The following is a 144,179-nucleotide window of genomic DNA, read 5'->3' on the forward strand; positions in this document are numbered from 1 at the left end:
TCAATTTTAAATACCTACTTAATGTGGATCCTGAAATCATTTTGAATTTTGAAATACATTTACTGTGTTAATTGAAGAGTAATAATGAAATATAAATCACGATAGTGGTTTAATGAAAGATGTGAAGTATTTACAATCACAATCTGTATCTATGGAATTGATTTTTTATATTCCATGGATGAAATATTACATAAAACATTTCCTCTTTAAAAAGTAATTGGTGTTAGGTTTATGTACTATAAAGTTTGATACATTTGAAAATTCATTGTATTCTAGTTTGATGGATATAGGGTATCTTTCATACTACAGTATTTGATTAATTTGATTTATTCCCAGTACTATTAGCTTGACCAATTTCATCCGAGCATTGAGGTAATTTTTCATTTGGTTAGAATAATTTGGTTTGAACATGTCCAAGGTCAGGCACATCTCGTCAATCTTTCTTTCATTTTACTTCCCCCTTCTCCCAGCCCTATCCCATTCCTGTGTCTTCCTACCACCTCTACCCCCCCCCCCCCCACCATGTAATATCTACCCCCATGCCATTCCCTTCATCTCTCCACCATCACTTTTCCATACATTGGCTCTTCTCTCTCCTGGTAATTCCATAAAGTAAATGCTGACCCTTGACCTGTATATGGGACCTTCCCGAAGTGATTGTTTGCCGTTCATGTGAAAAGTTGTAATTACCATGGCTTGAGTAGTTCATAAGGAGGCATAAAAAAAGGGGGTTGGTCATTCAGTAAATGTTGCATATTTTCTTAAATTGCACTTCTACCCTTCCCCTTTCGACCCCCCTCACCCCCTCTTTCGCCCTTTTCCTGTTCTCTCTCTCTCTTCTCTTTCTCATCTCTCTGTTCTTTTCTCTCTCTCTCTCTTTTCTTTTCTTCTCTTTCTCGTCTTCATTCTCCCTATTCTTTCAATTCCAATCACTCAACTCCTTATTTCTACACATTTTTTATGATCGCACAATTTCAACTACAGCAATTGTATTTTTGACCCCTAAAATAACAGTTGGAACTTTTTGTCAGTAAATTTACCCACACTATTCTTTCATGCCGAGATGAAAGAGGATACACAGACCCTGTTATATAAAAGTTGATAATGTAGTAGCCTTGTCATCCGATGGTAATTACCATGGTAACGATGCTCAACAGCCAATCAGAATCAAGGATTCTATGATAGTTACCAATGGATGGCAAAGTTACCACAATAGGACCTGTTATATGCAACCGGGCCCCGAGAACAGTAAGACTACAAATATTTTATTTAAGTAGAATTTCTTGCAAGTTATGTGGTGAATATAAAGATACATCTATGAACACAAACTATTAGCATATTTGTCATTTATTACAAAGATCTAATTCAGAGCTATTTTGCATGAAAATTATCAATAATTAGCCATTTTAGAAAACATGATTAGCAACCATTCATATTTTTTTTAAATATGCTACGGATACAGGAATACCTTTTTTTTTTGGACGGATGGATGGAATTGACATAGTTGATATATTGCATAATATGTTGGAATTTTCCATTTTCGAATCAACAAGGAAGATCATATATGATATGATGATATTCAACTTGGAATAAAGTTCTTTTTAAAAATATCATTGTATTTATCTGTATTTTGTGGGCTTATTTCAGTTTACTATTCAGCTATTAAATTTATCTAGCTTCTGAAAAGTTTATTCTTATTATTTTTTCCATACTTCTATTTCAATATATTTTTGCTTATATATTGCCTCATAATCCACTCGGTCTAACAACACATAGTCTATATAATTAGATGAACTATTCATGAATCAATTTCATTTGACATAGTTGAAAATAAATATATCGAGTGAAAATGATATCTTCTGGGTATTAAACTAGGTGAGTACTGGACCAAGTGTATTGTAGACTAAACAACAATTAGACCAAATGATAGTAGACCAAATGCTTGTAGACCAAGTGAATCAACATAAATTATTGACAATTATCTGTCATGATAGACTGCCAAAGTCCAAAAATTGACTTTATTGGGCCTATTCAATTTGAGAGATCAAAAATGGGAACTTTTACTGACTGGGGACTTGTTTCACTTGAACAATATAGCCAGAATATGCCGACATATGCATGGTAAGCTGTTTTAACACTTAATCCTTATTCCTTGGTTAAATTTAATTATTGATACACAGTAATGTTCTTGATATCAAAAAATCATTTCTTCATATCAAGAAAATAATTTTGTGATAAGAAATCACAATTTTTGAACCAAGAATTAAAAATAATGATAGGATCATATAGACAGCTTGCTACATGTACATAAGCATACCCTTGTTTAGACGCTCTTATGTGAGAGACCCTTTAATTTATTTCCCATGATCCGGGGCCGGTTTCACGAAGACCTAGAACACTATTGTATCTTTGTCATTATTGTAACTACCATGGAAACCTTGACAGTGATTGGTTGCTCCGGGTTACCATTGCCATAATGACAAAGTTTAAATAGTTGTAACTCTTTATGAAACAGGCCCCAGCATTAAAGGAGATTGAAACCAGCTGAATCCATATCAAAGAGAAAAATCAAAGAAACATATTGTTGAAAGTTTGAGGAAGATTGAATGAATAATAAGAAAGTTATGAGCATTTGAATATTGAGATCACTAATGCCATGTAGATCCTCCAATTGGCAATGCGACCAAGATCTGTGATGTCACACACGTACAACTCCCTCAGTACTTAAGTACTTATTTCACTTATATTCTCACTTTTATAGAGTCTATCACAAGGTGATGTGTTCTCTTTATGAGAGGACAAGTACAGAGGTTTCACAACATTATATCATTGATGAATCGTTTGTCATATGATTAGAATGAGCAAAAAGAGATGTTTTGGGGTATATTTTCAGCGTCCAAAAGGGGAGAGTTGTTCATCTGTGACATAGATCTTGGTCGCATTGCCAATGGGAGGATCTCCATAGCATTAGTGATCTCGACATTCAAATGCTCATAACTCTTCTATTGCTAGTCCTATTTTACTCAAACTTTTGTTGATCTTATTCTTTGATTTTTCTGCTTTCACAAAAGCTAACTTGCTCCAAGAGTTTCATTCTCCTTTAATGTCCCCATTAATGTAATTTGCATTAAAAACAATATTCAAGAATAATGTCAATGAACATCTACATAATTATCTCACCTTACACTATTCATGCAATTAACCATGAGCCATTAAAATTTGCCCCCCCCCCCCCCTTCCACAAATTACCTCTGAGACATGTAGCAAGTCGGGTTTCAATCTATCAACAAAATCAAAGAATTATAGACTTCTTCTATTTCTGTCAAAATTCGAGCAGTGCTGCTGAATAAATATTTGCTATCTTGGAATACATTGATTAAATAAAAGAATTGTTTCTATTCAATTGATTTATCATAATGTACATATTTACAACTATAATATTTAACATACATATATTACATTCTGCATTTCTGGGATATTTCACCAATCCCAAAGAAGATATAAAGGCTAAGATTTCACACATGATACGCTTAACACTGATGGACTTGTAGCAAGACACAACAAAAGGCAAATTCTCTGACCATCATTGCTGCATGCATAGATTAATTCATCTTCATGATTTTGTGTGTATTATTTTTTCCTCAATGACGGCTAGTAGTTTATCCAAAGTAAGCAATCTTCATCACAGGAGAAATGATCCAACTATAACAAGGAAAGACAAGTCCACTTGATATCTTCTTATTCTGCTACGAGGTGCATCAAAGGACAGAATGTTCACACAACTACAAAGCTACGTTCTTCAAGGGCTCAAGTGTTCTTCATTCGTCACAAAGTCTGAATACACCAATGTTCATATTTCACATTCAGTTCTTGATTTGCATTCAAATTACAAGATGATCATGCTAATGTTGTTCCTATCGATCTGAAGTTGGTGCTGTTTATGGTTCTGCAATTGGAATGAAATGGAGAGAATTACATGTATTATAAAACTCTGCATCATGAAGACAGCATCAAGAGAGATTCATAAGTATAAAAGATTAATGACAACCCACAAACCTTTGTCTATTCAGAATGTTCCAATGTCATTGATAGACCATACATATGACAACAATTCCTTTCATAATTTATAAATAATACTTGCAAAATCTTTCTTGGTCTTCAAAGACTTGTATAATTCTTCAACATACCAATCTTTGGGCTTGATTTCTGCCCTGGGATGAATTTTATTATAATAATAATGATAATACATTTGCCAATAGGCATTAATAAAGGGCCATCTATCTAGATGTAATCTATTCCAAGATGCACTGTTATTACTACCCTGGCAATCGTTCAATCTGCTGTTTCTTGTGCTCAGTGCATTCAAGGAATTACTCCACCCTGGTAACCATTCACCTCACCTAGGCTGAGTAAGTACGATGTGTAATTTTGGTACAATTTCACATCAATTTCTCACTGAAGGAAACTATGCAATGTGTAGGATTTGAACACATGACCCTCTGATTGAAAGACAAGATTCAGAACCACTACACCAAGACACACCCAATAGTCGAATGCAACATTTGACAAGTGAATAGACTATACCTGATAACATTTTGATTGATGACAGAAGTAGTTGGTGCAGACTTGGGTCCAGGAGATGGAGTGAAGATCTTGCCGGTGCTGTTGGTAGGGGGCGGCCCCTTCTTCAGCTTAGGGCGGTAGGGGTCATTGGAATGCGAGGGGTAAGGGTCAAAGGTGCCGGCCTTCGCCCCACCGATGATCTTGGCCGGGTGACTTGGTTTGAACGGAGTGGTGATCTTTTTCGTTGCGAGTTTTGGTTTCACAGGAGGCAGCGGTCTGTCATGAGCATAGGGGTTACCATCAAACAGTGCCTTGGGATGCATGTTGAGACGGAACGCTCCACCCTTCATGGCTGCTTTGTGCTGGTCAAGGGTTTTCTGATGGAGAAACAAAAATCAATCATAACATGAACTTAATAGAATGAATCATTCCTGGTTTCTGTAACATAACACTTTGCAATCAATCGCTAACACACACTGGCCAATCAAAATCACTGTTGCATGCACTTTTCATTCAAAACACAGACCAAGGGGCATTTCACGAAGTGTAAAGTGTAACTTAAAGGTAAATGTCGTGCTTAAACGTCAACGTGCAAATGGTATCTAACCCATAACGTTAGCGTTAGTGTGCATCTTTTGAGCATGACCTCACCAATGCGGCGATGCATTATATACATCATGCAATTGGTAATCAAGTGAAATTTTCAGTTAGCCACACTTAAACTGTGGTGAAACAACTCACAGGAATCGAGCAGAATTATTCTTTCATATTCGTGATCCCGTTAAACCCATGTCACAAAGCCATTTCACAAAGCTCCTCTCAAAGTCTGTCTTAAAGGACTTTAAGACAGACTTGAGTGTGAAGAAGGAAAGTATGAAATCATCTTATATCGTATAGTAGGTTTCATGGTACACCATGTATCTTTCTTGGGCTTTTCAGGACCAACACGTGACTTCCTGAAGACAATAAGAACACACTTGTCCAAACGTTGAGTTTGGGTGGTCCTTTTCAGGACCAACGCTTGCCAAAGAAAGATACATGGTGTACCGTGAAACCTACTACGCTATTCTTCTTTGCCATGGAAACCTTCAGAAGTTACTGTAGATACTGTACATCACATCTTAACAACTCCTTCAGCTGAGATTGAGACACACATTCAGTTTGTCATTTTTCATATTCAAAGATTTGACATTAAAATCCACAGATTCCTTTAAAAAAAATTAGTGTTCATGCATCTGGCAGAATATGTGAGCTTTTAGGGAAGTTCTGAAAGTCCTCCCATTAAAAATCAAAGTTCCTTTTGATTCTGTTTTGATTGAACGTAAATTCCTACGGATGAGAAGATTATGCTACAGGCATTTTGCCTGATCTGTACTTAATTAAATATAGAAGGAATTCAGTGAGAGCCTCAAAGAATAAGGAAAAAACAAGGTTTGAAGTTTGGGATTCACTCAGGCAAGAGACATGCATACTGAACAATCTCAGTAAAAACCAAATAGTCAGGGGGAAAAATGGAGTCTAAGAAATCTTGTCTTTTATTTAACTTTACAACCTCAAATTTTGACAGTTTGAAGAAGAAGAATTACTCTTTTAGAATGACTAATTTTCTCATTTTTAATTTGCAAAAACCAAATTACTATTTTGGCTATTTACAGAGAACCTTCCCTGGTATTAAACTTATTGTTGGTTTTGAAGTAGCAGGTCACAATCGGTATTTCTACCATCGTACTCCTCTGTCATGACATATATACATCCAGCTACATTTTATTTCTAAGAGAGATGATTTATAACTACCTGTATGTTTGAACTTACCCTCCTTAATTCTTTTCCTTTGTCATATGTATTTGATGAATATGTTATGCCCTTTCCGAGTGTTAACCCAGAGTACCTGAAAGCAAAGATGGCAAAATTAAGAAATTACCTGAGGGACAGGATTGAACAGTGAGTCATCCCTGAAAATGATATTATGAGCATCTACTCTTGAAGATCTTGGGCAAAGTTGGCTAACAGCAATTAAAGAGACCATTGATCTAAACAACGGGTTCACTTACTATAGTACATCTTGGCAAATACTGAATGGTGTAAGACTCAATAGATATTTTAGGGATGTACTGGAATGTGTCCAATTATGGGGGAATTTTTTTTAATGAGCCCCCCCCCCCACCAAAAAATGGCTATCACTTCAAATACAAGATAATTTGGTGTCTGTAAACATTTACAAAAATTGCTTTTTTTTCTCTCAAAATGCATATCAATAAACAAACAAAAAGTCATCATCACCCTCAAAAGGGACCTCTTTTCATCTTCACATCCAAAGAATACCATTTGTGTAAAAATCTGGACCAATTAACAAAGGGGAGCATCCCCCCCCCCCCCCCGAGACTGTGCACCCTAATTAGCAGAAGGTCCTGTAACACAAAGCTTGGCAACTGATCATGTGGTTGACTTCTATGATTGATTGCATTGACTATTGTAGGTGATCAATCATAAAAATCAGCCATATGATCGATTGCTAAGCTCGTGTCACTGGGGGCCCAGTAGAAGTGCACATATTACATTACTTACCCATATCCTGTCCCCTTCTTGCCGGGGTTTGTGATTACATTCCTTCCAGCGCTTTTGTGACCTTTACCTCCTTTCTTGACGGGACTAAAAGCTGGGACAGGTCCTGAAAGTGTTCCGTAGTGATTGCCAAGACCACTCCTAAAACATACAATAAAAACAACAATATATGGCAGATGGATTAATATTTTATCCAGAACACAAAGAACTACTATTAATCAGGCTTTAGTATATCACCTAAAGATAAATGTACAAAACTTTCCTAATTCTCTTGGTTAATCAGCATACATGTATACTGCTATGATTGTCAACAATCATTATTTTCTTTTGTTTTGCAGTTTGAAAACATTACTATCCATTCAACAGGAGACAAAATGGATTATATTTGCAAAATTTATATGATAAGCTGCCAATATGAATTTGTAATAGTGATTCGCAAATATGGGCAGCCAGAAATTTCAAACATTTCTTGACATCATATATTCTTATAGTTACCAGCGTGCAATTACAATTCCCATATAATTTTCATAGGCCAAATGTACTGATAACTGAATACATCCCATCAGAGTATTGTGCCACATTTGGCTTATCATACTGCAAACCACATATGGAGACCAAAGTTTATATTGAAACAAATTTCACAGGAAACATCTATGAATATATAAAACCTCAATAAATTCTGGTAGGCGTTTCATAAAGCTGTTCGTAAGTTAATAGCATTATGAAACGGCCTCCTGGTCAGGTGACAGGTCATGTGACTTACATTTGTTTATCTCCACTGCTGGGAAGGAAGGCTTTGCCGATGTTCTTTTTACCCTCCTTCAGTCTATCTTGCCTTCTCCTCTTGACGGCGTCACTGTAGGCTTCTGATTCAAACACCCTGGAGAACTTCTCATCAAAATAGCCTGCCTGGAGAGCAGACCTAACCTTGCTGCCGCCAGGCAACATCTGCTTGCTCTTACCCGCAGCTTCATTGAAGGGTTCTGATGAAAAAAGGAGAAAAAAATATATAATTTATGAAAATATATCACAGAGACTGCATAATATATGCATGTACATCATTTATACAGAATAAAACCAGTTAGTTATCCATTTTCCCAATTCCTACAATACTGTAACCAACTATGCACATTTCATTTAAAGGTTGCATGTGGAAAATAAAGAAAAAAGTATTCTTATGAAAAAACAGCATGGTATTTATAATAAATAAAACAGTTACTATTATAATGGCCATTTCTCCCTTTTCCTACATTCTTTAACCAGCTATCCACATTTCATTAAAGGGTTATTATATTGGGAAGGTGGGGGTAGAGAAGTATTTTCAAGAAAAAAATCACTGAGTCTGTATGTAAGAGGAATGGTGACATCTCATGGGAAAGTTAGTACATGGTCAAATCAGACACAGTCGATATCAGATTTCTCTTGGAATGTCATCTAGAGAAAACACTTTTGTGTAGCCATAAGAACCCAAATGCCATATCAATCAAGCCATGGTAGAATAAACTGCACTTTCCAAAACATATATTAGTATTACCAAAAATAATTTTATAAAAGCAGTGATTCTTCGGTCATTTCCTACACTCGTAAACAAATGGTACAAAGAAGATGACAATGGCAAAGCAAAATCCAAAATAATATAATTCAATCTGAAAAAGACTGAGAGAGGGAAGATAGAGAGAGAATAATAACAGAGTCTAATAATAGTAATGATACATGTACCAACAATGATAACAATATTTACAATCATAATAATGATGACAATAGTAATAATAATAATGATGATGATAATAGTGATGATAATAATAATAATGATGATAATAATAACAATGATAATAATAATGATGATGATAAAAATAATGATAATAATAACAATCATCATCATCATCATAATTACTTAGAACAGTTTGAGTAAGACAAGAAAAATTGTTAGTTTTTTTTTTACTTACTAGAACCTGGTGGAACAAATCTATCTCCAATGGAGACATAGCCCATCTCCTGAAAGAGGCCAATCCTCTCCATGTCCGTCTTGCCTGATCCTGACATGGTGGCTTTCTATATCCTAGCTTGTCTCGATAAAAATGACTTTAAGGTGGCTGACAGTGTCTTGATTTCAGTTGGTAAAATAATCTGAAGGAATTAAAGAGATTAAATTTAAAAAATATATATATATTGCATACATGTCATTCAAGTACAATATCAGTCAATTTCATCTTTGAATAAAACAAGTCTCTTCTGTTCATTATGATGTTCAAGTTTTTACTGGCAAGCTTCAAACTGCATAGGGATCAATCAGCCTTCAACTCTTCTTCAAAACATCTCATGTCATTTGCAAAACGTTGGGTATACCATTTATCCCACTTAAACTAAAAATCGAGTCCATCCCATCCAACAGAAAGTTATCTTTAATATAGGGCATAACGGTGAAAATCTAATCAAACTCCAGAAAAAAAATGTTCTAAAATTTGGCTTAATTTCACAAAATCCATGCACCTATTGGTTGGTATGTATGAAGGGGGGGGGGCATATCTGCACACCTTAAAATTTAACTTACATGTAAGATAAACATGAATTTCTTTTTATTACCGGTACACAAAAAAAAATTAGTTGATAAAGTTCCCTACATTCTAGTAATCACATAATATTTGAGAGAAATATATTATTTTCCATTTTGAGTAGGATTTTTTAATGAATATCTTTCTATGTATTGCAGGCGAACGCGAATTGCAAATGACCTGTGCCCAATTCGCGTTCGCCATTTTGGTTTCGGCAGTGAATTAATACGTGTGGGGAACTGAGAACCGGCTTCAAATCACATATTTTGAGACATTCACAAGGAAGGGCAAGGAGTGAATCTGTGTCTGATGCCGTTTAGTCACTGTAGAGTACGCCGTCTTTTTTTTACATGACATGTTGCCCTTTTTACCAAAAAGTGACGCAGTTTGTCACTGGTTTTTGAGAGCGAGTATTTATCACCCGATGGTTCGGGTAGGTGCATGTAGCAGAGGGTAGCGGTAGTGAAGTGTAGTGGAGCCTAAACGACCCATCGCCTGAGGTACGAACCTCCCAATCCCATGTCATGTGAGAATTGGTTTCTAATTATGGCGGTGTGACCTTAATTCGCGCGTTATCTAATTACATGTTATATCTTGAAAAACTGATATATCACCAACAGAAAAAGCTACCTAAAATTACTCAGTATGGTAATTTTCTTGAAGGCAAGGTCTCAATTTGTGAAAATATTGGCAAAACATTGGCAAAGTTTGTTACCTTTTGTGTCCGCTCTGAGAAAATCCGATCTTTGCAAGCAGAGCCAGAGGTCTCCAAATAAGTAAGTAAAATGTGATAACAACCAAATTTATAGCATTTTAACCTCCATCTGATAGAATTATCTTACCTTTGTATGCTTGATTTCGTTTCTAAAGCTTTGCAAAACCATCGTGCGCAAATTAAGGTCAAACTTTTTAAGCCGAGCGCGCACTAGTCGATCGCCATGGAATTTTGAAAACGTGATATGAGCGAAACCCATGACCTACTTTATAATTCCATCAAGTGAATTTGACTTTGGGATCTTGCCTTCCATCTGCCTAGAATTTGATGTGAACTGTGAGAAATTTTGTATTGAAAATCAACTTCATGATAATATTTAAAATGGCAAAAAGAAGCTGCTGAAAACTGCTTATCTAATAAAAGAGAGCCAATGGAGTAAATTAGAAAGTCAAAAGGGGCCTAAGCTTTCGATCCTAGCAGAATCTTTGTCGGAGGCAAAATATTTAAAATGTGCGCAAATTATGGTCGAAACCCTTGACTTACTTTATAATTCCATCAAGTGAATTTGACTTTGGGATCTTGCCTTCCGTCTGGTATTTATGAAGTTGATTAATTTTGTGTGAACTGTGAGAAATTCTGGATTGAAAATCAACTTCATGATAATTTTTAAAATGTGCGCAAATTATGGTCACCCCTTATCAACAAGACAACACAACACTCAACAGCCAACAAACTAAGTTAATCATACTCCTAACAATTTTAGCTGATCTACAACAGTGAGTCGATCGAGTTAGATTAATATTGAAATTACATAGATCTACTGCATTACTGCCTCCCATCTCTCTCCCAAAATGAACAAACGTCAACAAATTGAATGTTGTTGTCACATCAATAAGAATAACTAGGTCGAGAATTTGAAGTTACTTTATTTAGGCCTAGGCCTAGGCCTAGGCCTAATAACAACCAGAAAATAATTATAATTCAAAGATATTTGAATAAAAGAAAGTCTCTCACTTTGTCTTACCAGTTCAAAATAAATTATTTAATGTCAAATTCCTGGAAATTCTCAGCGAAAAGTTAAGTTGTCAGCTTAGTTTACGCGTCCTCCGCACATCACAGCCGATCTCCGGACCACATGCACTGACGTTAGCCGAGATTTCCCGCACATCAACTCTGATCGAAGGCCTATTGTACTTTTTTGTCTCGCGGAGAGATTAATTGTGCATGATACACAACATAAACACACGTACACAGCAGCTGATGATCCCTATGTTGCTTGGTTACGTTACCATACATTGTACACACAGCAGCGCTGAGGGCGTCCCAAGCCAACCGGTAGTTTCGATTTTAGTAAAATATCACTGGGGCACGGGCGCTGCAAGGCCTTTTCAAGAAGGGGGGTGTGCAGGCCCTGATTACCGACAAATATCGAAATGTATTATCTTTGGTACCGATTACCGACGTCCGACGTCCGACGACCATGAGTCATGGTAAAGTTCCCCTTTATTCCCAATCACATTTTTCTTTTGTCATACCCAGGCCCAAGTGGCAGATCCGGCTTTCATGAATAAGGGATCAGATGGAGGGAGGAAAATATTATCATTCACATTTTCCCCGTCGCGGCCTCCAAAATCTATCTTTTCAAGTTCAGGGGTTGTTCCTAACTAAATCTCAATTCTTAGAAACAAGGGCGGGGTAATTCATGTCGGGCCTGATATAAATTACCTTGCGAGCGCAAAGCGCGAGCTCAATTTTATTGATATTATAAAATAGACCCGGAAAGTTAACATTTTGATTAGCTTTTGTAATCATAGATGTGTATCTAACTAATGATCCATGCGAGCGTGAAGTGCGAGCTGAAATTTTTAATATACTGGCCTGCGAAAAGACTTGTTAAGAGTGATCCATAAAATAGAAGATATATACCAGTTCAAAAATGCAAGCGCAAAGAGCGAGCTGCGGAAAATTTATATTATTCTACCTGAACAATCGATTGTTACTATGAAGAGGATGGATTGTTTGATTGAGAAATCCATCATAGATGTCAAACAATTGATGCGAGCGCGAAGCGCGACCTGAGTTTCTGACCAGAAAACTCAACATTCTAACAACTTTTTGTATGAAACTCTTATTCAAATCGACGGAAACTAAATTAACTTATCTGTAAAGGGACTGTTTGCAGTCACTCGTGAATAGGTTATGTCTCACCAATCAATAGAGCAAGCGCGAAGTGAAAGTGGATAAAATCTTGAGATATTCGACCTGAAAACTCGACTGTTTAAGTAATTTTTTTTTTTACAAAGAAAACAGTAAATAAGCGTAAAGCGTGAGTTGAATTTTTGCAGATTTAGAACTAGGACATATAAAGACAGGTCATTCGAAGCAATGTAACCATGAAGAGGGTGGGCATAAAACTAAGCAATAGTTGCGAGTGCAAAGCGAGAGTTGATTTCTTTTTTCTATCTGAAGACATTCAAAACACTTGTAATTCTAAATACGTTTTTTTTTTATTTAAAAAAGCACAGTAAACAAGCGAGCTGAGAGTAACCATGGAGAGGGTGGGCATGGAACTAAATAACTCTTGCTACCTGAAAATTGAACATTGTAAACACTTTTTGCAATCATGAACATAATGGGTATTTAATCAATCAAGCAGGCCTAATGCGAGTGCGAAGCGCGTGATGGGGTTATTATTGTTTTTAATTTAGACTTAAAATCGGTATTCCATGCAGTTTTTTTTATTAAAAATGGGAAGGGTAACCATGAATGATGCGAGCGCGAAGCGCGAGCTGAAATTTTTTGATATTTTGACTTTATTACACGCTTTTATTATTTAGAACAAACTCGGATTCTGCAGTTGTAATTGGACAGGCAGTGTATCCCAATAAACACAATGCGAGCGCGAAAGGGACCATTTCAAGCACTATCGAGCATGTATAAAAATTGTAGAGAGGATGTGGATTTCACTTTATATTTATTTTATTTCATTTCATTTCCAGGTACACGTTTTACTCATAACATTAGTCAAGTTCAGTACATTGAAAATATTCATCATACAATGTCCAACATACAATATCAAAGTGAAAAAAAAAAACACACACCGAAAGAAAGAACACCAGCTAAGTCCTGGGGATTATCAAAAGAAATCAAGTTTGTGTTAGAAGACTCTCCTCAATAGTTGGTGCTAAAAAGAACACTAACATTAAATTACAGGTTAAACAAATAACAAATAAAAATGACATTCGAAGACATAATTCGAAAGAAAGAAAGAAAGAAAGGAAGGAAGGAAGGAATTAGGAAGGAAGGAAGGAAGAAATTAAAGAAAGAAAGAAAGAAGAAGGGAAAGGGGAGAAAGGAAGAAAAAAGAGAAAAAAGAGAAAAAAGAAGGAAAGACAGAAAACAAAAGCTGGATAAAAGTGAAAACGGAGAAATGGTGAAAGCAAAGTAGAAGAGAGGGTGGGAGTTTGAATGCAAAAAGAGAGAAATAGAATTCTTGTAGAGGGGAGGGGGGTGGCAGAATCACTGATATGCATTCTTTTTAACGATTGATGGCTAGAGTGAAGCAAATTGCCATGTTTGAATTACAATGTTTAAAATGCCTTTTCGATTGGTGGCATGTTAAAGCATTAAGACATTAATATGTTGATATTTGATTCGAAGCACAGGTCTCTTGGAATAGTTTCCCAGAACCGGGCAAGGCTATGAAAGCAAGTGTATTTTAAAGCATTGTATCGAGCAAATTCATGAGAAAATAAAGTTGACAAGCATATTTAGCGAGACAGGTACGTACTATCATCATCACTACAAAAATTTGCTTATTATGTCCCTTTTTCATGTTTTTGGTCTGATTATAAAAAATTTTCAGCTCGCCCTTTGCACACGCATTATTTAACCAGTGAGATACATATCCGAATAATGGCACTGCATGTCCGTGAAATGTGACTCGAAATTTGTGCTGGTGCCCCCCAATGCCGTGACCCACGGTACGCCACTGTACCTATAATTATTCTTGGTCGGTTTTTTTAGTTCCATTATCTTTGTCAAATGTCAAATGAATGTCAAATTGCATCGTCATTAAACTGTTTTCGCATTGCGAGCGTGGAGGGCTCTCTGTACCGACAGTGATTATAATGTCCCGTAAGTTCTAAATAAAAAAAAAAAAAAATATATATATTAAACAAAGTGAAACAATGAAGAGTAACAAGCAAAACTAGATCCATGAACCTATACTGGTAAGGCAGTTTGAAATGTACATAAAAAGTAAAATTACAAAGACATAAGATCAGGCTGCATAAGATATTGATTGCAAACAAAAAGCAATCATACAATAAAACTGAATAGGTGAATTTGCAATAACATAAAAAAGAAAAGAATTGGCTTTAAATAGAGACTTGCTTACATGACCTAAGGCACACGGGCATCGTCAATGGAGCATTCCATATATACATCCGTTATGGTATAGCAATAATTATTATACATAATAACGTAGTATTTTACATTAATGAAGGCAGAAGAGAACCAACCCCCTCCAATATTGACTTGAAATCTATAATTTTACACGTTTTTATATAAAGAACAAACTCGGATTCCGAATCAGTTAACTGGACAAGTATAAACGTATCTCGATAAACAGAATGCGAGCTGATATTTATTTACTGACCCGAAAGGGATCATTTTAAGCATTAATGGATTTCACTAAGTAATGATGCGAGCGCGAAGCGCGAGCTGAAAAAAAATGGAGATGTAGACCTAAAACAAGAACGTAATGCACTGTTGGTACAGAAGCGCGAGCTGAAAACTTTTGATATTGTTTACTTAAAAAAATAACATTTTCAAAATTTTTCAATATAATGAACAAACTCAGATAACTGAACAAGCTGTGTACACTATGCGAGTTTGCAGCGCGAGCTGAAATTGTTGATATACTGACCAAGCACTATCCAACATGAAAGAAAATTTGTGGAGAGGACACGGATCCCATAAATATATGATGCGAGCGCGAAGCGCGCGAGCTGGCCATTTTTTTTAGATTTAGAACTTAAAGGACATTCTAATCACTGTCGGTACAGAGATGCTCCCCACACTCGCATTGCGAAAACAATTTAATGACGATGCAATTTGACATTAATTTGACATTTGACAAAGATAATGGAACTAAAAAAACCGACCAAGAACAATTAGTACATGGAGCAGTTGGGACAGCCCTGCGTGACCCGACACGCAGCGCAGGGCTGTTGGACTGATGTCTGTCGTGAAAATGACACTCGGAGGGCGGGGGCCACTTCCATTGACGAGTGGATACCATGCGCGACCATGGGGTCCCGAAAAGCACCCTAAACAAGTATTTTCCAGATTCTGAAAATGCACCGGCCCCTTAACAAGTATTGGCGTATGAAACCCTATACCCATAACAAGTATTGGAAACAAATCGATACCCTTGGCAAGTATTCCCTGAATTGAACCCCTAAACAAGTACAGCGATATTTTAATTGCTATATGTCACTGACGTCGGTGTTGCCTTTGCATGGGTTTAATTAGTACAGCCCCACCCAGTGGCGTAACAGGCGGGGGGGGCAGGGGGGCAAGCTGCCCGGCCCCCCCTGGCGGAGCTCACCGGAAAAAAAAAAAAAGGAAAAAGAAAAAAAGGGGGAGGGAAGGGAAAGGGAAAGGAAAGAAAAAAGGGGAAAGGAAAAGGGAAAAGAAAACTAAGAAAAAACATAAAAAAGGAAAAACGGAAAGATAACGGTAAAAGGAAGGAAAAAAGAACAAGTGAGAAAGAACGATTCGCCCCGATATACAAATACATTTAATAGCATGATTAGTGAGACAGGGAAATAAATTAAAGATGACAAAAAGGCAAACAAAAGCGGGAAATAAAGGCAGAATGGAATTAGCCAAAATCTAAATTGGAAAATAAAAAATAGGGACAAGATAACGTACACTACCGGGCTGCCGAGGATTGAGATAACGAGCGGGAAGAAAAATGGATGGTATATAGCATAATGTCGTCTGAAAGTCTATCATAAACTTGCTAAATCTCCAAAGGCTCTGTCCAAGAGTCAAGACCCCGTGCAGTGGGGCCTCTTCATCTGTAACCTTTAATGGGTTCTATAACGGGCCCCTATATGGACCCTTCCTGCATTAAGCTTAACGTTGAAGCACTGGCGTACCGGGGGTTGATTTAACAGCCAAGGGGAAATAAAAGAAAACAAAGGAGGCAGCGAAATAAGATGAATGAAAAAAAATATATGACATGATATTTGCTATAATGATGTAAAAATCTATCACCTAATTAGAATTTCATTTTAACAGGCCATTTTTTTTTCTGGCTCGCTTCGCTCGCTAGCGACTTTTTACAAATTTTCCCACATTTGCTATGGTGTGCCCCTCACAATATTTGGATCATTACGATACACACTTGAATTTATGTGTTGTGTTAAAGCTATATAAATATACACGCAATTTGATTAAAATAAGACGGACGTTCCACAGTTAAAGTGAAATCCATGTCAATTACACCAAACTTTGCACATAGATACTTTACAACCTTAATATTCGAAATATGCAAAAATTAACATGGGTCCATGTGCTTGATTTTTTGCTATAGAGCTTCAAAGTTCACCCAAATTGATGTTCTTAAGAATTGCGCATTTAAAAGAATTTGGCATTTTTAGACCTCGCAAGAATACTACAATGAGTTTAAACCTATATTACTCAGTCAAGATACATGTAAAAGTCATCAAATTTTGCAAGAGAGTTAATCATTGTATTGTTAGAATGGAGAATATATTTATAGTGCTATTTGTTTGCAACTTTAAGTCTAACAGCACAGTCAATTCTTAAAAATGGCGTAAAAGATAACAAAATCCCAATCTAAAAAATATAAAATTTCAGTAACAAACTACAAACGTACAATAAGTGCTGCACTTTATTTAAAATCCATGTCATTTTCACCAAAATTTGCAGAGTTGTAGAGGAAGGTATACCTATGAGGTACACACATTAAAAAATAGGAGTTCATGTGCTTGTTTTTAAACTATCAACAATTTTATTAGAGCAAATGTGCTTTTTAAAACACCAAAAATGCGCCGAATGCTTAGTATCTATGTGAAGAAAAAGTCAAAATCACTCTACCATTTATTCAAACTCGGGGTAATATTCGTGATTCTTGGCAGCACTGCAGAGTAAAGTATTTTGAAATTGTAGAGAATATTTTTTTGAATGGTCCATGGAATAATTCAATTTTTTAGCTTCATGAAATAACGAAGATGAGAAAAATCAGCTCATACCCGCAGCTAATTAATCGCCTGTTCATCCATTGTGACGTCAGCGCGCAGAGTGTAAACTATGCGCAGATCATAATGCGCACAAACATAACTGTGGAACGTCCTTAAGCTACTTCTTGCCAGAAGCACCATACTCGGCCCCCTCGAGCATATAGAGCTTCGCCCTGATGCTCACAATCATAACAAAAATCCTGTTCAACGTGGCGTACAAAAAAAGCGAGAAAAAAGGAATGAGAGGAGGGTGAAATATGATATCATCTTTTTAACATTATGTCAAAATCTATCACAAAATTTGATTTTTGCAATAAAAATGTCAAAATTTTTTGCTCGCTCGCTTCGCTCGCTCGCTTATATATATATATTGATTGATTCAAATTCAAATTCAAATTCAAATTCATTTATTTCACTTCCATCAAACAAAAACAAATTGTATACCATATATAAAACATAAATATTTGTATCCGTTGCAAACAAAATTAATTATACATATGTAGTGAAAAAAAAAAAAAACAACACTTAGACGATTTGGGCAACACATTGTAGGTTTTAAATATATATACTATTTTTCAATAGAAATTAAATTAAGATGGAAATGGAGGGACCCACTAAAAAGCAATGCTTGTACAATGTGGGCCCCTCAAGAAATAGATAACACAACAAATAACAAAATAACAAAGTATAAATACAGATAATCAAATGAGAAAAGAATGAATAAATGAGAGGGAAATAAAACAACCCGTCCTAAAAATATCTACCCTTCCCACCCCCCCCCCCAGAAAAACTTGAGAAGAAAAAAAAAGGGAAAAAGGGGGAGAATGCCCTGAGAAGATGGATGGGTGCTGCTGTACGTAGATAGAACACATGCCGTCGTGGACTCAAGCAAACTGGATTCAATGATGTGTATAAGAGGAGAAAAAATATATAAAATAACCTGGAAAGAATATAATGCACGAAAAATGTGATTGATGTCGTTAAACAAATAACCGGTAGGAAGGCGGATAAGCGGACTGGAGAGGAGAAAATAGAGGAGAGGATAGACACAATAATGAGCACATCTGAGAAGGACTTGTGTCAGATTTTTTTAATAAAAAAAGGATAATAATTTTATGTTTTAATTTTAGTTTAAAGTAATAATGATGATGACTTGACATAATAATGATGATGACTTGACAGAAATGATGAATTAAAATTAATTTGGGAGTATATTATAAGGTTTTAATAGAGATAATTTGAATTTAGTCTTAAAAGAGTTCAAAGATTTTGCATTTGTTACATCATTATGAAGTGAGTTCCATAACTTCGGTCCATCGTATATAAATGTGTTCTGAGCCCGCAAAGTTCTTAAAAGTGGTAAATGAAATTCACCCAATCGCCTTGTTGGATAGTTGTGAATGGATTGATTTTTTGGAAACATTGAATTGAATACATTTGGGAGGTTGTTGTTGTTATAGTTATACATAAACTGACCGAGATTAAACAAATATAAGTCCTTAATTTTCAATATTCTATGTTAAAAAAATAATGGGTCAGTATGAGACAAATATGCCGTGTGACATATAATACGTAGAGACTTCTTTTGTAATAGGAGTAATTTGTCTAAGAGTGTTTGTTGTGTGTTACCCCACGCTAAAATTCCATAATTTAAATAAGGCAATATAAGGGATGAATATAATGTAAGCAGGGACGATAATGGTAAACAAAATTTAAGCTTGTTAATTATACCAATGTTGCGTGAAATAGTTTTACATATGTTATCTATGTGAAATTTCCATGAGAGCTTATTATCGACTGTTATTCCAAGAAACTTAATATGGGATACATTTTCCAAGGGAGTTCCATCCAAAATAATATCAACAGGAAGTGTATTTATGGAGTTGCTAAACAACATGTATTTTGTTTTTTGAAGATTTAGTGACAATTTATTTGCTCTTATCCATTCGGTAACATTTTCTAGTTCAGAGTTGATTATATTAGCAAGGTGAAGAGGATTTTTATGTGAAAAAAATAAGTTAGAGTCGTCCGCAAAGAGAATGAAAGAAAGAACGTCTGATGATCTACAAAAATCATTAATATAAACTATAAACAAAATCGGGCCTAAAATACTACCCTGGGGAACTCCACAATTATTTTTTTTCATTTGAGAATTGCAACCGTTTAAAAAGACATATTGCTTCCTATTCAAGAGGTAGCTCCTGAACCACTCCAAGGCCTTCCCACGCACTCCATAATAAAGTAAAATATCATGATTAATGGTGTCGAAGGCCTTGGAGAAGTCCAGGAACAAACCAATTAAATGAGAAGATTTATCGATTGAATGTGCCGCTTTTTCAATGAAACTCAATAAAGCATGTGTGGTGCTATATGCTTTTCCCTAAATCCAAATTGGGAATTTGAAAGAATATTATTTGATTTGAAAAAATTTACAGTTCTTTTATAAATAATCTTTTCAAGTATTTTCGACAATGTAGATAACAAAGAAATAGGGCGATAATTATTAACATCTAATTTATCACCCTTTTTAAACAAGGGAATGACTTTTGCAATTTTCATGCTCTCGGGGACAATGCCGTTAAGAAGTGACAGATTGAAAATATGAGTTAGGGGATCCGCAATTGACGATATTACCCCCTTAAGAAGAAAATTATTGATGTCATCATGTCCTGTACTTTTTTTAGAACTAAAATCAGAGACAATATTAATTATCTCCTGATTATAAGTTGGAGCGAGAAACATTGAACTAGAATTTGGTGGGCCTAAAAATTCAGAAAAGTGTTTTGTTGCGGGAGGAATATTACTTGCAAGATTTTCCCCAATTGAAGAAAAGTGATTATTCAGGATACTACAAATTTGGTGGGAATCTTCAAAAATAACATCGCCAGATCTAATTTTTGTAATATTAGATTTGTTATTTGATATATTCATTGCTTGTTTTAAAACTTTCCAAGTATTTTGCATATCACGCTTGTAAAGTTGTAACTGGTTAGTAAAATATATTTTCTTTTCTAAACGTATAATTTTTGTCAATGTATTTTTGTAAGAAGTATATTTAAGTTTGGATTGCTCAGAGCGTTTCATTTTATGTTTATAATACAAATTATTCTTCCTATTTATCGAACGCAAGAGCGATTTGGAAATCCATGGGAGCTTCGGTGATTTTTTATAGTTAGATGTCTTATCTCTAAGTTTTGGAATATGAGTGTCAAAGTGTAAATTAAAAATGTTCATAAAATTTTCAAAGGACAAGTTTACGTCATTATTATCAAAGACACAAGACCAATCAACATCGTCTAAACTAGCACCCAGACGAGCTATATTTTCGTGTGTTATTCTTCGTTTTAATGGACGGCTATATATGTTATTGAATCTGTCTTTTAAAGAGAAATTAGTCAGACAGGGAAGTGATCAGTGATATCAGAGAGTAATATGAAGGAATCGGGTGGGGGAAGAACGTTACAGAAAATATTATCAATAAGAGAAGCGGATTCATTGACTATGCGTGTGGGTTTAGATATTAAAGGTAAGTAAGAAGCGGATAAAAATGTTTCCAAAAAATCTTGTGTGACATTATTTTGTTTTAATAAATCAATATTAAAATCGCCCATTATAAAGCAATTTTTATTATCAAAAATTGGATTTTTAACTAAGTCTGAGAGATGATCTAAAAATGATTTAATATTCGAACTCGGAGGCCTGTATATAACACCTATGATAATGTTTTTGCTGTTAGGGATAGTAATTTCAATAAAAAGAGATTCAATTGTATCAGTCATGCTGTTAAGTTCGTCTCGAACTACATAATCATAGGATTGTGAAACATATAACGCAACGCCCCCACCCATCCTATTTTGTCTGTTGTTAACTAAAAGATCATATCCATCGAGAGCGAATGGAAGGCTTGAATCATGAGAAAGCCATGTTTCGGTTAAACCTACTACTGAAAATGTTTGCATGGTGGGATTATTCAAAAGTAACCGTAATTCATCAAAGTGTTTATTAATGCTCCTAATATTAAGGTGTATAAGAGAAAAAGAGGAGTTATCAAATTCCTTAACAACATTATTAAACTGGTTGTGGGTGACGTATTCAGAACATGGACTTTGAAATTGGTTATCAGTGTCAAAATCATAATTCAACTCTTGTGACGATGAATTAAATTTGTCTGTAACATGATTTTCAAAGGAAGTAACATAGGGATTTATGTTTGATTCACCTTCTACTAATGGTGGTCTAAACAGGTCAAGAAAGTCATCATCGTTAATTGAATTGAGGTGTATCTACCGAATTTGCCATATTAAAGAAAAATCAGAAAACGCATTTTTTTTGTTTAGATGACATTAAAATGATTGATTGATTGATTGATTGATTTTATATTGACTTATGTTTGAGTGGATGTACGGTGTACTGTCTGAGCGTATGATTGACATATTTGTAGAGGAGTGTACATGGGGGGGGGGGGGTTGTGTGTAGAATGTGAGGAAATGTGCGTGGTTCTTTTGAACACTGGGTAGTTGTTGTATGGTGATTGCGGTCGCGACAGAAGGGTACTCTGGTGTGGGGGTTGCTGGGTGGAGGTACAGTGCCAGTCGTACGTCCTCGGCACCTGTTTGCCTGTTTCGGTCAGAGAGCATTAGATAATCTATCGTTCTCTGGTAGGACGGGTACACGGGTGTTGAGATGTGTGACTGGTACTGTGCAAGTAGGTTGCACAATTGCATTGTCCTATTTCTCTCTAACTTCTCTTCTTTTATTATCTTCTATTTTTTCTCATCTATCCTCTATGATCTCATTCTCCCCCTTACCTTCTCTCTCTTTTCTTCTCGTACAATTGTGCAATACATATTTTAAAAGTTATGATTGTTTGTTTAATGTATTATTTATGTCATTGTTTATCGTATTCATGTTTGTAACTATGCCCGAAAGTGAATTTTGTGTATTTTTATACATGACAATAAATTATCTTGAATGAATGAATCTTGAAAAGTCACCATAACATATTAAAACAACAGGCTTGCACAGGATGACCCACGAAAGCTCGAAAGCTTTCCAGTGGGGTCCTCAATATACAGAATTAAGATAATAAAATGTTAAAATTATACTATTTACATATTAAAAATGAAGAAAAAAAAATCAGAATTTACTATTACCAATAAATAAGATATGTAGACAATAAATAAGATATATACAAGAATATAACGAAGAAGAAGAAGAAAAGAAGGAGAAGGAAGAGGAGGAACAGATGAAGAGAGGAGTAGAAGGAGACGGAAGAAACTGATAACGAAGGGAAATAAATAAGGAGAAGAACAACAGCATAAACGTGACGACAATAACAACAAGAAGAGGAGAATAGGAAGAAATAAAAGAAATAGAAAGAATAGAAGAAAGGACATATCGAAGCTTCAATCAAACTATGTAAAATACATAATAATACCTAGTAGAGAAGAGAAAAGAACTAGGTCAGTATTCAGGCTAAATATATATATATTTGCCCGATACGCCATATCGCCCCCTCAAAATTTTTGCCTTATGACGCCATTGCCTGTTCCATGATATGACCGGGAAATTTTTGGCTCTTGCCCCCCCGGCCACCGACCCCTGTTACGCCGCTGGCCCTACCTCCCACACGGCCACACCTCGCGCAAATCGGACTCTATAAACATGTAGTGCTGACTACGTGCAAAAAGTACATCCTTCATCATTTTAGTCTTTTTACTCCCCTTTACCCTCGCAAATTTGACACTAAACAAGTAGTTTTCCTAGCGAAATAGATTCACTTTTTTCATTATTTTAGTGTTTCTGACACCCTTATTATGTTACGTACGTAACGTGCCCTATCTTGAAAAAGACATCCTTTTTACGTGTTTTTTTTTTTGGTCGCGCATGGTATATATCCACTCGATCCACTCGTCAATGTAATTAAGTGGCCCTCCGGGAAATATGACACTGGGTTCCCGGTTCCCGACAGTTTGTCATTTTCCCGACAGACAACAGTCCAACAGCCCTGCGCTTGCGTATAACAGATATCATTTTTCAACCAGCTCAGAATCCGCATCTATATAGTTACACCGACACACAGGTTTACCTATAAACCTCGTCTACCCCGCGCTATACCCAGTCCCCTTCTCTCTCTGACATGACGAGGAGAAAATTAGAATATTCATAATTATATGAAATAAAAAAAAGTGAGTGGACGATCGATGTAATCAGTCTCGATCCTCATTTGCATACTGACCCGATGTGAATTACGTGATAAGCAAAACTGCATAACTTTCTTTCTTACATCCGATTTTGATGAAATTTAGTTGTGCTTGTTTGAAGATTTTTCTCTTTTTATTCAAGCCAATTGTTTTTGTTTGGGTGGACTTGTCCTTATTATAACTATTATTTATTTGGATAACATTTTGGCTTTAATTTTCTATTTCCTTTCCTTTTTTTATATTTCTCTGAAGAATAATTCGAATAACATATTGCAAAGTGTTATAGAATACAGACATGATCGAAGTTTCACCAGAAAAATCGAAGGGGTCGGACCTTTGGGTCGGACCGATGGATCTCCCCCCCCCCCCCCCCTCGCTCCGTTGTACTGTGGCGCATGACTGTAATTAGATCGTATGTGTGTGTGTGTGTGCTTGGTACATGGTCGGTCCATCACATGACAAGCAGCTGATAACGTAAACAATCATTTTGTTTCGCACAGCATGCATTACCGGTACCGTCACGCAGTACGCATATACCACGGTAAGTGCAGTGCGCAAGACCCGCGGCCGCGAGGTCGAGGTTTCCAAATTGTGTAATCGCGATGATTCGCCACAGCTACATCTTTATCCTTTGAGGTAGATCTAGGCCTTAAAGATTAAATATCAATTTAAATGCTGTGTTAGACTGTGATCTCTGTGGCTGTGACAGTAAGTTCGATTGGATTCTAAAGGTAAGCTTTGAATGTCGAAAATAGAGGGTTTTTTTTTAACTAGGCGAAACTAATGTGGCGCCAGCGGCCAGGCAGGGAAGAGCTCCGCCTTAAGCTTGGGGCATCCGTAGGCAGGCGTAGCGGAGCCCAGGCCCGGCCTCAAGATTGTCATGATTGTGGAACCGGCCCGGCTACAGTTACAAATTAGACTCGTGCACTGCAACTGGAGATTCACATTCCTCAATTTGTACCTAGATCATTTGAAAAAAGGAAAATTTGCAGTTTATCTAGAGCCTACATTGATTCTTTAATCCATCATCAGTCACTCAGTCATGTCAGTTAATCAAATTCATGAAGCATGACTGAGCCTAGACAGGAAATGAGGAATAACCGTCGTTTCTGGGGATTTATTCAACAATTTCTGACATTTTACTGTAATCCCCATTTACCGACGGTAGGGTGTACGTGTGGGCTCGCATGTGTTCTCATTCCCTCCCTTTTGTCAATTCACAGTCCAAAGTTTGATGTAATTTTACACATCGAATTTACAATCTAAGGATGTATAAACAACAAACTTTAGTTTTAAAATTTAATATTTTAATATTTAAATACTTTAAACGATATAGATGAAAAAGGCATGAAAAATATACTTTACCGATGTTTAATTGGGTTGAACACGATAAAAATGGTCAAAATGGCAGCCAAACTATAAAATATTTACAAACGAACGTCAACAATCACAAATGTGATATCGATATTGCTTTCGATATTATACGATCTGCTCCATATGCGATCGAAACCGAAGATAAACGATACTAGTTATACTAGTACTAGTACTAGTTATAATCGCGATATATCGATTCGATACATTAAGTTAATAACGATAATGACGTCATTCAAGATGTCTTAGATGACAGATTTCTCAATCATCCAGAGGATTTTTTTCAATAACTCCGGCCCAAGGTATGCAATTACTTAATTTATTTATATTTCCCTGATAATGGAAACCATGAAACTTTCAATTTTGCTTAAAAAACAGTTTTAAATCGCGATCTATAAAACGCTAGTTCACTATACGTTGGCTGTAGGTAGGGGGCCCCATCCCCTTCAGTCTATGTATGGTGAGTGGAGCCAACGTAGTTCAGCGGAACAACCAAAATACAGAGACGGAAGCTTTTGGTCTAGACTGAGCCTAGACCAAAAGCTTCGGTCTCTGTTATGTTGGTTGTTCAGCTGAACTCCGTTGGCTTCACTCACCAAATACAGAGACCGAAGTTCTAGCGCGATCTGTACAGGGGACTCAATGGCAATATGTTTATGTACTTAAGATCGGATAAAACGGGGAAGTGAATTTGCGCGACAGCCGAGGTAAGTCACTGTTTTTGTTCCTTTTAACTTGATTTTTCTCCGTTTTTTGGCAATTAATGACAAGAGGGAATATCAATTTGCATTTTGGTCGCTTTAATTTTCAAAATTTTTATTCATTAAAGACAAAAATTGAAGAGCCCCGACGGGGGGATTTTGCATTGCAAGTCCCCTAATGGTGGCTGCACGCTAGCGAGCCGTCTGTGTACGAGGAGAAATTAAAAAAAAAAAAAGTTAAAAAACTCCTCGGAAACAGACGGCTGCCAGCTGTCTAGACTGAGCCATGATTCCTCGGGGGGACCAGTCAAATATATTATACAAATAATGCATGCAGCCGAGTGCGTTAGTGGAAATGCAGAGCACGCGAGGTTTCTTTAGATAGGTGCCGCACTGTGCACGAGCCGCTTGCGGCGAGTGCCCAGTGTGCACCATCTGAAGAAACCTAACCCAGGGAGCTCCCGCAGCGGGCGGGAGCCCAGGGGCTTACCGTGTATTTGACCATACTCACGGGACTAGGGTGATTTATGGTCTAAATATTTCTCCAAATGAATTGTGAAAACAGAAAGTATACAATTACCACGATTATATGGATGAAGGTCTAACGAGTGGCAGTTTCCTGACATCTGGGCACAGACTGGAACCTCAAAAAAAACGAAAAGTTCTCTCCTTTCCCCCCGTCTCGATCGGCCATTTTTGTTAAAAATCGTAACAAAATGGCCGATCGAGACTGGGGTAGAAGGAGAGAACTTTTCGTTTTTTTGAGGTTCCAGTCTGTGCCCAGATGTCAGGAAACTGCCACTCGTTAGACCTTCATCCATATAATCGTGGTAATTGTATACTTTCTGTTTTCACAATTCATTTGGAGAAATATTTAGACCATAAATCACCCTAGTCCCGTGAGTATGGTCAAATACACGGTAAGCCCCTGGCTCCCTGGGTTAGAAGAAACCGAGCTTTCTCTGCATTTACTTTTACACACGACAGAGCAAGTGCATTATTTGTTTTATAAAATAGCAACGCAGAAACAAATTCTTAAAAAGTTACAGTACAGTTTTGTTGGACTTCTCCCGGGACTTCTTCCGCACTGTTCTGCTTGAGCGTGCAATGTCAATTTTCGTTGTGCACCTTTTGCACTGCCGTGCATGCACAAAAGTTGGATGTCATTTGACGCGTATTGGCGAATCGGGATGCTTGAAATAATAGACCTATTTTATAAAGTATATTAACCTCACACCAAGAGTGCCTTTGGCAGTGGAATTCTAATAGTGGGTAGCACATGCTGTGAAACCACTTCTGCCTTAGCCAGGAGGCTCCTAGAGAGTAAGAATCATTTACTAACGTATGCTTACTCTCAACGGAGCCTGGAATTGCTTCCCATACATCTACACACACCGCCAAAAAACTTGAAACTTTCGCCCCCAAGATTTCTACTTTCCTTCTAAAAGATCTAGCCCTAAATCATGTACATGGGATACAACTTCATATCCGAAATTTCTACAATATTGATTTCATTTTTATACAAGAATTCATTTAAAAAACGAGAAAAATGTACCGTAATGAAAAGACGGGAAAACTTGCCACCGTGTTTACGTCGCCATCTTGATTTCATTGTCTTTCGCTTGGCGACAGCATGCAAATCGCGCGATTCATATTTGTATATATTTGCTAATTTAATGTCATTAATATTGTATTTGTTATGCACCAGTGAAACTACATGTAAAGGCAAACTTCCTTTTAAGGGATAATGAAGTTTTCAATTTAATCCAGTTCAATTCAATATCACTGATGAATTTGATATTAGAGAGCAAAAATCTCTTTACTCCAAGATACCTGGCACTGCATGTATTCAAAGTGTGGATAACCATTTCCTGACTTGTAACATGACAATCATTATTTTGTATCTTTTTACAAAATGTTATCAAACTAAAAAATGCTAGAGTGCTCATGTTTTTTTCTAAATTATGACAAAAATTTGCTGATATTTATGTTACCATATCTTGGCTTTTGGCATGGAAAGCAGTTGTGCAATATCAGTGGGCTGATATTCAACCAGACATTTTGCTTGGAAAAAGATCCGACATTGGGCTGGAATAGATTATAATTTCTTTATGAGAACCTATTGAAATAAGACATACATGTACATTTGCTTTTTCTCAAGTTCTCTTTCATTCAATAATAATATTTAATCAAGACAATGTTTTCTCTTTTTTTTAAATAAAAATGTTATTTTGTATTATTTGATGCATTCTTAATTGTTCACATTGTATATCTATTTTTTACCTATTTGAATTTGAAATTTGAATGAATAAACAAATTGAATTGAATGTCATGCTTATTTTGCTTACTCCTTTGCAATACACATTTTCTGCCAGAAACGATGGGTACATTTTTTGTTAGACATACATTTGGGTGGTCATGTTGTTGGACTTTCAGATTCATATTTTCAGATCATTACATTACATGGAGCTGGCATTTATCTTTAAAGGTCAAGTCCACCCCAGAAAAATGTTGATTTGAATGAATAGAGAATAATCTAACGAGCATAACGCTGAAAACTTCATCAAAATCGGATGTAAAGTAAGAAAGTTATGACATTTTAAAGTTTCGCATATTTTTCTCAAAACAGTTATATGCACAACTCAGTGATATGCAAATGCGAGAGTCTATGATGTCCATCACTCACTATTTGTTTTGTTTTTTATTGTTTGAATTGTACAATATATCAATTTATACAGAATTGACAATAATGTAAAACTTGACTTAACTACATAATGTTGAACAATGTTAATTCCACAAGTTCAGGGAGGAATAAAGCTCGATTTCAAATGACATGGGGGAGAAAATCAGAATATATCATATTTCAGATAATAAAATACAAAAGAAATAGTGAGTGCGTGATGTCATCAGTCCCCTCATTTGCATACTGGCCAGGATGTGCATATATAACTGTTGTGTGAAATTAAGCGAAACTTTAAAATGTCACAACTTTCTTATTTTACATCCGATTTTGATGAAATTTTCAGTGTTATGATTGTTGGATTTTTCTCTTTTTATTCAAATCAACTTTTTGTCGGGGTGGACTTGTCCTTTAATAAGTAATGAGACCTAATGTAGGAAAATAAGTTTCGAGTCAGATGTTACTGCTTTATACTCAGTAATTGAATGTCTAGACATCTTCAATTAATATACTGTCGGGAAAGTATTTTCAGAAATAGCCAGATATACTGGTCTGACATGACCAGTAAAAATTTATATCAAACTAATATAGAACTGTTTAAGTCCCTCCTTAAAACCCACCTCTTTTAATAAGTTTCACTTGCCTATTTTCGCTTCTTTTGTTCTGTATGAAATTATCCCCCTTAGTTAATTGGCATTATCATATTGTGTTCAGATTTTTTAAGTCGGATTGTAAGCTTAGTTATTAGGATTATTTAGATTTACATACATGATTATCGACCCGTTATATTTAAGATGTGTATTCACCGATTATCTCTTTATTTGTACGTGTGATTAATTTTTCGTAATTTTGTTTTCACTTTCAGTTCCTTTGTTGTTCTTTTTCTTGTATTTTCCCCCTTCTTTCTTAGCGCTTTGAAACTTTTGTATAAAGCGCTCTATAAATTTTGTATGTTATGTTATGTTAGGATATTTTCTCCTCTTTAGTAAATAATTAAAATTGCTTTGGCACCTTAAAATGGTTTTCTAAAATTGAAAAATGGTTCTCATGAATAATGTTGCGTGTGTGTATGTGTTTACCGTTTATTACTATTGGGGGGGGGGCAATAAAAGACAGCAAAAAAAAACCAAGTCTTTATGATTTCCTTTATTTTGGGGGACCAGTAAGTTTTAGGTTCGGACCAGTAAAAAATTGAAAAACTGGGTATCTACTGACTGGTCTGAATGAATAGGTTGGACCAGTAGAAAAAAAGGGTTAGTGTGGAGCCCTGGCCTATAGGTACATTGTTGATAAAAATCAACAAGAATCGACTTGTAATCCCTCTTATTTCTGACCCTTACACCCTGGCAATATATTCATTGTGATAGAGCTGCTCTCAGCCAAGCAAATCATTGAAATTGAAGTGTGTGTATTAAAAGGGAGTGTATACTTATCTTTATGATAACATGATTTAGACAATATTATCAGCATAATGAATTCAATATCGCTGCAAGTTTTTTTTTGCAAGATTGCAAATTGATAGGCATGCATGATAGGCATGCATGAAATGCAAATTGGAATGTGTATTTTGAAGATTGTTCATCATTTCTGTCAAAGTTCTTTTGTTTGTTGAATATCTAGTCCTCTACTCTTCTGGAGCCTATTGTGTACTTATAGTATTGCAAGGTTATCTGACCGTATTTTGTGAACCCTTATCTATAAATTGTTTGGTTTTGTCTCGCCTGCGTAGCGGAGCGAGACATACATGTAGGTATCACTATTTCCGGCGTCGTCGTCGTCGTCAACAATTGTGTTGTACACCCAATAACTTTCTATAGCTTCGAGGTGGGATCACCAAATTCATACCAGAGGTCCATCTCCTGAAGGCACAGGTCAAGTTCGAATATTAGTCGAATGTGAATAAGGTCAAAGGTCAATGAACTTTCCATGACTGGCACTGTGCTGTGTTGTACACATAATAACTTTTTATATTTTCGAGGTAGGATTGCCAAATTCATACAAGAGGTCCATCTCTTGAAGGTGCAGGTCAAGTTCAAATGTGAGTTGAATTTGATTAAGGTCAAAGGTCAATGAACTTTCCATGACTGGCACTGTGCTATTTTGTACACACAATAACTTTCTATAGCTTCGAGGTGGGATCCCCAAACTCGTAACAGAGGTCCATCTCTTGAAGGTGCAGGTCAGGTTCGAATGTGAGTTGAATTTAATTAAGGTCAAAGGTCAATGAACTTTTACACTACTTTGTTCCTCTAGTGACATGAACTTTATAATTTTATACTTTTTAACACTAACATTTTACTTCAGAATTCAGTACTCTCTATACCTGAACCAGATTTTGTATTTTACTTGTTTATTCTTTAAAAACTGTTGTTATTTATTTAATGAGCTATAGTTCTTGGCACCATTTATAATATTCACACAAATTTGCCAATGGTTCAATAGAAAAGCTGTCAAAGTTTCTTAAATGTTACCCTTCAGATTTGACATGCAGTCTCTTCATGACTGCAATATGCAGGCGAGACAACGCTTGGCGTTTGCCTTGTTCAAACTAGCACTTGGACAGTGAGAATTTTTGAGATATAGTGTACACAGTTAAACCAGATACTTTGGAATACATGGAACTTCAGTACTTTGTACCATTTGCCCTCTAGATCAAGAGAAGAAAAAACAGAATTGGTAACTTGTCAAATCATATCTAGACGATAGTGCTCATCTAGACGATAGTGCTTCTAAGCGATGTCTGGATTACCCTTTCTGAGATTCTGAGATCTGGATACAGCATGTATATGGTGGTTTTGTATTAAAGAGATAACAGCAAGAAACCCTTTATATATAAAATTAGTGTCCTAAGCCATGAAATTTACAGCAGAGACTTTATGTGGTAATTGTAGATTTGTGGTTTTTTAATAACTTTTTACTTAAAATATGGTTTTTATGTGACAGGTTGCTGACAGACCTAATGTATTCCTGAGGAATTCTGCAATCTTGTATCAAGATTTGGAATGACAGAGAGATTATTATAATTTAAAGGAGTGAAAGGACTTAAACACAACAATGGATAGGAAAGACGCCATCAAACTCCGTAAAAAATATATTGGGTAAGTTGAGAACAAAACCTATTCCTTCTCTTCATACTTCCTATTCTTTCCTAAAGGAAATAGGCAGCAAACAGAAATAGGGTTCTAAGAGGTTGGCGGTTATTACAAGGTATTATCTATATTGATAACATTATTAAAAAATTAAAAGAAAAATTAGGCGAGCTACATATGTACAATTACAACTTGAAAGGTTAAAAAATGAAGAATACATGTAGGAATAACGCAGAAGATCTCCTAGTCTCACTTGTAAGGAACAGAGAAAGAGTGAAGAGAGAGGTGGAAAGGAAGAATGCCATGAAAAGAAAGGAAATAATACATCGAGAGAGGGGAGATAGAAAGAAGATATACACTACTCAAAAAAAGTTAAGGACCACTTTTTAAAACGTACATAAAGATTTTATACAAGGTGTTTTATTTCTGGAAATACCTCAGTACAACTGTCCTAAATGTCCTTAAACACGCTGTAATCAATTTCACGCATGGGTGGTTTCAGTTGTTGCACAATGTCTCTCGCATCACTGCACATCCTGAAAAGTGGGCCCCGAGGGGTATCAGCTACCGACATGAAGTGGTAAAAACGAATGTCTGAGTGTCTTTCAGGCAGTTCAGTAACGAGTGTGACCACCTCCTGCAGCAATAACGGCTTCACAGCGCTGTCTCATGGAGCTGATGAGGCGATTGATGTCTCTGACGTCCAGTGCATCCCATGCAGCCTCCAGAGCCACACCCAGCTGCTGCAGTCCAAGTGGATGGGCTTCGAGCTGCTCGAGACTCCTCCCCATCATGTCCCAGACGTGCTCTATCGGGTTTAAGTCCGGGGACCTCGCTGGCCACTCCATACGCTCAATCCCCTGGCCCTCAAGGAACTCGGTCACCACCCTAGCTTTGTCCCACATTTTCTGCAAATGGCACCACTATAGGTTCAAGGACCTCATCCCTGTACCTCACTCCTGTCATTGCTCCCCCTGGGACCACGTAGAGACGAGTACGGTTGGCGTAGGTGATGCCTCCCCACACCATGACGCTGCCTCCCCCATAACGGTCATCTTCTGCAATACAGGGGTCTGCAAATCTCTCTCCTGGTCGCCTCCAGACTCTCGAACGTCCATCATTGTGGTCAAGGGAAAATCTGCTCTCATCTGTGAACAGAACTCTACGCCATTGCTGTCTGGTCCATCTGACATGCTCCCGGGCCCAGTTGAGACGAATTCTTCTGTGAGCAGGGGTGAGTGGGACACACTGAGCTGGCCGTCTGGCATGCATATTGGCTCTGTGAAGTCGGTTACGGATTGTTTGAGTGGAAACAATCACTCCAGTTGCTGCAGCGAAGTCATTGTTGAGGCGGCGTGCACTGTGAAAGCGGTTGCGGAGGCTGAGATTCGTCAAGTAGCGATCATCTCTAGGGGTTGTCGAAACTGGTCGGCCACTGCGGGGTCTCTCGGAGTATAGCCCTGTCTCTCGGTGTCTTTGATTTGCTCTGCTAATGACACTGTGTGACACGCCCATCATTCTGGCTACTCTTCGCTGACTGAGGCCAGCTTCCAGCATCCCTAGGGCTCTGGCTACATCTGTTTCACTTAGGTGGTGTCTTGGCATTGCTGTTGTAGGCAAGTTGTTGATTGTACAGACTAAAGACGGAAAATGCTTTGGAAGACACTTGTCTTATGGCCCACTGCAATGATGCCAGAGACATCATGAAAGAACTGCATGTGTGAATTGATGTCATTGTCAGATGTTGTTTGAAGGTTTGCATGGTGGTATGTACAATCGCTGATGTGGTTTACGGTACACCATGTGAAGTGTTGTAGAAACAGTGGATAGGAGAAGAGAAGAAATGGATAGGCGAGAAAGTGGAGATTAGAGAGTAGAGTATTCTTTCTTGAAAGTAGTCTCTCCTGAAGACGGACAGTCAACCTGCCCGAAACGTCGAGTCTCTCTACTACTCATCATCTCTACTCGCCGACTCAAGCCAGCATCTCCGCACTAGCTCTACCACTCAAGCTGTTCTCAACTCATCAATCTTTCCTGGTTTACAGTCCTTTTCAGGACTACTTTCAAGAAAGAATACTCTACTCTCTAATCTCCACTTTCTCGCCTATCCATTTCTTCTCTTCTCCTATCCACTGTTTCTACAACACTTCACATGGTGTACCGTAAACCACATCAGCGATTGATGTCATTGTGTTTGATGGCATTCTGGACAGCTGTATCTTGGCATTGCTATTGTCAGCAAGTTGTTGATTGTAGAGACTAAAGACAGAAAATGCTTTGGAAGCCACTTTTGTACGGGCACATTGCAATGATGCAAGAGACATGAAAGAACTGCATGTGTGAAATTGATTTCATTGTGTTTGATGGCATCCTGGACAGCTGTATCTTGGCATTGCTGTTGTCAGCAATTTGTTGATTGTAGCATGGACCTATAAGAAATGGACGATTAACGCGATCATTCTTTTGATGCAATCATAGTCGCCGTCTCCTGATTATGTGCATATTAATGATAACATACAGGTGCTTTGACAATAGCGACTACCAAGGCGAATCTGATCTTCACAAAGGAATGATTTGCTCTTTTTGCCGTTTGTTGGCTGATGTCTTGTAGCAGATTATACCTTTCAATTAAGATGTTTCAGATTTGGAACAGCAAATTGAGAAGCAGACGATTTTTGTGATATCAAATTTATTATTATCGATTTGCACGCTTCTGCACACTCATAATGACTTTTCTAACAACGAGAGGGGGACGACCCCTACAAGAAACCCACCATGTTTCTCTGGAATATTATGAGGAAATCTTTAAAATTTGATTATAAATTACAATCAATCAATTTCATTTTAGCCTCTATCTTGAAATATTCATACATTTTTCCAAATAAAAACCATGGAACTAAGATAACCATTTGTAAACCAGAACTGCACATTAATTTCCGAGAATTCAGGTAATTTATTACCTTCTGCGCATACAATTTGTCTAATGTTAAATGTCTAATCACCGAAAGCTTCTGTAACTCATGGTTTAATTGACGGCGACCATGATGGTATCACAGGAGATAAATATGAAGAGAATGTTATTCACATGACAATGACAGTCAGATGTTAGTGAATTCATTAACTAACCGATGAATGTCCAGCTTTCATAGGTTCATGATTGTAGAGACTAAAGACAGAAAATGCATTTGAATCCACATTTGTACCACTTCACAATGGGCCCACTTTTCAGGATATGCAATAATGCGAGAGACATCATGCAACAACTGAAACCACCCATGTGTGAAATTGTTACAGGGTGTTTGAGGAGATTCAAGACAGCCATATTCGGGTATTTCTAGAAATACAACACCCGGTTTGAAAATTGTATACACACATTAAAAAGTGGTCCTTAACTTTTTTTGAGTAGTGTATATATATATAGAGAGAGAGACGGAGGGAGATGGCCCAAGAGAGAGAGAGAGAGAAAGGGGGAGAACCAAACTTTTATTATTGTGGAGGGGGTAGTAGTGAGGCATTGACTCTTTGGATGGTGTGATACCCAAAGTGACTGTCCAAATTTTTGATCTAGGTGAATGCCAGTTGTGGAAACTATCTCAAAATGAGTTCAGACAGAATCCAGTAAAATTACTACAAAGTGTTCGTATGTATTAATAAAAAAATATGTGCCAATTGACTCTGGTAGAAAATATGTAAGTTTTTTAAATGACATCATAACTTAGAAAGTATATGAAACTTAAACATAAGGGTAATCAAGTATTGCTGAACATCTTGCCTGAGTTTCAGGTCACATGATGAAGGTCAAAGGTCGTTTAGAACTTTGGGTCAATTAACTACCATTTTGGGAGAATCAACATCGAAATCTTAACCTAGGGTTAAGTTTTTGAAATGTCATCTTATCATAACATACAAAGTATATCGACCTAGTTCATGAAACTTGGACATCAGAGTAATCAAGCATCACTGAACATCCCTTGTGAGTTTCAGATCACACGACCAAGGTCAAAGGTCATTTAAGCCGGTCAATGAAATTTGGCCATGTTGGGGGTATTTGTTGAATTACCATCGTAACTATGAAAGTTTATGGATCTACATGTAGTTCATAAAACTTGGACATAGGGGTAATAAAGTATCACTGATCATCTTGCACAAGTCTTAGGTCACATGATCAAGGTCAGATGTCATTGAGGGTCAATGAACTTAGTACGTACTGTAGTATTATATTGTTATATGTATGATGTTTTTTGTTTATAATTTTTTTTTTAGTTGGTTTCAAAGTCAGCACTGCTGCTACATGTATTTTGCATCGCGTAATGCAGGCGAGACTGCCAGAGGCGCTCAACTCGTTTTTGTAAAATCTTTCCTAGATGAAGTCTCTGTAGTTAGCAAAATAAAAAGAGTTTAACCATTTGCCAATCTTGTCATTCCACCTATATGTTGCAAGGGAGACAGGGAAAGTTACACAGTACTGTCAACTCATTCATCTAATGTTGTAATTTGTGGAAAAATTTGATATTAAGAGGTTTGTTAATTTGTTTGTGTCATGATAATGTGACCATCCCTGTTTTACGCAAGGGATAGGGTAAGACTTGGTTAAAAGGACATTCTTCTTGTTCTTTTTACAAGTCATGTACCCCCTCTCCTCCCCCTCTCTTCTATAACTTTCGGCTTGCTGAATAACTTGAGTTGAATTGAATTTAAATGGATGTTTTCTTGATCATCTCTTTGAATTATATTAGGTCACCGTGTAAGCTGTGGTTTAAGGAAGATCCTTTGAAGATAGTCAGAGCATCGGGACAGTACATGTACGATGACAAAGGCAACAAATACCTTGATTGCATCAACAATGTTTGTCACGGTAAGATTGAATTTTCTCTTTTGGATGAAATGGTTTAATTTTTGATGAAAATAGAAACCTGGGGATTTTCATAAATTTCATGAACATTTTTGTCAACGATTTTCATTAACAAATGTTATAAGCTACTACTGGGAATCCTCACTTCTGATTGGCTGAAGAGTAAATCAGTGAACATCACTTAGAAAACTCTTCATGAAACTCTCCCCAAATCTCTCTTGAGATTTGCATGAAAGGGGCGTGGCTTTATTATCTTTTACCATTTTTGTTTTGTTTTTTGTTTCTTTATTTGTTTGTTGTGTTTTTGTGCTAACTTATATCATACTGGCAGCTGTTTCCATGATGAATATTGTTAAGATAAAAAAAAATTGAAATGTGCTTTAAAAATGCATGTATCTGAGTCTACAGACTACTTGAAGGTTTCGGTCTCTGTCGCAAAAAACTTGCGAGTCAAATTTGTTGCCTATTTTCTACCTATTAACGCTCATGATACTTTGCACACACACATACATTTTGATATAGTGAAGATGTACAAGGCACATTGTTTTATGTATCAGATACATATATGGGGTTGCACTGGTAACAGCATATTTTCTTTCTTTCTATTAAAAGCGCACACTAAGCGATGTGATTGCACCAAGATCCGATAGCAACTAAATCACGGTGTTTGCCAACCTACGACACACTGCAACTGCACCCTGCTCTGTTGGGTTTATTTGCAATTCGTTTAATGCCAATTCGTCCAATTGCCAACTCGTCTTCTATCATTTGGTCTACCACAAGTTCGTTGACTCACCACATGGTCTACTTTCATTTAGTCTAATGCCATTCCATCTTATAACCAGTTTGTCCAATAGCCATTTAGTCCATATACCATTTGGTCTAATTGGATTAAGTGTTAAAGTTGAATTAAGAAGACGATTCCAAATATTGAGATATTTACATTAATAGCAACCTTACAACCTCCCAAACACAAAGAGGTGATTCGACCCCCCATTTCTTTTTTCAAAATAGTGAATTTGAACGATTTATCCCTACCCATTTTCCCTGAGTTCGCTCCTCCAATGCCTACCGAGACGGGTGTTCTTTGACTGTGACGTCACCGGGGGGTATTCGGTCCCGGTGTAGTAAACAAGGCAGTGCCGTTTTGTGTACTATGCACGTACGCCTTCATATTTACTTTTGTGTCAAAACTTTATTTTATCGCTATTGATTTTATGTGAACGATACTGAAAGGAAGTAATAATTATTCAAAGACATATAGTCAATAATATATCCCTACATTGTTAAAACTGTTCTTCTTTGTAGCGATTTTAGACGATTTTAATGCCTTGTTTTCGTTCGGGACTGTGTCCGTGGCGAAACAAGTCATAATGGAATAAACTGCAGTTGAAGTTGTAGCTGCAAGCCGGAGAACTTGCAAAGAGGAAATGATTAAAAGTATATTTATGGCCGTACTATTATTCCAAATATGTAAATTCCTTCAGAATGATACCATAGACCCTTAAGGAATAATTTCAAGGCGAATAATATGAAATTTGATCGAGATCTTCTCACCAGTCGATAACGTAGCAGACGTGTTATTATGACATATTTATCCGCGTGTGACGCGGCTCTTGCAAAAAACACAGTTGGTTGCGGAATTGCTTTGTGCCGACCGGCCGCCCGCTCCGGCTCAGCTTGCTGTCGAGCTACCGTACCGCATACCTTTCTTGCTGTCTTCAACTCACTTGCGAATTGCGTTTGTATGTGTGACAATGACCTCTAGCATAATTAAATATAGAAAACAACTCGGAAGGCCGAGAAGAATTACTACGTTCAACTTTGATTCAAGATTGTTCTGTGGAATGAGCTGAGTGGAAATGATCCATAGGATATAAAAATGGAGTCAAAGACAAAAGGAAAGAAGAAAAAGACGCCAGGGGATCGCTGCATGGTCATGAACTGCGGAACGACCCCGGGGGGGCAACTTATACATTGATGAGTGGATACCATGCGCGACCAAAAAAACACGTAAAAAGGATGTCTTTTTCAAGATAGGGCACGTTACGTACGTAACGTGATAAGGGTGTCAAAAACACAAAAATAATGAAAAAAGGGTATCTATTTCGCTAGGAAAGCTATGTGTTTATGGTCGAATTTGCGGGGATAATAAAACAAAATTAAAATGTTGTATAAAGGATGTCCTTTTTGCCCCAACACTACGTGTTTAGAGTCCCGATTTGCGCGAGGTGAGGAAGGTGGGGCCGTACTAGACCAAATGGTGTGTAAATTAGGTAAAACTAACGACCGACTGACCCGTGACACAACAATAAAATATCGCTGTATACTTGTTTAGGGGTTCATTTCAGGGAATACTTGCCAAGAGTATAGTTTTGTTTCCAATACTTGTTAAGGGTAGGGTTTCAGACGCCAATACTTGTTAAGGGGTGCATTTTCAGAACATGGAAAATACGTGTTTAGGGTGCTTTTCGAGACCCCGTGGTCGCGCATGGTATCCACTCGTCAATGGAAGTGGCCCCCCCGGGGGGTCGACATACCGGTACTAGACCACTACTACAGTACACTCAATGCCTGGGTGTTGTGTGTATTGTATAGGCGTGCAGCGCGCGCAGAGCTGAGCTAGCCGCCGGAATTACTTTCCAGCTACTCACTTGATGGAACATCGTGATAAAATAAATGAGAAATAGTTAAAATATCATTCAATAACTTACTGTTTGCAATCTTACATCATCATTTAAGAGTTCATGATAGTTATTCATACTGTTTTTTATACAGGGAAAGTAAAAATTTATACATATGATACCTATTTGTTTGATTTGAGTTGCTTTGAAAAAAAATTGTAAAATCATCTTTCTCTCTCTGCATAGCATTTCTGTATTACATCCGGACACCTCTTATACTAAATTCCCCCCGGTGATGTCACACTCAGAGTGATTTTTCTGTACACTCGTCTCTCGGGCTCTGACAGGTGGCTAATTTCATAGACTTTCAAAGCAAAATATCGAGAAGGCAGAGGATTTTTGTGACATGCTATCTCTTTGAACAACTGATATATACTATAATATATTGTGTGTGGAACCCATATTTATGGAAACTCACCCCCTTCTTAATTCAACTTTAAATTGCACAACATGAATGAAAATGGAATGGATATTAGACCAACTGGTTATAAGACGAAATAGCCACAGACAAAATGTTGATGGACGGAATGGCATTAGACTAAATGAAAATAGACTATGTGGTGAGTGGACGAGTTGGCAGTTTACCCTCTGTTGCAGTAGGATCACAGACCAAATCTCAGTGCGCTGGGCTTGTGGCGCCATGTTGATACGGCAGGGATATAAAATTCCTTCAGTGATAATCAGCAAAGCAAAAGGCCTCAGTTACAGCTATGTTCAGACAAATCTTGACAAAATTTAGCTACATTTTATGTTGAGAGTGGGACATTTAGCATAAGAAATGTTGTATGGAGGGATCCTGTCATGATTACCCTTGAATATAATTACCATGAAGGAACTATAAAGTTACAGTTTGGTCTTTATCACAAATACAGTTTATTTTTGGTCTTATTTTATTTGCAGAATGATGTATAATCTTGTTATCTTGACTGCATGCTTAGTGTCATATTTACTTTGAAGGCTTGAAAATGGAGCTAAATAATAACACAGTGGCATATCATGGCATTGTGATGCTTTATCACAATATTGATTTGGAATTCAAATTCCAAACCTTATCGATTAAATCAATCTATCTCTATCTATGTTTCTCGTAAATGGAGGTTGCTAATTAAAGGGAAAGATCACCCCGACAAAAAAAGGTTTGTTATGAAAAAAAACAGAAAAATAATAAGAAATATTGGTGAATGTTTGAGGAAAATCCATTAAAGATTTTAAAAAAGTTGTCATAAATATAATTTTAATTTTTTTTTATTCGTGACTTCATATGAGAGCAGCTTCCTCATATATCGTTAAGTAAAAAATCATTGAAATTACATTGTTTGAAAAAAATGATGAAAATGGTTTTTATCTTACCTTCAGTATATCAACAGACTAATTATTTCACACCTGCTCTTAGTCAGATGTCATGAACCATTAAAAATTGCAATTTATGTGTTTTGTATTACGTAACACATGGGGCAGCTGCTTGTTTATGACATTGCAATCAAAGAACTAAAATTCTAATGACTTACTTAATCTTCAATGGAATTTCTTCAAACCTTCAATATTTTTAAAACTTTTTTTGGTGCTATTTTTACAATTTAAACTTTTTGCCAGGGTGAACTTCCCCTTCAATGCTTTTTTTGCTATATATAACTTTGTGTAGTTGATCATGGATCATGGATAAATGCAAAGCACCCTCTGCTGAAACAAATACATCTAGTGCATTTTAATGAAGGCCCCCACCCCAGGAAAAATTGAAATGATGGATGATTTTTAGTGACTTTTTGAATCCTGGAAAGCAGAAGGATCAAGCAAAAAATTATTCAGATTCTGTTGGGGAGCTACCGTACATGTACTTTTCACAACCTACTGCCTAAATCTACAACATTGGATAAGCTTTAAAGACTGAAAATATTTATGTCTAAATAAATAGAGCAAAATTCACAGAGCAAAATGCTGACAATTTCATCAAAATCTGATGACAAATAGCAAAGTTATTGAATTTTACAGTTAAAGGGATGGTCCAGGCTGGAGATATTTATATATATCAATAAATAGAGTAAAATTCACAGAGCAAAATGCTGAAAATTTGATCAAAGTCGGATAACAAATAACGAAGTTATGAATTTTAAAGATTTGCATTATTACGGTGAAACAGTTCTAGGAATGTCTTCATGAATATTCATTAGGTGGGCTGATGATTTCATATCCCCACTTGTTCCTTTACTAAAACAATTGGATTGACATCTGATTAAAGGGGAATCCAGCCTTGGCCATTAAATGTTGTGTTGGGAAGGAGAAAAATAAATTAAACAGAATGGTGAAAGTTTGAAAGAAATCGGACAAGCAATAAGAAAGTTATCTCTGCTTTAAAATTGAGATCACTAATACTATGTAGATTTCAAATTGGCAACTGGGTAAGTAAATTATGACAAGGGGCAAGGACAACTTTCCCATAGGCCATGTACTTTATTATCAGGGATTTGTGGTTTTCTCTAAAGTACCCATTCCCCTGGGGCAGTAATCTAAATATAACCCAGGTAGTATATTGTTTTATGTCCTCATGAAAGAAAAATATAATTTGAAATAAAACTTTGGGGCAAAATGACATTTTAGCCATAATATGTATTGGAGTACATGGAAGAGTAGTCCTTGCCTTACATCACTATGATATCCCATATGTGGCCAATTTGAAGTCTTCATGGGTATAGTGATTACCAATATTTACAACTTTTGAAAATTCATAACTTTCTTGTTGTTTGTCCAATATTGTTCAAACTTTCACCGATCAACTGGTCTGATTTTTCTTTTCCTTATAAAATTAAGTTTTTATTTGGGTTGGATTCCCCTTTAAGTGCATTAGTTACATGTATTTATCCCCGCAACTTATTTCATGATAATGGAGACACATCATTTACACATGTATGAAAAAATGAAACAATTATGATTTCATGTAATATGATAAAGGAAAGTTGGGATATGACATCATCAGCCCACTTAATGAATATTCATGACAATGTGCATATAACTGTTATAACAAAATATTGATAAACTTTAAAATTCAATGAAATTTTTAGCATTTTGCTCTGTGAATTTTACTCTACTCTATTTATTTAGATATAATTATTTTCAGCCCGGACCATCCCTTTAAGCAATACATGTATATTGTGAAAACAGTTAGGCACCTTGTCATGAATATTCATTAGATGGGCTGATGATGTCACATCCCCAATTCTTACATGAAATCATAATTTCAGTTTGTCATACAATGTGTGAATGAAATGTTTCCCTTATAATGAAATAAGTTTCAGCAATGAATATCTAATGCACTTAATCAGTTGTTATTCCAATATTTTGGTTCTTGAAGGAAAAAATTTGAATAAACCTAAGTTCATAAAATAAAATACAAAAGAACAAGTGGGGATATGACATCAGTTTGCTCACTGAATATTAATGAAGACATGCCTAGAACTGTTTCACCGGAATAATGCAAATCTTTAAAATGCCATAACTTTGTTATTCCATTTTGATAAAATTTTCAGTGTTTTGTTTGTCTGATTGTTCTTTATCTGTTCAAATCATTTTATTTTCAGCCTGGATTAACTTTGCGGTGAATAGGGATTTATAGGGGCTCTTTTTAGCTCATCCGGCCCGATTTTGATTTTGTTTCCATCTGGTAGAGCTTCATGAGGTTCACCAAACCTTTTACACAGAATTTTTAAATTTCGAGTAGAAAATTATTTATGCTAATTTATGCGAAATTCATAAATCACAGAAAATGCCTCTTCTTTATTTGTTGACTGAATTTAAAAAATAATGCTTCTTCTTCGTCATTTCAAGTCTGATTTCAGTTCTGTTTGCTTTATATGATAGCATTAGGTGGGGGATTCAAAACTTCTACACAGAATTTCAAAACTCATTAAATATGCTAATTTATGCATGTTTTAAAAAATTCACATAAAATGCTTCTTCTTTAATTGTTGACTGATTTTTATTTTTTCTTCCATCTGGTAGGACTTCATGAGGTTCACCAAAGTTCTACACAGAATTTTGAAATTTCAGTAGAAAATTATTTGCTAATTAATGCAAAATTTATTCATAAATCACAGAAAATGCCTCTTCTTTAATTGTTGACCGATTTGATTTTTTTTCTTCCATCTGGTAGAACTTCATGAGGTTCACCAAACTTCTACAGAGAATTTTAAAATTTTCAGTAGAAAATTATTTATGCTAATTTATGCGAAATTTATTCATAAATCACAGAAAATGCCTCTTTATTTGTTGACCGATTTTGATTTTTTTTTCTTCCATCTGGTAGAGCTGCATGAGGTTCATCAAACTTGTACACAAAATTTCGAAATTTTGTCTAGAAAATTATTTATGCTAATTTATGCAAAATTTATTCATAAATCACAAAAAATGTTTTTTCTTCTTCATTTGTTGATCAATTTCAAATTTGTTTGCTTTAATGTATATGATAGCTCGAGGTGGTGATACAAAATTTCAGCACATAATTTTGAAACTCATTAAATATGCTAATTTATTCATATATTTTCAAAACTCACAAAAAAATATTGATTTATTTGTTGATTGATTTTGATTATTTTTGTTTCATCTGAGAGCTACATGAGGTTCACCAAGGTTCTACACAGAGTTTAGAAATTTTGTTCATAAGATAATGCTTCTTTGTCATTTCTTCATCAATTTAAATTCGATATCCTCAATTTATGTCACCAATATAATTCACTACAGTGTCAACTGGGCTGAAATTCAAATTGTGTTAAATTCCGTTGCGACTTGCGAGATGCCGGATGAGCTCCACATCATTGATGTGCTAGTTTATTTTCCTGGGCTCTTTTGAGAATTTCAGGGGCAAAATTTTCCCAAATCCCTGTACAATTTTATTTTCCTTGAGTAGGGGCATGGACCTATTCAGATTCAAAATGAGATCTGCCGCCTGGTGATTATGTGCTTTTGAATGAGAACATACAGCTGTTTCGATAGTTGAGAACACCAAGGTATATCTGATTATTTACAAAGGGACAACTTTCCTGGTTTTGGTTTTGTTGGCTGATGCCCTGTGTTAGAAAATGCTTTTAAACCAACATGCTTTAGATTTGAAGCAGCAAGATTGAGAAGCAGATGATTTTGTGACATAAACTGCATTATTATTTGATTGACACACTTCCGTACGCACATAATGACCTCAATAACATTTCGAGATAAACGATCTCTACACGATATGACTCGGGTACATGTACAGTCTCTGGAATATTAGGGGAAAACTTGGAAAAATGGGATTATTATTGTATATTTTTAATGTTTTTATCTGTATAGACAGGGACCCTTGGCAGAACAATAATCTATATTGAAAGGGCTACCCTGTATAAAGAAGACCAAATAAATAAAAGCGATTGCAAGCGGTTTAACAATAGCGACTAACTATTAATAAATTTGTATAGTTATCATTCGGTTTGCACTTACTAGGAAGAAAACATGTTCATGTAGGCTACTGTACAATACATGTACACCTTGGGGTAACCCAGGGAGCCCAGGAGCTTACCGTGTATTTGACCATAGTCACCGGACTAGGGTGATTTATGGTCTAAATATTTCTCCAAATAAATTGTGAAAATAGAAAGTATACAATTACCACGATTATATGGATGAAGGTCTAACGAGTGGCAGTTTCCTGACATCTGGGCACAGACTGGAACCTCAAAAAAACGAAAAGTTCTCTCCTTCTACCCAGTCTCGATCGGCCATTTTGTTATGATTTTTAACAAAAATGGCCGATCGAGACGGGGGTAGAAGGAGAGAACTTTTCGTTATTTTGAGGTTCCAGTCTGTGCCCAGATGTCAGGAAACTGCCACTCGTTTGACCTTCATCCATATAATCGTGGTAATTGTATACTTTCTGTTTTTACAATTCATTTGGAGAAATATTTAGACCATAAATCACCCTAGTCCGGTGACTATGGTCAAATACACGGTAAGCTCCTGGGCTCCCGCCCGCTGTGCGGGCGGGAGCTCCCTGGGTTAACCTTGGGGTAGCCTACACTCTCTCAATCTACAGTATGCATACACATGATTATAAAACATGAACGCCTTGATCAAGCAAACTCATGCTGTTCTGACGGAGCTTGAGAAACTGAAGCAATTGCTTAAACACACAAGCAGAATGTTCGCTTTATGCATACGCTTTTTAGTAATAGCAAATGCTACCAGACAGTTAGCAATTGCTTGAGCTTACTAGCAGATGCATTTTCTTGCTTACCCAGTATATTTATGCATATGGAATCAAGCAAAAGCCAAGCAAAATCCTAGGAAAAGCAATTGCTACTTTTAATGCATCTGATACATAGTCTAATCACATACATGTACTGGTTCTTTCAACTTATTGCCGATTTGACTGCGGAACACACTTAGGATCAAAGTAGACAAATATGAAGAGAATGTTATTCAGAGCAAGGACAGTCACATGTTAGTGAATTATTATCTTTAATGAGTGTCCATCTCTAATAGGTCCATGATAGGGATACCGGTAATACAAGCAAGTTTTGGAAGTAATCTATAAATGAGTTCAACAGAATCAAATCAAATGATAATCCAAATGTTTTTGTTATAATGATAAAAAAATATACATGTGCCAAATGAATTGTTTTAATGTATAATTGTTGACAAAACGAAAAAAATTGTATTCCAGCCTAGCATTGGGTCTGTTTCCAAAGAAATAAATATTCACTGTCCCAAATGTGCTGATCTGTGTTGGTGTTCTTTAATGTGATCATTTTCAGATATAATGAGTTCACAGAGTAAGGTATTAATGAACCAAATCTAGATCTGCATGCAGGGAATGATTTTACTTCTCAAATTTTATTAGCATTTCTAGTTGGAAAGAAAATCTTTGAACTATGTCCTGTATATCAGTCTTATGTGAAATTTTTTTACACAAATGAAATATTGTGTAGCAGTCATAAAAAAAATGTGGAGCAAAGTGCGATCGCCGATGTGATACCAGAAAAATTATTCCCATATGGTGACGGTTAATATTGATTTCAAAGACATTCTCATGAAATTATCATTTACAATAATAATGTACATGTACATTATTGATAGCTTCAAACTGTTTTCATTGCAGATTTTATTTGCATATAATAAGAGGAAAAGCGATATTGCTCAAGACAGGAAGTAGTGAAGATTTGAGGAGTTGATAAGAGTTGAGAATCGAGTAATGATACTCTGTCAAGGAAGAGGGTTAAACTTAGTTTTGACACCCACTGACCTATATGTCAAGATTTCTAATATGCTTTTCACACTGCATTTCCTTAACCCCATACTATCTTTTTTTCGATTCACACCGTCTTTCTTAACCCCGTACTATTTGCTTAGCCGGCCTTAACCCCGGGCATTCACACAGCCCATAAATATTGATGATTTTACCATACAGAGCGTGATTAACGTGCAATTTCGACTTCTGTGATTGGCTAATTCTTAGCCCCACTTTTGCTTAGCCCTGTTTCGTTTCACACTGCATCTCTTAGCAGCGCAATTGTGGTGCTAGCACCACAATAAGCCGGCTGACCCTGCTTTTTGGCAGGGCCAGATAGTACCGTACTATTTACCGTGCTAGCCCACTTTGCTAAAACGTAGTGTGAAAACGAAGTGGGCTAAGCTTAACCCCGGGAAATTGGTGGGGCTAATGCCTGGTTGACACTTGCACGCATTGTGGTATCCGCATTGCCCCGCATTGATGCGTGCCAGTGCGGGACACTTCATGGCACGACTTGGCTATATCAGTTCACGCAATGTTCCGACACGTTCACGACATGTTTGCGCATTGTTTGCGCATAGTTCGCGCATAGTTCACGCAGTGTTCACGCACTGTCCCGACGTGCTTTCAGCAAATATATTCGACACCCTATTCTGTGACGTATCTAGCGCAAATTTAAATATTCAACGTTCTTGTGTTGACACCCTCTACGTTCGTTTATTAGGACGACTCTTACTGATCACGTGGTCTGCACTCACAATTTGCGCATATCATTCGTGAACTATGCGTGAAGTATGCTTGACCTATGCGCAAAGTATGCGCGACCCTGTCGTGAACTAGTCGTGAACTGCGTGCCACTACCCCGGGGGTGTGCCTACTATTCTTTGCGCCACTAAATTTATATTTCGATGCCACGCAGTGGTACGCAGTGGCACGACTTGTTTGCGCATAGTTTGCGCACTGCTGCAATGCGGGAAGTGCGTGGCAAAATTTTCAACATGTTGAAAAATTTTTTTCGCTCTTCACGCATTGCTGCGCATTGCCGCTCATCGTCCCGCCCCTTCCCGCAAGTGTCGACGCATTGGCACGCATGACGCAATATCAGTGCGTGAACTATGCGGGAACCGAAAATCGTGAAAGTGTCAACTAGGCATAAGACCCCCCTTAGCCCCACCAATTTCCTGGGGTTAAGGGAAAAAAGTGCAGTGTGAAAAGCATATAACTGGGACAAATAAGTTTTCCAATAAAGAAAAAGATGGATGTCCTGCAGTACATGTATACTCTTTTATGTGCTAAGTTTTTCATTCAAAGTGCATATCAGGGGAAAACTTAAAGGTCAAGTCCACCCAAGAAAATTTTTGTTTTGAATCGATAGAGAAAAATCAAACAATCGTAACGCTGCAAATTTCATCGAAATCGGATGTAAAATAAGAAAGTTGTGACATTTTAAAGTTTCGCTTATTTTTCACAAAACAGTTCAATGCGCAACTCAGCGATATGCAAATGAGAGAGTCGATGTCCATCACTCACTATTTCTTTTGTTTTTTATTGTTTGAATAATACAATATTTCAATTTTTACAGATTTGACAATAAGGACCAACTTAACTTAACCATAAACTGTTAAAATAATGGTAATTGTACATGTTCAGGGAGAAATAAAACTTTGTTTCACTTGTCAAGGAGGAGAAAATTTGAATATTTCGTATAATAAAATACAAAAGAAATAGTGAGTGGGTGATGTCATCAGTCTGCCAATTTGCACACCGAACAGGATGTGCATATAACTGTTTTGTGAAATTAAGTGAAACTTTAAAATGTCATAACTTTCTTATTTTACATCCGATTTTGATGAAATTTTCAGTGTTTTGCTTGTTGGATTTTTGTCCTTTTTTTCAAATCAACTTTTTGTTAGGGTGGACTTGTCCATTAAACAGGGACTCAAGGCAAGTTCACCCCCAAAATACTCCAAAAAGCCCTGGGGGCCCATTTCATACAGTTACAATTGTTGTAACTGTGCCATTATGGCACCTACCATTGATGGCAACAGGGCTCAGCAGCCAATCAAATCAAGGTTACCATGGTAGTTGCCATAATGGAAAAGTTACAACAGTTGTATATCTGTATGAAACGGGGGCCTCAGGAAACTAAAAAAGAACCCCTGGAAAATCCTTATTCATTGTAATATTAAAGCTTATCCAATGTTGTAGATTTAGGCAGTAAGTTGTGAAAATTAGCCCATGAAAATAAAGAAAAATAATTTTTCTTGTGCGTACCTTATAGCAGTATTCTAGATTGTAATTTGATCAAAATGATTGTAAAGGCCCTGTCACAGCGTTCCGTGCAAGCTTTGCGGGTGAGTTGCGGATGATTGCCCGCAACAAATTTTTGAGCATGTTCAAAACTTTTCTGCGTGCAAATCAGACTTGCATTCGCTTCCGCGGGCAACTGCGTGTGAGATGCGTGCAAGATACTGTCACTACGGGCGACCTGCGGGTGACATGTGAGTAGCAAAAATAGTTATTCGCAAGTCACACCCAAGGTTTGCATATATGACAGAGCCTTAAAGTAAACCCACTTTTTCTTTTGATCTCCCGCCTTATCAATTTGGTAGTGCTTGATCAGTAATTGTGCTGTGCTGAACAGAATTTTATCTTTATAAACAAAATTTAAACTTGTCTTTTCATTCTTGTTTATATTCTGAAATGAATTTTATTGTAATTTCCAGTGCAGAACAAAATTTGTTGTGGTCATGTTCGTGAAACAAGACCTGAATCATAACCTTTTTCAAAAATAATTTTTTCTGGGAGACTGGCAGATCGATGACACTTCATCAGGAATATAGCGTGTTATCTTTTTGTTGAAGAGGAAAATAGGGTGATCTTATTAAAAAGAACATGATATTGATAATACATTTGATTACGTCATTCATAGCTGAGTGCTAGCGAGCAGTCAGTGCCAGTCTTTTGTATGGTTATTTCAACTCCTTCCCTTTTGTCTATTTGCTTGGTGCACCACTCTAAAATGAATTTGCACCACTGACTATCAGCGTCAATCTGGCACCTTGGGGACAGCATGCTCTGACTCCGTCCCAGCAGAGACCGAAATAATTATCTTTCATCTTGTAATTTATTTTGCTTTACCAGTTGGGCATTGCAACCCGCGGGTCGTGAAGGCAGGAGCTGATCAGATGTCAGTATTAAACACAAACTCACGCTTCCTCTACGATCAGATGGTCCTATATGCCAAACGTCTCACTCAAACCTTGCCAGACAAACTCAATACGTGCTTCTTCACCAATTCAGGGTAAAATATAGAACATCATCCAGGAAGCTGGTACAAAAATTATAAAAACGGCTGTTTTTGACTCGCCTTACGGGCATTGTAGGCAAAATGTGACTGCGCCTTTAAGAGGGCAATTCAAAAGACACTCATGTTCATTCACCTTACATGTTTCTTAAAGCAATCAAACCTTAAGTACCTCTACTCAGAGTTATGCAAATGATGCAGATGTTACTTTCTTTATATGCTTGATGGCCCTTAACAAAGATGTATTCTGTTCCTCACTTGATGCTGTGGGCAGATTTTATAATTAGAATATTTTTTATCCTGTGAAGTGTAATGACATTTTCAAAATGTAATTCAAGCCCCATTTCATATCATGAATATTGGAATAGGTTATTAGAAAAATAATTGAAATATTTAGTAAATTTATGAAAGATGAACTCAAGTTTTTAGGGTCTCACATTAAAAAAAAAGATAATGAATGTGAAATCTGAATATGTAATCGTAGCAAGCACAACAAGTCAAGTATTAGATTCTACCTTCATTGTACTTTAAGATTTTTTTGTCCTCTACATCATATTTTTGCCACTCGTTAATTTTTTCTCACTGATCCCTGAAATGAGAGTGGATTCATGCAGATTAACATTTGAGTTTCTGCGCAAATCATTGCTGATAGGCCTCAATATTTATTGTTTGTAATCTTCCATGCTTGAATGATTTGCTTAATTGTTGGTCTCATATTAAGGATGAGATCCACTCTCACCATAAGTATCAAATTTATAGTAAAGACATGTTTTAATAATTGTGAAATCTATCACTGAAAACGGGTTTCCTTTTTTGTGGGACGCACTAGCTGGCTGTTCTCCTTTCACTCTGCCTGTCTCTCTGTCTCTCTCTTTCGCTCTCTCTCACATACACATACTCACTCTTTCTTTCCCTATGTTTCTGTAATTGTCCATCACTCTAAATATAGTTTGTCTTTTTTTATATTTACAATCTAGCTCGGAAGCCAACGATTTAGCTCTCCGATTGGTCCATCGGCATACAGGCTCATCAGACATGGTCATTTTAGATCAGTAAGTTGATATATTTCTTTCACTGAAATCATTGTTTTTATAATGAGTTATGAAAAAAAAATGTGACCTGAATAAGTGACATGGATATCCTGTCATTCCATCAGTAAATTTCAAAAAATCTTTGATGACATATCTGTTTTTGCTGATATCACATTTTTTCAAAAGATTAGTCACAAAAAATGTATATTTGCAACGTGATATTTTGACATGACCTTTCATAGTGCAGTTAAACTCAATAAGTTGAACTTCCTTTCCCCATTTTTTTTCCAGCGACAAGATCTCTAACTTTTCTTCTCATTATTGGGGAATCCAACCTTGGTCATAATGTTTTGTTGGAAAATAGAAAAATAAGAAAAACAGAATGATGAAAGTTTGAAAGAAATCAGACAAGCAATAAGAAAGTTATGGCTGCTTTAAAATTGAGATCCCTGAGACTATTGTAAATTTCGAATTGGCAACTGGGTAAGTAAATTATGACAAGAGGCAAGGACAACTTTCCCATTTAATTATCAGATTTTGTGGTTTTCTCCGAAGTAACTATTTCCCTGGGCAGTAATCAAAATATAACCCAGGTACATTTAGCATAATTGTTTTATGTCCTCATGAAAGAAAAATATAATTTGAAGTAAAACTTTTGAAAAAAGAAACATTTTAGCCATTTTATATATTGAAGTAATTGGAAGAGTTAGTCCTTGCCTTACATCACTATGACACAATGCAACAAATTTTAGGTCTAGGGTATAGCGATGACCGATATTTACAATTTTAAGGAATTCATATTTCTTTAATATTGTTTGTCCGATATCGCTCAAACTTTCACGCATCAACTTGTTTAAATATATCCTTTTTCCTCTAAAAACAACTTTTCATTTGGGTTGGATTCCCCTTTAAGGTTTGATATGTGTAGAATATTCAGATCATTGAGATTCGATGATGAACGTGAGGATAGATACAAGTCCTGTACTTTTTTTTTTGAAAAATTGAAAAAAAAACTGCCTCCAAAATAAAAGTGGGCTTTGATGGTCTTTAACCATAAGAAGACAAGATAAAATTTGTCTGAAAATATTTGTTACTAGAAGCTTTCACCTCAACCTTTCATAACAGATTTGGTGACCAACTTTGCCTCATTCAGGTGTGTGCTTCTGAAGTAATACCGGTACATGATTTTGTACCTGTAGGACAGACCCAAAATTTATGAAAAACATACTGTACTTTCTTCTAGATTTGGATTGTTGAAATTTTTATTAGAATTTGATGACTGTATGATTATTTTTACTATTACCCTCACTATTTTAGGGTTAAAGAAATGTGTGAAAAAGATTCAGTTCCTATACGAAGTGTTATTGTGATTTCTTTACAGTGCGTATCATGGACATACAGTCAGTGTAATAGACATCAGTCCGTATAAGTTTGATAAACCAAGTATGGATGGGAAGAAAGAATGGATACATGTTGTAAGTATTCCTCCGTGTGGTGCACTTTAGGGCCCTGTCTTACAAAGAGTTGCAATTAATCCAATCAACCACAACTATGGAAAGCCAGCAATGTCAACATTTAAAATACATGTTTGTTATTAAATTTTTTTTCTTCTAAATATGTATGATTTATTCTTTCATAGTTTTCTTGAAAATTCAGTGTGCTTCTCTTTGTTTGCAAAGGATGTTGTGCAAATTTTCTGTATAAAAAAATGAAGACATTGATGGATTTCCATACAGTTTAGGTTGATGGGATCAATCGTAACTTTTTGTAAGACGGGCCCAGGTGTAATGAGTGTAAACCCATTGGCCCGTATTCTGAAGTCGGGTTTAACTTAAACTCAGGTTTAAAGTTGTGGTTTAAGTATGGGAAGCCAAAAGTATCGAATTTTTTAAAGTTTTATGTTTCTTATGTTTACTGTGCTCTTTCCTGATTCATCGATGGTGAAGCCAATAATCTTTTTATACTTCCTAGACAATTATGAATGATTTGAGAGCCAAATGAGCTGAAGTATGATATCTCTACTGTTAGTGATTTATGTAACAATTGGCTCGCCATACTTAAACCACAACTTTAAACCTGAGTTTAAGTTAAACTCGACTTCAGAATACGGGCCATTGGCTTCTTTGATGTATGCTTACAGATGATTGATGTATCTAACACTAATTGCTCATCCTGCTATACTGCTTGGAAGATACATGTAGATAATTTAGCGTGCATCACAAATCATATATATTTTGTTGTGCATATATATATATATGTTTTGTTGTGCATATATGTTTTGTTGTGCACCTTGGAGGTTGCCCATAACACACAGCTCTCTGCGAATTGCTGGGTTTTACCTGGATTTTTATATATTGTGCTTTTTATATTGCAAACATTGTTTTATTGGAACTTCTAGCATCTTTGAGGAGTTGTTTTGCTGGGTTTGTGCGGGAAATTTGAGAATGAATATGCTGGCTATGGATGCTGAAGAACCTGATACAGGTCTACATGCACACCATATTGCCAAATCTACATGCAGTCAGTGTCAAGACTTTTCCATGGTTATGGATTACAGATGGTATCTATGGAAAGTTTTCTTTTCAGTAACTTGATACAAAGGACATTAACAGCTGTACAACATCATGGTATTGAAATGGATCATTGGTGTTCTTCTTTTACTAACCCTGCTTGGATGTGAATGGAATACATTTCATTGTGTTGTTACTAACTGTACATCTGCTAAGAATTCACACTTTACTCAACCCTCATTGATGAAAAGAAAACTTAAGTTGAAATATTTGGGCAACCACATTCAATATTATTCAAACTCAACTGCAACATTCCAGATTTCCCTTACTATTTGTGGAGATATAGAACTCAACCCAGGACCATATACATGTAACAACAATGGACATCTGGAACGGCAAGAGCCTCGCAGACTAAACGTCAATAGTATTGGAGAGTTAAATACAACTGCCTACACATTGAGAAGAAGTTATTACCATTCTGATGTTATTTACCATTCAAGTCAACCAGTAAATCTGAACTATGATGTTTGGAAGCGAATCCACGAACTTGGTATTTCGCGAAAGCGCAAAACACATCGCGGATCCAAAGGAAGACGGAAAACAATTAATTCAGACATAAATATCATACCTGTCTTGATAAGAGAACGGAAAGAACAGAGAAAGAAATGTCATATACATGCAAATAATCTAAGCACTGTTACATTGTTAAAAGAAAATATTTTTGATTTACCCTGTATGCTTTTGAGTAATGTTCGCTCCCTAAATAACAAAGCCGATGAAGTGAAGTTTGTTGCTAGGAATAAGAAAGTAGATTTGATCGCATTAACAGAAACATGGACAGATGCGAATATACCTCCCGATCATTTATCCATTGACGGTTATCAGTTATTTATACAATCTAGAATCGGAAGAAGGGGAGGAGGAGTAGCTTTGTACGCTAATGATCATTTTCACCCACGTACGTTTTCTTGTAATATACCTGATGAAGTTGAAGCGATTTGGGTCACTTTGAGACCAAGATCACTGCCACGTGAAATTTCATGTATCGTTATTTGTGTTATGTACTTTCCACCTCGATGTCAATATCAAAATGAATATATCAGACATATTACTTCAACTATTGATATTGTACTTCTACAACATCCAAATGCTGGTATATTTATAGTAGGTGATATGAATGACCTAGATGTTCAGAGTATTATCAATCTTGAAAATTTTAATCAAATTGTAAATGTGCCAACTAGAGAGGGTAATATACTAGATAAAATTATTACAAATTGTGAAAAGTTTTTCTTACCAGTGACTACACTATCACCCCTTGGTAGAAGTGATCATAATTGTATTTTATTATCCCCTTTGCCATCTATAACACGTTCAACAAAGAAAGTTAAAAGGAGAATAGTACGTCCAATTCCTGACAGTAGATTACGATTATTTGGTCAGTGGGTAACACAAAATTCTTGGAGTGATGTGTTACAACCATCGGACCCTTCTGATAAGTGTTCTTTGTTTTCCAATTCTGTATTATCTAAATTGAATGAATTTCTGCCTACCAAACAAGTAGAACTAAATGACAATGATAAGGAATGGATGACTCCACAAATAAAAGACATGTTTATTCAAAGGGAAAGGGCATTTCAAACAAAAAATAAAACGCTTTTTCGACGTTTACGAAATAAGATAAATAGAATGATAAGTTATAGAAAAAAATATTATTATAATACTCGTATATCACATCTCAAAACTACAAACCCAGGTGCTTGGTATAAACAAATTAAGGTAATAACTAAAGGCCAAGTAAACACCCCTGTTATAAGTGTAGAAGGTATTTCAGATAATGACCCTAAATGTTATATAAAAATAGCTGATGCTATCAATGAACAATTTATATCAGTAACTAAGGATCTAGAACCTCTTGACAAGAACAGATTGCCTGCATACTTGCCTTCAAATTCAAAATGCCCAGGAGTTCAACAATATGAAGTATACAATGCCCTTCGAAAGATAAAGAGCAGTAAAGCAGGTTTGAAGGAAGACCTTCCACCTCGCATTTTACGTGAATTTGCTTATGAATTTAGTAAACCTGTAACTGATATCTTAAATGCATCTTTTAATTTAGGTATTGTACCATGGCAGTGGAAAAAAAGTCAAATTGTTCCTCTCCCAAAGGCACAACCCCCTACTATTACTCAACTACGCCCAATTGCTCTAACAAGCCGTCTCTCTAAAATAGCAGAATCCTTTATTGTTAAATGGCTTTTGGAAGATGTTTCTCAATGTATTGATTTAAACCAATATGGCAACATTCCTGGATTATCAACATCGCATTATCTCATCAAATTATTACACAGTATTTTAGAAAATTGTGAGAAACCCAAATCTATATCAACTATTATTTGTACTGATTTTTCCAAAGCGTTTGACAAGTTGGACCATAATATTTTAGTTAGAAAATTAATTGATTTTAGAGTTAGACCGTTTATTATTGATTGGATCATTAGTTTTTTAGAACAAAGATCTCAGTGTGTAAAATATCAGAATAACTTTTCAGAATATGTAACCACCCACGCCGGAGTGCCCCAAGGCACGAAATTAGGACCCATTTTATTTTTGATTATGTTTAATGATGCTTGTCAAGAACAATTGTTGCCTTATTTCAAATACGTTGATGATCTCACGTTACTTGAAAACAGAAACTTACAAAAACTATCAATATTACAAAATGTATTAGATGATTTATTAAAATGGACAGACAGTAATCATATGACACTAAATCCTAGTAAGTGCATGGCAATGAACATAACATTTATGAAAAATGCACCCTTATGTGAGTCTTTGCATATCGGCGAATCAGAACTGCCTTATGTTGATACCTTAAAGATTTTAGGAGTTTATATCCAATATAATTTAAAATGGGACTTCCATATAAATGAAATGTTAAAAAAGTGCAATAAAAAGCTCTATATGTTTAGATTAGTGAAAAAATATAAATTACCAATTTCTGACTTAATACAAATATATATCGGATACATTCGCCCTGTTTTAGAATATTGTGTGCCTGTGTTTAACGGAAGTTTAACTTTAGATCATGTACAGAAACTAGAAAGAATCCAGAAAAGAGTTTGTAAAATTATCTTAGGTCAAAGTTATTCTACTTATGAAGATGCTTTAAAACGATGCAAACTGGATACACTAAAAGATAGACGTGAACAATTATGCTCTGATTTTGCAGTATCTGTGAGCAAAAATCCACACTGTGAAAACTGGTTACCGGAAAGGAAAGTTGTTGGCATGACCTTACGCAATAAACAAAAATATATGCAATACAAATGCAGGACCTCCCGTTTTAAACATAGTGCAATACCGTATTTTATTGATCTTCTTAATAACTCGTAAAGTGTATATTTTCATTGTAATTTTATTGTATACTGGATTTTTCTTAATGTATCATTAGTTTTATCATTATTACATAATTTTTTAATGCTACATGTGCAATTGTTATATATATTTGTAAATACATACATTTCAGCTTTCTAGCTGCAGTATGTGTATGATTGTTTTAATGGAAATAAATAAACCATGAAATGAATGAAATGAAATGAATGAAATGAAATGAAATCATTGTCAAATCTATTTCCTGTTTAGGATTGTATGCAATAATTTTTTTATTTGATTGAGTTAATTTCTGCTTTCATATAAGAGAAGAATTTGCAACAATCAATTCATAATTGTATACTTTGTTTATTTCCCCATTTTATTCCATACTACATTTTCCCTTCTTCATTATTTCATTTATGGGCTTTTCTATGAAGTATGTATATTCCTGAAAATATCTAGTTCATAAAGTGAAGAAAAAATGAAGAAAAGGTAGGGTCGAAGATGCATAAAGTTTGATTATGTTATGGAATTGCCTGTATTTATCTTTTGTTCGCCCTAAAGTATACTTTTTCTTTTTAAGGCTCCTGTTCCTGATACATACAGAGGCAAGTATCGAGATGTCACGGATGCTGGCGAGAAATATGCAAATGAGGTCAAGAAGGTCATTTCAAGGGCACAGGCTAATGGCCGAAAGGTGAGCTTTCCTGATCAAGGTTAGATCTGTGATGCAACATTTGAAACCTGCTAATACGTGAAGGCTGGAGCCACTGGCATTAATCCGTGTGGTGATCCTAGTGTTCAGGGGGGATGATCTATTGTTGCATCCCCCCACTTGAATAGTATGACGTCACAGATTTATGCCAGTGGTGGAAGCAGTAATGTACCCTTTTTACCGCTACCTGCCAATTATTTGTTTGCAGAGAGCGATGGACTGTTGAAATAAAGAAATGCATAAAGATATTTAGTGTTACAAAATGTTATAAATTAATCAGTTTAATTTTTTTTTTTTAGCTTTATGAAAAGTTTCACAGGATATTTAATTTTAAACCTTTAAGCAACCATGTGGGACTGGGTTACAAAAATAATAGCTCACATTCATGGCATGGTAACCAATAAAATTAAATGTCACTTTGTTTTTTATTGAACCAATATCCATAGCTGACTCCATAGCAAGCAAATGAGAAGCTTAACGTGCAACATTCCGTACCGTCCCAAATCCAAAGCTGAGTATTAAAAGGGGGGGGGGCAAAGACAATGTAGATTCAGGCAAAAAATTACTATATTTTATTATTTTTGTTGGCTACCTTTCACAACTACTGCCTAAATCTGCAACTCTGGAGAAGCTTTGACATTGCGATGTATGGGGATTTTCCAGGGTTAAGCATTTCGAGGGCTAAATCACTCCCCAGTAATTTTTTCCCTGTGTAGATTGTTTACAGTTACTACAAACCTGTGCTGCAATTGTAAAGAAGTTTCCTGAATTACCCTAAAGTACTTCCTGTGCACACAATGTACATGTGATTAACCTGTTATAGGTCAACATTGAACACTGATTTAAGAGGTCAGTGGGCTGGAAACTGTTTTTATGCATAATATCAATAATTCTTGCCTGAAAACAAAGTAGATTTTAATGATAGCCATAAAGATTATAATGACAGGTAGGTAGGAAAACATGAGGGTCTACAAGAAAGTGATTCTTTGTTTTATTAGTGTTAATAGCTTACAAAATAATAATAGTGATAGCAATAGTTGACTTTTATGTTGCGCAAATTAGATAATGATAATAGTAGGATCTTCTCAGTGTTTATATAACACAAATTATGCTTGATAAAAGTACTAATCGGCTTTAATATAGCACAAATTAGAATTACAACTTAAAGAAAAAATGATATCCTTGCAGTTTTTATCTAGCACAAACTAGAATCAAATCTCTTAATGCCCTGAAATAAAATAAATGGATTTAATGAGAAAGAAATAATCCTATATTATTGGGACTTATTAATATCATGATAAAACAAAACAAGACGAGGAATTACCTACAAAGTGGCTTTTGTGGAGAAGACAAGCATATTCAATTTTGAGCAATTCAAATAAAACATGTAAGTTGATATTAGAGGAACAGGAAAATTCCATTCTTTTGAAACTTCATTGGAATCCGCAAAGGAAAAATTCTGACGTGACTAATCCCTAATTGTCTTAATGATTTTTTTGAATTGAGTGAACAGTTTCAAATCTTAAAAAATGTTTATTTCGTTTTATTACATATTCACCCGCTCCAACTCAAAATGGGCCAATGGCGATTTTTTTTTTTGGTGTTTCATAAAGCTTTCTGTTTAAAAGTGAGGTCTTTGTTTCACCATGTTTGAATTCTTTAATTGGTTCAAATGCATTCAAGCAGAATTGAAGTTTTAGGGACAGTGATTTTCCGTTTCAAAAAATTGCCTTTTCCGTTTCAGAAAATCTCAAATTCTGTTTCAGCATGTCAGAAAACGGAAATTCCGTTTCTCCATAGACTTTGTACACACGGAAAAGTGACAATTCCGTTTACACATTGAATAGCAAAATCACAACACGTACACTAGCACTGGTCAAAATTTGTATCTGCTACTGTACCAACAACATAATAGAATCCGTTCTAATCAGATCTATGCGGGTGCATAAAATATTTTTACAAACCTATTTAGCATGCATACATCCTCACCTTTCACATTATTAGCATTATTTCACGGTGAAATGATATTTCATCGATAATTTTGGGGTGTTTTGGACATCGTTATCATCAGTAAACGGCTTTTGCCAATCCGCCATCTTGGATTTTAAGACCACGATATCGTGCTGTTACATCTTCTAACGTAGAGGGCAGCAACACACGACCGTGTAGTTGAACGATATGTGTGCATGTGAAGCCCAACCCGGCCGGCCGGGTACGGGTGGTGCACGTGCGGGATACAATCGAGTGTGGTGATGTCGAGTGCAGTCACGATGTGTGAATTGTCATGATAGTAGCGAAGTGAGATCGTGTTTTCTGGGGTTTTGTGGCCATTTAATATTCTCATTTTGTTGTGATTTTGGAGTAATTTCTGTTGCTATTCTGTGTATTTTGAGGGAAAATACGTTTTCCGTGATTTTCCGTTTGAAATGCCACTTTCCGTTTCAAAAGGCCCTTTCCGTGAATTCCGTCCGTTTTCCGCGATCGCGGAAAATCACTGTCCCTAAAGTTTGTTCAAATTTAGATGCATCTCATCTAAAATTGACTGTATTATTAATGATAAACCTTTCTTTTCTGAGTACTGGGATGTTAAAGAAGGATTAAAAAAAAAATTGGGGGGGAAATCATCAATGAGTGGTTGTTTCTCCCGGGCACTGTTCCAGAAAGATCTCTGATTAAACACAACTAAAGAAAAATAGAACACAACTCAATATTCCATCAATCAGAAACAGGTATTTGGGACGCATGTTACATGTAGCTCTTTCATGTCACAAATATTTTTTCCAATAGGCAGCAGTTCATTGCCAGGAGTCATGTCATAAAGCCGTTTGTAAGTTAGGCATGACTTGAATTATGACTGGTGACCGTTTCCTGTGGTAAATGATATGAAAACCCAAAATTTTCACTGTTGTTGATTTAGCTTTCAAAGGATCACCAGTCATTTGTAAATTCAAATAACATTATAGACTCGACAAACAAAGTAAAAAAGACTATTGACGGTTATAGTTTGTGAGGTAACATGTCTGAATGGTTTTCTGTTCATGTTATATATGTATAAAAGAAAACTCATATTTTATTTTCATCTCAGATTGGTGGTTTTATTCTAGAGTCTATGCAGAGCTGTGGAGGACAGATTATATATCCTCCAGGATATATGAGAGAAGCTTTCAGGTAATATTCATTATACCAACTGTGATATAGTATACATATATTGACTGCTTTCATGGGCATAGTTAAAACTATTTGCACAGGGGTGATTTCTCGTCAATACTTTATCACCGACAGAAGGGCTAGTTTGACTGTGAAACAAAAAGAAACATTGAAAGTACCTTTATTAAGAAATATAACATCTCAGAGAGGAAGCTTAATTTGATATTACTGTCAAACTCAAATTTTCATTAAGAGTCAATAAAAATTAATAAAATAATTGCCACACTTTTGTAAAAATTAATATTACAATTATGATCTGATGTTATATTGAATTACAAATTGTTATTATATTACAAAAACTGACATGCTTTTTTTTTCTTGAATAATTGATTAATTTCTAGAATAATTTCTGGAATAATTTTCTTGATTAATTTCTAGAATTATTTCTGGAATAATTTTCTTGATTAATTTCTAGAATAATTTCTGGAATAATTTTCTTGAATGATTTTTCAAGGCACCATTACTTAGAACAACAGAGATCACAAATGCTTTGCAAAGGATGAGAATGTTTAAAAAGTGGCAAAGTCAAAATTCAGATCATTTTTTTCTCGCGACAATCAAGTCATAGCACAATTCTTGTGGTTTGCTGGAAGTTAGTGTGAATATTGGGTATATCATGAATAAACAACAGCCAAACAACACACATGAAGAATATGCAAACAAAATGTGAATCTAGTGAATGATCCAAGAATCACTAGCTAAATAGACAAAGTCTTAGTGAAGAGTTTGCGAACAACACTCATTTTGCGAACGTTTTGCACATACATGTATAACAAAGCTTTTGATTAATTTTGCAATGTTTGAAAACAAATCGCAAACCATAAGCATTTTTTCATGTAGAAAATTTCCGCTGGTAGAAAATTTTGAAATTTGCGCCGACAAAATTAGACTTCAAATGCGAATGATCGACAAAGGTGCTGAACCTTATATGTTAACACACTTTTGTCACATAAAATGCAGCTGTGAGACTTAGCTGTTTTACAAAAAATTAATTTGTGTTCTTTGCAAAATGTTTGTGGGCCCATCAAATTGGCACTTTGGCACAATCATAAAGCAACAGTCAGAAACAAAAATCTCTGCTATCGGCTTAAATCTGGATCTGTTCACCCGTTGGGAGCGTCTGCATATTGCAATGGTGGTGTGTGGATCGCATGCTTTAGGTGATGCTATTTTGGGCATTAATTGTCTGACATAGCAGCAGCTTTTGTGTGGGATCTGCATACTGCCTGGTATGCATTGGTTCCCGGCAGTTGGATGGAGACTTTTGTATCCGGGCGCTTTTAGTGCGTCCCAATCGAGTTTGATCCATTGTGAAACCGGTATGATTATCATGCATTTTGGTGCCTCTAATTTATCATGCCACATTTGTTTTTACGGATGCACCCTTTTCCATTTTTGTTCTAATTTAATTCTTAATTAAGTATTTGTATGTTATGTATATTTTTGTTTCATATTTCATATTTGTATCGTTTTAATCAGTTTGGTATTTCCGTCTTTTTATCTGTACATATGTGTATTTTCTAATGGAAATAGACAAGTAATATATTTTTCATGATGTTAATTGCGACCTTCTTTCAGACATGTCAAAGAGGCTGGAGGGTTAACGATATGTGATGAGGTTCAGGTCGGCTTTGGCCGAGTAGGAACGCATTTCTGGGCTTTCCAGACACAAGGCGACGGTAAGAACTGGTCTTCATTAAATCATTTGTGACAATGAGTTTTCACAATAGGTACGGATTCTACAAAAAAAATCTAGTACGGAAGATGTTGATCATAGTGGTAGTAGAATCGCTGTTGGAGTTGATCTGTTGTCTCACGATAAAGCAAACAGGTTATTGCGATGTATCGACTGCACCTGCTAGTCTTCGTCAGGCAATGTGCACAGGTGTAGTTGAAAGGTTGCAATAACCAGTTTGCTTTACAGTGAGACAAAAGATAAACTCCTATAGCGATAAAAAATCTATTGTCAAAATCCCTTCTTGACAGTCTTGTTGAAAATCGGTGAATCAAAATGGCAGTTTCATCCTGGGCTCAGGATGAATTACATATTTGCAGTTTTCGGTCAGCTGGTCAGAATTTTAGGACGATCAGCTGTCCCGGTTCATCAATGTTCGACAAAGACCTCTCAGCTGTTCATTGTGACTTGACAAGAATTGTCAATAGAATTTCTAAGTTGTAGAATCCGTCCCCATCGCGATTGCGAAATCTTGCATGTAATTGAGTGGAGCGCTGTGGCCCAGTTGATTAGTCTCCTAACTTTGAAACAGAGGGTCGTGGGTTCCAATCCTAGCCATTGTGTAGTTTAACCTCCTACAAGTAATTCCCCCAACATTTTGCTTTGGACAGTGTACTATTATTACTAGGAAAAGAACCTGACATTTGGCTGGAATGACATGCTTATTTTGTCCATTTACCAGCAATTACACATTTCTATCAGAATCAGTTGTAATGCGTTGTATTCACACACTTTTCACTTAATTGGACTCTGTACGAACTCCAAATGTTAGTTTGTTACCACAACTGCTATATGTTTTACATTTTTATTTACCCTAAGAACATGGTTGAGTTCTCTCACAGTTTATTGATACCTTGGCACCCTCTTATTCTTGATTATCTTTGGGCCGTTGTGGTCTAGTGGTTATGAGTCATGTCTCTCAATCAGAGGGATGTGGGTTCAAATCCCAGCCATGGCATGTTTTCCTTCAGCGAAGAATCTACCCACATTGTTCTGCACTCAACCCAAGTGAGGTGAATGGGTACCCGGCAGGATTAATTCATTGAACGCACCAAGTGCCTTTAGCAGCTTGAGCTAAAGCTGGGGTAATAATAGAAAATAAAATGCACCTTGAAATAGATTATTTCTAGATAGATGCGCTATATAAATGCCTATTATTATTATTTGATTATAGTCCATATTAATGTTACTTTGCAGACATTGTTCCAGATATCGTGACGATGGGTAAGCCTATGGGTAATGGTCATCCGATTGCTGCCGTCATCACGACAAAGGAAATCGCTGACAGTCTCGGGAAGGGCAATCATCAGTACTTCAACACTGTAGGTCTATTTCATTGATATTCACTTGGTATACAAGCATACGGTCCACTTCTCTGATAGTCTAATACCACATGGGTTAAACCTGTTTGGTCTATTAACAATGATAATAATTGTAATGATATTAACTGATACTTAGATAGTGCATATTTAAGTTAAAACTGCTCTGCGCTTAACATACAGCCCTTCAATATTACTACACTACAGTGATTGCACTTTTAATACCTCATTCATCCAAACCGTCATATTCTATGGTGGGTTTTCTCGCCGACCCTTGATTCATATATTTCTCTCATTTGTCTGCTTTATTAAACCATCTTGATATAAGAGTGACTTCCCCCTTGAAATCTTTCATACAAAGAAAATGAAAAACATATCTCGAGCTAGTACAGTATTAAAGGGATTCTCTCATGTCATCAGGAATCCCTGTAAAACTTCTGATATTTCATTACTTTTCCAGTTGACATCCATTATAGATTTACAGTGCGTCCCAGAAAAAAAATAGAGCAGGTATTTGATGCTTTTGCATAAGTTAATCACAAATACGATAGAAAAATGACCCATCATTGTCAAGCTTAGAGTCTCCTCTTTTATATGATGTAATGTAGATGATGTTTCAGTTACACAAGTGAGCAAAAACATTGCAAAGAAAGGATTTTTTTTAAAGTCATTTGGCGGGGTATATCAACAAGGAAATTACATGACTAAAAAGTTTGATATCTGCTCTTTAATATGACACTTCACTCAAAGAGAATAAACCAGGAATAACAAAGTTCTGTTTCTTTAAAATTATGCTTGAATTTAAATAATCTTTAAATGAAGACAATTTAAAGGCTAGCTGTCGAACTTGCCCAAAACTTTTCAACTTGTCAACGATTAGCCATTGCGTAAAGTCTTTTGTTGACAATGCAATAGCTGCGATAGGCAAACCATGAAAACACATTTGCTTGAAATTATGGAAATGCAAGCAATATTTGAAAGAAGCAGAACTTAGCTATTCCTGGGTTATTCTCTTTGATTGAGATATTGAACTTTTCAGACATGGGATTTTCTACTTGAAATTCAGATACCACCTACTAAGTGACATTTTGGTATCCTTCCTTCAAACTGTTTTTGCCCACCATGTGTGCATGAAAAATCATCAAACATATATCAAATGAAAGATGAGAATAAGTTTTAGAATGGATGGTCATTTGTCTATTGTATTTGTTATTTAACTTTTAAAGTTATGCTAAATCATCAATTGATTTTATTTTGTGGGACACACTGTACATGTTGTACAACTTAATTTGTTTTCTCCAGGTTTGGAAGCTTTACAAATTATTTTTTTAATTCAGGTCAGAATCATTTGTAGGGTTTCAGAAGCCATAGAAAAATTTTAGTTGATTTTGATTAAAGTTATTCATTTGATTCAATTCCTCTTTAAACCTACCTTATTAGAACATAAATTACAGCCATGGTCTCAATGTCAAAATTAGTTCAAACAAGTCAATATAATCAGGAAACCTCAGAAGTTATGGTAAGATTTTATTATTTGAGTTGTTGGTTTCAAACACCCCCCCCCCCTTCTCAAAGAACCCCTAACTGTGTTCCAGCTGTGGTAAATACTGAGAAATGAACATAATAAGCATGGTATTTCTGCTAGGTGATTTTTTTATGTCCACGCGATGAAAGTACACTGTTCCACATTTGCAAATCTGTGTTAGCAATCTGATAACTTTTCACTGAAGATTTTCATTACTTCGCAAATTTACATTAACATCACCGTGCAAGCCTCCAAGCACGATTGACATGAACTTACTAGATTGAGATGTACAATGGTTTATTATCAATTAACTTTGACATTCTCATGGTGCCCATGCTTACCAGTATACATTGTAGGGGGGGGGGGGTTAAGCAAAAAAAAAGAGTTTTACAGCTGGATGCCATTCCTGTTACTAAAAAAACATACAGGAGATGGTGGTGTTCTACTTAGGTACAGATAGTACTGGTTTACCAGGCCGCTGAGGAGACTCCATCTTGCATGAAAAAAAATCATCGTTGTTGCTAATTTGAGGAGCAAAAAGAAGATCAATGTTGATGTCATGAAAGCTGTGTCCCTCTATTTATTGACAGTATGGGGGAACCCTGTGTTGTTACTGTTGGTTTGACCATTCTTAATGGGATTTTGATTGATTATATCTAGACTGTGCTATCAAACAATAAAATCACTGTTTTGAAATTGAAATTGGCAACTTCTCATTCTTTTATCATAAATTTTGGCTCATGTTATATCCACATTCATTTTTATACGCCCGTCCTAGATGGGACATATTATGGTATCACGATCGGTGTCCCTCCGTCTGTCCGTCCGTCCGTTAACTTTTCCTTGTAAACGCGATAACTTCAGTTTAACTTAATCTAGGCTCATATGATTTGGTGTGTGTGATACTAGCATGGATCCCAGGAAGCCTATTGATTTTGAGGTCAAAAGGTCAAAGGTCAAGGTCACAATGACATGTTTTCATAGTACCCTTCTGAAGTCCTTGTAAACGCGATAACTTCAGTTTAACTTAACCTAGGCTTATATATTTTGGTGTGTATGATACTAGCATAGATCCCAGGAAGCCTATTGATTTGAGGTCAAAAGATCAAAGGTCAAGGTCACAGTGACATGTTTTCATCTTACCCTTCTGCAGTCCTTGTAAACATGATAACTTCAGTTTAACTTAAGCTAGGCTTATATAATTTGGTGTGTATGATACTAGCATGGATCCCAGGAAGTTTCTTAATTTTGAGGTCAAAAGTCAAGTCGCCACCTACTTTTTTTGCTTGATCAATAACTCCATTTTCCGAGTTACAGGCGGGCGTATTATGTGCTCGCCCTTGCGACACTCTTATTTTGAATATGAATATAGAAGTAATGATTGTTGCCAATTTGATGAATAAAAGATCAATGTTCCTCTATATATTGACAGTATGGTGGGAACCCTGTGTCATGTTCTATTGGTTTGGCCGTTCTTGATGTGATCCGTGATGACAAACTTCAGGACCATGCTACCAGGACAGGCAATCTCCTGATGAAGAAAGTCAGAGAGCTGGCCAAGCGATATCCTATAGTTGGCGACGTCAGGTAAGTTAAAGGTATTGTTTAACTTTGTGAGCAGCCGATTTAAAAAATTCTCAAACCAAGATGAAACATGTGTACAAGTGCATGTATTAGAACTAATAAACCCTTAAAACAACCATTATTGAGAATGAAAAGCTAAAACTACAAGGCAAACCCCGATTTTGTAAGTAGGCGTCTTATAGACGCCTAAATAGTACACATAAGTGTATGGGATGAAATTAAGATGATGTTTTCGGTCACTTTATATTTCAATTTTTGAAGCACTAAATAATTATTTTCGAACGCAATTTTTTCTGGGCTTCATTTTTGTAACATATCACAGACACAGGGGACAAGTGTGACCTTCTAGCTCAGATTTTTTTAAAGTCAAACCAATGTTAACCAATCACTTTAAGGTGATGATGATGAGGAGGATGAGGATAATGATGATGGTGATAAGGAGGAGAATGATGATGATGATATTGATATTGATGATGAAAATGACTATGGTGATGACAAGGATGAGGAGAAGAATGATGTTGATGATGAGGAGAATAGTGACATTGAAAAAAATAGATAGGTTTGGTATTAGGATTTATTTTCACCTTGTCTGCTAGCAGTTGGTCTAATTTATACTTCAGATTATCTAATAATCGGCTAATCCCACTTGGTCTGGGGCTATTAAAGTAATGTCAGATTTTTTTTCTTTCCAGAAACTGGTATTCCGGTAGATGGATGTCAGAAATTTGAACACATTAAAACCCCCAATCATTGATTTTATGTTCCCAATTATTTAATTTGTATATAACAAAATTGATTATCAAACCATGATCAAAGAAATTGGAAGCATGATTACCTTACATTCCTATCCAAAATCGCTCTTCTTTACTACCTATCTTGCAAAAGAGGTCCTCATGTCATGCACTATTTCTTGCTTGCATAAAGTGCCTGTGAAATGTCGAATTTATGTCACAAATGTACTCACTCAATATGTAGAGAAATCTTTCCAGACATACAGATTTTAAGTAAGAAACTGTTAGATTTCAAATTATAACAGTTATGCCCTTGGGCAAGGCATCTTAATCAAATTGCCTAGTCTTTCAGAGGAGACTTAAAGCCATCAGTCCCATGTATGGGAGAGTCACACTTTTTACCCATTAAAGAATCTACTTCTCTGTGAGAAAAGATTAGGGAAATTCTTTGCTGATTTACTCCATTTACTTTGTAATTCAATTCATAGATCATATACCAATCCTGCCATTTAACATAACTGTACAGATTGATATTCAGACTCTTCTATGACATATTGTGTTGGAAGTGTCGTTAAACCTCAATTAAATCATTCAATCCAGACATACAGAACAGTTGATGGACAGCTCAGAAATTTCTTGAATCTGCTGTGGCAAAAAAAAAAAATGGTGTGCATCAAATATTAGTGACGACCATCACTGAACACAGAACTAATTAATCTGGACAAGAAAATTATGAAATACAACATGTCAATCATGCTTCTTTATTTTAATTTCATTAAAAAAAATTTCATGATGAAGAACTTTGAACAATTTACACTTATATTGAATCTATTCACATGAATTATGTTTCTTTCACTTATTTCATCATAAGACTCAAACAGGAAATCGTTACGGAATCCGATCGACTCTGGCATAATTTTGGGCTGTACTAACTATTAATTTTGTCTAACTGTTACTTGGTCTACAATATTTTGTTAATAGATTATTTTCAAAAGATAAGAACTGAAAAATGAATGATAATGGAATTCATCTCTTAATGCAGAATGAAGCATTCAAAGTGGAACTATTTTCATTGGAGTGTGTATTGTTTTAATCCCTTTTTTTTCTCTATCTCTCATTTATAGGGGATGGGGAATGTTCTGTGGTATCGAACTTGTCCAAGACAGAAAAACCAAGATGCCAGCTACTGCCGAAGCAGCATATACCATTGAGAGGTATGACTATGATTTGACTTCTTCTAACATCAGTGGCGTAACTACGGGGGGGGGGGATGTGCCCCAAATCAGCTGACAAAAAAAAACACAGGGGAAAGGGAGAAAAAGAGGGAGAAAGGAAGAGAAACGTATTGGGAAAGAAGAAATTCTTGTTCATTATAATGTTATATTATATTACAATTATGTTATATCACAACTTTACGAAACATAATTTGCTCAGGGCCTATGTCTTTATTGTTCCTGGTGCTCGCGTTGTCTGTTTAACAAGATATATAATCCTGTTGTACTAAAACCTCCCGTGTTCAGGTCAATATACACCAAATATATTTCCTCGCACTTTGAGTTATTATTGTATTATGTAGTGACATTTGCTTCTTTTTCATGACTAATTGCCCCATATTAAGGTCTTAATATAAAACATTTCCTATCTGTGCTTACGTTCGCATTAGTGGATTGGTGAGATATATGTCTGCTCTCCATGAATTCCTAAAATCAGTCCTTAAAATGTCCCTTTTTCTGATCTGAATATAAAAAATGTTCAGCTCGCGCTCGCATAATTTGGTTAGTGAAATACGTATGGTCTTAGTGAATTCCTACAAACAAGCCTTAGAATGCCCCTCTTCAGGTCTGAATTTCCTAAATTTTCAGCTCGCGCTTCACGCTCGATATATTTGATTAGTGAGATGCGTATGTTAATCATGATCAAAATCAGCAAGCGCTTGGCACTCGCATTAGATGGCTTTGTCGAGATATGCATACTCCTAATGGATTCCTAAAATATAGTCCTTAAAATTTCCCTGTTTGGGGTTAATATGTACAACAATTTTAGCTCGCTCTTTGCGCTCGCATTGTTTAGCGAGACAGGTCCGTATCATGATTACAAAAATTTGATTATAATGTCCCTTTTTAGGTCTGAATATCAAAAATTTTCATCTCGCACTTCACGCTCGCATTATTTGATCAGTGAGATACATATCCGTTTAATGGCACTGTCCTTAGAATGTCTCTGTTAGGTCAGTATACCTGGCAACTGAGCCAGGAGACCAAATCCTGTGACCCACGGTACGCCACCAAACATTATTATAAGCTTAACTACTAGTAGTAGTACTACTATAATAACTACATGTATTATAGAATGGGTATCAAAATCCCTGCAATATGATTGGTAAATTGTTATGCCTTTAATTTTATTGATGGTCAATGTCACACATTTCTTGACGATAGCAATTGGTCATTGTGATGTCATCGCGAATGAAAACTAATGTGCAGTATTCGCTATGTAAATTGTAGAATCTCAAATTTGTTGGGATCCATACTTTGCCGACCCCTTTAACAATTTTTTTTGCTGATTCCCGCTGTTGCATTTGTGATTTGACTCAGACTTTTACTCAGATAAAGCAATACATGTAAGTACCAGTAATATTTAAGGCAAACAAACTACATTTAACACTATCACAGGCTTTGCATGCAGTCGGAGGCCCAGCTAACTACATGTAGCTGATGGTATTGCACAGGCTTAAGGACCCCGGAGGTTACTGGCCCAGCTAGGTGATAGCACCCCTAGCCCTAACGTTACGCCTAGCCGGGGCGAGAGGGCATCTGGCAATCTGAATGTAGTAGGCATAGGCTCAAAAGTTATGAAATAAGGTATTCTTTATAGTAGGGCATAAATATGATAAATCCATAGTCACAATTTCTCACAAAATGTCTCTACATAACTTTCAGCCAGCCATGCATGCGGTTGATTTGCCATGCTTCGGTAATTATTTATGCACTAATTGTACTTCTACAACAACTACCACTACTATTAGTACTACTACTGCTACTGCTGCTACTACTACTTCTTCTGCTACTACTATTACTACTACTACTACTACTACTACTACTGCTGCTGCTGCTGCTGCTGCTACTACTGCTGCTGCTGCTGCTGCTGCTGCTGCTACTACTACTACTACTACTACTACTACTACTACTACTACTACTACTACTACTACTACAGTCAGGGCTCCACACTAACCCTTTTTTTTCTACTGGTCCAACCTGTTCATGTCGGACCAGTAGACCCAATTTTTCAATTTTTTACTGGTCCGAACCTAAATTTACTGGTCCCCAAAATAATGAAAAATATAATAGGAGACTTGAGTTTATTTTTCTGACTTTCATTGCTTTTAATGCCCCCCCACAACATAATTCATGAGAGCCATTTCTCAATTTTGGGGAGCCATTTTTGAAGATGCAAGAGCCATTTTTTGAATTTACAAAAGGAGAAAATATCGTTTTTATCAGCTTGATATATATTCTACTGGTCATGTCAGACCAGTAGGTCTGGCTATTTCTGAAAAACTACTGGCCGGACAGCAATATTTACTGGTCTGGGACCGTCGGACCAGTGCCAGTGTCGCGTGCTGTACTACTATTACATCTTCTGCTGCTACTATTACTACTACTTCTGCTACCACTACATTGTATTTTTTTCTTGTCGTGCTTGATAGGCTACGAGAAATGCACATCCTTTTCAGCTCCGAGGGACCATTTGAGAATATCTTGAAGTTCAAGCCTCCGATGGTATTCGATGAAGGCAACGTGGACGACCTCGTCAAAGCCCTGACCACCGTCTTCTCAGAGCTGGAAAAGAAAGGCCCCCTCAAGATTTCAGCCAGCCACCATCTCAACAAACCAGAGTGGCAAAGCAAGATGTTGGGACTTGACGACATCAAAGAAGATGAAGAGAATGGATCGGTCAATGGAGGAGGCGGGGTTAAGCGGAAGGCTCCCATGTTGTCTCCCGAGACGTCGTCTTCAGGCGTGGAGTCACCCTTGGTCATCAGCGATGAGGAGACGGAGAACGCTCCAGCGATGACCACAAAGAAGATGAAATTTACTACTGAGGAAGAGGACGAAGAGGATGAAGAGGATGGGGTTTATAATCTTGATGAGATGGATTGATCTGTTATATAAGCAACTCACTTCCAATTCTAGTCTTTGTAAAAAAGCACTATCCACAACTTTATGTTTTCCTGTTCTGTATCCACTATTGGCATTTATTCTTTAAACAAGCAGAAATTTTATTGAAAGGGTTGACAAAGATCATTATACATTTCTGAGAATCAATCCATGATATTTTTATTTCAGTATTGTGTGGAATCTTTTAATTTTACATGTTGTTCTATACAAACGAAACAATAATTATACTACGAATGAGAATGTGAAGTATAGAAACAGTGTTTTATTTTTCAAAAGCAATAGGCATGTTTGGTCATTTATATCTGATATGTAGACGTTTCCATTAATTTTAAATTTTAGCATGACAACGTGTTGTTGCTCAGTTGCTAAGCCTCCAGACTTTAAAGCACAAGGTCCATGATCCAAAACCCATTGCAGCACTTTCATTCTTTGGCCAGGATTTTATCTACATTTGCCTCTCTCTACCCAGGTAAAGTAGATGGGTACATGGTAGGAGGAATTCCTAGAATGCTTAAGCATCTGATTAGGGTAGACATGCTGTTCTTAAGTCTGGGTAATAGTATGCAGCATTTAGAAACATTGTATTAAGCTCCATTGCATATTATCATTGTTATTATCTATGGCATTAGTGAAGATAAGTTCTATTATTGTCGGGTCCTACATTGTTCTAGTTCTTGCCTGAATATGTAACCAGCCACCCCCAAAACCAAACAATAAGTCGCCAGGGATGGTTTTCTGTAAATAGCTAATATAGTAATTTGGTCTTCAAAAAGCAAAAAATAAAATAATAGCTTATCTGAAAGGGTATAATTTTTTGTCTTCATTCTGTCAAAATTTCAAGTTGTAAATGTGAATACAAGACAAGATACAAGAGTTTCTTTGATACAAGTTCTTGAGGACTGTTTGGTCATTTCATTGAGATTGCACTGTGTGCCTGTCTCATGCTTGAGTGAACCCCAAACTTTGTTTTCTCCTTTTTTAAACTATTGCTGAATTTCTTCTGCATTCAATCAAGTACTTGTGTGAGTAATTGTTGATTAACTTTGACAAGTTACATATCATTTCAAAGTTTAGGATGTGCATTTCCAAATTCAATAAAAATATCAAAATTTATTTTGGACGACTTATTGTTGGTTTGGGGTGGTTTATCTTATCATCCATTAATTGTCCAAAGAAACTGATGCAATCATATAGTGTGTAATAATTAATTTGCAATATTAATCATTTAATATGTTCAGGCATTAATACATTTTAGTTTGCTTTTTATTACATCTTACATATTAGATAGTTGTAGAGTATTAAACTATTTGTGTAAAAGCATGACATTCATTGAAATTCTGTCAAAAACAATTTCCTGCCGAATCACACCTTATTCTTTGTATATGCAGAGCAATTAAATGGGGTATGTATTAATGGCTAAAATCAGTGTTAAATATAACACAAATGTCAATTTTCTGAACATAACAGTTGTTATCAGCTTGTTTTTTTATATTGATATCAGTTTGTAAGCATATTCCTCTAAACTATAGTTCTGAGGTAGGGGTATAATAGCACCAGAGATACCAGTTAGTAGGATTTTATCCTATTTAGTATGATTTTTCAAGGGTTAAAGTGGCACTAGTTATGATCTATAGAAGTAGGATATTTAAATATTGTGAGAATGATGATTTTTGGTATGTTTTTCAAAATTTCAAAGATAAATAGAATTGTAGGCTTGAACATAGAATTAAAAAAAAATTTCACAATTAAGGTTGATGGCTCTGTGGAACATCCACCTTTGTGCGCATAAGAGGTTCCGGTACATGGCTTTAAAAAGTCAAGATTATTTTTCTTTTGCTCCTGAAATGTTTAGCAAAAATCTTCCTAATTAACAGAATTACAGACAGATTTTTTTAATTATGACATTAGATGGGAGTGGCTCTACCATTTTTCATGTCATATGAATTCCATAAACTTATATTTTCTCAGAAAATAGGAAATGGTTTACCCGTACCTCCTATATGTAATGAGAGGCATTGCTTTGTTTACACTTGTGGGGATGTATTCATTCAGTCAATATGAGGAATTGAATAATGGCAATTAATGGAATTTAGGTTGACTGATTTATGGAGGAGCTAGTCACATGCGATATCACAAAATTGAAATTGAAATTGAAAATTAATGCTTTATTGCCACCCATCAATTATTAATTTGTTTCTCTCATTCAGCTTTATTAATATCAGGATGAACTTTCCCTTTGAAGCTATTAAATTCATTATATTTGTGACACGTCACATGGGCTTATAGCATTTTCCTACCTGCAACTCTAAGTAGCAGTCAAATTAATACACATGACCAAGAATTAATAGAGATCTGTGTAGACAAAGGTAGCTCAAGAGATCAATAACAACCAAACAAGAGTGGGATACCCCATAGGATTACTCTTGATAAAACATCATAATCCGATTAATTGCTTAAAAACTCAAATTATATGATAAAGTGTGCTATGCTCTTGGGGCATTGCAAGAAATTCCAAATCAATAATGAGTCCTACAATCAAGGATGTGTCCTTTGATTTAACACACATCTTTAGTAGAATTGCGTTTAATTGTAACTGGTTTGTGACGCTCCATTTAGATTTATGTTGGGACTTGATTTTTGAAATGGCTATTATAGGACCTATTGATTTTTTGTAGTGCGTGTGTGTTGTGGTGTGTGCATGTGTGTGACTATAATGTTTGTTGTATCAGTGGGATTGGAATTTAATCAAATTTCTTAGCTTTGATGAACAACAAGAAGATATATGAATGTCTTTGATCAAATGGATTTGATATTGTGTGTGATACAATCAGAGAATTATGATACTGGTAGAAGTTGTTATTTTTATGCAGAAAATATTGAAAAGTATAAGATAAATATAAATGAAATGATTCACTCCTTTCTGCCTTCTCTCTGTCTGTCTCTGATTGTGTGTGTTTTTATATGTCTCTCTCTCATTCATCAGTGTACAAAGAAACAATATAATCATCAAGAAGGGAGATTATCATTAATTGTGTGAACACAGAATCATCCTGCCATTGACAACACATGGCATTGAGTGACCCTGTTCACACAACCAAGAAATGTATATTACTTGAAAGAACTATTCCAGAGCTGCCGGTATTTGCTATGAATTTATGACAGGAATATGAAATATGAAACGTGTGGAGCAGGATATTGCTGCATGTTCAGCACATGAGAATGTTCAATGAATAATGGAAAAGTGAAAAAAGGGTGATTTTAAAAAAATATGAATTTCCATGGTAAAATAATATATTGGATGTGCAGAATCTTTTTTTTTTTAAGTTATCAGTTCTGCTGTTAACTACATGTAAATGGTGCTCGGGCATGAGAAGAAGTGAAAATGTGTTTTGTTTGATAAAAATCAGGTGGTTTTGATAATTTTGATAAAGCCTGCCAGGGACCTGCATGCCCCGGGGGGGCCACTTCCATTGACGAGTGGATACCATGCGCGACCATGTGGTCTCGAAAAGCACCCTAAAAACGTATTTTCCATATTCTGAAAATGCACCCCTTAACAAGTATTGGCGTCTGAAACCCTACCCTTAACAAGTATTGGAAACAAAATTATACTCTTGGCAAGTATTCCCTGAAATGAACCCCTAAACAAGTACAGCGATATTTTATTGTTATGTCACGGGTCCGTCGGTCGTCGGTTTTACCTTTACACACCATTTGGTTTAGTACGGCCCCACCTTCCACACCTCTTGCAAATCGGACTCTAAACACGTAGTGTTGGGGCAAAAAGGACATCCTTTATAAAACATTTTAATTTTGTTTTATCATTCCCGCAAATATGACCCTAAACACGTAGCTTTCCTAGCGAAATAGATACCCTTTTTTCATTATTTTTGTGTTTTTGACACCCTTATCACGTTACGTACGTAACGTGCCCTATCTTGAAAAAGACATCCTTTTTACGTGTTTTTTTGGTCGCGCATGGTATCCACTCGTCAATGTAAGTGGCCCCCCCGGGCTGCATGCAGGCCCGTTTCTGAACTCTGTTCTAATTTGTACCGTGCTCTAAATCTGTGAATTCCACAATTTTGTCGTTGTTGTTGTTTTTTAAGTGTGAAAATATGATTAGAAACCAAAGATAGTATAGACGTCCAGACTGGGATCACACATTGTGCTAATTAGAGTATTTAACAAAAGAGACTTAGATCATGGAGCTAATAGCTCTATGCTTAGATGTAAAGACTTTGATTCAAAAGTTGTACTGCTTTTCAATTTGATATGGAAAGCAAATAATCATCTAGTATCTAGATGGCAAGATTTTTAAAGGTGGTAAGATGCATGTAACTTATATAATCTGGGCGCTGTCTTACAAAGAGTTGCGATTGATCAAACCATTCACAACTAGGGTAAGCTAGCAATGCTAAAATTAAGAATGCATGGAGTATTTTGAAGTGTAATGTTTACTCTTGCAAGCATCATTGTATTGACATCGTGATGTCTCCTCTTTGTTTCCAATGAAAAAAAATATATATATATTTGCTATATAAAGGTATGACATTGATGGATTTTAATAGTTTAGATTAACCTATCAATCATAACTCTTCGAAAGACAGGGCCCTAATCTTAATTATTTGTTATTTTATCTTGAGTCGTGCAATGACCGTGAAAGAAAGAAACAATAAAATGTTTTGTTCTCAAATTACACTCGCTATATGGATCACATCACATGTGGAAATGTTGTTTGCTTAATAGCAATCAGAGGGTCAGCTCTCTGTAATACTCCCCAGGGAGTGGAGATTGTGCATATATTGTATGCGGATAAGCTAGAATCCAGTGACTTGGGTGATAATATTATATCTGTACGAAGTTTAGAGATATCATTATGATGTGATAAGTGATAAAATTTGAATATAAAGTGTTGTTTCATGAACATCAGTTTTCCTGAAAAGTTTCTAATTCTTTGTTATTCTTCAGATGAGAAGAAACCATATTCAGGTGAATCTTTTGGTGTAATCCTGCCTTTGGTTTGTAAAATTGATAAGACATTTTGTTTTATAAAAATAATAAAACTATTAAATGTAAATATAAGACAGCAAGAATAGCTTAAGAAGTTTTGACTGGGAAAATAACATCAACTTTTGGGGTAAGTTTTGAAGTTAAGTAAAGGCATTTATTTCATTTCTTAGTTGTTAGGCCTAAGCTATACATACTAGTCAATATTACAAGCCTCTTTATAGAGAGATGTAAAGCCATATATCCCCTTGTTCGTGTCTTATAAGCACAGGGTTTACTCTAACATTGGTATTGGTAATACAAACAAAATTAATGTTATATGGGACTGTATACCTGTTTATACATGATTGTATATGTTATATGCATATGCATCATTTTATATGCATATGCATATGTTACATTCATATATTCATTCATGTTGAATATGTTAGTACATGTATCAAACTATGTCCAGAGCCTAGAGGGATTAAAAAAACCCATTATCTTACCCCTTATTGTCTACCAATTATTATAAAATGTAGAGTGTGATATTTTAATGTTTATGTATTTAGAATTGTTTTACTGAAGGCAGCTGTGAACTGGTGTATATTAAGGAGGTAGACTGTGGCCATTACTATGTTAACTGGTTCAGTCTGTGTAAGATGTGATGATGTCACTAGAGAGAGGCACTGCGCATGTGCGAGAATGAGTCCCGTCGCTTCCCCTCAAATGGTGTCACGGGGGACTTATAACATCAGGTTCCCGAGAACATTAAATACTACAGTAGAATACAAGGAAACAAAACTGATCAACTACGTTCAATTTTCCTTCCACGCATGCAGCAACTACTATACTCCTTTCGTCTTGTTCATTTTCATGGCTTTTATACTGACAAACCAGCATAGAGAACGCAGCTACGCGATCCTCATCTACTTTGCATGCAGGAAAATTTGCATCTTGTGCATAAAAGTTATGTGCATGTTTGATTGAATTGTATTGTGTTAAGAAGGTTTGCGGGGCACTAACGAAAAGTGGCTATTCACTAAATGGAAAAGACTATTGTCTTGTTCTCGCGCATACGCAGTGCCTTACTCCACTTCTAAGTGACCTCCTGACATCGTTGTCGATGTGGAATCTTGAAGTCAGTATGAGACAGAGAGAGTATATTAAATCATGATATTCATGAGTTTAAATGATGTGTGTGCACACAAATGAATAAATTAACACTTTATGAATAGAACCCAAGATTTAAGTGTGTCTTATTTATTGTACATGTTGTAAAATTCTCTATTTTGCAGATTGGAATAGTATAATGGTAGAAATCATCCGATTTGCTGGACAAACCCAAGACACAGTGGAATGTTATTCATGTTTAGTCTACAATAAAGCTAACTTAAAGGGGAGTTCACTCTGAAGAATAGTTTGTTGTAAAAAAGAAAAAAAATAATTAAGAATGTTGGCGAAGGTTTGAGGAAAATCCATTAAAAATTAAGAAAGTTATTAGAATTTAAAGTTTTGGATTTGTGACGTCATAAACGAGCAGCTGCCCCATATGTTATGTAATATAAAATGCATTTTACTTTTTTAATGGTTCCCGATGACTTATTTTTAGTGTTCTTTTTATGATCGGGTGTGAAATAATTTGTCTCAATTTCAATTTTCTGAGAAAATGACATTTTATTGATTTTTTACCATTCGCTTTGTAGGAATGCTGCTTTTGATGTTACAAAACAAATGATTAAAATTGTAATAACCTTTTAATACTTTGATGGATTTTTCTCAAACCTTCAGCAATATTTTTCTGCTGTTTTCAAAATGAACTTTTTGTCAGGTTGAAATTCCCCTTAAGCCTAGCACACGCTGCAATGCTATTGCACTAATATTTGATTGCCAATCGCATCCGAAGCCAGCGCACACATTGCAACAGCTCTGCAACGCGCTGCATCTCCATATGGCACCTATTCTTATACATGTATATTGTCTGCGCGCAGCGTATTGGTTGTGACATCACAGACTAGGACAAATCTGATTGGATCAAGTAATCAAAAACAGGAAGATGTCAAATGTCTGAGATTTGGTCTTTGATTCTTCTGCAACGAGTCGGATCACAGTTGCAGCTCGTTGCACACACTGTGATTTTATTGCAGTCGGATCGTGTGTGCTGGGCTTTAGGGTCAACTTAGGTTACTTTTTTATGGAGCGCCAGTTTTCAACTTATACATCAAGTAAAAATTATTGTAATCCTACAGAAAAAATGAATTTTACTATGAAATTGAAGCAAACATATATCAGGCTACAATGAAGTTCAGTTAATCCTTGATGCAATATCCTTTTCATGAATATTCAATAGGGAGTGTGAAATTTAGCATTTGGAGTGCACAAACATTTGGTCTAAACTACACACTTTGTCTAATACCCACTTATTCTAGATGTAATTCTCATCTATTCTATGGTGAAGATGGTCTATTTTCTGTTTCTTTTAATTATTTTCTACTTAAATGAAAATTTGGTTATTAAACAGTCCATCTAATCACATACACTCGGTGATGTTAGACCAAGTAGATATTAGACAAAATGAATACATCCAAACTGGAAATTAGACAATACGGTAATGGGCTTAAAGTGATTGGTTAACATTGGTTTGACTTTAAAAAATCACAGACACACTTGTCACGTGTGTCTGTGATATGTTATAAAAATGAAGCCCAAAAAAATTGCATTCGAAAATAATTATTTAGTGCTTCAAAAATTGAAATATAAAGTGACCGAAAACACCATTTTAATTTCATCCCATACACTTATGTGTACTATTTAGGCGTCTATAAGACGCCTATTTACAAAATCTGGGTTTGCCTTGTAGTTTTAGCTTTTCATTCTCAATAATGGTTGTTTTCAGGGTTTATTAGTTCTAGTACATGCAGTTGTACAGATGTTTCATCTTGGTTTGAGAATTTTTTAAATCAGCTGCTCACAAAGTTAAACAATACCTTTAATGACGGACTAAATGGTTGGTAGGTTATGACATGGCACACCTACTGTCCACCATACTTATGCTAAAGTCATACAACAAAACTGACTTTAAACCAACTGAAAATTATGCCAATGGAAATAACTTAAAGATGTTGCACAGTTAAAGTGAAAACTATGTCATTTTTCACCAAACTTTGCTTATAGATACTTTAGCACTTTAAAATTCCAAATATGCAAAAACTAACATGGGTCCATGTGCTTGATATTTTGCTACAGAGCTTCAAAGCTCACAGAAATTGATGTTCTTAAGAATTGCGCATTCAGGCATTTTTAGACCTCACGAGATCACTACAATGAGTTTAAACCTCAATTAGTCAAAATCCATGAAAATATCAAATTTTACAATATAGTTAATAATCCTTAAGATGGAGAATCTATTTATATTGCTATTTGTTTGCTCTTTTAAGTATAACAGCACTGTCAGTTCTTTAAAATGGCGTGAAAGATATTAAAAAAACCAATTAAAAAATGTGAAATTTTAATAACAAACTTGAGAAGTACAATAAATGCTGCACTTTATTCAAAACCCATGTCATTTTCATCAAACTTTAGAAAGTTGTAGAGGAATGTATACCAAAGAGGTGCAAACATTAAAAAATAGGGGTTCATGTGCTTGTTTTCAAACTTTCAGCACTTATATAAGAGCAAATATGCTTTTTGAAACATAAAAAACACACCAAATGCTTTGAATCTATGTGAGGAAAAATTCAAAACCACTACCATTTACCCGGTATTCAAACTAGGGGTCATATTTGTCATTCTTAGCAGCACTGCAGAGTTTTTTTAAGTATTTTGAAATTGTACAGGAATTTGGAAAAATGGTCCATGGAATAGAATTCCAGTTTATTAGCTTCATAAAATAAGACATAAGATCTGCAGTTAGTGCAGATACGGAGAAAAATCAGCTCATACCTACAGCTGATTAATCACCTGTTTATCCATTGTGACGTCAGCGCGCAGAGTGAAAATATGCGATCATGATGCGCACAAACATAAGTGTGGAACGTCCTTAAGGGGAAGTTCACCCTGAAGAAGAGTTTGTTATGAAAATACCATTAAAGATTGTAAATAATACTTTTGAGGAAAACCTATCAAAGATTAAGAAAGTTATCAGAATTTCAAATGTTTGATTTGTGACGTCATGAGCAACTGCCCCATATGTTATGTATTAATGCATGTAAATTCCAATTCGTCATGGTTCATGATTAAAATATTTGTTTCTTTCAGGAGCAGATGTGAAATAATTTGTATGTTGATATACTGAAGGTACAATCAAAACTTTTATTTATTTTTTTTAGAAAATCATTTTTTTTTTTACTATACCATATCTGAGGAAGCTGCTCACATATCATTGATGTCTTTTCCTCAAACCTTCACCAATATTTTATATTTTTTTCTATTTGTCAGGGTGATCTTCCCCTTTAACTGATTTGATTGGTCTTGAGTCAGTTTTGTTGATGTGCTTAAAGCATCAAACTTGTCATGTTTCAGGTAAAGAACTCTCTTGCACCAATTTTATTTCAATCTGAACAGTTCCATGACACTTGCTCTGCTCTAAATTTCACACACTAATCTAATGACCAACTTCAACCCTAGGTTCTACACTATACCCTACCCTTAACCTAACATCAAATCCTATTGCAACCCTAACCCTACATCTTAGACAAAATTAAGCCAAAAGCAATTGTCGCAGGAGCAAATGTCGTGCCACCATCTGAACAGCAACCACAATAAGAACAAAGACGCAAATTTATTTTTGTTGTTGTTTTGCATCATTTATTTGCATAAAACAGAAATGTACGGTAAGTGAAATTTCACTAACCAAAACAAAATAAAATGCCATCAACATGTATTGTGGTTCTGAGTAAGCTCTTGGGACCATCTTTTTGGGACCATCTTCTTACAAAGCGTCATGATTAATCTTAGGACTGAGTTGGATTCATCACTACATGAATATACAATCAATCATATATATCAATCACTAAGCTTTGCAATACCAGAAAAAAAAATACAGCTAAAAAAAAATCAAGTGCAAACCCTAATACATGCATTTCATTGGTTGAAACTCAAGTTGCAATTGATTTTCGGAGTTGCGTTTGATCATAACTCTGTCTGTGTAACTGACCCCTGGGCACGATAACCCAAAGATTGTGACTGACCGCAGGGCTGATTACTACAATTGATCATACACAATAATCAATGCAATCAATGATAGACATCATCCCAAATATCAATTGCAAAGCTTTCTGTTACATGGCCCTGTTTTGTAATATCATCCCTAGATACTTACAAAAGAAAAACATTTTTAGGATACAGCTGCAATATCAAACTTTAAGCACTTCTTAAAAATCTCATTGTATCAAGAGCCTTTGAGACTAGTTCTTTGTATACAAAAAACATTGATATACAGCGTGTCTCTAAAAAAAGTAAACCCAACTTCAACGGCAAATTTTCAGAAAACTAAAAAATATTTACACATTATTTTTTCATGGTTAGAAAGTCCAGTAAGTCCTCTGTCCAATTATATCACTTAGATTATCTAACTCTTATGCATGACTGAGCATGATTCAACTTAGTGAACTGGTGTCAAATCATCACTGTGGCAAGTTATTTCTTGCTATTGCCATGCATTCAAGGCCTATTTGAGGTTAAATTTTGGTCTCATGTTAGGCCTATGATTACATAACAACTTCAGCAAAGGTTGTTCCTAACACAGGCACACTTCACATGCTTTCCAAACATGGTACAGTTGACAATTGAGCAGAGAGTATTCCTTGTAACTCGATACCAGGAAACAAGAAGTTTCGTGGAAGTTCAAGAGGCTTTTTGGGTGCAGTTCCCCCGAGAGGCAGCCTCCAACAAAAGGGCCATCTGGTACAATGTGAGAAAGTATGCTGATGTCGGAACCAGTTTAACTTCAAATTGGCCTTGAATGCATGACAATAACAAGAAATAACTTGCCACAGTGATGATTTGACACCAGTTCACTAAGTTGAATCATGCTCAGTCATGCATAAGAGTTAGATAACCTAAGTGATATAATTGGACAGAGGACTTATTGGACTATCTAATCATGAAAAAATAATGTGTAAATATTTTTTGGTTTTCTGAAAATTTGCCTTTGAAGTTGGGTTTACTTTTTTTAGAGACACACTGTACATGTAGAGGTGTTTTTTAAATTATTTTTTTTGGCTACACTCACTCTTATAGCATAGTCACACGAATGCAACGTCCCAACAGAGCGACGGTACAGCAATTGTGTCATTGGTCATAACGTAATAGCTTTCGTTGGTCAGGAGGAGTCATATTCACCACTGTGACTATAGTATTACACTACCCAATGAAGAACGGATGGGGTCATTGGACAAAATCTATCAATTTGGCTTGTAGAGCATGTAGTCAATTAATGGGAAGTTGCACTCCATCATTTATGCATTGAACATGTACAGTATCTCCAAGTTTCATTTGAAATCTAATCACAAAAGATTGAATTTATCACATCACACCAAAACTTTGGACAGTGGAATTCTTGTTTTAACATTCCATTATCACCAAGACTTTTGATGGCTTTGAATGAAGAAAACCACTGCAATAAAACATCAAACAGTATATATATATATTTGAGATCACTTTCAACTAAATTTCTGACAAAAACCTTTGATATCAAACTTTGGTAGAGTTTCATAAATGATCAAATGATGACAAGTCGTTTAACGATCAATAGCAAAATTTATGACATACATCTAGGATGGATGAACATGTAGAATGATTAATTCACATGAATGGTGCGTTTAAACAGTTTTAAAATAAACATTTCCTTTTTAAAGGTTAAAAAAGTGGGATGAAATAAAGTATATAACAAACCAAAAGGATTAATTAAGTATCAAGCATTATCAAGCATTAAATTAACAGGATTATATTCATAATAATGAAAAAAAATAGATTATCATCACCTTCCATGCAGTGACAGTATCTTTGGCTGAGAAGAATTGGTTTTGCAGATCAAGAATGAGTTCCCTCAATATATGATAATTGTTATTTCCCTGAACACACAATTTCTCACATACATGTATGTATTATGCTACAGTCCCGACAACAAGACAAACCATAAATCGGCTCACGATAAGCCATTCAAAATAATTCTATAATCTTTTATCGGTTGGTTTCATTGTTGTGACTATAGTATTTTCTCTATGCACTGCTAAAATCAAGAACCATATTCATAAAAATAGAGGCCACTTGTTTATATCAATCAACATTCATATAGAATTGAATTCATGATTAACATATATAATATCTTCCATGCTTTGACAAATGACATAGGAGAAGCTCAAAGTTTTAAGTATTTGTTGAAATCTAAGTATTGCTCTGTGCAATAGAAAAATAGATAAGTTATTGAGATATTTATAAGAAAGTACAATTCTAGTTCCATCCGATAAAAATAGGCTTAAGCACATTGATCTTCTGGTATAAATAACTCATAAGAGAACATTCTCCCCAACCTCAAGTCAATTTTGATACAAGCAGAAAAGGAGATTAATTGAAATGGATTTTTAAGTGAATCGCAGAGTGGGAGTTGGCTTTAGGAGTGTAGTGGGCTATCAATTTCTCAAAGACGTTCACCTTTTAACAAAACATGTTCTCCTTCATCTTCTCCAAAAACATTCTGCTTTTACAAAATTTGCTCATTTTTCTGGCCCTATTTCATAAAATGTTGATATGATACATGTAGCAACCCTTGCTGGAATGTCAGCTACCATGACAACAGTGAAAATTCTGTTTTTTTTTATTGGCTCTTCCAATGAAAGTTGACATTGGCAAGAGTTGCTATCATAGCAACTATTTATGAAATGCGGCCCAGAAGATGCTGAGAACATACTTGTCGAAATGTGAGTTTGGATGGTCCTTTTCAGGACCAATCACAGACCCACAAAAGAATACATGGTCTACCGTTAAGCCCCTATAATGATTCTGATTCTAGTGTTCTTCCACAACAGGAAGAAGCAAATTACATTTCAAACCAGTTGACATCGACTGAAGCCTTTTTACAATAAAGGAAATATTGGTACAATATCAGACTACATATATCCTGAAAAAATATCTGACATTATATAAATACTGTATAGATAAATACATGTACATGTGTTTTATACAGACTCCCTTAGACAGAGTAATCTATTACAATATAGAATCTAAATATCTGTTCTGATGAGAGTTCTCCCAAGGTCTTCTGAAAAGAATTCTTGCACTAATTTGAATTTTCCATAAATACATTGATTGCTATTAATGTGTGTTACTATATAATGTATGATAAATATTTGTACAATACCCATACAAACTAATGAATGACTCTAGAATACATGCCATGTTCTCATTAACCTGGGCCCTATGACATAATAGATACATTCAGTTATAATTGATTGCAATTGAAGTCTTTGGAAAACCATGTACAAAAATAAAATTGATTGGGAATATCAATAGTTTATCTTCTTTATGCCACAGAGCCCAGACAAACGAATGGCTGACGAAATCAGAGAGGGAAATAAAAGATGAAATATCTGGGTTTGAGGGTTTTATTTCCAATGGTTGGCAACTCTGTTTCATTCGACAACCTATTATTCTTTTTTGGCGAAGTACCCCCCCCAAAAAAAAAAAAAAAACCCTGTTAAGTGTTCATCCCCACATTTAGTATACAGCAGACTAACCTGATGAACCAAGTTAGGAGAAATAAACAGAATCTTGGTCACTTTTGTCCCCTATTTCATTTTTTTTTTTTTTTTTTGAATTTCAAAAAGAAAATAAAGAATAAACACAAATAATACATTTTGAGAATATATACCTACTAGTGTAGTAGGTTTCACGGTATACCATGTATCTTTCTTGGGCAAGTGTTGGTCCTGGAAAGGGCCATTCAATCGACAAGAACACACTTGTCGAAACATCGAGTTTGGGTGGTCCTTTTCAGGACCAACACTTGCCCAAGAAAGATACATGGTATACCGTGAAAGCTACTACACTATTCTTCTTCGCCATGGAAACCTTCAGAAGTTACATATACCTACTATTATTTGGAGACTATACAAAGAAGTGAGGGCAGGTGTAATAAGTAGCAAAAGAATTTGTTGAAATGTACATGGGTATTCCATGATGACAATGACAAGGCTCGTGACAAGTAAGGCTTACCCTGCAGCTTTTTAAAGCTTACATACTTATATATCAAACACATTTCACAAGGTGATCTGAATATTCTGGGGAGCATTTCATTAAAAGTTAAGTCTGTAATTTTCACTGACTTAATTTGTTTTCAGCCAATAAGATGCAAGGATTTACAGTAGCTTATAACAATAGTCAGTGAGAATCACCCATTCTTTGTTTCATGAAATGTTTCCCTGATGTCAGAGATGGCACTTGTAAATTGATGCAAAAGCCTGAAAAACATTGACCACAGACCACATTCATAGACAATAATATGAAAGCTTTGATCTAAAAAAGATTAAGGCGCCTACCTGAAAAGAGGAGACTATGTGATGCTTGAGACCTTCTAGTTGTACTTAGTTTCTAGCCTTTACCGTGTCCATAATGGGTTAATACTGGGTTCATACAGAGTCCTAAGTGTGTCGGGTGTGTGTTAGGCAGTTGTGCCGGAACACTCTGGCCAAACAGAGCTTTTGGAGAGCAGACTATTACATATTAACAACGGTTCAACCCCCATACCCTTTGTCTGCATAGAATGTTTCGGCGCCTCTGGTGCTAGGTCGGTAATCAACTGCTTGCGGACGCTGCCTGAGCTTGACGTTCGATGTTCCTCTTGGCTGCTTCCATGGTGTTCTTCATGAGCATAGCTACCGTCATTGGTCCTACACCGCCAGGGACTGGGGTGATGTAACTGGCCTTCTGCGAGACCTCTGAAGATTGGACAAAGACACAAAGATCAGGATCAATAAGCATGCTTAGAATCACAATATGATAATGAACTTAAGTGTTGCATCAGCATGTCTGGTGATATGCACAAATGCAGTTCTTATAAATATCCTGACAATAATACACTTCCTTTAAAAAAAATCCCGATTCTTAATTCATCCACAAGGATCAGATTTCAATATCATTCAACAAACTTTCCAAAATATTAAATACCAAATCTCTGTTCATCTTCTTTCTCACCTTCATAATTGACATCGCCGACCAGCTTGAACTTCCCCGTCTCCTCATCCTTGACCCTGTTGATACCGACATCGATGACCGCCACACCATCCTTGACCATGTCCCCCGTGATCAGGTTGGGTATACCTACAGCAATGACGATGATATCGGCAGACTTTACAAAGCGATTCAATTGCTCTGGAGGTGTGTAGCGATGGCACAGGGTGACGGTAGCATCCAGGCCCATACCAGAGGCTGCAATCAGTAACAAGGCAATGAAACATCATGGTTACAGACATATGCTACATGAGGGTATTTAGATGGAGGGGAAAGGGGAGAGTCTAGAAGGACACATTTTTTCTCCATTTTTCAAACTTCTCTGTCTCTAGAAGTAAGAAGTTAAATATCACTATATTTTATTTCATATATTTTATTCATATATCTAATTGATTTTTCATTACACATAGCAAATAAAGAACAAATTCCTTCTTTCATGGATGCCAGTGATAAATACTACAGAGCCTAAGTCTTTTTGGAAGGTAAATTATGTGTGTGAAGCATACATCACTATAAACAAGAAATCACATTACAACTGCAAGTCCCTTCAACCAGGGTGTTTAAGCGGGCCCTGGATCCTGACCACAATTTACTTTGAGTACACGGTATGCACACTTGCTTCTGTCAAAAGTTTTCACGTTTAAATGTTCAGATGTCGAAAACCCTTGTTTACAGATGCAGTCAACTTTCATTTGGAAAGGAGGTGGGGAGAGGTGCATGTGGCACATCGCCGCCCCCCCCCCCTCCCCTTTCCAGGGAAGGAATCCATTTTTTATTTTCGGATGGGGCAATCATAGCCTTTCAGGGGGGAGAACCTTTGTGAGGGTTTATTTTTGTTTACTTGCTTTTTTGTCAAAAATTTTTACAGAAATTAGCCCACTTTCTGCACAGCGTCTCCCTCTCTTTCTGAAAATTCTACAACTGATCCTAACTGAAGGAAATCAAAAATAATCATTCATAACATCAACAAAACAAAGAAAATTGTGGATTACCCCCTAAACCCTGCTTACCATGAGCTCCATCGGCATTCATCAATGTGGCGATCGGCATTCCAACATTCTTTGACCTCCCACAGACGACAGCATTCTTGCCAAACAAATCAATGCCTGAATATAGAAAGAAGTATAGAAAATACAATGTATGTTGAGCTGAATGAATAGGTTTACACTCACTTGGTTGACTTTTCAGATAGTCTAATACCACATGTACATATACAAAACCCATTTGGTCTACTGTCACTTGGTCTAATGCCTAGTCTTAATCAAGGGGTATGAGTGATCACTAATAAATACTGAAGAGCGTAAAAAACAGAAAGTTAAAGAGCTCCTATACTGTTTATAATTTAGGGGAAAGCTAGAATTTTGTCTACTTATTATTTTTTTGCTTCATCAAATAAACCTTTGTTCATAGACAGTTCATCCACCTAAAGTGGATGTGGATATTTTACAAAAATGAGTTTGGCATAATTGGAATTTTGACAATGCGATAAATGGGCTAAATAGCAATTAGACCAAATGGTTGGTAGATGAGCTGGTTGTAGACAAATCAAGATTGGACCACAGGGGATGAGACTAAGCAGAAGGTAGACCAATTGGCAATCAACCAATGAATAGTATCATCGTAGGGTCATTGGCAATGTGCCACATACTTCTAAAGCCTTGAAGATACCACCTTTCTTTAGTCTGTTGTGGCACAGTATCATGCATACATGAATAATCCTCAAACCTTTTTAAGGAATTAATGATTGAAATTACACTGAAAATTAAAATCTAAACCAAATTGGTCAGACATATAATTCTTGTAGTTGCTGCAGGATATGATCATGTTATGTTCCTCTCTGAAATAGCGCTTCTCTCTCAGTGCTCTTACAAAAAAAATCCTGTTCTGTCAATTTGAAAAGAGATCTAGGGCCCTGCTACAAATAAATTTGCATTATTAAAGAGTTCAAAGCGACTGATTTGATTTCTTCAATTTGATTGGTCTATAGTAAACTTGCCATAGAATTTGTGCATCTGTTATCACTAACGTGGCTGAACATCTGAGACTAAGTGTATGTAAACATTGACTGCAATGGAATTCATGCAGTAGACATACATAGTATGTATCAACACAGCTTATCCAATTAATAAACCAACACTCTGGACCATGAATTGAAGATAGGGCAACAAATCCTTGATCTTACAAAAGTTGAAGTTTACCGCTTGTTGGAACAATATCATTTCAAAAGTTATTTTAAAATCTATGAACATTATTTGGATACTGTACTTTGAATGGGAAAAATTAAGAGCACAAAATTCTCCAAGGCCGAAGAGAGGGGCATCAAGGCCAGTCAATAGGGCATCCATGACAATGGTCTTTAAAAGCCTTGGACCCCGCTCTCAATACAATACTAAAACTAGTTTACTGGAAACCGGTTCAGGAAACCACTTCGGAAGATCGTTTTCCTGGCTTGATCACACGAAAGTGGTTTTCAAACCACTTCAAGTAAAGTGGTCTTGTTGCTACAGGAACGCTCGCAGTGAGGTCGCATGTTTCACACAAACTTTGGAATAGCAGCGTAGACATTCTACACACAGTCTGTGGAGTAGCGTGCCCAACATGTGTGAAGATCGCTCCAGAAGAACCCTTGTGTCCTCACCAACGCTTAAATTAGTTTAGCAAGGCAAATTGTTTGGAAGATCGCTTCCAACACCACTTTGAGCATTCCCATTACACGTTGAACTAGTTTCCCCTAAACTGGTTTCCACTAAACTAGTTTTAGGACTGCAATGAGAACGGGGTCTTGGATTACTTTAAACCCTGATAAGCATTGTATGTACATCTGGGTTTCTTCCAAGATTTTTCAATCCGAAATCCAATACACATTATCGACAACTGCATGTTTAAAAAGCTCAATTGGATGTTACATTAATTACAAAGGAACTAGTCAATGTCCATCCTTTAAATCTAAATGTGTACAGTGTAGATATTGATTATGCAACAACTCTTAATGGTTGTTTGGAAATGGAAATGGTGGAAGTCCGGTCTTGTTCACAGAATTACCATATAGGCTATGGATCTAGGTTAGGATGGTTTGTTCAGTTCACAAAAAAAATTTACAGCTGCAATTCAATCAATAAAACTTGTCTCTCAATAATTCTGGTAATGTCACTTATAGGAGTTCTCATATCCCATGAAGTGTTAACATGAAAGACAAAACCAAAGTTTTAGGGGAATGGTCAGACTAACATAGATCTCACTACATTCTGGTGGGGTTTTCTTTTAAATTGCATGAAAAGTGTAACAAGTAATGAGTATGGCAGACAGTAAGTATGAACACACCCTACATGTACCAAGTTTTACCACATACTAAATTCATCTGCTTGCTTGATGAGTTTGTACCATTCGGTGTGGCCCGGATGACCGATGGCAAAGCTAAACACACCCTATCTAGTTTAAATATGTTACGAATTCACCGATTGTTTGATCAGTTCTCATGTACAATATAATGTAAATGAGATGACAGAAGGCAAATCTAAACACACCACACCAAGTTTAACCCACCTGATCGTTTGATGAGTTCCCATATACCATACGGTGTGGCCGGGATGACCGAAGGCAAGTCTAAACACAGCCTGCCGATGTTGACCATGTTGAAGCCATCAACATCCTTCTCCGGTATCACAGAATCACAGATCGTCCTCTCATCCATGTGAGGTGGGACCGGTAACTGAACCAGGATGCCATCGACGTTGGGATCTTGGTTGAGGTCGTCAACGATGGCCAGGAGCTCCTTCTGAGAGATGGTGTCTGGTTTTCTGATCGTTGTTGAAGTGATACCTTGAAAAGAGGAAAAGCAAAATGATCAGCTCAAACCCACAAGCAGTTATCCTGGAGCCCCTTTCATAAAGATTTACAACTTTGTAACTTTGCAACTTTTTCATTATTGTAACTAACTACCATGAAAAACTTGACTGTGATTGACTGTCGAGCCCTGGTAGTTGCCATAATGGTCAGGTTACTTGTGAAATTTTGGCTGTTTGCTTTATTAAGCACATCCTGATTGCGTTATCCAAGGCCTTATACGGTTTTAAACTGATAAACTAAGACAAATTTAGATTCCAGTAACTTGTTTAAATGTATTATCAGGGAGAGATGCAAAGAGCAATGATAAAAAGGGTTGTACATACATATAGATATTTGATACAACTTAATTGTATATTTAATGGTCCCAGGACATGAAAAATGTGACCAATTGTACAACTGAGTACAGTGGTTGTACACATTTTTTTATTCATCGATTAATTTTAACAGGGTAGCTCTTTCAAAATGCTCGACCAAGGGGCACTATATCAGCAGATATATGTTTGGGAAAACCGGAACATAAACAATATCTAATCAATGTGAATGATTTTATTTCACATGAATGTCAGAGTACCCAGACATGCATGCTATCAAAGTTTCTAAAGTCACTATCAAGTGAACCCATTGTTGACCAGACTAATGTAGAATTTATGATCTTTAAGAGACCAAGTTCTATTGCAGGTACAGTACATGTAGGGCCATAAAATAACTTGAATACACCTTGTTTATGGAGTTCACAAGAGTTCAACTTTTAAGTGCAATTTTTACAATCTATAAATAATGGGAATAAGTTGTTCTGTTCCTTTTAAGTAACTTCTTCAGATCAATTGGAATAATGGCAGAGTAGAAAGAGGTAATTCTACTAGTTGCAAAAATTACAAAATGAAGTAAAGTTCAAAGAAATTCAACAAAATTATCTAATGTTAAAGGGGAATCCAGCCTTGGCCATAAAATGTTGTGATGGGAAGGAGAAAAATAAATTAAACAGAATAGTGAAAGTTTGAAAGAAACCCGACAAGCAATAAGAAAGTTATAGCTGCTTTAAAATTGAGATCATTAATACTATGTAGATTTCAAATTGGCAACTGGGTAAGTAAATTATGACAAGGGGCAAGGACAACTTTCCCATAGGCCATGTACTTTATTATCAGGGATTTGTGGTTTTCTTCTAAGTACCCATTCCCCTGGGGCAGTAATCTAAATATAACCCAGGTAGTATATTGTTTTATGTCCTCATGAAAGAAAAATGTGATTTGAAATAAAACTTTTGGGAAAAATGACATTTTAGCCATAATAATGTATTGGAGTACATGGAAGAGTAGTCCTTGCCTTACATCACTATGACATCCCATATGCGGCCAATTTGAAGTCTCCATGGGTATAGTGATTACCAATATTTACAACTTTTAAAAATTCATAACTTTCTTATTGTTTGTCCAATATTATTCAAACTTTCACCTATCAACTTGTCTGATTTTTCTTTTCCTTATAAAAACAAGTTTTTATTTGGGTTGGATTCCCCTTTAAATGCACAAACAAATATGCATCAAATTATGACATGTACATGTTTGCAAAATGTGTAATACGCGAAACCAGCTCTTTGTGTGGTGTAATTATCCAAATAAACAAATCAATGTGGAATTAAAAAGGTCTTAACAAGGTACATGGACATACATGTACATGTATGCACATGGCCCTGGGAAGCGGGGTGCTGTTAAAGCATCCCAAAAGATTGTCTTTGAGTTGCTGCGCACATTGCCATGTTTTACACCATAGTCAGCGCCCCCTGGAAATCAGGTTGGTATGCTAAATACAAATTTAACCAGAATAACCAAAATAAAATTATTCTTGTTTGCTTGACAAATGTTTCTCCCAAACCAGCAACCCCTCTTTAAAAAATCATTCCCAGAGCCTGCATACATATACAGTACATGTACATTGTACACTGTATAGGGCCTAAAAAAAAGTCCACAAAAATCAACTTAGGTCTATTTAAAAATAAACGGGATTTGAGGTTTATTTTACTGCGAACATAAACTGCGCATGGGCATCTAAAAATTCTAAATGTAGATGACTTTAGACCCAAGGCTGACTTGCTGACTTTAAAAAGGGGAAAAACGATCAAGGGGGAGTGTACGTTTATTTCACTTGCACTTAAAATAGCTAAATGTAATAGGGCTGAAATGATTCAACTGAACACATAGTGTCACACACAAGTAAACATTTGAGAATTGATGGGGAAACTTTGTTTTATAACTTTTTTTAAAGTTTTGACCAATCCTACTCAAGATTGTAAATGTAGTCAAACCTGCTTATTAACACCGACAACCTGTATTGGATGATTTAGATCTGTCTAAAAAGAACATAATTTTGGTTTCCCTCAGTAGTCTTTCCCACTGAAATAATATATAAAAGAAACATGTTCATAAAACCACCTCCTTATAAAGACAACTTTTCTATAATATCCCTTGGGTGGTTTACAGGTTTCACTGTGTATAATTATTACAGGTTTCACTGTGTATAATCACTGTGTATAATTATTACTTACATTAGGGCCTCTAACAGATATGCTGTATTTGTACAGTCTTATCTGCATTATTAAAGTACAAATTTAGTAATTGCTATTGAGATAGCGTTATCCAACCCATTGACTAGGATTTGATGAGCAATCAGAATATGGAATTTTCCATGACTAAAACAGGACTTTAGACCCAAGGCCAACTGAATACTACCTTCGATCTGAACTCCTAATTGTCTGGTGGATATGCCTATGTAGTCATTTTATGCTGATTAAGCAAAATGGAGCATCCCCCCGATATCATATCATTATTTTTTTAATAGTGAAAGGGGAAATAATTTATTTACTAGGGCCATAGTGTACACATTCTTATAGTTTGCATTCATCTAGATTTATACGGTTCGAGGCTCTTTTGAATGTCACATTACTTAACAGCCTTTACATGACATGTATTATGTATATTCCGTATCACCAATATAAAAATAATGCAGAGCATTGAAAAAACTAACAAGTATAAAACTCTAAAGCTATTCCGAATATAGGCAAATAATTGGACCTAATACCCTTTTTACACACGCTAAAATTTCCTTAACCCCGTACTATAGGTGGGGCTAAATTGCCATTTAGCCCCACCTATAGTACGGGGTTAAGCTTAGCCCACTTTCTTTTTACACAGCATTTTTGCAAAGTGGGCTAACCCCACCTTTAGTACGGGATTATTTGGCCCTGCAAAAAAGCAGGGTTATCCCAGCAATTGCGGTGCTAAGAGCGATAGTACGGGGTTAAGATCGCTAGTGTAAAACGAAAGTGGGCTAAGCTTAACCCCGTACTATAGGTGGGGCTAAATGGCAATTTATAGTACGGGGTTAAGGAAATTTTAGCGTGTGTAAAAAATGAGCTACCACTAGTCCGGGGTTAGCGAGTTTCGTGTGTGAAAAGCAAGCATTCCTTATCCGGGGTTAGCAATAACAATTTGGCATGTGTAAAAAGGAAAAAAAATAGTACGGGGTTAAGGATAGTACGGGGTTAGCGATAGTCCGGGGCTAAGAAAATCCTGTGTAAAAAGGGTATAAGAGAAATGTTTTAAGATATAGGCCTGTGTGTAATTTTTAGTCTTGCTTGCATACATGCATTTATTATACTATTTCCATTTAATGAATTCTTATCAATTTAAGACCAATTTCAAAAATTCCAAATTGAATTTTCACAAAAATAAACTTTAAAAAAAAAAATCTGCTATCTTTTGATAGGTTCTGACTTAACTTTCTGTGAAACGGTTTCATTTTCTGCTTAAATGTCTGGGATGACTTTCCCGTCTGTCATGGTGGACATTAGATAAATAGCATTGAAATCAAACAAGCACTTTTAAGCTTATCATAAACTGTCTCACTCTCATTAACCCACTAAACCTTGCATTCCAAGCAGGAGATCACTTGGGACAGGGTCTATGGAAAATGTGTGTAATACTTAATACAAATAATGATAGACTTTTCAGTCTATAGTTTCAAATATATTTAGTTCTAGAAATCTGAAAGAGACTTTTTGGAGCAAAAAGACAAATGGGCAGTGGAGCCCCCCCCCCCCCCCTTATTCTTTCCCAATTGTCTAGAGGTACTAAAAATTGAATAACATCTGACAATAAGTTTCTATGGAATTTCTATTAATGTTCAGTCATGGATCTCTGACCCCTCTCTATATTGTTCAAGCCTCATACAACATGTCCAGTCAAGCCAGTCTAATCTATACGCTTTTCACACTGCATTTCCTTAACCCCATACTATCCTTAACCCCATGATATCTTTTTTTTATTCACACTGTCTTTCTTAATCCCATACTATTTGCTTAGCCGGGTTAAGCCTTAACCCCAGACTATCACACAGCTCAAGAATAACGTGCAATTTCGACTTCTGTGATTGGCTAATGCTTAGCCCCACTTTTCCTTAGCCCAGTTTCGTTTCACACTGCATCTCTTAGCACCGCAATTGTGGTGATAGCACCGCAATAAGCTGGCTAACCCTGCTTTTTTGCAGGGCCAGATGGTACCATACTATTTACCGTGCTAGCCCACTTTACTAAAACGTAGTGTGAAACCGAAGTGGGCTAAGCTTAACCCCTGGAAACTGGTGGGGCTAAGACCCCCCTTAGCCCCATCAATTTCCCAGGGTTAAGGAAAAAAAGTGCAGTGTGAAAAGCACAAAAGTTTAATAAGTCCTGTATACATACATGTACTTGGCATGGGAGAATTCATGAAATTACTGATGACTATTTGTATAGAAAACTTCGGATGTCAATGTCGGATGAAAATTTCAGACTTCACTTTTTTCTGAAAAATTTTGCAGAAAACCTTTCCTCCTGCTCGAAATTTCCTACTACATGTAATGTGGTTTGATTTCTTAACCGAATGGTTCATTTTGCTGTTTTATTGATATGTCCATGCAAAGTAATTAAGTGTTTCATATTTGAATTTGACCTTTTTACTTTTCTAAAAACATGCTGTCCAACACTGGTAAAAAAAATTGCATAATGTTACAAAAGTAGAAAAGGAAGAAGAAATCATAAACACTTGATGTTGAAAAACTACAGTACGTTAGTAATCAGAAATCCTCCCTAAAGTTTAAAGAGCATTATTCACACCAAAATAAAAAAATATGTTAGTTACCAAATTTCAAAACAAGCCCATCTCTACCAATATAATACTTACATGTACTTTGTACTAACTCTCAAAACGAAAGTCAAGAAATGTAAAAACTTCTAATTTTTCATTTTTTGTTTAAAACAGTACACTTGAACTCTTATAACAATACCTTTTACTTTCCATTATAACTGCTTATAGACTGTATATTTTTGAAGTAATTCATAAATGCATTAAATGAAATAAAGAAGAAAGCAGACAATATTCTTCTAGTATGTACATGAGTTACTCGCTCAAAATGACAATGTGGAAATAGAGAACCCCAAATAGTTTGAGAAAACAAATGAATGATAAGATTTATAAATAATATATTAAATTGTACACTGTAGATAAAAAATGTACATACTGTAGATAAAAAAAACAAGAAAAAGAGAGCAAAAGAGACAAAAAGAGGCAAAAAGTTTGCACATGGTAGACTATGGAATTCCAGTTTCCTGAACAAATGAAAAATCTGAATGGAATTTTCCAGTCAAGCAGCCTGAAGGGAATTGGACTGGATCAAAGTCCATGGTTGATATGACTGTAAACATGACATGTTGCACGTGTGCAACTAAACTAGAAGAGATTTATTGATACTTCACTGATAGCTGCAGTGCTCTATTCCTTTTATCCTAGCCGGCTTATATTCTGTTACAATAACTCTACTACATGTAGATATTTGCACAAACATTGAGACACGTGTGGAATGTTATAGGGTTTTTTTCAAGGATAAAAATGTTTTGTATTTTGTAAAATTATGCAAATGATATTTATGTATTTCTTTGTGATACATTTGCCTTAAAATATGTGTTTTAATAGGCATAATTTTCGAGAAAAAAATGGGGTAAAGCATATCCAAAATTATATTAAAAGAATTTCCAACTTTAATCGATTATTTTATTTTGTGTTTTTTCTTTTACCTTTTTAATCCTTTATTAACAATCCTGATTAAGAAAATATGATTCCCAAGGTTTAGGATATGAAAATAGCAGTGCTTTGTCAGCATTTCAATTTTTCATGTTTGTACAAAGATTCAAAGAAAATATGTCATTTTTTGCCAATAGAAATTACAAAATGAGATGTAATGACCTCACGACCCCATGTCCAATTTTAGTAAACTGTATGTTACTCTAGTTGAGCAAAGTGGAAGGTCATGGAATTCCTTGCCTGACGAACTAGCCAATTTCATCTCTGTTAGCCTTTCCAAGCAAGAGGTACACAGCATCCTGCTTCGCTAAGAGAGGAGCATAGTTTTTTTTTAGCTTCACTTAGAAACTTTGTAGAATTTTTTTAAGTGGCACTGTACTATGCTCCACACAAGACCTGTCAAATATAGTGCAATAATACACCAGTTGGTGGACTGGTCTTTATCATCATCATCAGAAGAAGAAGAAGAAAGTGGATAAAGAGTAAAAAGAAATTCAATAATGAGCACTATTAGTATCAAAGTGATGCTAAAGTCACACTGGCAAAACGGGGCCCATCTTACAAAGATTTGTGATTGATCCGATCAATCACAACTATGGAAAGCCAGCAAAGTCAACATATAAAATGCATGTTTGTTCAATTTTTTTTTCTAGATATGAATGTATATCCATAAATTCATTGATTTCTTGACAATTTGGTGTGTTCTCCTTTGTTTAAAAAGGACATTTTGCTAATTTCCTGTAGAAAAAATTATGACACTGATAAATTTCCATAGATTTACGATTGATTGGATCAATCCTAACTCTTTGTAAGAAGGGGCGCAGATCAACCTTAAGGAAATAACAAAACAGCTTTGGTAATTCTGAAGTCAGTTTCATTTGGTGTTACTGTAGTATCACAGGAGACAATATCATTGGATCTCCTACATTACCTGCTCTTGAAGCCGCTCTGGCTTTGTTCTTGACATAGACCGAACTAGCAGGATCCTCTCCAACTAGAACCACACTCAGCTGTGGAGGTCTATTGCCTTGTGCAATCCACTCATCCGTCTCAGCTTTGATTTCCTTCAAGACATCGTCGGCTATCTTCTTCCCATCGATGATCTGAGCTGGCAAACACCTATGGCGAAATTTTAAAAATGCAGTTCCAATGAATATTAAGATATACATTGGGTAGTGTTAGTCAGGGATTGGCCTACAGAGTAAGCTACCCAGAATTCTACATGTTAAGCTTTTTTGCAATATTTTTTGTTCTAAAATGTCTTTTCACAAAATGAAATCCTTGTATCGCCATGTTTGCGCCCGGCACACGACAGCCCCCGCACTTCGTTCCACAGAGCGCATCATGCGTTTAAAAGTCAACGCAAGGGGGAGGGGCGCTAAATTACGCTGCACCGCATGCGATATGCAATCTGGAAGTTGCAGCAGCAATTCGCTCACGCATTTACGCTCAGACCTTGTGTCAAAATGGAGGCCTGAAGCTAGCATGCCGTCAACTTGATTTCTGTGCAAATTCAATTCTGCAGTTTTTCTTTTGTTATTTGTAATTTGAAAATATGATCTAAAACTGGTGAGAACGTTTGCGAACTTCGAGCAAAACCACAGATTTCTTAATTATTATATTAGTGCATTTTTCGGAGACCAAGCTATTCAAATCCGAGCTAAGCTGCTGCGTGCTTTGGAAACATGGTGCAGATTTTGCATTTTTAATGGAAAATTTTTACTTTTCAATTTCTAATGGGATTTTGGATTTGAAATCGGGACTTACATGTGGTAAGTCCCACACACACCAAACAAAGATTCTCTGTGTTTGGTGTGTGTTGTGGTGATTGACTGACTGTGCTTGTTTGTGAATAAGTTTGCCATGTTGAATGGAGGTAAAATGTCGATTTCCGGGCACGTTAGTCTACATGGCTCAACATGAATTATGGGAGTTCAAAACTAACTAGGCCTACATGTACATGTAGACTCTAAGTTGTCTTTACCTCAGGCGATGGTTCGTGTCACTCACACTAAGTATACTAACCTCGCACCATGAACCGCATTTGGCAGTGGATTTCTAACTAATGGGTCGAGCGTGCTGCGACACCACTTCTGGCGTCCACAACGACTTGTGTTACACAACTAAGCAACGTTCTTCATGACTGGTGTTCTACGTTAGATAAGCTCAGAACCCCTCGCAATTTGATAAGATGCCACATTCAGCTTTTTTTAACACCATAGCAAAGAACTACAACATTCGGAAAATTGCTTGGAAGTGGATTAAGTCATCCTTATTATTCATGAACAAAGATGTCTCTACCAAGGTACGTTCTCTTCTTGGAGTAAAGTCTCATCTGGGGTACCCCAGGGAAGCGTAATTGGCCCTTGTCTGTTAAACATTTTTGTGAACGTGGCTTTCTCTATCCAATCCAACATAGTCCTCTTTGCAGATGACATCCTTCTGTACAGAACAATACACTCTTCCTGTGACGAGGTAGTTCTACAGACAGATGTAGACCGAGTTCATGATTGGTGCTCATCAAAACAAATGACTTTGAATGCTACAAAAACTAAAGTGATGCACATTACTCGGAAGAGAAAACGTGATCAATATCCAGACTACACTCTCAATGATGTTCCATTGGCACAGACATCCCCATACAGGTATCTCGGAGTAACCATATCATCAGATCTTTGATGGAATCTACACGTTGATTCAATCGTATCTTGGGTTTATTCGCACCATTGCACGTGGGGCCTCAACCCAGGCAATATTTTGCTAGTATCGGTCGTTGGTACTCCCAATATTTGGAGTATGGCATTCCCGCCTGGCATCCGCATACTGCAGCCCAGGAACACAAACTCGAACAGATACAGCGAACTGCTACAAGAGTTGCGCTTCATCAACGGAGAGGTGAGATGCCGTACGAGGAACGTCTCTCTCGTCTACATTGGACATCTCTACGTTCCCGAAGGGACTATGCTCGATGTGCTTATGTCATGAAGTGTTTGTCTGGAACAATTAGATGTGAATCACTGTCAGAAAATCTGAAAGTCAACAGTAGGCACCCTGGCAACCTCACGTTTGTTCATCTCCCATCAAGAACCCAGGTCTCATTCATGTCCCCTACCCGTAGATTCCCAAGAATTTGGAATAATTTACCATACGCAATCAGGGATGCGGCTGTCCTTGTCTCATTACCCTCTTTTCTTAATCAGCTAAAATCTCAATTTGAATAAATATGCAGACAACTGACAAAACCATGTTTAAACTTAAAATATTATGCTGCTTCACAATTTCTATTCATTCATTTTGTATAATATATCATTTGAATTAGATTGAATAACAATTTTCCTTTTCTTTTTTTGTATATCTCACATACTTTAAATTTGCCGCTTGACTCATATTGGATTTTTCCCCTCAAACCCAACTTACATAATATAATTTTTTTTTCTTTTTAACCCTTCCACGGGGTTCCTTTATTGAAATCACTATAATATATATTTTTCAACAATTACATAATTGAATAATTAACACAGTATATGACACACAAGTTGAATAAGTACATGTACAATACAATTACAATTATAATAATTATTTATGAATAATTATTATTATAATAATTATTCATAATCACGTATTAAATTTTAGTATTTGTTAAATAATAATTTTTATCTATAAATTGTTCTTCAAAACGGCATTTTGTAGCATAGCTAATCGTAGCTACGTCATAACGAAGCGGTTCAAGGGTAAAGACCTTTTGTATTTGCTTTGTTGACAAACGGATCGAGGGATCTACACGAGATCGGTCTGGTAAAAAACCTTAAACGTTTAACATTTTTATTAACCAATTTTTTAAACCTTCATACGCATTAGGCGTAGGAAGGTGTAAAGATAAATAAAATTACCACCATTTATATGATTTTTATCTTAAAAAATTGATTTCCTAGGGAAATCCATCTTTGTTTTGGTCAGTCTCTTATGCAGAGCTGCCAACCTTGTGCAAGCAAAAAAAGGAATTTCCAACAAAAAAAGGAATGTGTTAAAACGAACCTTAAAACCACATGCGACAAACATCCAATGCAAAAAGTATGTATGCAGTGAACAATTAAAAAAAAGTTAATCTCTAGGCCTAGTCTGGGCTAAGTAACGGAGTGTTACAAATTGGACCCTTAGTCTTGGGCCGTTTGATATAATCTACCAACTTTAATTAAGTCAGTAGCAGGGCTTGAATTAAGAATTGAGAGGGGCAAGGCCATTTTTAAATGGGCACTTTCAGCTTGGGGCAACCGGCAAAGTGGCCTTGGATGCCCCAAAATTTCAAGGGGTATCAAGGCCATTCTAAAGGGCATGAAGGCCACTTTTATTCTAGTCAAATGGGCACCTAGGCAAATTTTTCTAAAAATGACAAGTAGGCCTTTCATTTTGTAGAGCAACCTACTCCGGCACTTATCAAAGTGAAGATCTGTCAAGAAAAAATTCTTTCAGGGCCACCAAAATCAGTTCTGGTGAACATTTTTAGGGCTCCATTTTTCTGGGGCTTCCTTTCCACTTCTAAAATAATTCATTGTTTTATGTTGAGTTTCCTGACAAAACTACCAAATTGTAGACTAAGAGAAAAAAAAAAAAAAATTTGACATCAATTCAGACTTCTCTTCCCAAGTAACATTGTTTTTGCCAAACGTACCCTTTAAAATTAAAGTGTCATAAAATGGAAGTGTAAATGTAACATTCCACAAATATAGAAAAATTATTCATAAATCAATCTAATCTAAAATTCAAATAGATCTATAGATAAGAAGTTGAAATCATTCCACAAAAGTCCCATCGTAAATCACTTCACGATGTGCACAGCTCAGCCTCAATCACACTGCACGCACACTCAATCATCCCCAGCAGTGACAGCACTATAGAGCAGACATCTAGGCCGCCAGAACCGGGGAAGAAATCTTCCCATTCCTGCTAAACTGAATGCTAAAGTGCCGACTTTTTAAATGAATTCCAAAGGCAGTAGGACATCTCTCTAGTATAAATCATGTGAAACTATCAATAAATGTTGAATATCACCCAGAATCATTACTTCAGGGGACAATGAAGAGCTTTCCAGGTCTTTTCAAAGCCGAATTCATCGTATTTGTTTGATACGAGTTGATGAAAATTAACCAGACAGTACCGTTATCCGAAGGGAATTGATATTAATCAATTCAAGAAAATAGCCTCAAAATTTCATTTCTTTATCACTACAATTAATTTTAAAGTATATGAAAAATATCTTTTGATGATTCAATCTTTAATATATATGATGAGTATTTTTGTAAAATTTTGCAAATGGAATAATAATTTCCCTCAAATCTCCAAATCCCCCTCCATTACAAATGGACTCTTCTCTTACTACATTTGGGGAATTACCCTACCCAATTCATCGTACTCCTCGCTCTGCGCTGCAAGAACAAACGTTGGCTCCACTCACCTGAAGAGTGTTGGCCTGTGCGTAAAGACAACGTATTAGCAGTAACGTTAGATCTAACATTCGGCGGAAATCTGATTTTCGGATCGTTTTTTTGTACATAAAACATCACTTTATAGGAAAGAAATTACATGCAAATTTAAGATAAAATATATAAAATTCAGAAATATCGTACCTTAGACCGCAGTTACTGTTATTTCCTTTCAAATGATGATCAAAACATAATCATCCTCGATCCTTTCGTTTGTCATCGTAAGTTGCCATCTTGGATGACGTCATCATCCTTACAGACGTATTTACCAGTCGCTACACATTGCGATTCGTACCATGCATGCCGCTCGCATATTCAACTAACGTATATGTACGTGCACGCTATCAAATTATTAAAGTGCGTTGGAAAACCGGCCGGCGGGCGACTACGCACGAGCAAGTACCAGGCTCATCTCGGGCTCAACACGCACTCCACATACATACAATTATGTACACACATTATCAAAATTGTCAAAAAACGTAATTTGAAAAGAAAAACCATAATGCCGTAATTTGAATGAAAAAACGTAATGATTACGGCAAAAACGTAATGGTTGGCAGCTCTGCTTATGCATCTATGGGAAGAGTGTCAAGACTCCATGATGAAGAAGTATATGTCAAAATATTTAAAAAAACATCATGGAGTCCTCAAGACTACAATCCCCTTCATTTAGGTGCAAATTTTTTTTTTTTTTCTGATCAAAATCGCAAGCGGGAGCGAATTTAATTTTTTTTGTATTTTGTTCTTTCTTGCTTTAACTTAATAGTCTTTCTTTTAATCTGTTCTTTCTTCCTTCCTAGATCTTTCCTTCCTTTCCTCCTTTCTTTTTTCTTTCTTTCTTCCTCACCCGTCTTTTTTTTTTAGGGGGAACTGTCCCCAGAACTATTTGTTAACTTAGTTAGAAAACAAGGCAAAAGCGATTTTGTGTCTCGCCCACTGATGAATATAACCAGAAATATCGTGATTTGCGAGGGCACGCAACAGAATTGTATCGAAACTTCATTGTGAAATGACTGGGATGGAATAACACTTGTCATAAGAGCCTTGCACGTGAACTTTAATGTTGACCTGAAAATGACCTTTGACCTAACCATGTGACGTCCGACTGCAGCATAACATGCAGGTCCCCCAAGTCGATCTACCAGGCCAAGTTTGGTTGAAAAGTGACTTAAGGTTGCGGAGTTAGGTGTCAGATACCTCGAGCAAAGTTCGTGCAGGCTCCACTCCACTTCACTACCTCTACACTACGCTCCACCTATCCGAACTTCGAGACCATGAACTCGATCGGATATTCCGAGTGACAAAAGGTGGGATTTTATGGGGAGAAAATACAAAATTCATGCAACATCACAATCTTTAAAAACAAGTACAACTAATATTCTTACTTTACACAAAGTTTCACTTCTTTTCCATGCTTCTATCAGTATCAGTCTCAAAATTGGTGATTTAGAGCCAACATGAAGTTCCTCACACGTATAAATATTAATGCGCTGCCGACTTCAAAACATCGCATGCGGGAGGTACCGGGTCGCGGACCCTCGCGCATGCGATGTTTTGAAATCGGCAGCGCATCTTGGATGACGTCATCATCCTTACAGACGTATTTACCAGTCGCTACACATTGCGATTCGTACCATGCATGCCGCTCGCATATTCAACTAACGTATATGTACGTGCACGCTATCAAATTATTAAAGTGCGTTGGAAAACCGGCCGGCGGGCGACTACGCACGAGCAAGTACCAGGCTCATCTCGGGCTCAACACGCACTCCACATACATACAATTATGTACACACATTATCAAAATTGTCAAAAAACGTAATTTGAAAAGAAAAACCATAATGCCGTAATTTGAATGAAAAAACGTAATGATTACGGCAAAAACGTAATGGTTGGCAGCTCTGCTTATGCATCTATGGGAAGAGTGTCAAGACTCCATGATGAAGAAGTATATGTCAAAATATTTAAAAAAACATCATGGAGTCCTCAAGACTACAATCCCCTTCATTTAGGTGCAAATTTTTTTTTTTTTTCTGATCAAAATCGCAAGCGGGAGCGAATTTAATTTTTTTTGTATTTTGTTCTTTCTTGCTTTAACTTAATAGTCTTTCTTTTAATCTGTTCTTTCTTCCTTCCTAGATCTTTCCTTCCTTTCCTCCTTTCTTTTTTCTTTCTTTCTTCCTCACCCGTCTTTTTTTTTTAGGGGGAACTGTCCCCAGAACTATTTGTTAACTTAGTTAGAAAACAAGGCAAAAGCGATTTTGTGTCTCGCCCACTGATGAATATAACCAGAAATATCGTGATTTGCGAGGGCACGCAACAGAATTGTATCGAAACTTCATTGTGAAATGACTGGGATGGAATAACACTTGTCATAAGAGCCTTGCACGTGAACTTTAATGTTGACCTGAAAATGACCTTTGACCTAACCATGTGACGTCCGACTGCAGCATAACATGCAGGTCCCCCAAGTCGATCTACCAGGCCAAGTTTGGTTGAAAAGTGACTTAAGGTTGCGGAGTTAGGTGTCAGATACCTCGAGCAAAGTTCGTGCAGGCTCCACTCCACTTCACTACCTCTACACTACGCTCCACCTATCCGAACTTCGAGACCATGAACTCGATCGGATATTCCGAGTGACAAAAGGTGGGATTTTATGGGGAGAAAATACAAAATTCATGCAACATCACAATCTTTAAAAACAAGTACAACTAATATTCTTACTTTACACAAAGTTTCACTTCTTTTCCATGCTTCTATCAGTATCAGTCTCAAAATTGGTGATTTAGAGCCAACATGAAGTTCCTCACACGTATAAATATTAATGCGCTGCCGACTTCAAAACATCGCATGCGGGAGGTACCGGGTCGCGGACCCTCGCGCATGCGATGTTTTGAAATCGGCAGCGAATTATTACGTGTGAGGAACTTCAAGTTGGCTCTAAATCACCAATTTTGAGACTGATAGAAGCATGGAAAAGAAGTGAAACTTTGTGTAAAGTAAGATTAATATTAGTTGTACTTGTTTTTAAAGATTGTGATGTTGCATGAATTTTGTATTTTCTCCCCATAAAATCCCACCTTTTGTCACTCGGAATATCCGATCGAGTTCATGGTCTCGAAGTTCAGGTAGGTGGAGCGTAGTGTAGCGGTAGTGAAGTGGAGTGGAGCCTGCACGAACTTCACTCGAGGTAGGTGTCAGAAGAGTCCTGCATGTAAACTTTAACGTTGACCTGAAAATTACCTTTGAGTCTGACCTTAACATGTGACCTCCGACTGCAGCATAAGATGCAGGTCCCCCAAATCCATCTACCATCCAAGTTTGGTTGAAAAGCGACTTACGGTTGTCGAGTTATGTGTCATTAGGTTTTTGACAAACGGACGACATTTGGACATTTGTCTCGCCTTCACCTCTGCTCTGGTGGGCGAGACAAAAAAGGGAGTAAACAATAAAACATGTTCGTGTGCATGCGAATGTATACAGAGGGTTGTTGTAACTTGTATACCATGAATGAAACAAATGACATCATATGCTAAAACATGAGTTTCAACACATACAAAAGATAAGACAGGTTAAACAAGTACTAGCGAAGATCTGACGACAGTGATGCAGAACATCCGCGTTTTCAGGAGAGGGAGCCGGAGCGCTCCCGCCAGGCATGCCAGGGGGGAAGCCCGGGCCGCGGCGAATGCGAAGCCTGGTGCTGGATATGGATCGAGATTTCTGCAGCAGAGTGCCAGAGGCAGAGATATCGAGATCTGATTCAGGTGGCAAGGGTTCTTTCGTGAAATCAGAAAATATACCACTGTGAAATGTATGTCCACTCACCTCTCAGATGATGCTGAGAATTGTCTGAGACATGAAGAAGTAGGGGCACGAAGCCTGCAAATACGAGAAAACATGGTGACTTTCTTCCAATTCTGAGCTACAGCTGTGATATGATATATGAACAGAAATTTCTGCGCATGCGATCTCGATCGACGTAAAAAGCATGTGCAGTTCTTAGTCTCGCTAGACAGACCTTTTTTTAGTTTGGCCATGTACATGTAACCTATACATGTATATCCATGGTTTGGCATTATAATGATATGGAGTTTGAAATATTTATTTATTTATTAGAAAATATTTATACAGGATAAAAATATCAGCTGAATTGCTGTTTTACATCAATGTCCTGATTTAATAAGGTTAAGAAATAAGTTACAATTTACCATGATGGAAAATACATATACAGCAGTATCCAAACTGATGACAAAGTGACAATTCAACACTCTAGGAACCGTAACAGCGACGGCACCTTGATTCAAGTTAACATTTCACTAAGAAAAAATAAATAGCTCTCCAAATAGTGGGAATATAATGAAATTATATACTGCGACTGCATCTACTACAAAGAGAGTCTTCACTCTGGACATGGTAAAATTTGTTTCAAAATTAAGTGTCAAACTGTAATTTTGATGCATACAGTGTGTAGCAGCGGCTGGGAGCAGCTGCGGAGGGATTATTGAAAAGCCAATTTTTTTTTCAATTATTTTTTCTTCTTCGTCATTTTATTTTCTCAGTCATTTATTCAGTAAAAGATAAGCAGGAGAGGGCTTGTAATATTCACTGAAGCAATTTGCAAGTCTATCTTGTTCAAACAAGTAGCTTGATCGATGCAAGTTATTCTCGCTTTATCAGACGTTAGACTCCTGCAGGGAACCTTGACACCCTCATATCTCTTCGTCACGCATGTATCACAATCTTTCTTAATATACAGAGCCTCTGATCTCACGCTGAGTCACAGAAAATCTCACACATAACTGACTGTAGACTGTTATAGTTATTAGTAGGGTCCTTGATTGAGGTTAGAATTGCAAAGCATAATTAAAGTATGCATGGTAAATTCTATTTTTGACTTATATTCTATACATAATCTCTGAACTGATGTTTGGCAAATAATACTTGGAGGAGCTTTAGAAATAGGTACTTTGGTCGAAGAGCAGTGTTTTGGTGATTTAAGGTTTTTACTCGAGAAACCCCCTTTCCCTCTCGCAATTCCATTTCTCCCGTTCTCTTAATTTTGCCTTCCCTCTCTTTCTCTCTCTCTCTGCCTCCAAATTATGGCTCTAGATGATTTATCAAACTATGTTACCATGACACTCACAGTAGTAGTAAATCATGAATAGTGTAAGACAACTATGACCAAAACATGTTTAAATTAGTGTATTCCCCCATTTTCAAATGTAATTTCTAAGCTATTAAAGGACAAGTCCACCCCAACAACAAGTTGGTTTGAATAAAAAGAGAAAAATCCAACGAGCATAACACTGAAAATTTCATAAAAATTGGATGTAAAATAAGAAAGTTATGACATTTAAAAGTTTCGCTTAATTTCACAACACAGTTAATATGCACATCCTGGTCGGTATGCAAATGAGACTGATGACGTCGCCCACTCACTATTTCTTTTGTATTTCATTATATGATATATGAAATATTCTAATTTTCTCCTCATTGTCAAGTGAAACAATGATTAATTCCACCCTGAACATGTGGAATTAGCATTATTTCAGTCAAGTTTGTCCTCATTGTCAAATCTGTAAAAAATGAAATATTGTATAATTCAAACAATAAAAAACAAAAGAAATAGTGTCTGATGGACATCATCGACTCTGTCATTTGCATGTCACTGAGTTGTGCATATCACTGTTTTATGATAAATAGCAAAACTTTAAAATACCATAAATTTCTTATTTTACATCCAATTTCAATGAAATTTTCAATAATACTAAATAGGTTCATTATTGCGGAATGAAATAATCGCTAGAGGGTATTCATTTGTCTTGCAATCTACTATGGTCAACAAGGAAATTCGTGATCACTCTCACAAAAAGTGTTCACTAGCTTACAAGTTCATGAGTTTTCGAGTGCCGCTGCAACTCTTTATCTCGTGACGAAAATTATCTGATAACGTAGTCTATTTATACCAATCCCCAGGACCGTACGCACGAACGCGGGAACAATTTTCAATGTTATGCTAGTTTGATTTTTCTCTATTTATTCAAATCAACATTTTTCTGGGGTGGACTTGGCCTTTAACTAACTATCAATTCATGAATCTCAATACATTCTCGTCACATTTCACTTTTTTTAAGGGAGAGTAATAAATCACTGAATTTGAAATCCCACTACACTTGAAATGAAAATTCAAATGAAACAAAAGTAATATATTAAAGGAGAATGAAACTCTTGGAGCAAGTTAGCTTTTGTGAAAGCAGAAAAATCAAAGAATAAGATCAACAAAAGTTTGAGTAAAATAGGACTAGCAATAGAGTTATGAGCATTTGAATGTCGAGATCACTAATGCTATGGAGATCCTCCCATTGGCAATGCGACCAAGATCTATGATGTCACAGATGAACAACTTTCCCCTTTTGGACACTGAAAATATACCCCAAAACATCTCTTTTTGCTCATTCTAATCATATGACAAACGATTCATCAATGATATAATATTGTGAAACCTCTGTACTTGTCCTCTCATAAAGAGAACACCTCACCTTGTGATAGACTCTGTAAAAGTGAGAATATAAGTGAAATAAGTACTAAAGTAATGAGGGGATTGTACGTGTGTGACATCACAGATCTTGGTCGCATTGCCAATGGGAGGATCTACATGGCATTAATAGTGATCTCAATATTCAAATGCTCATAACTGTCTTATTATTCATTCAATCTTCCTCAAACTTTCAACAATATGTTTCTTTGATTTTTCTCTTTGATATGGATTCAGCTGGTTTCAAGGGTTTCATTCTCCTTTAATGTGATTTGTTCAAGAAATATCAAACTAGACACGTTGGTTAACCATGATATACGCTTGCTTTTACTTTAATTAACTTATGTACGTTCATACAATATTGCATCTTAACTACAAAAATGAAATTTACAACATGGTTACACATATTAATGTATTTGTATGGAATATATACAAAAGGTACATATCTTATACTTACTTAAAAAAAACATCACATCAAAAAAAAATTATGAATTCCCACAAATCATTTGGGATATCTCGGCCAATTGCAAAAATGAAATGAATAGAAATATTGCAGTCCATTGCCACAGCCACAGCTGTAGTGGGCAATATAGGACATAGTTGATTGTAACATCCTTTCAAATTCTAGGACTACTTTTAAAAAAAAAATGCTACTCCTCGGTACATAATTCCCCTTGAAGTTCTACCTTACTAAGACGAGTGGGGGGGGGGGGCATGTTATCTTGTCTTTCACAACTTTTTGAGACCAAACTTGTGAAGCCCAGGTACAAAGTTACGCTTTGTCAATGCAGGTTAGACCAACTCAAACATTTCTCAAAAAATAGGATTTGATGTTCAAAGTCAAAGCCAAAGAATTGACCAGTGTATCCTTTTTACTCAATTAATTTGATGTTCTTAATGATGGGAACAGTGCCCCTGACAACTCCCCCCCCCCCCAAAAAAAAAGGGACCAACGGTTGCAAAGTTATGTCATATGAAAATCTTGCAGGAAGACTAATATTTGACCTGAAATCACCAATGACCTTATCCATTTAGTATTCCATATAACTGTATTATGTATTCTATCATTTACTGATTCATATTTTTTCTGGGCGACCCAACCCTACAAGCATAATGCTTCCATGGGCATCCAATTTTCCTAATATGTATATATAAAACGAAGTATTTTGCATTTATTTCAAAGTATACGTCATTTGTATAATGTCTCATTTTTATACTTTGTAATGTTGTATATTCTTGATTTTGCATGTTTTTTTTAATGGAAAATAAATGAATCCAATTCAATTCAATGCAATGAGACCACACAAAGCATATAACAAGATCTGTAATGAACAGATGAAGGCCATCATTTAGATACCTTGGTCTCAACTTGATTTCTGGTGGCCGAGATACTATGTTATTTTCTTCAAAATAAAAGCAACAAGCAGCAATACATAATATACCAGTTTAACATATATAATATATCAATACAGCAGTAAAATCAATTGAGTTGTAAAGTATCTCTAAATAGAAGTGACTTCCACCAATAAAAATGGTCAAATTAAAATTGAACAAAGAAACGAACAAAATATATAAACCAAAACAAAAATTCTTATGGTGATGTTATACTAGAAGGCACATTTTGAATGTGGTAAATTGACAAGTATGTACAAGCAATTGAATTGACTGATGAGAAAATAATATGTTATGCAACAAAAGCATATACTAGATTAACCCTAAAATGACTGGGGGCGGGGTAGTATTATGCCCCAGCCCCTAAAGGTTTCACGCAATACTTTCACCATACAGAAACAATTGACTAGTTTCTTGATTATTTATTTTTCTTTCAACTATCTTTTCAGACCAAATTCGTGACATCGTGTTATGCATCACTTTGAAAGTGTATGCCTAACTCAAAACTGCTGAAAAATATTATTTTAAATACTAATCCAACATGATTTCAGTTTCTCACCAACAAAACACATTATTATTGCTTCTTTTAGTGATAAACATACATGTACATCATTTTAATGATTTATGATTGGAATAGTGTCACAGACCATTCCCATCAAATAAGCAACTTTCTTTTTCCTTTTTTTTATAAAAAAACAAAAACAAAGATAAATATGTAAGAGAATACAATTCATATCTTATTCATGTTGACCCACACTGGATCAGCATGTATTTCATTTAGTGACTCTTTCAGATATTCTGATCCAATCCCTAAAAGAGTCACTAAATAGAATAGCAGTTTGGGGCATTGATTTAAAGATTTATGACCAAATTTTGACTTCATACCTTAGCATGATTAATCAACAGAATATATACATCAAAAGAATTTATTTAATCTAATCAAAATGCTGTGAAGTGCAAATCCTCTACCCTCATGGAATATTTAGGGGGTAAGCAGGTGATCCATGGCAAAGTATTAAGGGGGCTATAATGCCCTCCTCCCCAAATATATACTGACCAGAAAGAACCTAGTGGTATAAGGGTTTACTGATATTACAAGTCAGAGAAGAGTCATAAGTGTATTCACAGCTGGCAAATAAATGTGAGGAAAAGAACAAGAGTATCACATAAAGTCCTTAATTCTCCTATTAAGGACGTTCCACAGTTATGTTTGTGCACATCATGATATGCGCATATTTTACACTCTGTGCGCTGACGTCACAATGGATGAACAGGTGATTAATCAGCTGTAGGTATGAGCTGACTTTTCTTATTATCTGCACTCTAACTGCAGATTTGATGTGTTCTTTTATGAACCTAATAAACTTGAATTACTTCATGGACCATTTTCAATTTCAAAATACTTTACTCTACAGTGCTGCACAGTATGATGAATATGACCCCGAGTTTGAAGAAATGGTATCAGTGATTCACATAGATACAAAGCATTTGGTGCATTTTTTGTATTTGAAAAAGCACATTTGCTCATATAAAAGTGCTGATAATTTGAAAACAAGCACATGAACCCATAATTTTTAATGTTTGCACCAATGTTTGGTAAAAATGACATGGATTTTAAATAAAGTGCAGCATTTATTGTACTTCTCAAGTTTGTTATTGAAATTTAAAATTTTAAGATTGGGTTTTTGTTATATTTCAAACCACTTTTTAAGAACTGACAGTGCTGTTATACTTAAAAGAGCAATCAAATAGCAATATAGATAGATCCTCCATCTTAAGTATACAATTATTAACTACATTGCAAAATATGATGAAATTTTCATAGATTTTGACTGAGTAATGGAGGTTTAAACTCATTGTAGTGATCTCGTGAGGTCTAAAAATGCCAAATTCTTTTGAATGCAGTTCTCATCCATTTGGGTGAACTTTGAAGCTCCATAGCAAAAAATCAAGCACATGGACCAACGTTAATTTTTACATGAAATATTCAGGTGCTAAAGTATTTATATGTAAAGTTTGATGAAAATGCATGGATTTCATTTTAACCGTGGAACGTCCTTAAGGCGAGACCAAACTTACTGATATTGCATGTGGTGTCTCACTAACTGTGCATTATAAGAGCGAGTCTTATGAATATAACTTGAGATTTCTATCCTTTTATCACATAAAGACATGCAATCTGTGATGTGTGATGTGCTACAAAATAACCAAGTATGACTATTTCCTATCAATAGTACAGTGTAGATTTCAGTATATAAATGTCTATAATATAATTTTTAAGAAACCAACATGTTTTGAGGAAAATAAGTTACCTGTAGGCCTACTTGTTTTTTTACTTGGTAACATAATCATTGCAGGATGATTGTATTGAACAACTCCTCCCTCAACATTTTCCTCAATTATTCTGTCGTGCAATTTTTTTTACCATATTGCTCACTGACTTTTTACTTGCAAGTCTTGCACATCAAATTAAAAAGCTTGGGTATGCAGTTCCAAAATTATGCAACATACTGTAAGTGCAAATTACTTTTCATCATCAAAGTTTGGTTAACCAAGCAGTGTTTCACTTGATTTATATTACTCGACTCATTCAAATCACATCATTCTGAGCTAGATTACCTCTGTAATTCATGAATGACCAGGCAAGTATTTCATGAAAAAAATGAATTTCACCGACTCTTGTAATAAGCTACCACAATCCTCGCATCAGGGCCCCGTAGCACAAAAGTTACCATTATGGTAACTTGCATGGAATCCTTGATTCTGATTGGCTGTTGATTGTCGTTACCATGGTAGTTACCATTGGATGGCACAGTTACCATAATAGTAATCTTATTTATTAATACACAGAAGCATGCATCACCTTAGCATGGTTTGATCAATTCAGTGATGTCTTTTAAACCACAAATAGGAATTTAAATGGGACTCTAAATTACACTTAAATATTTGTTAAACTAACCCTCCCCCAAGGTGTGTCAGCCCTAATAGATAATGCTGTGTAGTATTGGAGTTTATGCATTTTGGCTATGCATGGATGGCATTGCTTCGCTGATGTTCTGGTCTAGCTTCTGGTATCCTGACCCTCCTCGCTTTCTTCTCCCCCTGCTGTTCCTGCCCTCTATGACTACGGCAATGATCTGGTGATAATAAAAGAATGAAATAATGATAACAAGGGCCACCTAGTTCCAGTAAGAAATGAAAAAAACAACTGGAGCGCCTCTGGCAGTCTCACCTGCATCACGCGATTCAATATAGCAGCAGTGCTGACTTTGAAAACTACTAAAAAATAATTATTCACAAAAAACACCATTCATATAATGATACAATACTACGTTCATTGACAATAAATGACATTTGACCTTGATCATACAACCTAAGACTTGTCAGTGATACTTGATTACCCCTATATCCACATTTTATAAACTAAATCTATAAACTTTGAAAGTTATGACAGCAATCTAATAATTACCTCCAAAATGGCCTAAGTTCAATGACCTTAAATGACCTTTGACTTTGGTCATGTGACCTGAAACTCACATGAGATGTTCAATGATACTTGATTACTCTTATGTCCAAGTTGTATGAACTAGACCAATAAACTTTCAAAGATATGGTAATTCAACAAATACCCCCAACTTGGCCAAAGTTCATTGACCTTAAATGACCTTTGACCTTGATCATGTGACCTGAAACTTGCACACGATGTGAAGTGATACTTGATTACTATCATGTCCAAGTTTCATGAATCAGATCCATAAACTTTTAAAGTTATGATGGTAATTCAACAAATACCCCCAATTTGGCCAAAGTTCATTGACCCTAAATGACCTTTGACCTTGGTCATGTGACTCAAAACTCACGCAGGATGTTCAGTAATACTTGATTAACATTATGGCCATGTTTCATGAACTAGGTCCATATACGTTCTAAGTTATGCTGTCATTTCAAAAACTCAAAAAAAGATTTGGTGTTGACGCCGCCGCCGCCGTCGGAAAAGCGGCGCCTATAGTCTCACTCTGCTTTGGAGGTGAGACAATAAATTACGCAAATGTACACAAGTTAATGATATTCATCACTTACATAAAGCATAATATAAATGATTTAACGATGAATACCAGTTGTGGTAACGATCTCAAAATGAGTTCGAACAGAATCCAATAAAATGTCCACTCAAGTATTGTATGTATTAATATACATGTGCTAAATAACTGTGGAAGAAAATGTGTAATTGCTGAGAAACAAGCAAAGCAAGCACAGAATTCCATAAAATGTTGGGTATTTTTCCGAACAATAATAAATACACTGTTCCACATGTGCCTTTTGGTGTTAGTGATCATCAGAATTACCGGTTATTAGCCAAGAATTCATGATTTCACAAAGATAATATTATTTCAATGTACCAGAACTAGATGTATGATAATATGGTGGCATTAACCTTAAGTTAAAAGACTTTCGCATGAAATAATTGTTTGCTGCAACTACTATCTTTTATCTTTTAAACACTGCATATTGTTATGTAGTGTTAGATGCGTGGGTGCGTCGTGGTCTAGTGGTTCTGACTCTTGCCTTTCAAACAGAGGGTCGTGGGTTCGAATCCCAGCCATGGCGTGTTTTCCCTAAGCAAGAAATTTATCCACACTGTGCTGCACTCAACGCAGGTGAGGTGAATAGGTACCCGGCAGGATCAATTCCTTCAATGCACGAGCGCTGAAAGGCAGCTCAAGCTCAAGCCGGGGTAATAATAATAATAACAATGCGCCTCGGAATAGATTGTTTCAAGATAGATGGCGCTATACAAATGCCTATTATTAATATTAATGAAGATATACTCGCTGATGTGGTTTACGGTACACCATGTGGAGTATTATAGAAATAGTGGATAGAAGAAGAAAAAGAAAAAGAAAACGAAAAAAGAAATGGATAGGAGAGAAAGTGGAAATTTGAGAGTAGAGTAATCTTTCTTGAATGTAGTCCTGAAAAGGACTGTTAACCAGAAGAGATTGATGAGTTGAAAAAGCTTGAGTAGTAGGATGAATGAGGGGGTGCTGGCTTGAGTCGGCAAGTAGAGATGATGAGCAGAAGCAGTAGAGAGACTCGACGTTTTGGGCAGGTTGATTGTCCATCTTCAGGAGACGGACAGTCTCCTGGTATGAATGATAAAGTGGGTATGACCCCGTTCACCTACCTTTTGCTTGTTGTGATACATGATGTAGGTGGCTAAGATGAGAATGATTGCTGTAAGAGAGTATGCCAAGAAGTGGGTGTTGCCATCATCATCATCATACGTATGCTCATACTTGATATTCTGCAATAAGTAAAAAGTTTCAACACTTCTTAGATTTAAAAGGAAACTCCTGACATTGTAATGAGTGTTTGATATGATCTCATTGCTGTGTGTATGGCGCGCCATTTGTTTCATAAAGGCGATAAACTCAGTTTATCGCCGAAAAACCTAGTTTATCAATCGAAAAACCTAGTTTTTCAATTGAAAAACTAAGTTTTTCGCCGATAAACTTAGTTTTTCGCCGATAAACTAAGTTTATCACTTGAAAAACTAAGATTATCAAGAAAAACTAAGTTTATCGCCGAAAAACTTAGTTTTTCGATTGAAAAACTAGGTTTTTCTTGATAAACTTAGTTTTTCAATTGAAAAACTAAGTTTATCGTCGAAAAACTAAGTTTTTCAATGATAAACTAAGTTTTTCAATGAAAAACTAGGTTTTTCAATGAAAAACTAGGTTTTTCAAGTGAAAAACTTAGTTTTTCTCGATAAACTTAGTTTTTCAAGCGATAAACTCAGTTTTTCATTTGATAAACAGAGTTATTTGATAAACTAAGTTTTTCAAGTGATAAACTAAGTTTTTCGAATTGAAAAACCTAGTTTATCGAATTGAAAAACCTAGTTTATCGAAATTGAAAAACCTAGTTTATCACTTGAAAAACCTAGTTTATCGCCGATAAACTAAGTTTTTCAAATCTGATAAACTAGGTTTTTCAATTTCGATAAACTAGGTTTTTCAATTCGATAAACTAGGTTTATCGCCTTTATGGGACAAATGGCGTCCTTTATGGGACAAATGGCGTCCCATAAGGACGCCATTTGTCCCATAAAGGCGATAAACTCAGTTTATCGCCGAAAAACCTAGTTTATCGAAATTGAAAAACTAGGTTTTTCGATTCGATAAACTAGGTTTTTTTCGATTTGAAAAACTAGGTTTTTCAAGTGATAAACTAGGTTTTTCGATTTTGATAAACTAGGTTTTTCGATTCGAAAAACTAGGTTTTTCGATTCGATAAACTAGGTTTTTCGATTCGATAAACTAAGTTTTTCGATTCGATAAACTAGGTTTTTCAATTTCGATAATCAGGGTTATTCACTGTAAGCCAGTAGTGGGCGCCATTCGACCCTGGACATGGAGAATATTGGAAGGCTCTAAGTTTGATTTTGAGTTTTTCCCTCCTTTTTACCGGACCGGAGAACAAGATATGATTCTGTATATTTAATAGAAAAGATTATGAGCAAGATTCAAGAAATTAGCCAGCGACCTTATTTGTTGAGGGATAGGAATCCTAACGATAACCCAATCTTCGTCGGTGGATCGAGCCGGTGCAATGAACAATACGTGTGAGTGGGTCATACCAGCGCCTGAGCAGAGCAGCCCGGGGCGTCGTCGGGCGAAAGTTCGGTCGAAAACGTTGCTACAGCTACTGTCGGTGAGCCGAAACAGCCAAGCCGGAGTCCGCAGAATTGGTAAAGCCTATGGATAAGATTATAGAAAAACTAGACAATACTAAATATCACTACGGTACCATGAGAAAGGGTATGGCCATGGATGAATTTCGTTCTAACAGTAACAAGTAACATTGACTGCAAGCGGCAAGGGCAATGCTCGCCAAAAAAAGCTTAAGACAGATCTGACACAAATAATTCTGGATAGATCTATAACTTAGAGTTTCACGATAGAAAAATGAACTTGCTCATATATGGCGTTGAGAAAAAAAAGATGAGAAAGTGCTACAGCTAGGTGGTGAGAAATGCGATTCAAGAGTTGGGTTTCTCAAAGCATTGACCTGTCAAAGGAAGAGTCAGAGAGAATGTTCAAATACTAATGCCCACACGGCCACAGGTTGCCAAGCCCAAGAAGATCTACAAAATGTACATGTACACATGGTCATGGAAGTGAGCAGAATGTCGGCCGTGGTCACGACCCAATCATAATGCATTTTGGGGCCATGATGGATTGAGATCGTGTTTTGACCTCATAGTCATATCAGCAAAAAAGCATGTTTACATTCAACGACCCGTGATTGTGAAGGCCAGACAGCCCCTCGTCATAGCGCCCATTTTGTTACGGATCTGCCAGCATCGCTCAAAAAGCGCTTCTTGTTCGAGCAACAGGTATATCGTTTGAGGAAAAGTGAGAACAAATCTACGAGCATCAGGCTTATTGGTACAAATCTCCAGCTACATAGTACATAGAGTACAAAGAGAAGGGATCATCTTCACCATGGCATGCAGTGATTAATTGAGATAATTGGTCGATATTATCAGAATAATTCCATAAAAAAGGATTACGAGAAAGTTTGACAGTGAAGTCTGCGATTCTCAAATTATTTATTATTTCACTCGTGTTCCTGTGATGAGAAAGAAAAGGAATCCACTTATTCATCTACAAAGTTATTTTACAAGAATAATCATCAAAATCATCAATACATTGTGTTTATCAATAGGAGTGTGCTATAAATGGGTGATTTTTGGTTTTACTGTGCCAACAGTTTTTGTCTCGCCTGCATAGAAAACGAGACTATAGGCGCCGTTTTCTGACGGCGTCGGCGTCAACATCAAATCTTAACCCAAGGTTAAGTTTTTGAAATGACATAACTTCGAAAACTATATGGACCTAGTTCATGAAACTTGGACATAAGGTTAATCAAGTATTAATGAACATCCTGCCCGAGTATCAGGTCACATGACCAAGGTCAAAGGTCATTTAGGGTCAATGAACTTTGGCAGGTTGGGGATATTTGTTGAATTACCATCATAACTTTGAAAATTTATGGATCTACAATGTAGTTCATGAAACTTGGGCATTAGGTTAATCAAGTACCACCAAATATCCTGTGCGAGTTTCAGGTCACATGAACATGGTCAAAGGTCATTTAAGGCCAATGAACTTTGGCAGGTTGGGGGTATTTGTTGAATTACCATCATAACTTTGAAAGTTTTTTGGTCTAGTTCATAAGACTTGGACATAAGAGTAATCAAGTATCACTGAACATCCTGTGCGAATTTCAGGTCACATGACCAAGTTCAAAGGTTAATGAACTTAGGCCATAATCTATTGAATTACCATCATAACTTCTGAAGTTTTTGGATCTGATTCAAGAAACTTGGACATAAGAGTAATCATGTACCACTACACATCCTGTGCGAATTTCACGTCACATGACCAAAGTCAAAGGTCATTTAGAGTCAATGAACTTTGGCCATATGGGGGTATCTGTTGAATTACCATCATAACTTTGAGAGCTTTATGGATCTGATTCATGAAACTTGGACATACATGTAAGAGTAACCAAATATCACTGAATGTCTTGTGTGAGGTACAGGTCACATGACCTCTCAAAGTTTATAGATATAGTGTATAAAATGTGGATATAGGGGTAATCAAGTATCTCTGACAAGTTTTAGATCACATGATCAAGGTCAAATGTCAATGAACGTAGTATTGTATCATTATACATGAATGGTGTTTTTGTGAATAATTATTTCATAGTATGTTTCAGAGTGTGAATCGTTTGATGCGAGTGAGACTGCCAGAGGCGCTCCACTTGTTTTTTCATGGAATGATTACCAAGATATTGACTGATTATGTTGATTTATTAATAATTTATTGAAAAATATGAATGTTTGATTGATCACATTACACATTGATTATGAGTAGACTTATTGATAAATTGTTTAATAAATGATTGATAGGTAAAACTTGATGCACCACTCCCGATTTTCATTATTTATCATTAAATCAACATTGTGCTCTTGACTTTCTTAAGCACATGTAATAGCAATCTGTCTGTCAACAGGAGGGGAGGGGGCTAAATGTTCTCTTAACCCTTATTCCATCAACCTAATTCTCCCACTAAGTGCCATCTCACTCCCTATTATCCCGACCCCCATGAAGATCCACATGATAAAGTTAAAATGCTGCCCAGAAAAGTACAATTTGTGTTCACTCATGCATTGAAGTTCAATTTAATAATTTATGAAATTTATTTGAACAACCAAACTGGTCATGATTGATCATTAATTCATCACAACACCCTTAATTTTTCAGGTTTCAATTAAAGGATTTGCCTCTCAGAACTTGCAGAAATTGTAAGGCTAATTCATGCCCAGCCTTATTTTCATACCCTTTCTTTAAAGAACAAGTCCATCCCAACAAATAGTGGATTGAATAAAAAGAGAAATATCAAACAAGTATAACACTGAAAATTTCATCAAAATCGGATGTAAAAAAAGAAAGTTTTGACATTTTAAATCTTTGCTTAATTTCACAAAACAGTTATGCACATGCTGGTCAGTATGCAAATGAGGAGACTGATGACATAATCCACTCACTATTTCTTTTGTATTTTATTATGTGAAATATGGAATATTCTATTTTTCTCCTCTTTGTCAAGTGAAACAACGATTAATTCCTCCCTGAACATGTAGAATTAGCATTATTTAATACTATATTGTTCAGACAAGTTGGTCCTTATTGTCAAATCTATAAAAAATGAAATATTGTATAATTCAAACAATATAAAACAAAAGAAATAGTGAGGGGCATCATCGGCCGTCTCATTTGAGTTGTGCATAACACTGTGTTGTGAAAAATAAGCAAAACTTTAAAATGTCATAACTTTCTTATTTTACATCCGATTTTGATGAAATCTTCAGCGTTTAGCAAGTTTGATTTTTCTCTATTTACTCAAATCAACATAGTGGGGAGTGCTCGCTAAACACTTATGGGTGTCTTTGAAGGTTGACTTTATTGGCTTTTCCCCCCAAAGTGATATATTTTTTTGTTTGGCAGCCATTTCAAAAGTGTATAGTTTTTTTTTGGGACGCACTGACTGTATAGGAGCTTCCATCAAATAGATATTTTTACTATTGTATCAATATCAGGGTCGTATGTAGGGGGTGCAAAAAGGGAAAAGGGGCGCGAATAAAGAAATGGAAAAAAATGAAAAGGTAAAAGAATAACAGTGCTGAAAAGGGATACCTCTTGTTATTACCATGGTAATGCAGTTTTCAACACATTTAGAAAATTAATCTTGCATGTCTTTATGCAGGGATGAATATTCATGCCACTTTTTGATTGATGTTAATCATACTAATTCTCTAAAAATTCCAACAAACAGAAATATTCCTTTTTTAACGCAAATATGACTTCTCTTGCTGCCGGTTTGCATTTTGATATTTTACTTTTCATTAATTCTCACAAATAGTTCTGAAATACATTATTCTCTGGTTCTATTGTCAAAGCTTTTCAATACGCGCTGATTTGATAAGGGAGATATAAATCATCTTCATTGATTTCTACTAGTAATCATTGAAATGTCCTTTTTGGGTGAGAATATAATATAAAGTCAAGTCATATAAAGTATAATCTCAAGCATGGTAAAAAATAATGTGACATATACTTAGTACTACATGTAGTTTCTATGTATGAAATCACAGATGAAATAATCGTGAAGATGACGATCAAGATGTGGTGATGAGGATAATGATGTGGGTGAAGATGATAATTATAGACTGGTGATGGTGATGAGGTGGGTGGTGATGATGAGGATAGTGATAGTAATGGTGTCGATGATGGTGATGATGAAGCCAGTGGTGTTGACGGGTATTTTGATGATAGTGATGATGAAATTGGTGATGATGGTGGGGGTGAGGTCTTGGGGGAAAGAGCCCCCCCCCCCTCCCCTGAAAAAAATGATAATAAAATACAAAACATAAATAATAAGAGAAAGAAAAGAGACAAGATTTTCAGTATTATGTCAGAATCTATCAAAACGTAAAATTATGTAATAAAAATATAGAAAAGTTTGCTTGCTCACAATTAAAAAAAAAAAATACTGGGACAATCTGCCATATCTTGTCCCTCTCAAAATCTTTGGCTCATTACGCCAATGATAATTTATTTGGTGGTGATAATGAAAGTAATTATATTAATAATGATGGTGATTATGATGGTCATGATAGTGACGATGATCATGATGGTGTGGTGATGGCAATGATATTGATGAAGTTGATGATGATCACTCCCTTTTCATCTCCAACCATTTTCACATCTCCAGCTTTCATCTCAATCCTTCCTCTCATCTCTAACCTCTCCTCATGTCAACCCTTCCAAATCGTTTCCATCCACCTCATCTCCCTGCTCGTCTCTTGTAACCCACTCATCTCTAAACTTTATCATCTCCATCCCTCCCACATCATCTCCATCCATCCTTGCATCATCCCCATTCCTCTCATCATCTCCATCCACTCGTCGTCCCCACCCTTCTCAACTCCATCACTCATCATCATGGCCATCCCACCTTTCATCATCTCCACCAACCCCCCCCCCCCCCATTTAATCTTCATCTCTCCAATCATTTCCATCTGATTACCAGGTGACCCAACATTTGCTCCTGCGATAATTGCCCCAGGATTAATTCTGTCTTCGAGGGTCAGGGTTGCAATAGGGTTTCATGGTAGGGGTTGAAGCTGAATAGTGTGTGGAATTTACAGCGGAGCAATTGTCGCCAGAGCAAATGTCATGGAACTCATTACCACAGCTCTCATTAAAGGTTGAATATTAAGCGGGATAAAGAATACTTCATAGTGAAAGAACCAAATATTCAAAATACTTCTTTGGAGTAAAGTGGTTTTATTATTAAAGTAACAATAAGATAAACTTAATCAGATGTACAGTTACATTGTAACACATATTGAACTGAGGTGTATATAAAATACATGTATATTATATCCCACAAAAATCAAATCCTGGTTCAAAACTTAAAGGGATGGTCCGGGCTGAAAATATTTATATCTTAATACATAGAGTATAATTCACTGAGCAAAATGCCGAAAATTTCATCAAAATCGGATAACAAATAATAAAGTTATTGAAGTTTAAAGTTTAGCAATATTTTGTGAAAACAGTTGTCATGAATATTCATTAGGTGGGCTGATGATGTCACATCTCCACTTTCTGTTATCTTATGTTATTACATAAAATCATATTTTTTTCATTATTTCATACTTGTCTGAATGTCTCCCTTATAATGAAATAAGTTGCAGCAATAAATATTTAATGCACTATTCAGTTGACAATCCAATTTTTCTAGTTCTTGGAGGAAAAAAAATTGAATAAACCTAATTTCATATAATAAAATACAAAAGAACAAGTGGAGATGTGACATCATCAGCCCACCTAATGAATATTCATGACGACTGTTTTCACAAAATATTGCTAAACTTCAAAATTCAATAACTTTGTTATTTGTTATCCGATTTTGATGAAATTTTCTGCATTTTGCTCAGTGAATTCTACTCTATTTATTTAGCTACACATACTTTCAGCCCGGACCATCCCTTTAAGATAGCATTACATTACCAGATACATTATTATGATGATAAATATGACAATAGCATAGTAATATCATAATTCCAGTTGGGAACAATATCCTCTGTTTTTGGTGTCTATGTAAAGCTAACAATAAGGACAATCTTAAAATTACAATAGTGGCCAATTCAATTAACATTTATCAAACAATTGCACTTTGTTTCAGGAATATACATCCTGTTATAAATTACTAAATTCATATTTGGTTACCATGTCAATTACATAAACCCCAACTTACCTGGAGGGATTTTCAGCCATCCCTCATCATTGTTTGTCATAAACAAAAACTGGCCATACAGGGTTTGCGATTCAGGCGGCCTCAAAATAGTTGGAATGATAAGAATGATATAGAGTACTGACAATATTATAGCGATATCAAATATTTTGAAGCTCTGCAGTCTGCACCTCTTTTGCTACTGAAACAAATCAAACCATTTCAATCTTCACTTTGTCTTCAATTTAGAAGCAAATAATTTTTTTAAATATATTAAAGTTAAGATAATTGCAACTCATTCAATCTTAACATGAAAGTTCACTTGGACAAAACAAGTCTGCTATGCAGGTGAGACAAAAAAATTGGTGAAGGTTTGAGGAACATCTGTTAAATATAAAAAAAATTATTAGAATTCTAAGCTTAGCCTTTGGATTTGTGGCGTCACACACACGAGCAGCTGTCAAATAAAGTTATGTAATATAAAATGCATGAATTTCATTTTTTAATGGTTCCAGAGGACATATTTTTGTTATTTTGTGTTTTCTTTTCATGTTTGGGTGTAAAATGATTGGTCCTTTGATATAGAAAAGGTATAGAAAAAAAAAAATTCATTATGTAGAAATGCTGCCCGAATATGACGTTACAACTCAAATAATTGAAATTCAAATAACTTTTTAATTCTTTGATGGATTTTCCTCAAAACTTAGGCAATATTTTTATTTATTTTTTCTTCTGTTTTAACAATAAACTTTTTGTCAGCGTGAACTTCCCCTTTAAACCCACTTGAACGATACTTGGTATCATTTGGAAGATTTATAAAACAGATATTACACATGAATTAAACCTAAATAGACTGGGCTATTTCGATGCCTAAGAAGACTGTGGGGGGGGGGGGCTGATTCAGCCCCCCTCCTTATGATCTCGGCCGTTGATCGCGACGAAACTTGGCACCCGCGTTACCAATGGCATAATATACAAAACTACAGGATCAAACTCTGTGAAAAATCTCATTGCTAATTAATTATGCTAATTTATGCATGAAATCAGAATTTTGCTTTAATTAACTAAATAATGCCCCTAAAATGCTAATTTTTGGTACACAGACACTTTATATTAATCTGTTCAAATGTACTAACAAAAAATTTCAAAATCACATAATTTTTTCATGTATTTAACTGTTTTCAAAATTTCTTATGTATTTCCTTGTTTTTGGACTATGTTTTTTATTGTTTTTTCAATGGAAATTGTCGAGGACCTTATTTTGACCATAAATAAGATGGAATTAATTGATTTCAATCAGTAAATGGAAAAATTATACATTTATGAATTTTGGCTAAAAACTCTATTTGCATTGGATTAGTACACAAATTTACGTTTTTGTGCAATTTTGGGTCTGCATGCACTTATGAAATAATGCGTAATTTTGGAACCCCCCGTATCCAAAATATCCGTGAGTAGATGCTCGGGGGTAGATGTCTGGGGGGGGGTAAATGTCCAGGGGGTAATTGTCCAGGGGGTAGATGTCCGGGGGGTAAATGTCCGGGGGGTAATTGTCCGGGGGGGTAGATGTCCGGGGGGTAAATGTCCGGGGGTAGATGTCCTAAGGGGGTGGATGTCCTAAGGGGGTGGATGTCCGGGGGGTGGATGTCCGGGGGGTGGATGTCCAGGGGGTAGATGTTCGGATACGATACAATATATATATTAAAAAAGTTAATTTTTCATTCAATTCGATTGTTCTTTCTTTCTTTTAAAGAATTTGGAAATACATGTACCAAAAATAAGAGTTGAACTTTGATATACCTGCATGAACTGCATAAAAAATTATTTATTGTATTTATGAAGCTGTATTACCTCATCGATCAAAGGACTGCCCAAGTCATTGGAATTCGGTACTCTTTCTTTTAATGAAAGAAATGGAAAATCCATCTTGTTGAATATGAAACCTCTTCTCGTCCATGGTGTAGGTTGGTACCAGCCCAAGTGCTTGTATCCTCCAGGAGACCCGTTGTTTACAACTTTTAAATGGAAGATTCATTAAAGCTGCGACAGTAACAAGTAAACAAATGAGAGACGTGTTTTTTATATCGAAAAGCAAGTTTTTAGATTTTGATAAGGCAAGTTAAGTTTTTCAATTTTAGTAGAATACATTTCTTTTTTCAATGACATATTCTTTCATATTGAGAAACTAAGTGTTTCAATTTTGATTATAATCATGATTACATTCTATGTCAGTTGTGCATCCCCATCCTGCTCCTACAAACTTAGAAAACACTAAAAATTTGTAATTATGTATACGAACAAAAATAAACAATGAAGACAATTTCCTACAAAACTGTAAACTTCATCATGATAACGTCAATACTGAGAATTGTTCACCCCTGTGCATTTTGTGTATTTTTTGTAGCCTTGCACAATTTGCAGATATGACCCATATGCCCCTATAAAACATACCTTTGTTAAGTCAGGTGGCTTGTTGACGAAAAGGAACTATTACGGATGGCAAATTCCTCTTGGGATTGTATAAGTACAACAATCAACTGAGCTGGCCTCCGAAGAACCAATGTAACTGTGTTTATTCAATCTAGGAGGTTAAAAGAAAAAGAGGGAAAAAACATCCTCAGTTTCATGACCATAAATATATCACTGAAATTGTAGTTTACATAACTTTCTATATCATCATGAACCTACATGTAATGCATATTTGACTCTACAGTCTGAATTAAATGGACTTGACAAATAAATTGAATATTATAAAAAAATAAAAATAATCTTCTATGTCTGAACAGGTGTCTGCAGCAGTTAAAAAATGATGCATATTTGTTGCATTTAACTCTGCCAAAGACAAATCTAAACGTCTGAAAGAAGACTAATGTTTGCATTTCAACTGGGCGTTGTGGCGTGCGCCTGTAATCCAAGCTACATGGGGAAGTTACAATTTGATGCAGAAGTTCGAGGTTCGAATCCTGGTCACGTCTTTCGGATGGTGACGTTAAAGGTCGGTCCCAGACGTAAATAATCATATCTGATTGATACACGTCTGACAAAACTCAAATACACACACACACACACACTAACTGGGCGTTGTGGCGTGCGCCTGTAATCCAAGCTATGTGAGGAAGTTACAAATTGATGCAGAGGTTCGAGGTTCGAGCCCTGGTCACGTCTTTTGGATGGTGATGTTAAAGGTCGGTCCCAGACGTAAATAATCATATCTGATTGATACACGTCTGACAAAAACTCAAATACACACACACACACTATCTGTGCAGTTTCCACATATAAAGACAAAACATTCTAATGCTAGGTGCATAATTTATCCTTTTTCTGAAATAATTGTTTTTCCTAATTTTGGAAATCCTTTTCTCTCACAAAACCTTACTTTTGGTTAAAACAATATCTGCTATCAAAAATATCAACTAATTCAAATAGTCACTCTCAATGGGACGGTTCGCCGATGAATATTCATTAGATTGTGGTCGTGTGCACGTGTGTGTGTACAATACCAAGTGTAAAAAACAAAGAAAGTTTTCAAATGGTGTGTGTGTGTATAACACAACGTAGGAGTTTATTTTACAGAGAATGAGTAGTATAGTGCAGAAAATTAAAGTGTACAATGAAGTTTTACAGAGGAGGAAATAATATAAATACATATGGAAGACAATGCAAGATGAAGTGAGGCAAGTACAGTGATTTTTTTTTCTCAAAAGTATTAGTAGTAGAGGAAATCATGTGGAAAAAATATATTATAGAGGACAATGTAACATGAGATGAGGCAAGTCTGCAATGAGGTTTTTTTTTCAAAGGAGGAGATAATACAAATATATATCTAGAGGACAATGTAAGATGAGATGAGGCAATTAAGTGTACAGTGAGGTTTTAACAAAGAATGTATAAGGATAAGATAAAAAGAGGACAATGTAAGATGAGCTGTGGTAAGTGTACAGTGAGGTTTTTTCAAAAGAGGAGATGATAAAAAAATATGTAGAGGACAATGTAAGATGAGGCACGTGTACATTAAGGTTTTATCAAATAATGTATAATGATGATGTAGACTGTAGTGGACAATGTAAGATGAGCTCTCACTGTACACTTGCCTTGAGCCCTTGATCATCTCATCTTACATTGTCCTCCATATTTGTATTATCTCCTCTTGAAAAAACCCTCACTGTACACAAGTTTGCTTTATCTCATCTTACATTGTCCTCAATAATATATTTGTATTATTTCCTCTACTAATACTTTTGAAAAAACAACATCACTGTACTTGCCTTACCTCATCTTGCACTGTCCTCCATATATTTATATTATTTCCTCTTCTGTAAAACTTAATTGTACGCTTTTATTTTCTGCACTATACTACTCATTCTCTGTTAAATAAACTCCTATCCCTACGTTGTTTTATACACACTCACCATTTGAAAACTCGTTATTTACACTCGGTATAGTATACACACACACACACACACACACACACACACCCACCCATGCACATGATCCAATGAATATTCATTGGCGAACCGTCCCATTGAGAGTGACGTAGGAGCTGGACATTTCATCGCCCTTTGTTGTCATCAAAAGTGGCTACCAGAAAATACAAGCATTGAACCTAGCCGCTTGTAATGGGCACTTAATACATGCGTTAAAACTTTCACTTGACTCGTGCACTTTCCGTTCCAAATTTTCACATTTGTATGTTACATATATATAGATCCTATTTAACTCATACTTTACTCACTTTCTTGGTGGAAAGTACCATGACTCAGAAAGTCAGGAATGAAACATAATGGTGTAATTTGCCTGAAAAACTACAGCGAAACAGCTAAAATCATGCCTGCTGCACATGCCTGCTGGCCTGAAGCAGGCCAGAGCCCAGGAGTCCAAAGTGCATTTAAACATAGACATGGGACTAGGGTAGATTGTGGTCTCAATAACTTGGAAAGAAAATTGTGAAAACAGAAATTATGCACTTACCATGATTATATGGATGAAGGTCAATCGTGTGGCAGTATCCTGACATCGAGGTACAGACTGGAATCTCAAAAAAACGAAAAGTTCTCTCCTGCTACCCCAGTCTCGATCAGCCATTTTGTTATGAATTTTGAAAAAAATTAGGAGATGTATCACGAGGTATTCTGTCCCGTGAGTACCGGTATGGATAAATACACGGTGAGCTCTGACCTGGGACTCGTGGGAGAACTTCTCGTTTTTTTGAGGTTCCAACTTCCAGTCCGTGCCTCGATGTCAGGATACTACATGTACCACTCGATAGACCTTCATCCATCGTGGTAAGTGCATAGATAATTTCTGTTTTCAAAATTTATCTTGCTAGATTAATAGATATAGTGAACATAATCTACCCTTGTCCTGTGAGTATGGGTAAATACACGGTGAGCTCCTGGGCGCCGGCCCGCGAAGCATGCCGGCGCTCCCGGGCCTGGGTATAGTATGAATGATCAATGATACTTTCACTGAGTTTCAGTGTTGAAAATGAAATACATCTTCCGTGCTTTTTTCTTCTTGCTGTGCTGGATAACCTCAATGGTAACACTTAACAGGCACTCGCGCTCATGCCTAAGTTACAACATTAGCATCGAGTCACCATGGACAAAAGTTCTTCTTACTTAGCTATCAATATCATACTCAAAGCAGCAGAATCGTAATCGTACCCAGGCAGCAGGGAGAATCCACACCGCGGCGCGGCCGGGCAGCTTCGCGGGTGTAGGCTCTCTGGGTTAGCAACCAAGCGGCACGGAAAGCATCGAACCATCATCTTCTCCGTTGTTCTCCCCCGATATTCGGGGCAGGGATCAGCGGTATCCGCTGCTCAGGTTGGGGTGTCAGGTTTGTTAACACCATGAAAGCCGACAACCATGGCTGCCGTTGTATTATAAAAAAATATATAATTGGAACTTACCTTGGCTTTAGTTTCAGTTATCCAGCAGTACAGTTGGCGTTGATGAATTTGACGTCCAAAACTAACTTCAGACGTGGTAAAAGTGGTAAAATACTGTGTTTCTTGTAATAATCGCAATGGCAGCTTTGTTTGCCGTGTAAATGCATGCAGTACGTGCGCGCGCCCGCTCACAAATTCGATAAACTGAGTTTTTCAATTTCGATAAACTAGGTTTTTCAATTCGAAAAACTTAGTTTATCGAAAGCGAAAAACCTAGTTTATCGGCGAAAAACTAAGTTTATCGGCGATAAACTAGGTTTTTCGATTCGATAAACTTAGTTTTTCGATTTCGATAAACTGAGTTTTTCGAATTGAAAAACTTAGTTTATCGAAATTGAAAAACCTAGTTTATCGGCGAAAAACCTAGTTTATCGCCTTTATGGGACAAATGGCGTTCTTAGAAAAACTCAGTTTATCACTTGAAAAACCTAGTTTATCGCCTTTATGGGACAAATGGCGTTCTTAGAAAAACTCAGTTTATCAGATTCGAAAAACTTAGTTTATCAGAATTGAAAAACTAAGTTTATCACTTGAAAAACCTAGTTTTTCGCCGATAAACTAAGTTTATCACTTGAAAAACTCAGTTTATCTAGAAAAACTCAGTTTATCAGTCGAAAAACTAAGTTTTTCAAGAAACTCTGCTTTTCACTTGAAAAACCTAGTTTTTCATTGAAAAACTTAGTTTATCGGTGAAAAACTTAGTTTTTCGCCGATAAACTTAGTTTTTCAATTGATAAACTAGGTTTATCAAAAAAACCTAGTTTTTCAATTGAAAAACTAAGTTTTTCGGCGATAAACTTAGTTTTTCTTGATAAACTTAGTTTTTCAAGTGATAAACTTAGTTTATCGGCGAAAAACTAAGTTTATCGGCGAAAAACTTAGTTTTTCAATTGAAAAACTAGGTTTTTCGATTGATAAACTAGGTTTTTCGGCGATAAACTGAGTTTATCGCCTTTATGAAACAGATGGCGCGCCATATGTGTGCGCTCAGCTCACATCAGATCAGAGGTGCTGCAATCATTTTCTGCAATAAGGTCATAAATTCAACATGTTTAAGATTTGACAGGAATGATCTGATAATTTTTTTGAGTCTGTGTGTCAGTGTATGATATCTTTGCTGAGTGTGCTCTGACCAGGACCCCATTTGTGGAGTGTTTTGGCCCTGTGGATTGGTCTCCGGACTTTGAAACAGAGGGTTGTGGGTTCAAATCCCAGCCATTGTGTAGTTTCCTTCAGCAAGAAATATATCCACATTGTGCTGCACTAAACCCAGGTGAGGTGAATGGGTACCTGGCAGGAATTTATTCCTTGAAATGCTGAGCGCTGGAAATTGAGCTACAGCCAGGGTAATAATATCCAAGTCCTTTGGAAGCGCACAGAGACGTTATTCATAATGTGTTATGCGCTATACAAGAACTGACTATTATTATTATTTTTTTTTTATTTTCAGGGTCTACTTTTCACAATCGATGGCCTAAATCTGCAACGTTGGATAAGCTTTAACATTGCAATGAATGGGGAATTTTAGAGGCTCTTATGAGCATTTCTGGGGCAAAATCGCCTGGAGCCCCCCGCGTATTTTTTTCCTATGACAAGCATACCTGAGCAGGCTCTTGATCTTGGATGCCTGGATTCATCTCCTGATTTCCTTGGTCTCCGAGAAATTCCTCTGGTTTATGGTTCTCCTCCTGATTCTCAAATTGGTTCGAGCCCCATTGATCATCAGCGCCATCAGAATCATTGTCAAGGTCACTATCCGAATATTCATCATCATCATCATCCTCATCATCATCACCATAGTCCTATGAATTTCATAAAAGTCGCATAATAATAAATCACGCCTTGTAGCAATCATCACTAGTTCAACCTCAAAGAAATAATCATCTCAATCTATGAAATGCAAACAAATACAATGAATTAAAATGCAAGACAGATTTTGAGATAGTGCCCTCCCAAATCCTGTGTATGTGCTTAAACATTAATGTCAGATGTCGTAACAGTGAGTTTGAATGGTAACACATGAGTTTGAATAGTAACACATAAAATGACAACTAATGTGCCGAATGACATGTACAAAATATGTAATTGCTGAGAAATCAACAAAACAAGCATTGTATCCCAGTTGAGATGTTGGGTGTTTTTTCAAACAATAATATACTGCCCCATATGTGGTTATCTGTGTTGGCCCAGTGTGGTCAGCTTTAGCTTGATTTCATGATTTACATTTATGTAAATGAAGCAGATTTAAATCTACCTTATTTTAAGGACAATTGACCTTTATTTCCTATCGACCTTCCCCATGATATTTGTACTTTTTGCTGCAAAATGTCACTTTGCCTTAAACACAAGAATTATAAATAATTTTGAAGTGCCTGTCCATCTTAGTTAGCCTGTTGTCGAGGCCCTGGCAGCTGCTTCCTGAGCGCTCGCCAGGGCCTCTTAACATCTGAGCCGAATTTCACAGACTTTCCTTTGTTTTATATTGTTGTTATCAACATTCCAACCAAAAATTGGTCGGTGAAAATCATCCAATGAGAGCCTGGGCTGCTTTGACGTCATATTGAATATTCATGAGCTCATCTTGAATGGCGACCCGTGGATTCCTGGCGAAAATTGACAACAAAATATCAAAGAGCATTGAATATGCCTCTAAAATGCTGAATATTGACCGATTTAAGGATTTGCAAGTTGATGCAATCAAATCTGCACTGAAAAGACGAGCTGTGTTTGTAAATCTAGTCCACAGGATATGGAAAAAGTGTAATCTTTCATGCGATTCCACTTTACGTTGATTATCTCCACGGTGAGGGAATGCTGGAGTCGAGTTTTTCAGTTAGTGCTACCCCTTGTTTTGGGGCGGTGGTATGTCTGTTACGGCTAGTACCACTACTTGTAGCATATTGCTGGCTATATCCCAATTAGTGTCCCGCAATTAAATGAATCCCCTGCAAAATAGTGGACTATTCCGAACCCCAGACGATACAGCTTTGACATTTCATTGGTCAATTTACTAGGTGACCGTTAAATATTTCATTGAGCTCATGTATATTCAGAAGATAGACGTTCCTCATGAATATATAATTCAGCTCAGATTTCAAGAGGCCCTGGCTCGCTGCACTCGCCAGACATAATTCGCTTTCCGATATTCCTCGCTTCGCTCGGGAAGCAGCCGCCAGGGCCTCAACAAGATGCTAATCTTAGTAAGAATTGATGAATGATCCTTTAAATAACGAGGAAAACAGAAAAGCGGCAGCTAAGAAATAACAAGCATGGGGCTTTTATGGGAATTCCGTCTAAACTGGGGCCACAGATTTGCAGTATAGTGCTCTGCTGTCTGCATATACCTGCTAAAGTATTCAAAGCGTCAATATCTACTCCACAGGGGCTTTGATTGAAGTAATATTTTTCATAGCATTATATTTTATGCTTTTTTACAATTTGGGGGTGTTTGGGGGTGCAGTGAATAATTTAATTTTACCTGGAAAAATCGCAATTTACTCCATATCTTTTCAATTGTGCGACATAAAAAGGTCTTTTTTGTGTTGCAGAATCTTACATCGTACAGTACAAAACATACATGTAGTTGAGAGTTTTTCTCATAAATATGACCAAAAACGCTAATCGAATTCAGTTAGCAAAATTATTCCCCAGAGTACAGTACTTTATGGCATGTATGAAGATTGCAATGAAAGAAAGGAAAATAAATGAATTATTCTCACCCCTGGAGGTCGCAGTCCGGGTTTTTCTTCCTCATCATAGTCACTCTCCTGTAAATAATAATAACAACAACAGCAATAATACTAATATAAATAGTAATAAAAATAATAATAAAATAAAATAACAACAACAATAACAAAAAATTCATTAATATAATTTATAAGGGGCCATATCCATCTTCTTACAAATGCTCATGGTGCACAAGGGGCGAGAAAACAAAATAAAGGAACACATGTCATTAATATTATATTAAAGGTAAATGCCAGTTTTGGTAACGATATCAAAATGAGTTCGTACAGAATCCAATGAAATGACCACGAAAGTGTCTGTTTGTATAAAATAAAACGCATGTGCCATAGGATTCTGGAAGAAATTGTGTAATTGCTGAGAAATCAGCAAATAAGCACAGGATTCGGGTAGAGCGTCGGGCCCGACGCTCAAAGCAATATTTATACACTGTCCCACGTGCGCTTATCTGTGTTGGGGAAGTTCAGTCTGAACATTTTTCAGCGTAGAATTCAAGATTTCACAAAGTTCAGTTTATGTAACTGTACCAGATCTAGATCCTCGATGATATACTGACAATTAAGCCTGGTTTTACAGACTTTCTCATGAAATCAGTGTTTACTGCAACTACTGGAATTTCTCTTTAAAATCTTTGATACAAAGAACTATATAGGTACGGTTTTAGGTTAATCTTAAATGTTACCACACACTGGCTATCAGCCTATCACAGATCTCACATGGGAGGGATTTCCAGAGTGAGGCCCCATGTACATGAAAGCCTTTTCCTCATCTTGTTTTGCATTTTTGAACTGCTATTATGGACACTTTGCCATCCAATGGTATCAACTTTCATGAAATCCTTGATTCTGATTGGCTGATGAGCATCGTTACCATGATATTTACCATTGGATGGAAAAGTTACCATGTACTAGTAACTTTATGCAACGGGTCCCGGAGTTAGAGGAGCATAGAAGCCAAAATGTTGTGTAGGTGTCAATGGGAGCAGTGTGGGGACAGAGCCATTAACTGGATGATATACCAACAAATGGATTTTAAATTCAAAACAGATCTAGTTTCATAATCTTCATCATTGCTTCAACCTGTATGCCAATGCATAACAAACATTTTTTAGATTTTCATATCAATTCCCTTTTCATTTGAAATTGCTGAAATTATGCAGCAAAAAAAAAAAGATGTACTACATGTATATATCTCTCCACAAGAAAATGAAAATAAGAACACATCTAATGCCAGAAATTTGATTAAATCAGATATTATGTTGTTGATGTGAATATGTTCTCTTCTTTGTGGGTGTGGGTGATAATTGAAATTCATCAGTATTTTATGGATTTTTTCCCATTAATTTTTTTTTATCAAGCAAACTATATAAACAAAAAATCAAGTAAATATAATAACAATCAAGTAAATAGGGACTGACGATACACACCGGTCTTATGCATAATTAGTTGTTTTCTTTTCATTGACCTGGATTTGAAATGGGTTTTTCTTTTAAAAAAATAAATAAAAAAAAAACTGCCAGTAGACAATTTTCAAGAGAGAAAACTATATGTAGAATAGTCCCACATATAGATCTTCATGTTAGTATTTCTAGTGTGACATCAACTGAAAAGGAAGTATAGAAAAATAAAAGGAGGGAATATTCTTCATTTTCTTTAGAGTTTCCAACTAAATCAAATAGAAAAAATTAAATGGTCATTTCAAGGATGAAAAGATGTCGAATGTGAAATTTCAGCAACTTTGGGGAAGACATTTTCTTCATTTTTTGTTTTTTATCCCTGACGGTTAACCTTAATACCGTTTATCAATCACGTTCAAAATTGAACATTTTTTTTTAAATAAACGTAATGGTTCATATCAGGCCTAGTCATTAGTGAAAAACAAAACAAAAGCAGTCATGAATTGGTACTGTACTTACAGAATCATCTTCACCTTGGCGATTCCCTTCATTCAAACCAGGATTTTCTACTTGAGGAATTTCATCATTAGGGCCTCCATTTGGAGTATCTTGGTTGCTACCAGGAACTTCATTATTAGGGCCCCCTCCTGGAATATCTTGGTCATTATTGGGCACTTCATTATTAGGACCCTCTAATGGAGTATTTTGGTTGTTAATGGGCACTTCATTATTAGGACCCTCTAATGGAGTATTTTGGTTGTTAATGGGCACTTCATTATTAGGGCCCACCAATGGAGTGTTTTGATTAATGGGCACTTCATTATTAGGGCCCACCAATGGAGTATTTTGGTTGTTCATGGGCACTTCATTATTAGGGCCCTCTAATGGAGTATGTTGGTTGTTAATGGGCACTTCATTATTAGGGACCTCTAATGGAGTATTTTGATTAATGGGCACTTCATTATTAGGACCCTCTAATGGAGTATTTTGGTTGTTAATGGGCACTTCATTATTAGGGCCCACCAATGGAGTATTTTGGTTGTTCATGGGCACTTCATTATGAGGGCCCTCTAATGGAGTATGTTGGTTAATGGGCACTTCATTATTAGGGATCTCTAATGGAGTATTTTGGTTGTTAATGGGCACTTCATTATTAGGGCCCCCCTCTAATGGAGTATGTTGGTTAATGGGCACTTCATTATTAGGGATCTCTAATGGAGTATTTTGGTTGTTCATGGGCACTTCATTATTAGGGCCCCCCTCTAATGGAGTATGTTGGTTAATGGGCACTTCATTATTAGGGACCTCTAATGGATTATTTTGGTTGTTCATGGGCACTTCGTTATTAGAGCCCTCTAATGGAGTATTTTTATTAATGGGCACTTCATTATTAGGGACCTCTAATGGAGTATTTTGGTTAATGGGCACTTCGTTATTAGAGCCCTCTAATGGAGTATTTTTATTAATGGGCACTTCATTATTAGGGACCTCTAATGGATTATTTTGGTTGTTAATGGGCACTTCGTTATTAGAGCCCTCTAATGGAGTATTTTTATTAATGGGCACTTCATTATTAGGGACCTCTAATGGATTATTTTGGTTGTTAATGGGCACTTCGTTATTAGAGCCCTCTAATGGAGTATTTTGGTTGTTAATGGGCACTTCGTTATTAGAGCCCTCTAATGGAGTATTTTGGTTAATGGGCACTTCATTATTAGGGCCCCCTAGTGGAGTAGCTTTGTTGTTAACTGGCATTGGGTTCCCAACTGGAATCCTTTGGTTGGTACTGGGCATTCCATTTGGGTTCCCAAGTGGATTCTCTTGATTTGGATTGGGTATTTCATTGTTAGGGCCCTTATCTGGAGTTTCTGATTGATGCGAGTCACTATTCCCTGTTGAAGAAGTAAAACAGGAAAGAAGATTACGAGTGATTGTTATTGGCATCTGGTACAAATCTTGGAACAGGTGGGTGTTTCATAAAGCTGTTCGTAAGATACGAATGACTTTAAGCACGACTGGTGATCCTTTCTTGCGCTTAGTGATATCCCTATGTAATTGATGTAGGACCTAAAAACATATTCCAGTCGTGCGTAAAGTTGTGCGTAACTTTACAAACAGCTTTATGAAACACCCACCAGATCACTTAAAGCTATCTAAATGGCATGCCTAATAGCTGTCTCTGCCTCCAAGCCCAAGAAAACTGATCCATTCACATCTTATGGTCAGATATTCAAAAAGCCGAAAATCTGGGGCCTGTCTTACAAAGACTTGCGATTGATCCGATCAATCCCAACTATGGAAAGCCAGCAAAGTCACCATATAAAATGCATGTTTGTTCAAAAGTTTTTTTCTAGATATGATGTATATTCATAGATTCATTGACTTTTTGACAATTTGGTGTGTTCTCCTTTGTTTACAAAGGATATTTTGCAAATTTCCTGTTGAAAAAATTATGACACTGATGGATTTCCATAGAGTTACGATTGGATCAATCGTAACTCTTTGTAAGACTGTACCCAGAACTCTGGCATCCTTGTATAACACTGTCCTGATGTGGAATTAATCCTCAAGGGCGATTTAGTAAGAGCTTTATTGATCTAGAAGGCAAGTGTCCTCTGTATTCGCTGGATTTATTTTCTGAATTACGAACTGTTCAAAAGTGGGTGGTTGACATCTTTACAGTGTCACATTTCGGTTGGAAGTACATCGATTCCTAGGTGTAATCGATTATATAATATGAAAGATATTATTTTTTTCCCCCACAAATGCTAAAGGTTCTCAAAGGCAGTTTTGAATGCATACAGCATTCCAACAGCAATTGAAACATGTGACAAATACTCATGATTATTCAAGGAGAGCAAGCATCTTCATAAAGCTGCAGGCTTCTGCTTGAAAGTCATCATCAAGAAGACACTTGGTCAATCTCAAAAGATATCTATTTTGATCTCTCAGAATGTCTCCCTAATTTGAAAGTACATCAATCTACATTATTTCTAGTCCTGCTTAATTACTACTTATTAAAATCAGGAAATTACAAGAAGATAGGACCAATTTTGTTGAAAGATTTAATGTACCCAATCTCAAATAAATTAAAACAGGGCACCATGGATACAGAACTGGGAGACATTTGGCATTAAAATAAAGTCTTTATGCTAGTGTACACACTACACACTTCATTTCCCTAGATGCCTTTTGAGATTGATAATCTGACAAGAATTTATGGAAGTCTTCTGGCCAATCTGGGAGAGCCAGCAGTTCTGGTCCAATCTGTTTACCTTTTTGTTTATAACAGTTATAATGATTTTTTTTTAGTTTCTCATTTGTTTTTCAGCTCCCTCATGTGATCTACAATATCCATAACATGTAAATTTCCTTTAATCAGACATATTATTTCAAAACTCTGCTACTATAACTGAAATATTTTCAGTCATAAACCATTAAAAAATGGGAATATATATGGAATCTGTAATACATGTCTTACAGGACAGCTGCTCACATATGATGTCACAAATTCAAAGAAACAATAAGTCTCTTTTATCCTTGATGGATTTTCATCAAATCTTTCACCTATCGATTTTTGTCCACTATTAAAGGAAACAAAACCCAACAAGAGAAGCAATCTTTACATTGGAAAGAGTAAAATATGAGGAACACTTCAAAACAAGTTTCATCAAAATCGAGTGTAAAATAAGTAAGTTATGGATGTTTAAAAAGTCTTGTTGTACTTTCTATGGGGATCCTCAAAGTGGCAAACATGCTTCAAAATGGCTGATTTTGTGGACAAATCTTCATTTGTTTTGCACACAAGTTTTCAGATTTTCCCTATTATCTTTAAAATTGCATATTGCCTCATTCTGAGCATAACATATGTCATAGGAAAATAGAATTCACATCACATATATCAAGGTCGGGAGGATATGATGTAAAATATGTAGAATAAAGGGGAAATCTGTGTGAAAATTTGTGTACAAAACAAATGGAGGGTTTTCCACAAAATCAGCAATTTTGAAGCATGTTTGGCAATTTGAGGATCCCCATAGAAAGTACAACAAAAAATTTTAAACCATAACTTGCCTTTTTCATAACCGATTTTGATGAAACTTTTTTAAAACTGTTCCTCTTGTTTTACTCTTTCAAATAAGATTGCTTTTCTTCTTGGGTTTTGGTTTCCTTTAATAATTGTTAGGCTGAAGTTCCTGTTCAGGGAGGAATCAATGATTAGAGACTTACCTTGTTCTTGTGGATCTTGTGGCTCTTTGTTCTCTAAAGATTGTCCATACATGGACAGCAATCCTTTATGTCCTTCCAAGATAGGACCTACATGTACAAAAAGTGGAAGAAACAAAATTAACAAGGAGCGACACATACAAATCACCTCGAAAGGGGGCACTGTTATACCAAATTTTTAGAATGAAAATGTACAGTTTTCAATGAAAAACACATCCTCACTTGTAGAGGTGTGTGGAGTGGACATATTTCCATGATTTGTTCTGAATGAACTTAATGAAGTTTGAAGTGGTCGAGACTCGCTCAATTTTTGTTGTCTGGTCCAGACCCCCCCCCCCCCCCCACTTGGAAGATATTTTCATCTATTTTCATGCTGTGCTTCAACTTCATGTTTTTCCTTTCCTTTCTTTCTTTTTATTGCCTGTAGGATTGAAGAGATTCTTTTTCATTAGCCTTATAAGTTACAATGGATATACTAAAGATGTTGACCATTTCTAGTGACAACAGAAGTCAGAAGACTCATTTCAAGGTCATTTTTATTGGGCAGCTCATCTAAGCTTTATCACAGTACATGTAGATCTGAGACTCTGACATGTATATAATCATTCTTCCAGAGTATAAAAAAAAAAAAAACATCTAAAGAGCAAACAAAAATATATAAAAAAAAAAACCCTAGAAGAATTTTACACTATAAAATACAAAGCATACATTAAACACCAATGTTTTGTGGAGTTTTTTTATTTTTTATTATTCTTATTAGTGTGAGATTAGACTACAATCGTAAACTCTTAGTGGGTAGTTACAAAAGTCTAGAACAAAATAGTCTCTAACTTCAGAGACAATGGTCTCCAAAATGGAATAGTCTCCAATACTGGCTGCACATCTACTTTGATTGAAAACATATCATTTGATATTAATTTGTGGAATGTGTTTCATTACACCATTTACAATTAGACTTGCATGATGTGCATACAAGATGGCGGCGTAAACATCGGGCAAGTCTCTTCCGTCTATTCATGATATTTTCATCATTTTTTTTGATGAATTCTTCTTCAAAAATAACGAGAGCGTAGAAATGTCGGAAATTAAGTTTTATCCAATTTACATGATTTAGGTCTAGATCTTTTAGAAGGAAAGTAGAAATCTCGGGGGTGAAAGTTTCAGGTTTTGGCTTCCTTTGTGTGGGTCTATGAGATAGAAGCCCTGGCTTAGTATGAGAGTAACCTTACGTTAGTAAATGATTTTTACTCTCTAGAAGCCGCCTGGCTAACCTCAACCTCTACTCCGAGCTACTGGCACTGGGCATTGATCTATATTTATTCACTATTTTTGCTCAAAGATTCATGATTTTAAAAATTACCTTCTCTCGTAGCAAGAAAAGCATAGGCCTGGCAAATGACGTTAAGCTCACGTGTGTCACATTGCATTGCTCGCCAGAGTCGTGAACAAGTTGGTGAATCCAACGGTAAGGGTCCAGCGACAGGTATCCCTGCCTGTCTCATGTAGTAGATCTCCCACGGACTCAGACTGATTGCCTTATCCTCCGGCCCTTGATCAAGTTGTCGTTTACCCGTCATCGATGGGTCAGTCATATCGGCACAAAATGTGCCTTCATTCATGGCAATCTGTGTAGGTGAATACTGGATGAAAAGCTTTGTCATCGTCGTGTAGAATTCTTCATTAGCATTGGACATTGCTTTGGAGAGGTCGCACATACTATTGATTCTGTACGCAAACATATTACACAACATGGAAACTTGGTGCTGCGGGGACTTCGGGGGACACGCTCGGCCAAAGCTGCTCCTCAGTTGGCCGGCAGGGTCCAGTAAAGTCTTCTCAAAAATTACTTTCAAAGGTGGACTACATGATTCAAGGTAGGCTTCCGTGCCTTCATAATCGTCAAAAAATTGCTCCTGATTGGTATTTGCGAGTGGAGCTGATTCTGTCGTCTGAAATGCACCCAACATAAGAAAGAACGCCAAAACGTAAAATAAAGAAGCGGCCATGTTTGCGGTACACGTAGAAATTTGATACACGTAATAAAATATTGCGTTGCAAATAAATACGTACAGTACAGTACCAGGCTGAAGCCAGCGCACAAACCCAGCGCACAGAATATATTGAAGCAAGCCAGCGCACAAATCCAGCGCACAGAGCTATCGCGATACAAACCGCCCTACACCGTGTGCGTAGTCTATTAGTCGCAGACCCTAAATACAGCTTAAATTCTCAAACGTCTCGAATATTGTCATAATGCGCACGGAAATGGTATAGTAAAAAGGCATAGTTACCGGAACTTACAGATGATTGAAAATATGGAACTTCCATAATGCACTATTCCACATTATGATTGCTTCAAATATTAGTATATGACTGATTTGTATAACATTTGAATATAATCATTAAGAATTGAATGGAGTATGTTTCTATATGGCATGAGTGCAGCTGAAAATAATACAGATAAAGAAGAATCAAACAAAGTTGGTAAAATGTAAACAATATCGGACAAGGTTAATAGAGTTATGATATTTTAAAGATCCGCATTTCGGCCAGTTCTATATGCATTTCTTCTTTGACATTCAATGGAGAAAAGTAATCTCTCCTGTATATTCCCACTTTTTTAATCACATAAATTCATGATTATTCAAATTTCCTCCTCCTATAGAATTACAAATATTGTATTAAAACTATTTAATGCATTTTCTCATTAATTTATGGACATTATTTTAATAAGAGACATCACATGATTAAAAGATGATTTCATGCAAGAGCATTTTATAAGCAAAACGAAGTTGGAACACGTCATCATGATCACTTCAAATAGATAGTTATGACTGCGTGCATTTTATTTTCACAAAATACTGCTTACTTCAAAATTCAGTATAAGAGTTTGATGATTGCTTCCGGATTCTCTTTTGTAAATTCAACTCTTATTATAACTATACCCAGTTGTTGTGTGTCCGGACAGGTTGTGTGTCCGGACGATCAATTTTAGAAAGTCATTTTGAAAAATTTACAAGCGATCGAAGTTTCATCAATTTTAGTACAAAATGTTAGGAAACAATATAAAGAACACAACAGAAGATGATTACAGCTATTGAATTCATATTTTTAGTGTAATCCAAAGACAAAAAAGAAGGCTTCAAAAATATAAAGTGTCCGGACACCCGACCTCCCATCCTATCTTATTTCCAGCGCGGAGTATGCAACCATTTTATGTGTTCTGAGTTTCCTATGTGTATCAATATAGTTTTTGCTTATTCCCTAAATAAAATGCATCAGTTAATAAATTTCATATGAAAGATCAGTCCCTCTCGCATGGGCCTTGGAACAGGGGGGGGGGGGGGGTAGACCACATTAAATTCTCAGAAAAAAATTACATAACAACTTTGAAGCACTACCTGCGTTTCGGGGCATCTTAGACGCCGTCCCCTTTTTTGTGCACCATTTAAAGTTCACCCCTAAATCGATGAAGTGATTAATGAAGATAACTCTGGTTAATTTTCATGACATAAAATGTTATTTTCGATTAGCGGCTAATTTATTACCAGCCCCCGGCCACCAAAGCGAAAATGTTGAAATACACGTACACACATAGCGCGCGCGATATTTTCGTCAACGCACCCCGACATTTCGGGGCACCGTAGACCCCGTCCCCTTTTGCTGTGCACCAATGTTCACCCCTAGACCGATGAAGTGATAAATAAAGATCAATTTGGTTAATTTTCAAGACATAAAATTGTGATTTTGATTAGCGGCGAATTTATTACCAGACCAAAGCGGAATTGTTGGAATACACGTACATAATATAGCACGCCATAATAGCAAGTGCCGTATTTTCGTCAATTCACCCCCACCTTTCGGGGCATCGTAGACCCCATCCTCCTTTTCTGTGCACCAATGTTCACCCCTAGATCGATGAAGTGATTAATAAAGATCAATTTGGTTGATTTTCAAGAAATAAAATCGTGATTTCGATTAGCGGCGAATTTATTACCAGACCAAAGCGGAATTGTTGGAATACACGTACATAATAAAGCACGCCATAATAGCAAGTGCCGTATTTTCGTCAATGCACCCCCACCTTTCGGGGCATCGTAGACCCCGTCCCCCTTTTCTGTGCACCAATGTTCACCCCTAGATCGATGAAGTGATTAATAAAGATCAATTTGGTTGATTTTAAAGAAATAAAATTGTGATTTCGATTAGCGGCGAATTTATTACCAGACCAAAGCGGAATTGTTGGAATACACGTACATAATATAGCACGCCATAATAGCAAGTGCCGTATTTTCGTCAATGCACCCCCACCTCTCGGGGCATTGTAGATCCCGTCCCCCTTTTCTGTGCATCAATGTTCACCCCTAGATCGATGAAGTCATTAATAAAGATCAATTTGGTTGATTTTCAAGAAATAAAATCGTGATTTCGATTAGCGGCGAATTTACTACCAGACCAAAGCGGAATTGTTGGAATACACGTACATAATATAGCACGCCATAATAGCAAGTGCCGTATTTTCGTCAATGCAACCCCACCTTTCGGGGCAACGTAGACCCCGTCCCCCTTTTCTGTGCACCAATGTTCACCCCTAGATCGATGAAGTCATTAATAAAGATCAATTTGGTTGATTTTCAAGAAATAAAATCGTGATTTCGATTAGCGGCGAATTTATTACCAGACCCAAGCGGAATTGTTGGAATATACACGTACATAATATAGCACGCCATAATAGCAAGTGCCGTATTTTCGTCAATGCACCCCCACCTTTCGGGGCATCGTAGACCCCGTCTCCCTTTTCTGTGCACCAATGTTCACCCCTAGATTGATGTAGTGATTAATAAAGATCAATTTGGTTGATTTTCAAGAAATAAAATCGTGATTTCGATTAGCGGCGAATTTATTACCAGACCAAAGCGGAATTGTTGGAATACACGTACATAATATAGCACGCCATAATAGCAAGTGCCGTATTTTCGTCAATGCACCCCCACATTTCGGGGCATCGTAGACCCCGTCCCCCTTTTCTGTGCACCAATGTTCACCCCTAGATCGATGAAGTGATTAATAAAGATCAATTTGGTTGATTTTCAAGAAATAAAATCCTGATTTCGATTAGCGGCGAATTTATTACCAGACCAAAGCGGAATTGTTGGAATACACGTACATAATATAGCACGCCATAATAGCAAGTGCCGTATTTCGTCAATGCACCCCCACCTTTCGGGGCATCGTAGACCCGTCCCCCTTTTCTGTGCACCAATGTTCACCCCTAGATCGATGAAGTGATTAATAAAGATCAATTTGCTTGATTTTCAAGAAATAAAATCGTGATTTCGATTAGCGGCGAATTTATTACCAGACCAAAGCGGAATTGTTGGAATACACGTACATAATATAGCACGCCATAATAGCAAGTGCCGTATTTTCGTCAATGCACCCCCACCTTTCGGGGCATCGTAGACCCCGTCCCCCTTTTCTGTGCACCAATGTTCACCCCTAGATCGATGAAGTGATTAATAAAGATCAATTTGGTTGATTTTGAAGACATAAAATCCTCATTTCGATTAGCGGCGAATTTATTACCAGACCAAAGCGGAATTGTTGGAATACACGTACATAATATAGCACGCCATAATAGCAAGTGCCGTATTTTCGTCAATGCACCCCCACCTTTCGGGGC

At 36.2% G+C, this 144,179-nt stretch overlaps 4 protein-coding genes and 3 long non-coding RNA genes across 16 annotated transcripts; 2 read left to right on the plus strand and 5 right to left on the minus strand.

The window, feature by feature from the left end:
• Window positions 1–1,331: 1,331 nt before the first annotated feature.
• LOC135157564 (cilia-and flagella-associated protein 96-like) lies at window positions 1,332–11,717 on the minus strand. Of its 2 annotated transcripts, none has more exons than XM_064113592.1 (7): window positions 11,417–11,717; window positions 9,072–9,252; window positions 7,889–8,108; window positions 7,129–7,266; window positions 6,376–6,451; window positions 4,585–4,940; window positions 1,332–3,946 (listed from the first exon to the last, which is right to left on the minus strand). In XM_064113592.1, the coding sequence occupies exons 2-7, from the start codon at window positions 9,166–9,168 to the stop codon at window positions 3,898–3,900; spliced, it is 936 nt and encodes a 311-aa protein (XP_063969662.1). In that variant the 5' UTR covers window positions 9,169–9,252; window positions 11,417–11,717; the 3' UTR covers window positions 1,332–3,897. The 2 variants fall into 2 exon arrangements, with proteins under 2 accessions (XP_063969662.1, XP_063969663.1); XM_064113593.1 differs by having other exon boundaries at window positions 11,407–11,697.
• Window positions 11,718–24,420: 12,703 nt separating this feature from the next.
• LOC129281397 (uncharacterized) lies at window positions 24,421–38,462 on the plus strand. Its single transcript, XR_010296525.1, has 3 exons — window positions 24,421–24,603; window positions 31,568–31,722; window positions 36,450–38,462. It is a non-coding gene; the product is annotated as an uncharacterized LOC129281397 (long non-coding RNA).
• An 11,186-nt stretch (window positions 38,463–49,648) lies between these two features.
• On the plus strand, window positions 49,649–75,035 carry LOC129281891 (5-phosphohydroxy-L-lysine phospho-lyase-like). The gene is made up of 10 exons (XM_054917821.2): window positions 49,649–49,805; window positions 50,786–50,860; window positions 52,221–52,314; window positions 57,308–57,421; window positions 60,525–60,607; window positions 62,225–62,325; window positions 63,579–63,703; window positions 66,658–66,812; window positions 68,665–68,754; window positions 71,247–75,035. Exons 1-10 carry the CDS (start codon window positions 49,690–49,692, stop codon window positions 71,698–71,700), a joined length of 1,407 nt encoding a protein of 468 aa, XP_054773796.2. The 5' UTR covers window positions 49,649–49,689; the 3' UTR covers window positions 71,701–75,035.
• An 8,317-nt stretch (window positions 75,036–83,352) lies between these two features.
• LOC129282035 (bifunctional methylenetetrahydrofolate dehydrogenase/cyclohydrolase, mitochondrial-like) lies at window positions 83,353–106,342 on the minus strand. Of its 9 annotated transcripts, none has more exons than XR_010296413.1 (8): window positions 106,202–106,342; window positions 97,825–98,012; window positions 90,478–90,753; window positions 87,945–88,040; window positions 86,899–87,132; window positions 85,833–86,642; window positions 85,443–85,579; window positions 83,353–85,116 (listed from the first exon to the last, which is right to left on the minus strand). XR_010296413.1 is itself a non-coding variant. In XM_054917970.2 (6 exons), exons 1-6 carry the CDS (start codon window positions 106,273–106,275, stop codon window positions 86,500–86,502), a joined length of 1,011 nt encoding a protein of 336 aa, XP_054773945.1. In that variant the 5' UTR covers window positions 106,276–106,342; the 3' UTR covers window positions 83,353–86,499. The 9 variants fall into 9 exon arrangements, 1 of the variants encoding a protein (XP_054773945.1); XR_010296415.1 differs by having other exon boundaries at window positions 86,340–86,642; window positions 106,202–106,336; XR_010296412.1 differs by having other exon boundaries at window positions 83,353–85,612; window positions 85,871–86,642.
• A 2,873-nt stretch (window positions 106,343–109,215) lies between these two features.
• LOC135157566 (uncharacterized) lies at window positions 109,216–115,611 on the minus strand. Its single transcript, XR_010296552.1, has 2 exons — window positions 115,489–115,611; window positions 109,216–113,440 (listed from the first exon to the last, which is right to left on the minus strand). It is a non-coding gene; the product is annotated as an uncharacterized LOC135157566 (long non-coding RNA).
• Window positions 115,612–122,204: 6,593 nt separating this feature from the next.
• Window positions 122,205–129,254, minus strand: LOC135157484 (uncharacterized). The gene is made up of 3 exons (XR_010296483.1): window positions 129,091–129,254; window positions 125,628–125,757; window positions 122,205–125,216 (listed from the first exon to the last, which is right to left on the minus strand). It is a non-coding gene; the product is annotated as an uncharacterized LOC135157484 (long non-coding RNA).
• A 1,322-nt stretch (window positions 129,255–130,576) lies between these two features.
• Window positions 130,577–140,583, minus strand: LOC129281829 (sporozoite surface protein 2-like). The gene is made up of 5 exons (XM_064113196.1): window positions 139,857–140,583; window positions 138,500–138,586; window positions 134,789–136,161; window positions 132,849–132,896; window positions 130,577–130,931 (listed from the first exon to the last, which is right to left on the minus strand). The coding sequence occupies exons 1-5, from the start codon at window positions 140,500–140,502 to the stop codon at window positions 130,716–130,718; spliced, it is 2,370 nt and encodes a 789-aa protein (XP_063969266.1). The 5' UTR covers window positions 140,503–140,583; the 3' UTR covers window positions 130,577–130,715.
• Window positions 140,584–144,179: the final 3,596 nt, after the last annotated feature.

The sequence above is a fragment of the Lytechinus pictus genome, chromosome 18, assembly GCF_037042905.1.
Source record: "Lytechinus pictus isolate F3 Inbred chromosome 18, Lp3.0, whole genome shotgun sequence".
In the NCBI taxonomy this organism is placed as follows: domain Eukaryota; kingdom Metazoa; phylum Echinodermata; class Echinoidea; order Temnopleuroida; family Toxopneustidae; genus Lytechinus; species Lytechinus pictus.

Bases quoted from the DNA above. Each gene is read 5' to 3' on its own strand.
- LOC135157564 (XM_064113592.1), bottom strand. From the start codon at position 9,168: ATGTCAGGATCAGGCAAGACGGACATGGAGAGGATTGGCCTCTTTCAG. The intron at 6,452-7,128 runs GTAAGTAATGTA...CTTTGCTTTCAG, and splicing joins AAGAAGGGGACAGGATATGG to GTACTCTGGGTTAACACTCG. The intron at 3,947-4,584 runs GTATAGTCTATT...TTCCAATTGCAG, and splicing joins ATCAATCAAAATGTTATCAG to AACCATAAACAGCACCAACT.
- LOC129281891 (XM_054917821.2), top strand. From the start codon at position 49,690: ATGTCAGTATTAAACACAAACTCACGCTTCCTCTACGATCAGATGGTC. The intron at 52,315-57,307 runs GTAAGTATTCCT...TTTCTTTTTAAG, and splicing joins AGAAAGAATGGATACATGTT to GCTCCTGTTCCTGATACATA. The intron at 60,608-62,224 runs GTAATATTCATT...ACCTTCTTTCAG, and splicing joins TATATGAGAGAAGCTTTCAG to ACATGTCAAAGAGGCTGGAG.
- LOC129282035 (XM_054917970.2), bottom strand. From the start codon at position 106,275: ATGTTTTCTCGTATTTGCAGGCTTCGTGCCCCTACTTCTTCATGTCTC. The intron at 88,041-90,477 runs GTGGGTTAAACT...TTCTATATTCAG, and splicing joins GGAACTCATCAAACGATCAG to GCATTGATTTGTTTGGCAAG. The intron at 86,643-86,898 runs GTGAGAAAGAAG...TCCAATCTTCAG, and splicing joins CGGCGATGTCAATTATGAAG to AGGTCTCGCAGAAGGCCAGT.
- LOC129281829 (XM_064113196.1), bottom strand. From the start codon at position 140,502: ATGGCCGCTTCTTTATTTTACGTTTTGGCGTTCTTTCTTATGTTGGGT. The intron at 132,897-134,788 runs GTAAGTACAGTA...TATTATTTACAG, and splicing joins GCCAAGGTGAAGATGATTCT to GAGAGTGACTATGATGAGGA. The intron at 130,932-132,848 runs GTGAGAATAATT...TGAAATTCATAG, and splicing joins CCGGACTGCGACCTCCAGGG to GACTATGGTGATGATGATGA.